This window comes from Maylandia zebra, linkage group LG15, assembly GCF_041146795.1.
Source record: "Maylandia zebra isolate NMK-2024a linkage group LG15, Mzebra_GT3a, whole genome shotgun sequence".
NCBI lineage: Eukaryota > Metazoa > Chordata > Actinopteri > Cichliformes > Cichlidae > Maylandia > Maylandia zebra.
The window spans coordinates 27,062,730-27,206,908 of record NC_135181.1 but is presented as its reverse complement, the minus strand read 5'-3'; the positions used below and the strand labels follow the sequence as shown (position 1 = coordinate 27,206,908).

Genomic DNA, 144,179 nt, shown 5'->3' with positions numbered 1-144,179 from the left:
CCCCCCCCAAAGAAAGTGCACATGTAAAACTGCGGTGTTAAGCGATGCGGTTGAAAAATTTGAGTGCGCCTAACTTTTGTGCCGGTACGCCTAAATTTTTAAAGTTAGGCGTACCGGTGCGCCCATGTCAAAAAGTTAGTCTAGAGCCCTGATATCCTAACCTTAATTACTGGGGGAGGATAATTAATAATGCTCATAGTGAGTAAAAAGTCAACAGTATAATACAGATACATAAAAAAAAAACCTCCTCCCAAAGCAGAATAAATTATTACAAAATATTGATAAAAAAACTATAAAAATGGAGGCAACTTTGCCTGTGGTAGAATGTATCAAATGTATGAAAAAATCTTTACTGCAGATACTAATTTTATGTTGTAAGATTTATGAGTGTCATGCTTTCATAGTGGTACTTGGGAGAGCTTGACATTTTCTCAGGTGGTACACACTGTAAAAAATTTGAGAAACACTGATAAGGTAGGTGTATGTGTGCTTTTGGAAAACATTTAAAGCTGCTGTACAGAATCTTTGAAACAAGTTAGCTTAAAACATTTTTAGAATATAAACAGAGCATCTGCTTCTCTTTACAGCTCCTCACTCCACCAGGGCTGTTTGGCACTTTCTGATAGTGTGCAAATGTGATCTACGTACTGCGGCAGTCATACAGACAACTGGACGGTCCAAAAGTTGGCCTACCTATTACTGGCTGAGGTTTCAGTAGAGTTGTGACTGAACCACACATCAGTGGGTTTTGGTCAGTGGGTTTTGGTCAGTGGTTGTTCATCAATGGTCATGAGAATCTGCATAATTAAGATTAAGGAACTGACCTCCCAGCCCATTGTTCCTTAGGTGAGCTGGTTTCAGTCATTATGCAAATCAAATCACTTTTATTGTCACATCACATGTGCAGGTACATTGGTACAGCACATGTGAGTGAAATTCTTGTGTGCGAGCTTCACAGGCAACAGAGTTGTGCAAAATACAATAATGTAAACAAGCAAAATACAAGAATGGCTAAATCTGAAACTAATAAATATATGTACAATATATGATAGTATATGCATTTCTGGATGTGTATACTAAATATTTTTCTACGTGTGTGTGTGTGTGTGTGTGTGTGTGTGTGTGTGTGTGTGTGTGTGTGTGTGTGTGTGTGTATACACATATTTTACAAATTAAATAGAGTAAACAATAAATAAAATATATAAGATAAAATATACAGAGTGAGACATGTGCAAAACAGTGGCATTACTGTACAGTATGGAGTGCAAAATGTTGAAGTTCTAGTTGTGAGGGTGAGGTGTCTATGATGTGTTCAGCAGTCTGATGGCCTGATGGAAGAAGCTGTCTCTCAGTCTGCTGGTACGGGACCGGATGCTGCAGAACCTCCTTCCTGATGGAAGTAGTCTGAACAGTTTATGGCTGGGGTGACTGGAGTCCTTGATGATCCTCCCCGCTTTCCTCAGGCACCGCTTCCTGTAGATGTCTTGGAGGGAGGGAAGCTCACCTCCAATTATCCGTTCAGAGCACCGCACTACTCGCTGGAGAGCTTTGCAGTTGTAGGCGGTGCTGTTGCCATACCAGGTGGTGATTCATCCAGTGAGGATGCTCTCAATGGCACAGTGATAGAAGGTCCTGAGGATGCGGGGGCTCATGCCGAATCTTTTCAGTCTCCTGAGAAAGAAGAGGCGCTGCTGCGCCTTCTTCACTGTTTTGTTTGTGTGTACTGACCACGTAAGATCCTCAGCCAGATGTACACCAAGGAACCGGAAGCTGCTCACTCTCTCCACAGCAGCGCCGTTGATGGTGATGGGGGTGTGTACTTCTCTGCACCTCCGGAAGTCCACTATCAACTCCTTTGTCTTTGCGACGTTGAGGGTGAGATGGTTGTCTTGACACCAGTGGGTCAGGGCGCTGACCTCCTCCCTGTAAGCCGTCTCATCACCGTTGGTGATAAGACCCACCACTGTAGTGTCGTCCGCAAACTTCACAATGATGTTGGAGTTGTTAGTGGCTGTGCAGTCGTAGGTGTAGAGTGAGTACAGGAGAGGGCTCAGTACACACCCCTGTGGAGCACCAGTGTTCAGTGTGACGGGGGATGAGGTGATGCTGCCCAGTCTGACCACTTGGCGTCTGTCAGACAGGAAGCTAAGGATCCAGCTGCAGAGGGAGCTGCTCAGTCCTAGATCCTGCACTTTTTGAGACTGATCCAACATTATTCTTGAGAGACAGATCATTTGATTTTACACTTTTACCTGAATGTGGCTCCTTTTTTGAATAAACTTCCTTATATCCATTATGAACCTGGCTGTCGCTCTGTACACACACACACACACACACAACAGGAGTTATAAGGCTAATGGGCATTCAGTCAGTTAGCTAGTTAGTATCCATTTCAAACAGGACAGTGGTAACAACAGTAGGTTACGGACAATTTTAAGTTTTAGATTTTAAATAGGCTATATACATTTCAGTGGGAGCAACAGGACAGTCAGATGTTGCTGATTTTACTACAGAGTAGGGCGGATTGTAGGGTAGCAAACATCGACGGAAAAGTTTTCAACACTGCAGGTTACCTGGTGTAATGTTTTTCAGCTAAAAAGAAACATGGTCTGACTCCTACCTAACTATATAAAGAGTAACTGAAGGTTAAATGCAGCTAACATGTCCAGGCACTTACACCTCCGCTCTGCTGCGTCTCAGCCACAATCGCTCTGGCAGCAAGGGCAGTGTTGCCAACTCCTCAGTAAGGAAAATCGCTATTGGTTGTCCTAAAAGTCGCTAGAAGTCGCTCAATGATGTCATCGCCTAATTTGCATAATTGGTCATGCTAATAATTGTAACCTACATTGTTGGAGAGAGAAATAACATCGTGGAAGAGACAACGTGAGTAAAAAACGTCCTAAATGCATTTAGAATTTATTTAGAACTACAAATTTAATTTATTTTAGCAATTATTGTTTTTTTTAATGTCACAATTCCAATTCGCACAGATGGCTCATCTGCTCACAGACCAGAGGAGGTGAGAAAATGCATTTTTAAGGAGCTCCATTCATCCTCGAGTTCACATGGTGAGAATGGTTATATGTTTATGTCCTCATAAAAGAAACCAAAGAGCTCATCATTTGACCTTCAGTACAGAGTTTAGCTCATTAGTCTCTGCTCTTTTGTGATGTCACTTCCAGCTGCTCTGACCTCTAAATAGCCTTTTCTTCCTCTCAGTCTGCTTTCTGATTCAAACACTCACCTGTCTACGCCTGAGCTCATTACATCAGCTGGTCTTGACCTTTGGCCACGCCCTCTGGTTTTTTTACACCTCTTTTCTGTGATTGTCCTTTCCTTGTAGAAATCATTTCTAAACCGTGGCTTTAAGAAGAGATGCGAAGTTTCTAAGAGGAGGAAGATCATATTTATTTAAACCATCACTACAACTGAAAAGCAGAACATGTGACTTTATACAGAGCAATAATTCATGAGCAGAGCCTAAGGTGGCGAGAGAACTGAGTTGTGACTCTCAGGTAGAAAGGTAACCTTTATCTAGTTGATCCAGAGAAAAACGGACTCTGTATGATCATTCAGCTGTTGATCTCCTCCTCCAGATGTTGATCCCTTCCTGCAGGTGTTGATCTCCTCCTGCAGGTGTTGATCTCCTTCTGCACGTGATCCATCATGGCTTGTCAGCGTCTTCGTGTCATCTTTTAGCTCCAGTTTGTTCTCCGCCTGACATAAAGTTCTGCGCAGACACTCACTCGGGTATGCAGCGCCTCCTCCCTATATCTGCCTCCTCCCCGTCCTCAGCATGGTCTCGCTGGACACAGTTTGCGGTGCTCTGTTGTTCTCTGGTCAGCTGATCCACAGCGGCATTCACGGCAGCTCGGACCAGCGTGTAAGCCATCTGAAGCAGCTGCTGCTCGCTGTGGTCAAAACCGAGGAGGTGGAGGATAAGCTGGATAAGGTGGGGATAAGGTGAGGAAGAGCTGCCCTCCCAGCACTCCTCCTCCTCTTCCTCCTCCCTCTCCTGGGGGCAGAGCTCAATTCGAATGAACGGACCGTTTGCCGGTGCCTGAAGGGAGGAGGAGAAGGTCTGGAATGAGCTCTGAAGCTTCTTATGGAGGAATGACCCAGCGTCCGCAGAGTCACTGAAAACCTTGAGTGGTCTCCCCACGGTGATGTCATCGACCTCACCAACTCTTTGGAAGGTCTCTGGTCGATGTTCCTTCACCTCCTCATACATTTCTCCTGCTGCTGGTTCTCCTGGATTCCCAGTTGCAGCTCGATCCTGTGCCGCCTCCACGCTAGTCTCCACTATGACAGTTTCCTGAACAGTGTCCGTCTGAGCCACTCCCACCGCCACCATGTCTTCCTGTGGGCGCCTATTTCTTCCTCTGATGAAGAACCTGTGCAGCTTTTTCTGGGCCTCCCCCTGCACCTCCTCCCTCTGCTGGTATGATGAATTCCTGGACTTCCTGAACTTTGGCCATGCCCTCTTGTTAGCTCTCTTGTCCTGTGACTGAGGCTCCACCTCTGAATTGTGCTGCTGCTCTGGTTGTTTCTCGACTTTCTTCTGTATACTTCTGATGCAAATGAGCTCCGAGGAGAACCTCCTCCACCACCTGCACCTCCTCCTGTTTCTGCAGTGCCCCCTGCAGGTTCCTGTGGGTGGGGGCCTCTCCCTCCAATCCACTGAATTTTTTGAGGTCAGCTCCTCTTTCAACTGTGGTGTCTGAATGTCTCACCGTGGTTTCATTTTCCACCACCTCCAGTGGCTCCTCCCCCTCACTCCTGCTCCGGGTTTTTCCTAGCAGCAGCATGTTCAGAGGACCCCTTAGCTTCCTTTTCAGGCTGACGCTCTCCGCTCGCCCCACGTTTTCTCCGCCCTTCATCGCCATTGAAGGAAAATGTTTCCTGAAAGCGTCTGTCAAACCCTGCACATAGATTCATCAGCAGCAGGTTATTAAAGTCACACACATACACACACACACACACACACACACAAACAGACACACTGAATCCTGAATTAGATTATACAGTCAGTATTTGGGGAAATTAAATTATTTTAAAGATCAATGACTGAGTAACAGCTGAGACGCTGTGCTGCTGGGGTTAACTGTCTATCACAGCTGAGTGGGGTGAAGGTGTGAGGAGCGAACATCAGCTGACCATCCACAGGTAGGTCCGGGCGCTCACCTGATTCTTCTTCCACCTCCTTGGGTGAACCAAGGAGGGTGAACAACCCAAAGCTGTTGCGTGAGGCGACAAAAACAAGTCTGACCCATGAAACTGAGGGGACAAGAAGGAGGCCTGTGAGGAGCTGTCCTGCTGCTCCTCTGGCTCACCTCCACCTCTGAGGAGTTCAGCCATCATCGCCTGCTTGAGGTGAGTCAGTGCAATTCAGGTACACCCTCACAGACACTTCCAGTTGGCCTCAGACTCCAAGTGTTTACATCATGACAGGAAGTTTCTCCAAGATGGCGCCACGTATGGATGCCCTGGTGCTTCAGTGCGTTACTTCTGTTTTGTTTTTGTGCATAACTTCTGTGTCTGGGCACTCCTCTGGATATTCTTACACCAGAGAAGAGCTTCTTAACTACAGGACTACAACACCTGTGGATTTACTTCCGATATTTGTCACATCTGCGGCAGATTTACTGGAGACTCTGATCAGGAAAGTGAGACGCTGAAGGAGAGGAAAGCGAACCGGCGCTCTCGTGCGTCTGAGGAGACGCGGACTGCGAACTGCTCTTCCTGGGATCTTCCTTTCCAACGTACGCTCACTCAGGAATAAGATGGACGAGCTGGCCCTGATGAGAAGCATGAACAGAGACTTAGCCTCCTCCTGTGTCTTATGTTTTACGGAGTCATGGCTCTGTGAGGACATCCCGGACTGCGCTCTCAAGCTGGAGGGTTTTCATCTGCTGCATGCGGACCGGCAGGCCTCTCTCTCTGGTAAGACCACAGGTGGAGGTGTCTGCTTCTACATTAATAGTGGCTGGTGCACAGATGTAACAGTGATTGCTCAGCACTGCTCTTCCTCTCTGGAATACCTTTTTATTCACTGCAAACCGTTTTTTCTCCGCGGGACTTTGCTTCATTCATCTTGGCCGCTGTTTACATCCCGCCAGATGTGGATGTGCAGGCAGCTCAGTGCGCACTCACGGAGCAGATACTGCACATGGAGCGGACATTCCCGGACTCTCTCATCTTTGCTCTTGGGGACTTTAACAAAGCCAATCTGAGCCATGAGCTTCTGAAATATAAGCAGTATATTAAATGCCCGACCAGAGAGGAGGGGACATTAGACCATTGTTACAGCACGATCAGCGGGGCCTATCGTGCGGTGCCCCGCGCTTCACTCGGACTTTCTGACCACGTCATGATCCACCTGATCCCCGTGTACAGACAGAGGCTGAAGCTCTCCAAACCTGTCGTGAGGACTAAAAAACTGTGGAGCAACGAGGCTGTGGAGGAGCTTCGCACGTGTTTGGAGTCTACAGACTGGGACACAATGAAGGCTGCTTCTAACAGCTTGGACGAGTTTACGGACACTTTCACCTCCTATATCCACTTCTGTGAGGACAGCATTGTGCCATCACACACCAGGGTGAGGTATAACAATGACAAACCCTGGTTTACTCCTAAACTCAAAAAGGTGTGGCTGGAAAAGAGAAAGGTGTTCAGAAGCGGAAACAGGGACTGCTACAAAGAGGCCAAGTACAGGTTCACTAAAGAAGTGGACGTTGCTAAACATCAGCACTCTGAGAAGATGCAGCAGCAGATCTCAGCCTCTGTGTGGAAAGGTTTTAGGAATATCACCAACTACAAGCCTAAAACCCCCCACTCCACTGATGACTTGCTCTTGGCCAACACCCTTAACGACGTTTACTGCCGTTTTGACGAGCCATCAGGCAGCCTTCACACCTCCAACGGCCCCAACAAAAGAGACACTTTGGACACTCGTTCCCCCACCTCTCCCCCCTCCACAGAGCCATCACCACCTTCAAACACTTCACCTACAACACCCCCCTCCTCACCCCACACAAAGGAGGATTTCACACCACCTCCTCCTACCACTACTCTTCATATTCATGAAGCAGATGTGAGGAAGCAGTTTAAGAGTCTGAATGCTCGAAAAGCTCCTGGCCCAGACGGTGTGTCTCCTGCCACCCTCAGACACTGTGCAAACGAGCTGGCCCCAGTGTTTTCTGGCATTTTCAACTCCTCACTGCAGGCATGTCATGTGCCTGCCTGCTTCAAGTCCTCTACCATAATCCCTGTCCCCAAGAAACCTAGGATCACTGGACTAAATGACTACAGACCTGTGGCTCTGACATCTGTGGTCATGAAGTCATTTGAGCGCCTGGTTCTCTCCTACCTCAAGACCCTCACGGCCCCCCTCCTGGACCCCCTGCAGTTTGCATACAGAGCCAACAGGTCTGTAGATGCCGCCATCAACATGGCTCTACACTTCATCCTGCAGCATCTGGACTCCCCAGGAACCTACGCCAGGATCCTGTTTGTGGACTTCAGCTCTGCCTTCAACACCATCCTTCCAGACCATCTCCGAGGCAAGCTTTCCCAGATGAATGTGCCTGATCCCATCTGCCGGTGGATCACTGACTTCCTGACGGACAGGAAGCAGCATGTGAGGCTGGGAAAGAATGTCTCGGACTCCCGGACCATCAGCACCGGCTCCCCTCAGGGCTGTGTTCTTTCTCCTCTGCTCTTCTCCCTGTACACCAACTGCTGCACCTCCACCCACCAGTCTGTCAAGCTAATCAAGTTTGCAGATGACACCACCGTTATTGGACTCATCTCAGACGGGGATGAGTCTGCCTACAGGAGGGAGGTTGAACGTCTGGTGTCCTGGTGCAGCCACAACAACCTGGTGCTGAATGCCCAGAAGACAGTGGAGATTATTGTGGACTTCAGGAAGCACACAGCCCCACTCCCCCCCATCATCCTGACTGACACCCCCATCACCTCTGTGGACTCGTTCCGCTTCCTGGGTACCACCATCACCCAGGACCTGAAGTGGGAGCCCACCATCACCTCCGTCATTAAGAAAGCCCAGCAGAGGATGTACTTCCTGAGGCAGCTGAAGAAATTCAACCTGCCAACACGGACGATGATGCAATTCTACACTGCAATCATCGAGTCCATCCTCACCTCCCCCATCACCGTGTGGTACGCTGGAGCCACTATCAGGGACAAACAGAGACTGCAGCGTGTTGTGCGCTCTGCTGAGAAGGTGATTGGCTGCAGACTCCCATCTCTGCAGGACCTGTACACCTCCAGGACACTGGGGCGTGCAGCTCGGATCTCAGCTGACTCTTCTCACCCTGGACACAATCTGTTTGACTTGCTCCCCTCAGGCAGGAGGCTCCGGTCCATTCGCACCAGAACCTCTCGCCATAAGAACAGTTTCTTCCCCTCTGCTGTTGGACACATGAACAATAACCGTATGACTGTTCCCACCACTAACACATGACCCTACGCTGTGTTCACTGCATCATTCCATGTTTGCACTGATCACCACCTGCATTCATGTATATATCTATCTACTTAGCACTTTTAATTCTTATTCTTATTTTTATTTTTATATCTATTTAAGCGTTTATGACAGTATGTTTGCACTAAGCACTGCAGCAATTTCCTAATGTTGTAAACCTGCTCAACATTTGGCAATAAAACCCTTTCTGATTCTGATTCTGAAGTTCCAGTCAGCTGATCACTCTTCAATAACCTGCTGCCTCCAAAATAAACTTCCTCTTCCTCTAATGGAAACCACCTGCTGGCTGATGACATCATCAGGCATGCAGTGATGATATCATCAGGCAGGTATGAACATGAAAGAACATGATGAATGAACAGATGAGTTCTCACCTGGGTGCTTCCTGCTGATCGGATCTGTTTCTCTCGGATTCATCAGGAAACACCGAGCACATCTCTCTGCTCGCTGCCACCAGCACTGTGCCTCCCCAACCACACTGATTGATGCTTTTTTCTTTTACACAAATTGCTTCTTTGATAAAGCGATGGTACGTGGGCGGGGGAGGGGGAAGGAAACAGAAGCTTTCGTGTCCTGTAATCAGGTTTGTGTCATCAGGAGGTCCAATCACCAAATAGCTCTGTATAACGATGCCTGCACGTGTTTGTCCATAGACACGGTGTCAGTAAAGTTTTCAATAAACACACAACTCTTAAACAGGTGAGTCATAGAAGCATCCTCCCTCCGTACCGGTGTCATGAATGAGGAAAGAGACCAATCAGTTTGTTTCAGGTTGTATGCATGACTCAGCCCTGCCTCTGCTGGACACCAGAGGAACTGCAGGTGTGGGGCTGCATCCTCTTCCCTAAAACCCCTTCTATAACATACGTGTTTCCTTCTACTTCTCCGAACATCTGCTGGACATTCAACACCGAAACACACGACTGTAGCAGCATGGCTGCTACACCTTACTGTAATCACATTACAGTTACTATTACTAGTGTGACACTGGTTCTTCAGGAATCTGAAAGAGTATTAAAATAAAGGTTTAACAAAACACAAAGACTTGATGAAACGTGACTGCAGAGTAACATCACTGTCACATCCAGTTTCACTTAATGGCAGCAGAGTTTGACTCTTTAAACGTTTCAGTCAGCTGATGGTTTTAGAGCAGCATTACCATCACAATGGAAATGACAGAAACCATGGAGACCTGAACAACATCACACTTAAAAACATCCAAGGTGAGTTTCATCAGCTTTTTGTGATTTCAAACAGTTAAAATGCTTCTGGAGCTGTTTTCAAACTGCTTTATTTTGACAGGATGTACTGCTACTGAAGTACTTCCTGTTACAAACACGAATGTTCATCTGTGTTTGATGATGATGGGAAGAAAAGCTCAGCATTTTACCTGCAATTAGCAGTCTGCACTAATCCTGAACAAGACACTTTAATGAGGAACCTGCAGAGAGCACAAAGCCACACATCATATGAAACAGGAAATAACAATGAAAAGATGAACTGAAAGGAGAAATACTGAGTTTAAACATGAGGAGATGCTCACTTTGTTTAAGGGATTGATTGATTGATCAGCGTTTCAGTTGTGATTGATATCTAAGGCTCAGGTGAGAAGTCACCATCTCCAAACAGCCGCAGAGCGAAGTCATCGAGTCCATCAGCTGTTCAGACCCGTTTCAGTCACACTGTGGCACCGCATCATTGATCCTTGATCAGTTACTGATCTGCCACAAGCTCTCTGTAAGAATACATCCATCTGTTGCCAAGCAACAGCACGCTGACCAATCAGATCACCTGACAGGTGAGTGCCAAGAGACTGTCAGGAACCTTCATTCAGTCCTTCACTGAGGCAAAGTATTCTGCAAAACAGACTGCATCTTGTGTCGCCCTGACAGTAAGGAGTGTGATCAAATCTGTGGCATCACCTTTGACCCCGTAACGATGCGGACTGATGAAAAATCTATTTTTATTTTTAAAATCTCGAGTCAAAGCAGTTAAACTGGAGTCTGAATTTTCCCACAATGCCTCTCTGCTCACCTGGCTGCTAAGCTCTCTGTTGACTCCTGCAGGTCAGATTCTGGCAGGGCACAAAGAATGCTCTTCTGCAGACCAATCAGCAATCAATCAGTACGCAGCAAACTCAATAATCACCTCTGTGATAAACAGCTGATGTCACCAACAGGTTACTCTGGTTAATCAATAATCAATCTCAGTATTGGTTGATCAGTATTAGGGCTGGACTGAAAATCTGGTATACCGGGCATTTTCCCACTGTGCTGATGCATGTTTGGGCTGCTGCTAACTGCTAACAGCTGAAGTGTGTTGCATGCTGCGGTGCAACCCAGCAACATCCACGCCGAGCCAATTAAAACATGTTCCAAAATCAATAATAAAAAAGAATGAAAAGCACACACGAGAGCTTTGATCTGATTAGTGAAAAAAAACATTTATTTACAAAACTTTATTGTTGTATCCATGAAAAACAGATGCCATTTACAAAAACATGTTGACACTGAACTTCCTGTTTGCTTTTTTACAGCAAAACACAGAAATAAGACGACGGCACGACAGTCACACACGATCAATAATCATCAACACCTTATCATCAATGAGCGCTGGTCACGTGACACCGAAAGGAACAGCAGAGACCACCAATTTCCCTCTGGCCGGTGGAAACTTTCAAAGTAAAAGGTTTACAATGGAATTGAGATCAACTCCTTTAAAATAAGAGGTTTAAAATGCAAGACTATTGCCCCCTTCACAATAAGAGGTTTAAAATGCAAGATTGGTGCTCCTTCAAAATAAGTTTAGAATAGAACATATTGATTTCTTCAAAATAAGAGGTTTAAAATACAAGATAGGACCACTGCAAAATGAAAAGATTCAAATGCAAAAGCGTACAATTCCTTCAAAAACTAAAAAATAAATAAATTAAATATAACATTTAAAATAATGTTTAAAATGAACAAACATCAAATCCTTCAAAATAAAAAGGTTTAAATGCAACAGAATGTCACTCCTTCAAAATAAATGTATTTCAAATGCACTAAACTATGACTCCTTCAAAATAAAATGTTTAGAACATATAGGAGCATAACCATTTCAAAATAAAATGTAAAAGTTAATAGGGCATTCCAACAAAATATTTCAAACACTGGCAGTAACTTTTTTAAAATAAAATTCAGATCGTGCTTTTTTGTTGGCTTTTGTTTTTTAGACTGTTAAAAGATTTTAGTTTTTCACAGTTTTATGATAAATATAAAAAAGATTGAATATTTTTAAAACTTTATTTAAAAATGTAAATAAAAAATGTGCCCCTGTGGGCGTAGGCTGGGAACCAGCGAGAGTCCTGACCCACAGATTGGGACACGTTTATTTTCCCACCTGTCCTTTCTGTCTTTTTTTGTGCTTGCCTTTGTTCGAGTCAGATGGAAGAAACTGTTGAATGGTCCTTTAAATGAAGTTAAACCATCAGCTGCTTTTTAATCCCAACTCCGTGTAAGAGCACCCTCAGTGTAATCCTCCCATCTGTGTGTGAGCGCCCGTTTAAGCTCACTTCTTCCTGATTGAACAGCTTCTGGAAGCCCGCTGAGGGGCAACACCTCAATCAGAGATTTTTCTACAGGGACTAATTTTTACCTCGGTAAAATGCAACATCTCACGCTGTAAGCTCTTTAGCAGAAACTAAAGAAAAGCAGAACAGAGGCAGGATGAAGTTAAGAGCTTTCGGATCTGCTCAATTTGGCAGAAAATGACTGACATTAGGTCGTGGCTTTGATCTGAACCGTTAGCTCTGCCTCTGTGTCTTTGGTGCTGCATACTGAGGTTAGTGGGTGTGAGCCGCTTCAGCGAAGAGGTCCAATAAAAACCTGGTTTAACCCTGGCTAATCTCAATGACAGGTCATCATTATTGAACCTGCAGAGGTCCGAGAACCCAGGTGGCTTCAGGTCATTTCTGCCAGTATGTTTCTGTAGCTGCTGCCTTCTTCTCCTTGTCCTGTTGACTGTTAGCTGGGTGTAAATTCACTGCACTGGCAGATATCCATTCAAACCTCTGAGGATGTCACTCCTTTTCAGGGTACTCGGGATCTTCTCAAAGCTCTGTGTAGCATTGGAAAACCTTCAGAAGCAAAATCTGAACGTTTCAAGCTCCTCCAAAGAGATCTGTTCGTCCTAACCAGGACACTGTCTTGTGTTTCCTGCATGTTCTGATCTGCATGTTTTTGTTGTATTCCATCTGATAACGTTTGTAACTCTGTGGTGATAAACTTTCTGCCGATGCTGAGGCACAGAGCGCACAGAGGTCGCCAACTTCCTGCAGAGTCAACCACTACAGACTTCATGTGGCCTTCAGATTAGAGACCTTTATGGAATGGGTTTCCATGGTGACCATTTGTATAATAAGCCTTACATCACAAAGGGCAACGAAGGCGTCACATGCAGTGGAGTAAAGCACAATGCCACTAAACTCTAGAGCAGTGAAGACATGTTCGCTGGAGTGACCAATCACGTTTCTCTATCTGGCACTCTAATGGATGAGTCTAGGTTCAGTGGTTACCGGGACAAATGTAAAGCTTGGTGGGGGGATTATGGTGTGAGTGTGCTTTTCAGGACTTGGACTCCGCCCCTTAGTTCTATTGAAGTAACTCTTATTAGTCATATGCAGAGGAGTGAATACGTTTAACAGTACAGTGTTATTTACTGAAGTCTGCACTGTAGTTTTGTTTCTTTGTGGACAACACTAAAAGGACAGAAACAAGAAGCCTCGTACTCTCTTTCTGACGATGAACACTGACAAAAGACTAACTCAAACTTTACATGTAAGGTGTACGGCGCTTAGTCGTTATTTGTCACTGAGAGGGTTTACTGCTGTACATTTTAGTCCTAAACCTGTGTGGCAAGATGGAGGGAAAGAAAACGTGAGTAAAAGAATAAAACTGGAAGGAGAACTGACACGATTTCCACTGAAAGATCCAAAAACCAGGGGAAGATTATCCTGAATGTGACATCTGCCAGATTTAAATCCAGTTTTTGGTTTGGACCTGTTCTCATAACTTGTAGATTACACCTTGTACATACGACACTCTGACACCAAATGACAGAAATCTGAGTAGTTCGCTTTTTGTAGTTTGCACATGTCAGTGCATCCACAGAAAGGCTCTGACATCACAGATCGCTCTGACATCACAGTGCTCACTATCTCCTCTTCCTCACAGTCCTCTCAGACTCGGATGGGCTTCACTGTTGGCTGCTTTCAGGTTTAGAGTCTCTGGCAGCTCAATTTCAGAGAAGGAAATACAAAGCAGTGACATGAATGACAGGAAGTGACATTAGTCAAAGTACTGATGTATCATTAATCTCTGATTAATCTGCTGATTAATCAACGAATCATGTAATCAGAGTCCAGAAACTTGTTCAACATGCACAAATCAGTAAATGTTTCAAACCGGAGAAACAGTTCCCAATCAATTAATTATTAATCATCAATCAGTCAGGTTTTGCTGACGTTTCTGAGCATCAAACAGTCCGACCTGCTGACCTCAGCACCTCATGATCACATCACTGGATTAAACACAGACACTCCCAAACAGGTACAGACCAAACACTCAGAACACCACCACCTGCGGAAATTACTATTCCGTCCAATCACATCCCTCATAACAGATGGCATCACTCAACCGGAACGCCGTCCACACTCTCCTGGGAGATCTCAGAGTCCAGGGAGTAGCAGGAGCTGCCATTGTCCTGAGTGTCCCTGTTGGGCTCCTCAGAGAGAGCTATGGGGGTGCCCACTGAAGCTCCACCCCCAGCCCCTCCCCCAGGCTCAGCAGCACTGTCGCAGAAGTGGGCGGAGGCCTGGAAGAGCTGGCTGCAGAGGCGATTGTAGCGGTGGTAGCGGGACGGCTTGCCTGTGTGGGTGTACATGTGCTCCTGCAGCTGGCTCTTGTGGGAGAAGCGTAGGCTGCAGACGGCGCAGGCAATCTTACGTTTGCGTGAGTGCAGGGAGGGAGCAGGGCTACTCCCCCCTCCTCCACTCCCACCACCTCCTCGGCTCCGCCTCAGCTCAGCAGCCAGCTGGTTGGCTAGCGCCTGGCTCTGTCTCAGAGCTTCCTCCAAACATCCTGCATCCAGCTGCTCCTGGGTTCCTGGAGGACCCTCCTCTAGGCCGGCTTCCAGCTCGCCACCCTGTGACAGCCCCTCCATGAGACGGGCGGGGTCGAGGGCGTGGCTGAATAGGTGCTCCCGCAGGCCCTCTGGGGAGGAGCAGCGCTCTCCACAGCGGGGACAGAGCAGCACTAGCGGCCGGTCTTTGAACAGGAGGCCCTGAATAGGACTGCTGTCCTGAATTGGAGACCCTGCACCTGGACCCTCCTCGCCGTCCTCCTCCTCCTCTAAGCGTTCCTGCTTGATATGGGTAGTTGAGATGTCAGAATCGTCTCCGGATGCCACAGAGCAACGTAGCGCTGAGGCCTGATGGTCCGATGATACCCCCTCCAGTCCGACAGCAAGGGACAGCTGGGAGTGAGACCGGGCCCCTCGGTCAGAGGACCGCCCATCCTCGGCCCCGCGGGACACCGTGGTGGTCTTGGGGACTCCGGGTCCCTCCTTGCTGGCCAGCTGGGAAGAGATCTGAATGCCATAGAGGTTGGACATGCGGACCACGTTGTTAGCAGTCTCAGCAGCACCCTCACCAGTTTTGCGGCACAGCTGGTAGGCGTGAAGGAACTTAATGCCCTCCTGCAGCCGGCTCTGGTCCACCGGCTGTTTGGGACACATACCGGTGTACATGATGTGCAACAGGTAGCTGAAGACGTCCGGCTGGATGTCCGTGGGCTGGATCTTTATACACTCGCTGGGGACACAGAGAGACATGAGGTCAGCACCTCGGAAAAAAACAGCATGTGAATCCTGATGTTTTGGATCGATGTTCTCCTGAAGGTTTGGACCAAAGTTTTGTTCCTCTATTCTGGCTTACAGGATCCAGATCCTGAAATTTGTTCTCTGGAATAAAGGAACAAACACCGGTACAAGCCTTCGGGCAGGCACGCCGTCCACACTCTCCTGTGTTTAAGACATTATTCTAGTCTTAAACACATTTAGGGCTGATCAATCATTATTGAATTTTTATTACCATTTGATTGCTTCTTAAAAATTATGAAAAAAAAAATTGGGATAAAACATTAAATTTCATTCATTGTTTTTTTGGTGTGTTACAAATCAAACACACCACTGTTCACCTAAAAGGTAAGGCCAAATAAAGGGTCCTCACATGTCCTCACAGTGCATCTGTTTGTAGCTGACAGCTAGCCACTTTTTGACCAGTCAAGCTCCAAGTTTGTAGTTAACGCTAACATTCGGTTTGGTTGTGGAGAGCAAATCCAATCCTGAGCTGTCTTTCTCATGGCTAATCTTAGCTAACACTAACATGCCTGCTGACAACTAGTAAAATCCTGTCTTTAATGGATAAGGTTGGCCAGTTTGTCCAAATTCCCAAGGCTGATCTATTTGCAGCTGCATGGTTTCAGACAAGCAAACCCTCTTTGGGTTCATGCCGCACTGCTAACTCACAGCTAGGTGGCTAACAGCAGGTCATCTGGTAACGTTTTCATGACAGGATCGACGCAGAGACTGTCACCGGCTGGTTAGTGAAGTCCTTTTCATCACTGCCGTCACGATGACAGCAAGCGGCAGATCTGACTGAAGAACGTACGTTTAGTACACCCCAGATAATCCTCCTCTCTGACCTGGAACCCAACACGGTTGAGGAAGCCAACAAATTTATCAGGACAAAGGATTCAAGGGTCAGAGGAGTCACCACCTGCTGGGCATTTAAAAGAATTCAGGTTCTCAGAAAACATGCCTATTTTTTATCCTACCTGCACTTGTGTGATGACCCAAAGCACAAGTGTATAACTAACTTCTACTCAGGTAAAGAGGTCACACGCCGCTGTCTCACCCCTCACCTGGACTGGTGGATGAAGATCATCTTGAAGTAGTTGGAGAAGGCAGCCAGCACAGCGCGGTGAGCTTTGAAGTAGACGTTTCCGATGGCGACGGTGCAGTCACACAGGAAACCAAATTCCCTCTGCACGTTGAGCTGCTGCAGCAGGAAGAGGCTGTGCGACGACACCTCCATGACACCGTCTGAAACACAAACCCGAGCCCATGAAGTTCACATTATGACCTCCATCATCACTGCTCACACACATACATTTAACATACAAACTTATTAATGTGCAACAGGATGGAGGATGTCTTGAAGAGGTTCAGAGAAGGTCAGAGGAACTTCACTGTGACCCTGAGCAGAGGATCCGCTGTGGTGATAGAAGATGAAATACAGTGGGGCAAAAAAGTATTTAGTCAGCCACCGATTGTGCAAGTTCCCCCACTTAAAATGATGACAGAGGTCAGTAATTTGCACCAGAGGTACACTTCAACTGTGAGAGACAGAATGTGAAAAAAAAATCCATGAATCCACATGGTAGGATTTGTAAAGAATATATTTGTAAATTAGGGTGGAAAATAAGTATTTGGTCACCTCAAACAAGGAAAATCTCTGGCTCTCACAGACCTGTAACGTCTTCTGTAAGAAGCTTTTCTGTCCCCCACTCGTTACCTGTATGAATGGCACCTGTTTGAACTCATCATCTGTATAAAAGACACCTGTCCACAGCCTCAAACAGTCAGACTCCAAACTCTGCCATGGCCAAGACCAAAGAGTTTTCGAAGGACACCAGGAAAAGTATTGTAGACCTGCACCAGACTGGGAAGAGTGAATCTACAATAGGCAAGCAGCTTGGTGTGAAAAAATCAACTGTGGGAGCAATCATCAGAAAATGGAAGACATACAAGACCACTGATAATCTCCCTCGATCTGGGGCTCCATGCAAGATCTCATCCCGTGGGGTCAAAATGATCATGAGAACGGTGAGCAAAGATCCCAGAACCACACGGGGGGACCTGGTGAATGACCTGCAGAGAGCTGGGACCAAAGTAACAAAGGTCACCATCAGTAACACACTACAACGGCAGGGAATCAAATCCCGCAGTGCCAGACGTGTTCCGCTGCTGAAGCCAGTGCATGTCCAGGCCCGTCTGAAGTTTGCCAGAGAGCACATGGATGATACAGCAGAGGATTGTCATGTGGTCAGATGAAACCAAAGTAGAACTTTTTGGTATAAACTCAACTCGTCGTGTTTGGAGGAAGAAGAATACTGAGTTGCATCCCAAGAACACCATACCTACTGTGAAGCATGGGGGTGGAAACATCATGCTATGGGGCTGTTTTTCTGCCAAGGGGACAGGACGACTGATCCGTGTCAAGGACAGAATGAATGGGGCCATGTATCGTGAGATTTTGAGCCAAAACCTCCTTCCATCAGTGAGAACTTTGAAGATGAAACGAGGCTGGGTCTTCCAACATGACAATGATCCAAAACACACCGCCCGGGCAACAAAGGAGTGGCTCCGTAAGAAGCATTTGAAAGTCCTGGAGTGGCCTAGCCAGTCTCCAGACCTCAACCCCATAGAAAATCTGTGGCGGGAGTTGAAAGTCCGTGTTGCTCGGCGACAGCCCCAAAACATCACTGCTCTCGAGAAGATCTGCATGGAGGAATGGGCCAAAATACCAGCTGTGTGTGCAAACCTGGTAAAGACCTATAGTAAACGTTTGACCTCTGTTATTGCCAACAAAGGTTATGTTACAAAGTATTGAGTTGTATTTTTGTTATTGACCAAATACTTATTTTCCACCCTAATTTACGAATAAATTCTTTACAAATCCTACCATGTGGATTCATGGATTTTTTTTTCACATTCTGTCTCTCACAGTTGAAGTGTACCTCTGGTGCAAATTACTGACCTCTGTCATCATTTTAGGTGGGGGAACTTGCACAATCGGTGGCTGACTAAATACTTTTTTGCCCCACTGTATATATATCTGTGGTCGGTCAAGTCCATTGCTGCTGTGTTACCGATACTCCTGTTGCTTTAGCTCAGTAAGTACTTAATATCGAAGTGCTGAATAACGCCACAAGGTAGAGCCTTCCTGATTCTCGTGCACTGTTATTGGTCGATGTTGTAGAACAGAGCAGGGGTGCAGGTTCATTCACTAAAAGAGCTGATGAAGCTCCTCTGTTTGAGGGGGAGCCTCTTCTACCGTTCACTGCTGGAGCGTCTGGGGGACATCAGAGGAACTTCAGCTCCTACAGGGGCGCACGCGTGCCACTGTCTGGGTCCCTTGCACTTTGAAAATAGATAGGGGGCAGGGTTTAATAAGAATATTTTCTTCTTCCTGCTCCTTTTCACACATGGTTGTAGTGCTTTTTGATAGAAAGTGTGGTTGGTTTGTTTGAATTGTTGTACCAAGTGTGAAATAAATAAATAAATGAAATGAGAAAAAAAATCAACTTTAAGTAACTGTGTTGTCTTTAGTTGTGCTGACGTGGGAGTTTCCAATTTCATTGTACTATTGTACAAGGTATGAGTGTGCAATGACAATAAAGAGTTATTTTATCTTCAGCATCTCTCGCATACACACACGCATACACAGAAACACAAAAACACACACACAAGCACACAGACACACAAACACAGAGCAGTATAGCACATTAAGACCTGAAGAACTCTTAAGGTGTTGTTTAACCCTGTGACGTCACATTAAGTCCGTCAGGCTCACTTGGACACGCCACCTCTGACCTCAGCGAAGGTCACACCTGACACACACGCACTCATGCACGGGGAAGGGGCGGGTGTTCACATCGAACTGACCCGACCACACCGGAAACCGGACACCCGCGCGACCCAGTCACACACTAGCTCTGCGCGTGCACGTGCCGTCGCGCCCGCCACCGCGCAGCATCCTCCATCCTTCATCTCATTCATCACACGCACGTCCTCATCACCTCCGCGCACACGGGCGCGTGTTCACGCTCCCAACGCCCGGCAATCCCGTGTATGCGCGGATCCTGCACGCGCGCCGTTAATGAGCGCCTTACCGCAGAAACGAGCAGATCGTCTTCAGAATCGGCCGATTTGTTGCTGCAGAGGATCTCGCGACGAGCCGCGTCACCTCTCGCGAGAACATGGGTCAAATGGGGCAGTCACGTGAGCCGTCAGAAACGTTTGATGGCTGATCAGTAATTTAATAAACGCAGAGCAGGAAAGATGGCGTTATCGTGCCATCGATAATTTTCTGAGTATATCAGGAAAAAAAGTGAAACTGATCAGAGGCTGTCAGCCAGCAGCATAAGACCCCGACACCGTGCAGGGAGCACGATCACGTGACACAACACACACCGACACCGTGCAGCAGACAGACTCACAAACACGCTTCAGGTCTGCAGCTCAGGGACTGAACCCCATCATAATCTGTGTAATCTGAGACTCAGAGTACTCTCGGAGTGGGCCACTGTACCTCGGTTGGTGACTGAAGTAACTCATAACCTGTGTAAATATGTTTTCTTAGGCTGGTGTCCACTGAGCTGATCAGCAGTATTGATTATTACTGACCACAGCGGGTATGCTGTGAGGTGTGGTCCACATTCTTGGCAGTGAGTGGGACACGTTCCCAGTGGGTGCTGGGCTCCGCCTAGGCCGCCCTTTGTCACCGGTGATGGGCAGATTATCTGGGCGTTGCCAGCATCTTGTCTCTGCATTTTGCAGATGATGTGGTTCTGTTGGCATCATCAGGTGCTGCCTCCAGATAGCAGGCTACTTTGAAACAGACGGACTGGTGCTGCAGTGATGAGATCGTTCAGGTGAGATGTTGCTGCTTCTTCAGGCGGAGTCTCCTGCTCAGCTCAGAGTTAGACCTCCTTGCTGCTCTCTGACTGAATGTGGGTGGCGGGAGGCCTCAAGTAATCCTACAGGCGAGAGAGAAAACAAATAGATTATTCCGGTTATTATTTTCAAATTAAAAGCAGACTTTGTTTCCTGTGGTCGTTTTCAATGAAGACATAATTCTGACACTCTTTATTTAACTGTGAAAGGCCCCGTCCAAGCCAGAAATGTATATTTATTATTTAATGCCCACCTGTGAACTACTGCTTGATGCAGTTAAACATGTCCCACTGGGTTAAAGTTCTTATATATTTTATTATAACTTCAGTTTTTCATTTTACTTTTTTTTTTATTTTTTACTGTGCGACACATGTTGCGTTTCCGTAGTGTCAGCTGAGCTGCGCGAAGCATCAAAGCGGAAACGTATTTTTGAAACGTTAAAACTTTATTTAACTTTATTTTGAAGGGCCCCACTCTGACCGGAAGTTCCTTATTTGGACTTCCTCGCTATGTGCGGCTTGACGGCGCGGCGGGCTGTGCGGAAGTGCTTTCATCCTGCTGGAGGAGAAGAAGAAGAAGAGGCTGCTCCTTCGTCTCCACAGTAAACCATCCGCGGAGGACATTTCGGAGCCTGGGAATCCCACAGCAGCAGCCCCTTCGCCGGCCTCCGGGACCCACGGTGAGTGGACGGACCCGTGTCCGGGCTCGGGGCCGTCTGGGCGGCAGGCGGTGAAGGAAATGCTCGCGGCCTGCTCTCGGTGCTGAGTGCGGGTGGCAGTGCGGGGGCGGCGGGGCTGTTTGCGGGAGAGAGCGCTCAGTAACCGCCCGGTTTTATTCGCATCACATCCGGTGGCTACTTTCAAAATATAAGTCGTAACGAATAGTTTTGAGCATTGAAGCAGCCGGAGGAGCTACGAGTTCACTGACGATCCTTCGGGGAGTGTCTGACTGTCACTGAGACGCGCTGTGATGCACGCGATACCCTGACGGTGGTCTCGTTCACCCCTTGTCACGCTTCGTGTTTTCATTTTGGAGGAGTGATCACAGGAACTTCCGGTGTGGACCACGCTAACAGGGGTTAGCTTGGAGCAGCTAATCTCAGCCGAGCTGTAATCTCCATTTTAGCTCGGCGGTGTGGCCAGCCTCTCCCTCCGGTCTCTCCACGGGCTCGCTCCCACCTCGGCGGCTCCTTCGCGGCCTGTCTGCCGGTGACTGACAGCCCGCACCGCGTGCCTGCGGGCCCGGCGGGCACTAACAGTAAGCAGGATGAGGGCTCTTATTTGAGTGGTTTTTACAGTGGAGTCTGGTGACAGAGGCCAAAATTATTTCATCCACTCTTCACAGTGATCACATTATTATCTTTATTGATTACTGATCAGTAGAGTAGGTTTCTGAACTGTGACCTTTAATCTCACAAAGCTCAAACACACCTGACAGCAGACACATCAGATATGAACCTAGACTGTCACGTGTCGGCTGATAAAATGAGCCCTGAGACCTTCCTGTGAGCAGCAACCAGCTGATCAGAGTGCAAACGACTTGTCCATGACTTGTTCTGGTAATAACACGATTAAGGCACTCATCTTAGTAAAAACTCGTGAAAAACTGCATATCACAATGACCTGAAAGGGGGAAAAAAACAATGTGTCACCATTTACAATCATAAACTCTGAGCTGGGCTGTGATTAGAAACTGATGATTTAATCAGCCTGAACGTTTTAAGGCATTCTTAAAATCCATATCTGCATATTTCTGGAAAAGTGTGATGATGATGATGATGATGATGATGATGACGTTTATGATGGGATATAAAAAGGTCGTTCTGCAATTTAATGTAACTGCAGCAGCTGCACGACGCCATCACATCAAACTGAGACTGGGGCTGGGGGCAAAGTCCTGCTTTCCCACTGTGTGACCTCATCACAAGTCACTCCACTGCTGGCTCTTACTGTCACATGGTGTGTAGCTAGCGGTGTCTGGGGAATCATGTGGAGGTGCGTTCTATGTCTCCACCTTTAGCAGGATCAGGTTTTATTGGAGGAGCTCAGTTTTGGCTTTAAATCAGCGGGACCGTCCTGAACTCACGTGAACTGATCTGATGTCACGTCATGTGATCAAAGAGCCAAACCATTTCAGAATAAAACGCCATCCTGAGCCTCATCTGAGAGGCGGAACTCACTTTGGAAATCAGTCACCTGACCGTCTGCAATGGAGTCATGCTTTTCGGTCATCAATTCATATTCTGCTGGAACATGTTGGCTCGTTGATCTCACATGATGACCTCACTTCCTGTAGTCATGTGTAGGGGTGGACTATATCATACCGTTCACGGTAATACCGGTGTAATGTTGGGCAACGATAAGAAAATGAAATATCCCGATAGAATATGGGCAAAACGCGCATGCGCAGTGCCTTTGTTTACATACGCACATGGCGTCGACGCAGAATGAGAAGAGCGAAAGTGGATTGTTGAATGAAACGGATGAACCAGAATTGGTTTGTAAAAATGCTGCAACTTCAGTGGTGTGGAACTGGTTTGGCTTTCGTCCGTCAGATATACAACAAAACACTATTTTTGGTAGCGCATGCTAACGGGCTGTCTTTATTATTGGAAAATACGGCACCCTTAAAATCAATCCTTTGATTTTTCTGAAAATCGACAGCGCCCCTTATAATCCCGTGTGCCTTATGTATGAATTCTGGTTGTGTTTACTGACCTGGAAACGATTTTATGTGGTACACGGCGCTCGAAAATCTGTCAAATGTTTCAGTACGACTTTGCTAAGCTACGAAGCCGCACCGCTTGATGGATTGTCGGAGCATTACGGCTATCGTAGGCAGGAGCCTCGCGGAGTGATACGTACTGTGCTTCAACATAATATTACCGTATTGTGTGTGTGTGTGTGTGTGTGTGTGTGTAACCTCTTTTTAAGTTTTGTGGATATTATACATGGTTATGCTGAGGATATGTCAGCCAATTTCCACTGGAAATGCCTTTTGTAGGGCTGCTCGATTATGGCAAAAATGATAATCACGATTATTTTCACTGAAATTGAGATCACGATTATTTGACGATATTTATTTAACCCTTTAAGACCTACTATAGAACCAAGTCCACCAGAGCTTATATTATTTTTTTACATGCTGTAGTGCCATTTGTGGGAGCATTTCAAGTTGCTATACATCAATACAACTGTTATAGCCCATATTTTAATAATATGTATGCATTAAGTCCATAGTAATTACATAAATTGCAAAAAAGTGCAATAAACTACAAAAAAATTGAAAATCGCTTTTGTTTTGTTTACATATATTTCTACTTGGAGAAATTTAAGAGGTTTATCCCTCAAAACTTTAAATACAATAAAGTTGCAAAAAATAGTTTCCCACCACAGGAAATTTATTTTGAGTGTCTTCATAGTTTTATTTTGGAGATACAGCAATTTTTATATACTGCAGGAAAAACAAAAAACAATCCTATGATGCAAATTTGCAAAGAAAACAGCAGGTGCATCATTTCACTGTGGGAAGTGTTACGAACAGCTGATAGGAACGGCAAAGCGTGTTTCTGGAATATTATGTTTTTGTTGCTGCAAGCGCTTTTTATGCAATTTTTGCAAAGCTATATGTGGAACGAAACCGTGACCGAGGACAAGCTGATGGCATCAGATGTAAGTACAACTCCTCCGGTTTCATATGCAAAACAAATTATTGCGCTAGCTTACACGGTTCAGGTTCTACAGGGATTTAAAAATAATTACGCAAAACGGAGCATGCAGCTCTGACCGGCTTTAAAGGGTTAACAATGACTTTAAAAAAATAATATAAAATAGTGTGCAACGCCACTGAAGTTTTTTTTTTTTTTTTAAACTCTCTTTTCAACCAACGGCAGTCACTCTCCAAATAACTTCTGCTTAGCTTTCCGAGCTTCCCTCGGGTCCTCTTAATCAGCGGTCTCCAACCTTTTTTGCGCCACGGACCGGTTTATGCCCGACAATATTTTCACGGACCGGCCTTTAAGGTGTCGCGGATAAATGCGGGAGGGGCTAATAATCGGCTCAGTCATTTTTAATGATCGTTGAAAGCCCAGATCGTAATCGTGATTAAAATTCGATTAATTGAGCAGCCCTAGCCTTTTGGTTAAACTGTCAGCAAGGAATTTGCATTTGCACTGTTAATTTTTTATATAACTTTAATGCACATAAAAACAGCTGCTTGTTTAAGTGAAAATACATTGATGTTTTTTTTTTTTGCACTAATAAAGTTGAGGAGTTGTAAAGTGTTTTGTCTAGTGTCAATTATATCGTCAGTTATATCGTTATCAGTTATATCGTTATATATCGTGATAAATATTTTTGGTCATATCGTCCTGCTCTAGTCATGTGTCAGTTTGCATGGCCACCACCGACATCCAGAGGACCGCTGAGTGTTCTTGCCTTGCTGTCGCAGTGAAGCATGATTCATGCATCTATTAGGCGCTCTGCAGCCTAATAGATGCAGAGCTCGGAGATGCAGGGCACTAGTTGGCGCTGGAAATTTTGTCTGCCAGTCAATTTGCTTGAATCAGGAATTGTGTGAGGCAGAACAAGTTGGAAACAGCTGCACTGATCACGGTCATCATGGGCTGCGTCAATGTGTAGTTGCATTTGTCAGGATTCGTCACGTTATGGCGTAGATTTAACGCAGAAACACGTGACTGGTGGTGGTCAGCTGGCACTAAATGTTTAAAAATCTGGAAGAGGCGAGTCTTCTGATTGCACCTGAGGCAGGTGAGCTCCTGCACAGCTGGTTTTATGTTGTTCTGCTGCTATGGCTTTCAGGACTCTCTCACTCACACACACACACACACGTACAGTGATGCTACTTCGCCACTGATCTCTTATCTGGCGCGATGCTCTGAGGCACTCTGGGATCAGCTGACACATTCTAGCTGGTCACAAGTGTACTCTGTGTGAGCTTTACCTGTGAGCACAGCCAGGTGAACCGCCAGTGGAACTGGGGAGGGAAGGCAGCTCAGTACACACAGACGGGACGACATCGCTGAAAATAAAAACGCGTCAAAGTTTTAAGCGAATCACTGTTCAGCTCAGGTGACGGGAGAAAACATCTTCCTCTGATTACACCCCATTTTGACACAAGAAGTGACATCTTTTGATGGGTTTCAGTGTCTCCAAGCAGCAGCGGGGCAGGGGGGGTCAGGCAGTGAAGGTACATGTCTAACAAAAAGCTCCAGTTCTGAAGAACAGGACCGGGTTCACTTCACAGTACAGAAAACCGCATGCGACCGGTTTTCTCCTGCAGCACAGGAACCTGTTTTTAGCTCCGCCCACATCTGGAACTGCTGCAGATGTTATTGGCGTATACCCGCCGATGAGGGCTCGGGTAACCAGTGAGCAGAGAGCATTCTCAGAGAGCGGTTTGGCCCAGATGTGCCCTGCATCTGCAGTTTCCTCTGAGTCCAACTTAAAGATCCAGATTTGTCGGGTGTGTCGGGCACATCTGGCTCACAGTTTACTGTAACCTGGTCCACAGGACATCTGCTGTGAACTCTCCAGGTGTTGGTGGGGTCAGGGTGGACCTTTTATTTAGGCAGTAACTTGGGGTGTGTACAGGTATACTTGTCCTGCAATAGGGCTGCCACGATTAGTCGACTAGTCACGATTACGTCGACTATCAAAATCGTCGACGACTGATTTAATAGTCAATGCGTCGTTTGAAGCTTTGTAAGATCACAAAAGACGCAGGAATAAGTAGCAGGATTTAAGAGTGTAATAACGGAATGAAACAGAAGATGGCAGCACTGCATGTACAAGGATGCCAGCTGCCCTTAAACCCCGAAGAAGAAGAAGCTCTGTCCCAGAATTCATAGCGCCCAGCTCAGTTTCCAACAATGGCGGCAGCTAGTTAGCTTTAATATTACTCTTATTATTCTTTCTGAGTCACAAAATAAACGTTTAACATATTTTCAGGCGAGAATGTAGCTGTGTAAACCTCAAATATCTGCTCAGTTTATCAAGACACCACATATTTTCAAAAGCGCTCTGACGTTTTCGGAGACGTCTGTTACCCACTAGCTCGATAGCTAACCGGGGGCAAGGCTAACTAGCCGTGAGAACACCGGACTCCCGGCCGTCACTTAGATAACTTTAAAATGTTATTGTTTGGCTTTTTTTAGTATTTTATTTGTTCCTGAGTAAATCGGTTTGGCTGAGATTAAAGTTATAGTTTTTACACAGCTGAATAAACATCAAACAGACAGCTGATTATCAGAAGTGTGAGATGCTCCAGAATTTACTCCGGTGTCCTGTTATATTTTAGATAGCAAGGAGTTTATTAAACTTCACCGAAACAATCTGCAAGTTTAATTAAAATTTAATAAACTACCATCTTGTCTTTATTTTTAGTTAGCACACACCTTAAACCAGGGCTCGCAAAATCACTAGCCCGACGTCCCGGAGCTAGCGATATCTCCGGTCGGGCGACCAAAATCTATCTCAGCCCTGCCCGTCGGGTTATCATATAGCCCAACGGGCGGGGCTGAGATAGATTTTGGTCGCCCGACCGGAGATATCGCTAGCTCCGGGACGTCGGGCTAGTGATTTTGCGAGCCCTGTTAAACACTTAAAGCTGTAAGCTAATGATAGTTATATAAGAGCAGATGCTGCTGGTGCAACCTACAGCTTGTAGGTTTTACGTCCAATGGGTGATGATCTGATTAGTCGACTAATCGCAAAAATAATCGGTGACTAGTCGACTATCAGAATAATCGTTTGTGGCAGCCCTATCCTGCAATACAAACACATCTGTCACATAACAGGGTAGGTGTGTGTGTGAGGGGGGGGTGTCACTTACTGTGAGAATAGCCAACGGGAGGTGAAGCATCCTCCCCCACAGTGAGTTTAGAAAGGTGAGAAGTAGACCTGCCATCGTGTGTGTGTGTGTGTGCGCGTGCATGTTAAATCTGAGCAGTGTGTTCTTGAGAAGGAAATACTGATTCATCACTGCAGTGCTGTAAGTGAAGCTGGGAGCTGATCTGAGCGTGCTCGGTGTGTGAACTTGTGGCTCTAATTAAAGTCAGAGTTGCTGATGAATCATATCAGGCCCGACTGTCCCGTGCCGGCTCACACGTTATGAAAGTTGACCGCAGACGACCTTGCTGCCTCATAAATTCTGACTCTGTCTTCCTCTGTTGTCCACAGGGCGATGGCAAGGCCGAGCCACAGCGATCACGTCCTCCAGCAACTCAACAACCAGCGCGAGTGGGGCTTCCTGTGCGACTGCCTCATCGCCATCGGCGACATCTACTTCCGGGCTCACAAGGCGGTGCTGGCGGCCTGCAGCTCCTACTTCAGGATGATGTTCATCCGGGACCAGCAGGGAGCAGGCCGCCTGGACCTGAGCAACATGCAGATCAGTGCCGAGTGCTTCGACCTCATCCTGCAGCTCATGTACCTCGGGCGCATCGTTGTGGGCAGTTACGAGTTTGAGGAGCTGAAAGCGTCCATGGCATATCTGCAGATGTACTACATCCCTGACTCGCTGGAGGACCTGAGGGACATCAGGAGCTCCAACATCACGCCATCCTCCTCTGCCTCCTCATCCAGCTCCTCCGTCGGGCCTGCTGGCGGGAAGATGATGTTTGGCGTGCGCATGTACGAACAGCAGCGGCCCGCCGCACCTGAAGGGGAGCGTCTGCCGAAGGCCGTCACTAGCAGCACGGGGCGTCCGGCTGTTCCTGCTGTTCCTGCTGTTCCTGCTGCAGTTGGCAGGCCAGCCACGACTGAAGAGGCAGCAACCGCTCCTCTGATTGTGGCGGCGCCAGTTTTAGACGGAGCAGGCGAGCAACCATGTGACCTGAGGAAGCGGTCAGGTGGTAGGAGTTCAACTCTGAAGGACCGCCCTAGGTTCGGTCGCACATACACTTGCGACGACTGTGGCTTCGTGTTCAGCTGCGAGAAGCTTCTAATCGAGCATATTCTCACATGTACCAACCGCAAAGCCTTCCACCCACCCCGAGGCAACACTGAGGGTGACAACGACTCAAGTAAAGCAGAGAGCTCCGCCTCAGAGAGCGTGGAGGAACACCGGGTCGTCTGTAAAGGTGAGGACGACTGGCCTGAGGCCAAGACTGCCCGGTCAGTCCTAGGCGGACCAGACGGCGAGCCTGGGTCCACCAGGAGCATCAAGACCGAACCAGAAGAGAGCATGTTCCCTGACATCGAGGTGGTCCGTGTTGGCGAGCATGCCGCCAGAGATTTTAGTGCACGCTTCGGTGATGCAGCGCTGAGGGAGAAAACGCAATCGGACCCCGAGCCCGGTGTCTCCGGTTTGGAAAACAGCAGCGAGCCTTTCGAAGGCAATGATTCCGGCATCCCCGTCAAACTCCAGAAGGTCAAAGACGAGAAGCAGGACGCTGACGGCACGCCCTGCGAGGTGTGTGGCGCTCTGTTATTGGAGGAGGACAAGTCCGCGCACTATCTGTCCAACCACATGGGGCATATATGTGCCTGCGGCAGGTGCGGCCAGGTGTTGATCAAAGGCCGGCAGCTGCAGGAGCATGCCGAGCGCTGCGGTGAATCCCATGGAGCTGAGTCGGACTCCCATGGCGAGGATGAGGCGTCCCTGCTGGAGGAGCCGCATGGGATGGAGGAGGGGCTGCTGGAGGCAGCCGACCTGGCGTGTCCGCACTGCGGCCTGCTGTTCCAGAACGAGAGCCTGGCGTTGGAGCACGCTCTATCCTGCCACGACCAGGAGCTGTTTCGGCCCACCATGCTGGAGGAAGGCGGCGAGCCCGATCACCGCCGCAAACACTTCTGCAGCATCTGTGGCAAAGGCTTCTACCAGCGCTGCCACCTGCGCGAGCACTACACTGTCCACACCAAGGAGAAGCAGTTCACCTGCCAGACCTGTGGCAAGCAGTTCCTGCGCGAGCGCCAACTCCGCCTCCACACTGACATGCATAAAGGAATGGCGCGCTACGTGTGCCCCGTGTGTGACCAGGGGACCTTCCTCAAACACGACCACGTGCGTCACATGATCTCCCACCTGTCAGCCGGGGAAACCATCTGCCAGGTGTGCTTCCAGATCTTCCCGGGTGGCGAACAGCTGGAGAAGCACATGGATGTCCACCTGTACATCTGTGGCGTGTGCGGTGAGAAGTTCCGCCTGCGCAAAGACATGCGGAGCCACTATAACTCCAAACACACCAAGAGACTATAACAGCGCTGCTGCCATGTCCACGAGTCTGTTACTAAGAAGCCATAAATGTGAGAACAAAGAATGCACTTGAACACCAAAAAGACTGAACTGCACTTTGAAGCCGTACGCAAACTAACCGGGTGTCACACTGCGAGCTGCGGGTCCAGCCGCGCCTTAGTGACTTCTGTCCGCTTGAGGCTTTGCGCAACAGGAAGCTGGTGGGTTGGTAGATACCTGAGGACAGGAAGCCTCGTGTTAGAGCTGATTCTGAATAAATAGCAAACAGCATGCTGCCTAGAAACCGACTGCTATTTGTCCATACATGGAGAGCGGGAGGTGGGCGGTGGCACACAGGCTCCACCCACTGCTTGCCTCTCTCCATGATGACGGTGTAGTCACCGTGCGTGACAGGAAGCTTCTGTCTGCCATATTGGAGCTGAACTTGGTGGCGAGAGAGGCAGACCTTTTCTGGAGGGAGGAGGAAAGCTGTTTAGAGCACAAACAGTTGTTTTATCCTTCAATTCAATTCAATTGAACTTTATTTTACGCAAACCTACGGCACACAGTCACAACAGCAGTCGCCTCGTGGGGCTCTGTGAGATTAACCCTTGACAAAATTAAAGGCCAAAATGAGCTGCACAATGAATTACACGCCAGGAAACAGATTACAAATAACTGAACCCATCGTAAAATCTGATTGGTCGCCCAGAGCTCACGTTTCCTGTTGTTCTTTTTTTTTTAATGTTTAAACACGAGCTGAAACTCAAAACTGCCCTTGCGTGATTTTCAGAGCAACGAGGCGCCATGTTGCCTTAAATTCCGACTCGCAGAGTGCACGGTTCAAATCGCGGCCTCAGACTGATGTGGTCATGTGGCCTTCTCTGAGCTTTAATCACATTTCAGGTCCAAAAGTAATCCACAGAAACCCACCAATCAGACGACCCCTATGAACTCACGCTTTAGCGACATTTCTGGCTGATTCAAAACCGTCAGGAGTTACTGAAACTGGCGCCGTCACAGGCCGGTGTGAGCTGCGGTGGTTCTGCAGCGCTCTGAGCTTCTGTTTTAAGACGTTACCTGAAACTGGCTGCAGGTCTAGACGCAGCTGCTCTGTTCTCTAAACAAACCATGAAGGTGACGTGCCGTCAGCTGGTGCCTGCACGACCAATCACGCTCTCAGCTGACGGCACTGATCGTTTTTATAGTTAAACATTATTTTTATTAAGTTATAATTGCATGTATGATATCTGACAGCTGTGATGGCCAATCAGCTGCTCGTATCAAAGAGCAGGAATCTCGCAGTCGCATAGAGGAGGCACCACCCTCCACCCGTTACAGCTCAGGTCTGAACGAGTCGACCGTAGCATTTCCGTCCAATGGACCAAGTGGAGGACTTGCGGACCTTCATGGATCCTAGAGTTCAGGTTCAGCACGTACACGCTAAACTGACGTCATCACAACCTAAAAACGTTATAGTAACCGATTAAAATGAGTCCGTCGAAGCGCCGCCCACACCCACGGTTAGCGCTTGTGCTGCTCGCAGTGTGATCTCCAGAGGAAATACAAACTAGTATATCTGCTGAAACGGTACCCCTGTGACCTGCGTGGAGAGAAATTCCTGTTTGCAAGGGTGCGCTGCCTCACGCTTGGATGTTTCCCAGAATACTAAAGCCTGTTACGGCTTCCTCGCTCTGTCACCGTCCCACGCACTCTGTGATTGGTGCCTTTACTGTAACACTCCGTCCTTCCTGTCAAACTCACGGCGATGTGTGAGGGGCGGGCCGGCACGGAAGGTCACAAACCCCCCCTCAGACTGAACCGGCCAATGAAAAATCCAACAACTAAACACTAGAACCAGTCACCTCGACTCTTACCCTCAGAACTCCTGTGATGCCTTACAAGTCTCTCGAAGTGTTCGCTCGCCAGCAGTACGGGATCGGACTGGATCCAGCTGCTCAGAACCAACCAGTCGTTACAGGCTCGAGTAAATCAGACTATCAGAACCAATCAGAATGAGCTCCATGAAATGATTCTGCGGCTGCTTGGACAATCAGCCCTGCCCCCCTCATCATCTTCTTCTCGTCTGGCTCACAGTGAGACTGTTTCCTGTGGACTAAGACCTGAAACCAAACAAACTCCAGCTGAACTCAAACTAATTCAACTTTCACCTAATCAGCACTAACAGAAGTCAGGGACATGCCCCTTTAATGCCTCACCAGTTTAGACCAGTTTAAGCCGGCTCAGGTCGGACCGGGTGGATCTGACCAAGGTGGCGGGTCCACCTGGTTACCCCAGGTGTAAACGAATGTCGTCTTAAGTAAAGCTAGCGATGTCAGCTGTTTGTTCTTCTTCTTGCGTTGTTTTTCTGTTTGTGACCACGACTCTTAATAAACAGAGTGAACCTGAGTGTGGGTGGAGCCTCTGTTTCCATCCCACAGAGGATGAAGGCTCAGTGTTATTTACCAGCACCTCTTCCTCAAGCTGCAGCTTTATCTTTTCTCTGCTTCACGAAGTTTTTAATGTCAGGGCTGAGGGAGGATCAGCTCATTGATCAGCTGATGTTTGGACTGATGCTCACATTTTTCACAGAGATCACCTGTAGCTGTGTTCTAGCTTCTGTGGTTTCCTGACAGGATACCACAGAAGAAGCAGCTGTTATTGATTATTGGTTTGTTAACGGTGATCGTTTCTGACTGAAGGCCAGCGGGAAACGGGTCCAGTGTTGGTGTTTAAATGCTCCACATAAATGTTTTTCAGTCACATGGGCTCTGAGATTCAGCTGACCTTTGACCTTCCTATCTGATTGGAATATAATCACAATTATTTTGAAGATTTTTATTGATGTTGATCATGCAACCTCAGTGCTTCCTGTTTCAAATTGAGTGTTTAGTGAGGCTTTTATTCTGAAATATTTCCAGGAAACTGCATCTCACTCAGAAATACTTGTTTTAATTTTTCTAAAGATTCTGAAGATGAGACATAAAAATAACATTTGATCAGAATGTCATCAACACAAGGCCGCAGATGTCCATCTCCACCGTCAGATCACCTTTGAATCTGAAAATGTTAAAACCAGACTTTTGTCTCTGTTTGGATTAAAATATCCACAAGAGGAGGGTCTGTAATGTTCCTCTGCAGCAGGGTGTCAAACTCCAGTCCTCAACATCAGCCTCACAGCTCCCTGTAGAGCACAGGTGTCAAACTTGAGGGCTGGTGTCCTGAAACTTTTTCATGTGTCCCTGCTGCAACACACCTGATTAAAATTAGGTTATTAGCAAGACTTGACTGCATGCTGAGGTGGCAATCCCCAACCTTACTCAAGTAAATTTAAATAAATGTAAGTTTTTGGGAAATTGTACTTCTAAAAGTACTTTTGTTGCACCATGTTCATTCACTTATGAGCTGCTGTAACATGAATCAAATGGCTGAGGCTATATCTACACTAGCCCGGATAAATTTGAAAACTGTGTTTTCTTTTGAAAACGCTCTGTGTCCACACTATCGTTTTCACGTTGTGCGTCCACATTGAAACGGCCGAAAATACCCTCCGCTATATTAGGCTACGTTCACACTGCAGGGCTTAATGCTCAATTCTGATTTTTTTGATCAAATCAGATTTTTTTTTTCTCTGCTTGTTCACACTACAAATACAATGTGACAGCAAACAAGCTCTAGTGTGAACCCTCAAAGCAGCCCGCATGCGCAAAAGAAGACATCACACACAACGCGCTTTGTTTAGACCCAGACCAAACAGTATTGTTTGACTGATGGCCCTTAATATAAAGACTTCGGACTTTATGTTTCCCAAATTTGCTTTAAGTTATAAAGTTATTTTGTTATTTACAAATGGCCTAATAATTATCCTTATTGCTGTTTTAGAGAGGAGCGGTGCTTCAAAGGATAGTTAGAAATGTCTGTCAGAATCTGCAGATAATACAGTACAAATAAAATGTTCCCATTTTCTGTACGTTTCACTAACATCTACACGGGATGACCAAGAAGCGTTCACGATGTCTTATCGGGTGCTTTTCAGGCGCTGATAATTGGCATCTGTCTTGTGTCAGTGACGTAAAAGACGGATTTAATGCGACATGACCATTCAAACAGCAGTCGCTTTCTAAAACATCAGATATGTATCGGATTCAGTACCACATACAAAAGTGACCCTGATCGGATTTAAAAATATCGGATTTGTGCTGTTCACACTGTCATAGCATGATCGGATATGGGTTGCATAGGGTCAAAAAAGTCAGATTTGATGCGCTTTCGCCTGCAGTGTGAACGTAGCCTAAGTTTAATTTAATTGGTCACATGACTGCATCACATGACTAAAATGTGTCATCGTTTTACCACAGTGTCACCACAGTGTGATTCGCTGTCCACACTGCGACATGAAAACGGCATTTTCAAATATATCCGGTTTGGAAAGTGTTTTCAAAACACAGCGTTTTCCTTGACCAAAAATGAAGTCTCAGTGTGGACGGAAGGCCAAAACGAAGAGAAAAAGATGTGTTTTCAAACGAAAACGTATAAGTGTGGACATGGCCTGAATTGCCTCCTCAGCATGCAGTCAAGTTCTATAGTCTTGCTAATGACCTACCAATTTTAATTCTGGTATGTTGCAGCAGGGACACATTTAAAAGTTTCAGGACACTGGCCCTCGAGTTTGGCACCTGTTCTCTACAGGAAGCTGTGAGGCTGATGCTGCTAGTCACACTTTGTGAAAAACTGGTTCAGCGTCTGTCCACACGGGGGAGCTGCAGAAGGACTGACAGACTGAAGATCTGCTTTGTGGGCTGGACCTCTTCAGACACCAGAATGAAAGCAGAACCTGCAATATGACTCACAACACCTCTCTGAGGTTTGACTGAGTCAAAAGAGTTTGTGATCCAACTGCATGTTGGAGGCCAAAGGTCAGCTGCTGGCTGTGAGAGGTAGGTCCTTGGGTCAGTCTGAATGTGACAAACACACTGTCAGTTGCTGAGGAGTCGAGTCCTTTTTAATAACGCTTTGGCACACGAGTCCCAGATCAGTTACAGATGCTAGCCCTCGAGCAGAGAGGGTTGGTGTTCTGTGCTGTGGCTCGAATGCAGGCTGAGATCACAAGAAGACCTGCGAGCTGCTGATGTTTCATGTGTATGACGATGTGAAGAGAAGGAAGCTGAATGCAGAGGTCAGTGTGACAGAGCGACAACAGGAATGTGACATCACTTAGATGTGTTTCTAATGTGGCAGCACAGTTTTCACTTTATTGTTTCTGACTTCAGGTGGTGCTCTCCGCCTCTGCCGCCAGGCCATGTTACACCACAGTTCAAGAGGGGGGCAATGAACGTGTCACAGGTGCGACTCACCTGACTTGACTACACCTGAGTGTGTGGTCAAGTGAGTCTGAGGAGGAGGACCTGTGTCCGTCACATGTCTGCTGGGACTCTGCAGACACACAAATCTTGATGTAGGTGTAAAAACCACTGATGTTTGGAAATGCTGAGCTGGATTTGATCCAAACCTTCTGCTGTATTTATTTTTGTTTCATTCTCTATTTTCTGTAACAGAATGAAATAAATCAGGTTAAATTGTTTTCATTTGTCAGTGATGACAGTCATGCACCTGAGGGCATCATCAAACTGTTTTCATCTGAACCAAATATTTGCATAGATGTAAGATTATCTACAGCTGCTTTCAGTACCACTGATGTTAATTTAGTGTCTTTCTCTCCAGCTGATCTGAGTTAGCTTGAGTAACTACCACCAGCTGCTTTGGCCTGTTCTTTTCTGTATCACATGGTGGCGCAGTAAGTCACTGTAACTTTCATTTAATTAGAGTTTATTTCCTGTAAACAAATATTAAATGATTTCTAACCAACTGCATCAATCTGTCTGTGATTAGCCGTCCACACTGAGCTCTGACAGCTGTACAAATAGCGTTGTTCCTGAAGTCACACCTTGGTATTTTGGTAAATCCAGATTTATTTATCTCAGTCCTGCAAACGGGAAGCCGGATTTTCAGGTCATTAACTGAGGCATGAAAATGTGCGGCCTCTCCTACTTCCTGTCAAACAGCAAGTTTGTCTCCACATAGGATTCCAGGAGCTCGGGAATCTGACGGCGTATCTCTGCTTTGAATCCTCGGCTTTGTGACGACAATCACAAACCTTCAGATTCTGTTTGCTGTCTTGACCCAAAAAAAGATGGCTGCCACACAGAGGTTTCTCTATTTTGATGGGGCGAATGATCAGATTTCACAAACAAACAGAAAATCATTTATGAAGCTGATCTTTAGACCCGTTGAGGAAAAACCTGCTGCAGACACATGATCTAAGACGGCTGAGGTGCACTGGCACAACACAACCTCAGTGATACATCACCTGCCAGTAGAGATGCTTAGGTCACTCAGCCTTGGCACAAAAGGCGGTGAAGACAACGTGTGCATGAAAGAGGTGAGCGGGATGGCATAGACCTTCCCAGCAAATGCCTATTCGATCCAAAATAAGACGGAAGAATGAGACTGTCTCACAGGCTGTTCACCTGCTACTGCATGATGTAAAGCTCAGGGCTTCACTGTGCAACTGGTTGTTGAGAGCTCAGCCTGATGTCCAATAACGACAGTCTGCTTACAGGAAGTGGCTGAATCTGCAGTCCGCTGCTCTGACCAGAGAGGAGATGACTGTGGACTCCAACACTGGTCTGCGCACAAACACACTCCATGTTTCTGTTGATCTGAATGATTATGGTATTTTCATAGGTTTTAGTTTAATGAAACAAATCAATCTTCTTCTACTCAAAAAACTGATCATGACAGAGACATGAAGATTCATCATGAGACTGATCAACAGGACATTTTAAATCAGAGTAAAGTTGTTTCTAAAACTTTAACGTTACTCATTTATTAATGTAAATAAAAACAAACACTTCTGTCTTCTAAATCTGTTCAACTCTAACGCTGCATGAATGAAGTTAGCAGCTGGAAAACATCTCTGTGTGAGAGTGATTCAAACAACACCAATAAAATACCACTGATGTGTTTTACGTGGATTTCAAACAGTACAGATGTTATTCTGATATGAAATGTCGATGTTTTATAGTTTGTAAATAAAGGCACCTCCATATTGGAGCCACTGCGTGGCAGTGATGCATCCTTGAACCTGTGTGACTTTGCCTGTGTGACAACAAAACTATCGACTACACTACTCACTAACTTCACAACACAAAACACTAACTTTAAACTCCAAACACGCTAAAAGTCACAATTCTTTCACATCTCAAAACTTTCTTTCTCTCTCTCGCTCTTTTGCTCTCTCTCTCTTTCGCTGCCATCACTCATAAAACTTCTCCGCCTTTCTAAACAATCAAATGCCATGATGCCGTATTATTATTTTTTTATGTGATTTACCGTTTTCCCCCCAGTAAATATAAACAACAATAGTATTCAGGAAAAAGCTTTACGTATATATTTTTTTCATAACTCTGGTTTTATAGCCTATCAACACAATTTAAAAACTAGTATATAGTTTGAAGTCCACACTTTTTATACAAAAATGGAAAATCGGGGTTGTTTTGGGTTGAAAGCATCTTGTTACTATGTCATCTTAAATTGGTCATGCGATTGGTTTACCTTGACTATTTTATTCTTCCTCAGCCAATCAGCAGCACAATCGTCTGTGTTGAAAAATAGTAATGAGTCCACACCGCATTTTCTTGTTAGTAACAGCGTTTTAATGATAGAAATGGTAATTATTCAGATTAGTTACTGTTATTCCCATCACTGATAATGACACAATTATTTCTACCACTAATCATTTCTACCACTCATAAATGGTAAATGGACTGATTCTTATATAGCGCTTTTCTACTCTCCTGGAGTACTCAAAGCGCTGTATGCAACGCTGTATACAAACTAGTGACGGTATTTAATAATCTATATCCACAAATGAAAATTGTAAATAAATGACATTAGATGAGCACAAATCTACGGAAGAGGATTAGGGCCACTGGAAAAAAAAAAGGATTCTGACTTTTTTCTCAGAATTCTGACTTTTTTCTCAGAATTCTGAGAAAAAAGTCAGAATTCTGAGATTAAAGTCAGAATCCTTTTTTTTTTCCAGTGGCCCTAATCCTCTTCCGTAGATTTGTGCTCATCTAATGTCATTTATTTACAATTTTCATTTGTGGATATAGATTATTAAATACCGTCACTAGTTTGTATACAGCGTTGCATACAGCACTTTGAGTACTCCAGGAGAGTAGAAAAGCGCTATATAAGAATCAGTCCATTTACCATTTATGAGTGGTAGAAATGATTAGTGGTTACTGTTATTCCCATCAGTGATGGGAATAACAGTAACTAATCTGAATAATTCCCATTTCTATCGTTAAAACGCTGTTACTAACAAGAAAATGCGGTGTGGACTCATTACTATTTTTCAACACAGACGATTGTGCTGCTGATTGGCTGAGGAAGAATAAAATAGTCAAGGTAAACCAATCGCATGACCAATTTAAGATGACATAGTAACAAGATGCTTTCAACCCAAAACAACCCCGATTCTCCATTTTTGTATAAAAAGTGTGGACTTCAAACTATATACTAGTTTTTAAATTGTGTTGATAGGCTATAAAACCAGAGTTATGAAAAAAATATATACGTAAAGCTTTTTCCTGAATACTATTGTTGTTTATATTTACTGGGGGGAAAACGGTAAATCACATAAAAAAATAATAATACGGCATCATGGCATTTGATTGTTTAGAAAGGCGGAGAAGTTTTATGAGTGATGGCAGCGAAAGAGAGAGAGAGCAAAAGAGCGAGAGAGAGAAAGAAAGTTTTGAGATGTGAAAGAATTGTGACTTTTAGCGTGTTTGGAGTTTAAAGTTAGTGTTTTGTGTTGTGAAGTTAGTGAGTAGTGTAGTCGATAGTTTTGTTGTCACACAGGCAAAGTCACACAGGTTCAAGGATGCATCACTGCCACGCAGTGGCTCCAATATGGAGGTGCCTTTATTTACAAACTATAAAACATCGACATTTCATATCAGAATAACATCTGTACTGTTTGAAATCCACGTAAAACACATCAGTGGTATTTTATTGGTGTTGTTTGAATCACTCTCACACAGAGATGTTTTCCAGCTGCTAACTTCATTCATGCAGCGTTAGAGTTGAACAGATTTAGAAGACAGAAGTGTTTGTTTTTATTTACATTAATAAATGAGTAACGTTAAAGTTTTAGAAACAACTTTACTCTGATTTAAAATGTCCTGTTGATCAGTCTCATGATGAATCTTCATGTCTCTGTCATGATCAGTTTTTTGAGTAGAAGAAGATTGATTTGTTTCATTAAACTAAAACCTATGAAAATACCATAATCATTCAGATCAACAGAAACATGGAGTGTGTTTGTGCGCAGACCAGTGTTGGAGTCCACAGTCATCTCCTCTCTGGTCAGAGCAGCGGACTGCAGATTCAGCCACTTCCTGTAAGCAGACTGTCGTTATTGGACATCAGGCTGAGCTCTCAACAACCAGTTGCACAGTGAAGCCCTGAGCTTTACATCATGCAGTAGCAGGTGAACAGCCTGTGAGACAGTCTCATTCTTCCGTCTTATTTTGGATCGAATAGGCATTTGCTGGGAAGGTCTATGCCATCCCGCTCACCTCTTTCATGCACACGTTGTCTTCACCGCCTTTTGTGCCAAGGCTGAGTGACCTAAGCATCTCTACTGGCAGGTGATGTATCACTGAGGTTGTGTTGTGCCAGTGCACCTCAGCCGTCTTAGATCATGTGTCTGCAGCAGGTTTTTCCTCAACGGGTCTAAAGATCAGCTTCATAAATGATTTTCTGTTTGTTTGTGAAATCTGATCATTCGCCCCATCAAAATAGAGAAACCTCTGTGTGGCAGCCATCTTTTTTTGGGTCAAGACAGCAAACAGAATCTGAAGGTTTGTGATTGTCGTCACAAAGCCGAGGATTCAAAGCAGAGATACGCCGTCAGATTCCCGAGCTCCTGGAATCCTATGTGGAGACAAACTTGCTGTTTGACAGGAAGTAGGAGAGGCCGCACATTTTCATGCCTCAGTTAATGACCTGAAAATCCGGCTTCCCGTTTGCAGGACTGAGATAAATAAATCTGGATTTACCAAAATACCAAGGTGTGACTTCAGGAACAACGCTATTTGTACAGCTGTCAGAGCTCAGTGTGGACGGCTAATCACAGACAGATTGATGCAGTTGGTTAGAAATCATTTAATATTTGTTTACAGGAAATAAACTCTAATTAAATGAAAGTTACAGTGACTTACTGCGCCACCATGTGATACAGAAAAGAACAGGCCAAAGCAGCTGGTGGTAGTTACTCAAGCTAACTCAGATCAGCTGGAGAGAAAGACACTAAATTAACATCAGTGGTACTGAAAGCAGCTGTAGATAATCTTACATCTATGCAAATATTTGGTTCAGATGAAAACAGTTTGATGATGCCCTCAGGTGCATGACTGTCATCACTGACAAATGAAAACAATTTAACCTGATTTATTTCATTCTGTTACAGAAAATAGAGAATGAAACAAAAATAAATACAGCAGAAGGTTTGGATCAAATCCAGCTCAGCATTTCCAAACATCAGTGGTTTTTACACCTACATCAAGATTTGTGTGTCTGCAGAGTCCCAGCAGACATGTGACGGACACAGGTCCTCCTCCTCAGACTCACTTGACCACACACTCAGGTGTAGTCAAGTCAGGTGAGTCGCACCTGTGACACGTTCATTGCCCCCCTCTTGAACTGTGGTGTAACATGGCCTGGCGGCAGAGGCGGAGAGCACCACCTGAAGTCAGAAACAATAAAGTGAAAACTGTGCTGCCACATTAGAAACACATCTAAGTGATGTCACATTCCTGTTGTCGCTCTGTCACACTGACCTCTGCATTCAGCTTCCTTCTCTTCACATCGTCATACACATGAAACATCAGCAGCTCGCAGGTCTTCTTGTGATCTCAGCCTGCATTCGAGCCACAGCACAGAACACCAACCCTCTCTGCTCGAGGGCTAGCATCTGTAACTGATCTGGGACTCGTGTGCCAAAGCGTTATTAAAAAGGACTCGACTCCTCAGCAACTGACAGTGTGTTTGTCACATTCAGACTGACCCAAGGACCTACCTCTCACAGCCAGCAGCTGACCTTTGGCCTCCAACATGCAGTTGGATCACAAACTCTTTTGACTCAGTCAAACCTCAGAGAGGTGTTGTGAGTCATATTGCAGGTTCTGCTTTCATTCTGGTGTCTGAAGAGGTCCAGCCCACAAAGCAGATCTTCAGTCTGTCAGTCCTTCTGAAAAAAGTCAGAATTCTGACTTTAATCTCAGAATTCTGAGAAAAAAGTCAGAATTCTGAGATTAAAGTCAGAATTCTTTTTCTTTTTTTTCCAGTGGCCCTAATCCTCTTCCGTACAAATCTGACTGAGAACTTAAACTTCACCTTAATTTTTCCGTCTGTCCTGCTCACATCTCCAATGTTTGCACACGTTGTCATTAGCATGTCTTCACTCCACATCGGCCACACCGCTTTGCTAGCTAAAACAACGGTGTCGGCACATAAGGATGCTGTCACAGCTTGTTGATTAGCTGCATAAATACAAATGTGAATCGCATCACTGGCAGGAGCAGCCAGTCACCGGTCACTACTGACTCACACAGCAAAAAAGCACAGAATGAATTGTTGTGTATTTATTTTGATTTCAATTCAGGTTGGATTTTTTTTTGTGTCCGCAGTGCAGATTTTCTGTGCGCAGACCATGCCAGCAGTGTGCGATTGCGCATGCGTGCAGCTTAGAGGGAATATTGGTCCAGATAAACAGAATCAACTTTTCCCCCTGGATGGTCAAGCACGCATCTAGATCTGAGAACAGCATCTGAGAATAAATTAATTTACATATTAAAGACTCAGCAGAATTTGGTTGTAAATATTTGGATTTACTAAACAGAAAATTAATGTCACTGTGAGCGGCTGATGGATTTCACAGACAGCAAAGCAACAGCAAAAAAAAAAGAGAAAAAAAAGTGAAAAATTACAGAAATGTTAATTTGTTCTGAATTACATTTGGAAGAAGGTGCCATCAAGCAGCACAGCATATTTACAGTACACACCTGGTTGTGGTCATGGATTGGTTTCCCCTTTCTGCCGAGGAAGACTTTCAGCTAAACAATGAGTTAATGCTGACACTGATGTCGGTTTCCCATGTGAATTTTGCCCCTCGTTGTGTAACTTTTGTTTCATCCAGTGACACAAATGCCTTTAAAACAACGAGAGTCCAGCGGATCATCTGAAGGATTAAGAAAAGGCAGTCAGAAACCTCATTAAGCTGATGTCCAACCTACCGATGAGGATGTGTCCCTCTGCAGCTTCATAAATCATTAAACTTCAGTCTGAGGATGAGGGGAGACATGTGACACTTGAGGAAAAGCTTTCCAAACTTCCTGTGGATGATTTCTGTGCTCGTATGAGTGAGGAAACAGCTGGAGGAAGAGATTAAAGCCTACAGCTCTCTGTGAATCTGATTACAGACTGATCACAGCACAGCTTTCTCAGAGCTTACTGTCAGGACATCAAATCCTCTGATGTAATGCTTTAACTCAGAGAAAAGCTGAATTAAGGGTTTAAGGGTCCCAAGGCTAGGCCCCTCACGCCCCCTTACAGATATAACCAGAGTAACTGGCTTACTGAGAGAGCCCCTGAGATACCTGCAGCTGCTGTAGAGATGGCGAGGATGGCGTCGCCTGAAGCTGAGAGAACAGTAAAATATTAACTTCTTTGATAATTGCTCAAAATGAGAACGTACGTGTAAGGGGAACCTTTTATTCCTTCCTTTCACGCACTTCCTATTCCATGGTGGGTGTTCCTGTTAAACGAGTTTCTAATACTCGGCTCAGTGTGTGCACAAACAGTTGATTACAGGTTTTTCGACTCTTGGATCAGGATGATTTAATGGAGAGCAGAACTCATTTCACCTATACCCAACGTCCACTCCCCTGCTGAGCAAGCAGAGGCACTGCCAATCAAAGGAAAACGGCCTTAAAAGAAGAGATTAAGTCCTTCATTCCTTCCTTCAGTCCATTTAATGGCAAAGAGCAGAGAAGTACAGCTAAACATATTTTTTCTGTTTTTTTTTTCTGTTCACACACTGGCAATAAAAAGTGTTTAATATATGAAACATTGCCTAATGCATGTTTAAAGTGGGACATCTTTACACATTAAAAACACAACAGATGTGCTCTGACAAATGAAAGATGCCACATCGTTTGATGGAAATGAAAACAATCCACCTACAGGTGAGTCCACTTTGCCCAAACATAACGTCCCAGAGGTATTCTAATGGATTTTGGTCAGGTGAGCATGAGGTCCACTCAGTGGCATCGCTCGAGTCATCCTCCAGAGCTTCCTGCATATTCTCAGTATCCCCAAACCAGTCATACTGAACGAGGACTCATGTCGCCCTCATGAAGTCTGTTTGGTAAGGCGTTCACACCAGCATAGCTCTTTTGGCGCTCATCCTCTTCCTCCGTGCACAGAGGAGCAGACACCAGTCCTGCTGATGAGTCAAGGCCTTCTGCAGCCCTGCGCAGCGCTCCTGGAGTCTCCTTCGTGCTCCTGAGACTGTGCTGGGAGGCACATAAACCTGCCATTAGCACGTAATCATGTGCCATCCTGGAGGAACTGGACTACCTGTGCAGCCTCTGTAAGGTTGTATGTATGGTCACATGTCACTGACCCCAGCATATGCAACACTAGTGAAAAACAGAACAGGGAAAATGTGAGACCCCTCCACCAATCAGAAGTTTTCCGATTTCTTTATTAAATCATAAGATTCTTAAATTCATCAAGTCTCTCTGTGCCTGGGTCCTCGTCACAAAACATGACATCACTGTTTTGTACATTTTAACACAATTGAATCCCCACATTCGTGAAAGAAAAGCAAAACACCTTTTTGAAAAGTCTGTAACAAAACCATCAAATCTGATAAAGGTTATTTAAATGCTGCAAAAGAAGAATGGATTGGAATAAAAAAAAATACATCTCTTAACCTTAATTACTGGGGGAGAATAATGAATGATGCTCATAGTGAGTAAAAAGTAAACAATATAATACAGATACATAAAAAAAAACCTCCTCCCAAAACAGAATAAATTATTACAAAATATTAATAAAAAACTATAAAAATGGAGGCAACTTTGCCTGTGGTAGAATGTATACAATGTATGAAAAAAAAAATCTTTACTGCAGATACTAATTTTGTGTTGTAAGATTTATGAGTTTGATGCCTTCATAGTGGTACTTGGGAGAGCTTGACATTTTCTCAGGTGGTACACACTGTAAAAAGTTTGAGAAACACTGATAAGGTAAGTGTATGTGTGCTTTTGGAAAACATTTAAAGCTGCAGTACAGAATCTTTGAAACAAGCTAGCTTAAAACATTTTTAGAATATAAACAGAGCGCTCTGCTTCTCTTTACAGTTCCTCACTCCACCAGGGCTGTTTGGCACTTTCTGATAGTGTGCAAATGTGGTGCACGTACTGCGGCAGTCATACAGACAACTGGACGGTCCAAAAGTTGGCCTACCTATTACTGGCTGAGGTTTTAGTAGAGTTGTGGCTGAACCACATAAGGATATATCATTAATTTTAATCTCCCCAATCAATTATAATGTTATGTTGGAGTGTTGTTAAAGAGGGTCAAAAACGTTTCAACCCAGTTTGTTTTGCAGATTCTGTATAGCAGCTTTAATATAGGGAGGACACAACTTCCAGACTGTATGAGTAAAATCAGTTTTTTTCTCTTTGTCAGTTTAACAGTTTCTGTTTTGCCTGTCACTGTTCCCTGTCTGTTTTCTTACCTGGTTCTTCCTGACCTTGTACTTTCTCCTCACATTTCCCTCTTTCCTCTCTCCCTCTTTAGACTGACAAACATACACAAATAGATTCAATTAGATGAAAAATTACATTAATGTGAAAAAAATTATATTAAGATCACTAACAAAAAGTCCTCTCTCAGTGTACTTTCAACCAAAAGGGAAATAACCAAACCACATGAACATCTAATAAAAGATATAAACATTGAAATACTGATCCAACATTATTCTTGAGAGACAGATCATTTGATTTTACACTTTTACCTGAATGTGGCTCCTTTTTTTTTTTGAATAAACTTCCTTATATCCATTATGAACCTGGCTGTCGCTCTGTACACACACACACACACACACACACACACACACACACACAACGGGAGTTATAAGGTTATTGGCAGTGTTGGGGAGTAACGGGATACATGTACCGCGTTACGTATTTAAAATACAAAATATGAGTAACTGTATTCCGTTACAGTTACCGTTTAAAAAGGTGGTATTTAGAATACAGTTACTTTGTTGAAATAAATGGATTGCACAGCGGTACTTTCCTGTTTCATATTGTCATGGGTCAGGACTGTTTTGGTTTTGTTTGACAGCTATGTTCTGTTGTTCCAGGCGGCAGCGTTACGGTTGCCATGGTTACAGGGTGACGCTCTCTCTCTGCGTGTTTCCTGACTGAGAGAGCGCCTTTTTGTTGTTGTTGTGCTAAGCTAATAGGCAGAATGCTACAAGCATAGCTCTAAAGAATGTAGCATCATGGGCAGTGTAGTCCGTGCTGCAGGGAGAATGGACTGCCATACCCGTTATGTGTCTGTGAGCGAGGGAGGGAGAAAAAGGGAAAGTACGAGTTGTCATCGAGCAAAAGCGGGAGCTGGAAGCATGTAAATATAATAATAACCACTGCAGCCAAGAAGAGTGCCTGAGGAGCCCAGTTGTAAGTAAGCTATTAAGACTCGACTGTACGCTGTGTTGCTGTTTTCCTCTGAAACAATAAGTTCCGTTGGAGCAGCCTTTCAACGCCTCTCTCTGTCTCTCGCAAGCAAAGTTGACCCAGACAACAAAGTAAAGCTAGTTTTCGGCTACGAGCCCGACACGGAACCTGACGTGCTCCTGACGTGTTAGTCAGAGGTCCCTTTACTACAGTTCGGAGCCGCGGACCTTCAGTAACAGTAATAAATCACAGCAATAGCACATTCACGTAGTTGTAAACAGCATGATAATATATTAAGTCAGTGGTTCCCAAACTTGTTTTTGCTGCGCCCCCCTTTGTTTTACAAGAAAAATGTTGCGCCCCACTCCCCCCCCCCCCCCCGCGCGTGCACGCGCACACATGCACGCACACATCCTCCAACCACACACACCCATATTTTGCTCCATTGCGGTTTATTTCACACCTCAAACATTTAGTAAACAATTAAGCAAGTACAAGTAATCTGCAATAAATTGCAGGTAGTAAGAAAATAAATAACTAACTCTTTTACGCTACGTCCGCACCTACACGGGTATTTTTGAAAACGCAGCTGTTTCGTCCACACGTAAACGACTTTTCGAATCACTGAAAACGGAGAGATTTTTTTAAAAACTCCTTTTTTGCGTTTCCGTGTGGATGAGGAATACAGAGTTCCTCATGCAGTGTCAAAGGTATGTGCCTTTTTTCACGTCACGCTGTGTGCCACGTTATTGTTTACATGAGAGGAATTGCAGATTGGCAGATAGAGACAAAATACTGTTAATCTGACTATCTGCAGGTTTTACATGCTTACATACACATGCAGTTACTGCCCCTCCATTTAGAAAGGCAGAGGCATCACAGTGTGATTATTTTACTTGTAGTTGTTTTGTTTTTTTTCCTGTGTAATAAATTTCAACATTGCTATCAATACATTTTTCCAAAAATGCCTCTGTGCAAAATAGGTTTAAAAACATAAACAACTGGGATACTGTTTGTCCGTGATTTGAACCGGGGGAACAAATCGTGGCAGGATCAGCCTGATATTATTTGTAGCCCGCTGTAACTGTACTGTATAAAGTATAGTATAGTATGTATATCTCCAAAATGTCAGGAGTAGTTAGTCATTACAAGAAGTGTTTGTGAACTAAAAATCACGAATGAAGTTGATTTGGAAACATATTCAGCTATGCTTCATCTCCTGCTTTGCGTTTCTGTAGGCGTCCGTGCTAGCAGTGTCCAAGCGTTTTGTCCCCCCCCCCTGTCATCCCGCGCCCCCACTGCCATGGCTCTGCGTCCCCTAGGCCCCACACTTTGGGAAGGTCTGCATTAAGTAATCCAAAGTATTCAGAATATGTTACTCTCATCGAGTAACGTAACGGAATACGTTACAGAATACATTTTGGGGCATGTATTCTGTAATGGAATACATTTTAAAAGTAACCTTCCCAACACTGGTTATTGGGCATTCACTCAGTTAGCTAGTTAGTATCCATTTCAAACAGGACAGTAGGTAACAACAGTAGGTTACAGACAATTTTAAGTTTTAGATTTTAAATAGGCTGTATACATTTCAATGGGAGCAACAGGACAGTCAGATGTCACTGATTTTACTAAAGAGTAGGGCGTAGGATTGTAGGGTAGCAAACATCAACAGAAAAGTTTTCAACACTGCAAGTTACCTGGTGTAATGTTTTTCAGCTAAAAAGAAACATGGTCTGACTCCTACCTAACTATATAAAGAGTAGCTGAAGGTTAAATGCATCTAACATGTCTTGTTTTAAGCCAGGCACTTACACCTCCGCTTGCTCTGGCAGCAAGAGTGCTAGAGCCAGAGTAGGGGAGAGCTGGAACAAACCATTTTGGGAGGGGGGTATCTATACTTTTGTTGTTAAAATGTTACGTCTCAACCAAGTACTGTATGCTTTTTATATTTTTAGTAGTGTGTCACACAAACAGTAATATTGTCATAAAAAAGTAAGAAATCTTTGGGGGTGCTTTGATACATTGCCCCTGGTTTCAGCTCTCATCCACGCACGTCTGCTTACCTGAATTTGTACTTCTAGAACAAATTTAAAGAATGTCCATCTTCATCATGTGGTCACATACACTCAGTAATGACTCAGGGGTTAGGATTAGGTCTCTTCACACACTGCTCGCTGGGTTTCTGACACCTTCCTTCTAACACATGTCTACACTAGTGGTGTGCCGATCGATATTGAAATATCGATTCTTCCGACACGAGTAATTTCTGTTCTATAATTGATTCTCGTATTAAAATATCTATATTTTAGTACTTTGGGGTAAATTTGTAGTTTATTATTAACAGGAACACAGTGGAAAGAAACTATATCATTCGGATCGTCTAAATTGGAAGGAACTACTTCCTCTTACGCCTTTCATAGTCATATAGGAAATACGGCTGTATAAATGTGTAGCAGCCCCTGGCGAGCACACTAACAACGATGGCTGAGCGTAAATAGAGTCATGTGTGTCGATACCACCCTGAATTTTACTTGGTATTGATCAGAAAGGAAATCAGTGGTATCGCACATCACTAATGCTCAGCCATTGTTGTGACATTAAAGGGGCTGCGACATTTATACAGCTGTATTTTGCACATGACTATGAAAGGCGGAAGAGGAAGTAGTTCCTTTGAATGTAGACAATCCGAATGTTATAGTTTCTTTCCACTGTTCCTGTTAATGATAAACTACAAATCTACCCTAAATTACTAATATATCGATATTTTAATGTGAGAATCGATTCTAGAACATAAATGACTGATATCGGAGGAATCGATATTTCAGGATCGATCCGCACATCACTACTGAGCGTAATTGTGTGAACGTATTTTACCGCCACAAACAGCTGAGACGTGGTTTGCGATACATGTGGCAAAAAAGTGAGGTGTTGTGGGCATACTTGCCAACCTTGAGACCTCAGAATTAGGGAGACATTCAAAGGGGCTGTTGGGGGGGGGGGGGGGGGGGGGTGATAAATACATTTTGCAGTGTTTATTTATCGGATAAAATACGTTAAATGTCACCGTTATTATTGGCCGGCCCGGAAACAGCGGGGGTGTCCAAATTCAGAGGCTGCTTCCACCTGAGGACCCGCCCTTTGTGGTCTAAAGAAAGCCGGGTAGTACGTCACGAGCTCCCTCGGTGGAGTGAAACTCGGCCGTCTGCTCCTTGCTATCTAAAATATAACCGGGCGCTGACTTAAATTCTCGACCGTCTCACACTTCAGTTTAATCAGTTTTCTGTTTGACGTTTATTCAGCTGTGTGAAAACCCCGGAGGAACCCTGCCGAGGGATTTATAAAGTTACATTTAATTTAATCTAATCTAATAATAACTAATAACTCAGCCAAACCGATTTACTCACGAACAAATAAAACACAGAAAAAACCAAACAATAACATTTTTAAGTTATCAAAGTGACTTATATCTCATGTTTAACCCGAGTAGCGAAAGACCGCGGGGGTTTGAAGACGATGTGTCAGTTGGCTCAGATATTTGAAGTTTACACAGCTACATTCTCACCTGAAAATATGTTAAAAGTCTTTTTGCAACCCAGAAAAAGAAATAAGAGTAATATTAAAACTAAGTAGCTGCCGCCATTGTTGGAAACTGGAATTGGCTGGGCTGCGCTATGAATTCTGCGATATAGCTTTTCAATTTTGTTGTCTGGGTGGAAAATCGGGAGAAATTCGGGAGAATTGTGGCTCCGGGAGATTGTCGGGAGGGGCACTGAAATTCGGGTCTCACAGAAAAATCGGGAGGGTTGGCAAGTAAGGTTGTGGCAACATCACTAACCTTGTCAAACATCTCAGTACAAATCATATCACAGAACATGACGAGCATATGTTGAGGCGAACTGAAAAGGAGGAGAGGGACAGGTGCTGCTAGGGCGAGACAGACGTCTCTCACGGAGTCCTTTAGTGCTGCAGGCAGGCAAGGTGTTCAAATAGCGCACAACTTCAGTTTTTTTTTTTATTTCTATATGATGAACCCTGCATTATTAAGTGATAAGAACAAGTAATCTGGTGTCCTGTAATCATTATGACGCTGTAATTTGAGATACAATAAATAAAATACATTTTTGTACAAAGTATCGGTATCGGATCAGTATTGTCGATACCACCCTGAATATTACTTGGTATCGGATCGGAAAGGAAATCAGTGGTATCACACATCACTAGTGTTTGCGCTGAGCAGAGGAGGGAGGGGTGCAAACACAGCCATGTGTTTGCTGAGCAGACGGGGGAGGGGCGGTAATTACACTCCCAGTAGCACAGGAACAGTGCAGGAGGGAGAGAGGAAGAAAGCCTCCGCTCTCTTATTGGATGCATGGTATAGCACGTTTATGCAGGGGCACCTTTGAAGTCTGTGAGAATAGTTTGCAGCCTGGTCTTACTGGTCACTAGAGCTGGGCGATAGAACGATAACGATATGTATCGCGATATAACTTTTTCTCGATAGAAAAATTAAACTATCGCGATAGACCTCACCGCTCTTGTCCTCTTAAAAAAAAAAAAAAAAGAACAGCCAATCCAAATTACGTAGCGCAGAGCCGAACCAATCACAGCCGCAGCGTCACGTCACGTGACTTGTTACGTACAGCACAAGTGCCAAGCCGCACGTGTGTTTGTTTGGGAAGCAGCCAGCCACCGTACTGCCCGGGTAATGGAGGAAATCAACCGAGCGTGACCGAAGAGAAAACAGATGATGGTTCCAACGCCGGAGAGATTGTCGAACGGATGAGCCATAGAAGTTCCGTAGTGTGAAGGTATTTCGGCTATTTTAAGTCTGACAAAAAACAGAGTAGCGTGCACTGTAAATTGTTCCGAAAGCAAGTCTGGAAATACAATAAACTGGTGCATGCGCTACGTCCACACGTACCCGGGTATTTTTGAGAACGCAGATTTTTATATGCGTTTGCACCTTTCGTCCACACGTAAACGGCGTTTTTGGTCACTGAAAACGAAGATTTTTGAAAACTCCGTTTTTGCATTTACGTGTGGACTAGAAAAATGGAGAAAACGCAGCGTCAAAGGTGTGCGCATTTTTTGACGTCACACTGTGCGCCACGTTATTGTTTCGGTGAAATGAATTTCTACAATACTGTTAATTCTACTCTCTGCAGTGTTTAAATGCTTACTTAAACACACAGTTACTGTCACTCCACACATACGACTCGGTTCTGCTTCTATGCCCCAGCTTTGTTTACTTTTTCCCACCGAGGCTTCTAGACTTCTGATCGGCCAACATTTCTGCACGGTTAGGAATCTAGCGCCACCTGCTGCTTTGGCATGTTCATAGCAGCGTTTTCCTTCATTTCTGCCTTTATGTGTGGACGGGATTATTTTTTAAAACGAAAACGGAAAATCTCAGTTTTCAAAAATACCCATGTACGTGTGGACGTAGCCTCAGTCTCTGACTGGAAGCGCTAATTCGTCATTCGGCTTTTGTCAGACTAAAGTAACTGTTAAAACTGTTTGAAAAGCTAAGCTATACAACAAGGAGAGATTGAGAATTTCCTTTTAGTTCTCAGTTTATTTGATATTGACAAAAGTTAGTCAGTTTTGTCTGTTCTTCTGTAAAACAAACTAAGATTTATTTTTAGAATTAATATTTTGTTTCTAAGTGGAATTGACAATTTAGTCTGTTTCGTTTGTTCTATTTTGAAACTTAAACGCTTTAGCGGCTGCCTTTTGTGTAGTTTGCAATATTTGCCTTTATTTATCTGAAAAAGTCTCATGTTCCTTAACTACATCTACCCTGTTGAACTTATTATGGGAAATAAATATTTAAATAAAAACAAGCTGCTGATTATTTCACATTTTACTTGTGAGCAACGGCACATTTAAATTTAACAAATATAGTTATTTGGCTTATATCGTGATATATATCGTTATCGCCTGAAATAAAAAAAACATATCACTTCTGCACAGACACCATGAAGCGCACACTCAATTTAGAGCAGGGGTGTCGAACTCCAGGCCTCGAGGGCCGGTGTCCTGCAGGTTTTAGATCTCACTCTGGGTCAACACACCTGAATGAAGTGATCAGTTCATTACCAGGCCTCTGGAGAACTTCAAGACATGTCGGGGAGGTCATTCAGTCATTTAAATCAGCTATGTTGGATCAAGGACACATCTAAAACCTGCAGGACACCGGCCCTCGAGGCCTGGAGTTCGACATGTTATCTGATAACATAGATGTGATTATGATAATTTTTGATAGTTACAGAAATGGGGAGGTGGGGGGGGGGGGGGGGGCATCTCTTGTCTATGGCTGTATAAATCTATTCATGTCATGTCATCATTTTTTTTTCTTTTGCTGGTTTGTGGAACCTACTCCACATGTAGCTGGCCCATGTGTCTGCTGTATCACATGATTGACATAAGTTGCTACAATGCTTTTGTCCTGTTCACTACTGTGGAGCCGGACTGGAACAGAGCAAAGCACTACAGGCAGCGTCTGTTCATAGAGCAGGTTGGCAGAGCCCTCACCACCCCGACCATGGTGAAGAGAAGCCACCTGCCACCGTTTGCAGCCAGCCTGGTCTTACAAGCCCAGGGCCAAGTGCAGGAGGAGGAGGAGCCTTCCAAAAAGTGGAAACAGTGCGCATCGTGCAAACAGTGCAAAAGGATCCTAACCAACTGCTGCAAATGTGATGCCCCAGTCTGCCAAATCCATCTGAAAACGCTTTATGGTTCATGTTATAAAATGTAAATTACATCTTTGTTCAGTTTGTTTTTGAGTTTGTTCAGCTCAGTTCATTTTGTTTTTGCAATAAATTTTCATTGTTCCAAAAATAATAATGCATCCAAATCAATGCTGTTATCAGTTATTGACCTATTCAAGGCTGTAATAACCTTATGGCAAATATGCTATTCTGCAACTAATTTTTGGAAAATATTGCAGATTATGGGTTTTCCCATAAAAAAACAGGGGTCTTTATGACAATAAGGGCATAAAAACATAAAAAATAATTAAAAATAATGATAAACTTTATACCTATGGTTAGGTCTGAAGTTGTTGAAAAGATTTGATGTGAAAAAAATGAAAAATTTATTTGTATATGATATTGCTATATCACCTGTTGCCTTGGGACCTTTTGGGGTCCTGAGGTTAAACTGTGTTTGTAAGTTTAAGGGTAACCTAGGTGTACCCTAGTTTAAGGGTTAGAAACAAACTTTTCATGAACAGAATCTACTGAAACTCTGAAGCTGAACGAACAGAAAGCCTAAAGTTCAACTTGAGACTGGAAGGGACTGACTTTTTAAAAAGCTGCTAGTCATGCCAGGAAATTATTGAACTGGTTCAAGATAATAAAATAAAATAAACGAGAACACACAGCCATCATAGTCAGGCACAATAAACAGGAACCAAATTACAGTTAGTGTGTTAAACAAGTGGTCGAATTCACAAGTCCGTTTCATTTGTAAAAACGTCTCTGAAAGGACACAAAACCCAAAGGATAAAACTGTCAGAGTGACCTGAAACATCTGAGTGGGCGGAGATCACGTCGGCACCCCTTCCCAGTAAATACAAAGCTGAAGACTGAGGTGAACAGAGAGAGCTAACCTGCATCAAACCTCGCTTATAAACACCAGCTTGGAATGGAGATTTTAGGGGCCGCATGACACCGACACCAGGCTCGTGTTTGAGAAGGTGACAACAAACAACGGCAATGGCTACAACGCCAACACAGGTCCGACACACCTGGTCAGCTCAGGGTAAAAGCAGAGATCGGATCATACAGGGAGTGTGCGGTTTGTTTCATTTGAAGTACCACATGCCCTATTAAGAAGTATTTTAAGGCATTTATCCCTTCTCTATGACTGCAGGCATCTTCTCTGCCCCCATCAAAGGACTGTACTACATCCACTTCACCGGGCTGACTGGAAACTCCAAGTCCATGCATGCAGCTCTGATGAAGAACGGCGAGAACATGTTTGCAGTCCAGGACACGGTGGGACCACACAGCAGCACCTCCAATGGCATGACACTGATCCTGGAACAGGATGACCGCCTCTGGATCACCCTCTTGAAAAACAGCAGCATCTTTGACCAAGGTCGGCTCAGCACCTTCACTGGCTTCCTCGTCTTCCCCATGAGCGGAGCCTGAGACACCTGCCCTGGAGAAGAGGACAGTGGCAATTGCTGAGGCTTGGTAGAGTCAAGAAAGAGAAAGTTTGACAGCATTAAAATCACCCAAAACATGTGCACTAAATAGTACTGTTATCTAGAATAAATGAGAAATAAGAACCAGCCTACCAAGATAGTCCTCCTCATTTTCAGAAGTTTCATAGAGAGTATAAACGTTAAGGACAGTATTGTTATTCTGTATATATTGTATACCAGTACACCAGTCTACATCCAGCCTAACTGGCTTTATCGCAGCCACCGCCCTGGTATTCTGCCTCTGACTATAGCTGTGCTGAGATCAGTGGTTGATTCCCCCACTCCCAAACATTTTGGATCAATCATGCATTGCTTGACCTTACAGAACCGCACTTGCGTCGTTCATAATAACGCCAGACTACTGAGTAACCTTGAAAAAGCTGAACCTGCTGCATATATTGACAACTTTCTGCCAGGTGACACTCTGTTGAGTTTCTCTTTAAGATACAGGGAAAGCGTTTAGTGGCAAACACACTAAGCCTCAGTTACTTTGACACAAAGGCATCTGCTGTGATGCTTCCACCTCTGATTATGTCTCACAAGTATCAGCTATGTTTGTATACATAGATATAAAATTATGGATATGTACTGATAAATGATGATAATAATAATATTTCTGAATGAATCGAATAAGTGAGGCCACCCCTCTGTAGTAAGAACTAAAAACTATTTAATAAAATTATTGGAAGCACATCATCTCACATCGAGTGTTTGAGGAGCACGTGTATGTTTTTCAATGTCTCTTTAAGTTTTTCCTTTCTAATAATTTTGTTAAATATTTTTTAATTCTTTCCAGCATCTGGCTTCAACGTGCAGTAGCTGGTCTCCTCAGCTCAGAGACTGAAGGGCTAAATTAGAGGAAAACAGTGCTGAAAGACAAACCCTTCATTAGTTACAAATGCTGTCTCTGTTTATTTCCTGTCAACAGGTTTTAAATTATTTCTAATCAATTACATTAATCAATCTGTGATTAGCCATCCATGCTGAGCTCTGACGGCTGTGGAAACTGAAGTCACACGGTGGTATTCTGATAAATGCAGATTTATTTATCTCAGTCCTGCAAACAGGAAGCAGTAAACAGGATTTTCAGGTCATTAACTGAGGCATGGAAGTGTGCGGCCTCTCCTACTTCCTGTCAAACAGCAAGTCTGTCTCCACATCAAATTCCAGGAGCTCGGGAATCTGACGGCGTATCTCTGCTTTGAATCCTCGGCTTTGTGACGACAATCACAAACCTTCAGATTCTGTTTGCTCTCTTGACCCAAACAAAGATGGCTGCCACACAGAGGTTTCTTGGTTTTGATGGGGCAAATGATCAGATTTCACAAACAAACAGACAATCATTTATGAAGCTGGTTTTTAGACCCATCAGGGATGATATATAAAAAATCCAAAACCAAAAAAGTTTCACTTTCATGAATGTAAAAAAAACAACAAAATACAACGATTTGTACAAATATACACATTTCATTCACAGTGTGTCTGTGTATGATAGTGTGTGTGTGTGTGAGTGTGTATGTGTGCATGTGTGATAGTGTGTGTGACAGTCCATGTGTGTGTGTGTGTATGTGTGTGTGACAGTGTGAGCTCATGTTTTTCATTTACTCACTTTAAATATTTGATGTTTTTTTTAATAGGTAAAAGTAAAATATGAGATTCTGTTTTTGTTTACATTTTAAAAGCATCCCAACTTTTCTGGAACTCATTTTAATTTTGTAGTTTTCATTATTCATAAACGATACAGGATTTTTTTTCCTTTTAATGTAAGAAAAGATTCTCGTGTTTGTTAAATACATCAGCTGCTGCTCTCAGTTCTGGAACCCCAGATGGATTATTCAGGGAAGGGAACAGGGAGGATAAGGGAACAACTAAAAACTCAGAGGGATTAAAGGTTTAACCTGGGTTTACAGCGTGGATTAAATGTTCTCAGCTCTCTGGTGACGAGTCTTCGTGTGGAGTAGAAACCTGAGCTCACCTGTGTGAGACGAGCTTGTCATTGAATTTTTAAATGTTTGATATTTGCTCAGCGTGCCTCACCGTTCTCATTTATAATAACACATTTATCCAACACAGCTTCAGCTTGAAGCCTCTGTAGTCTGAACTTTGACCCCACTCACAAGAACAGCAAAATAAGCAGCATGATCTCAATCAGCTTCTCAGGAGTACCTGTCTCAGGTGTGATCATGTGACAGAAAAGGAGCACCTGAGGTGTACAGAAACTCGTTTATTGTAGAAATGCTCCTTTAATGAGCAGCTCAGAGAAACACAAACTGAACAATAATCAATAAAATTAAGTCATAAATCATCGCGCTCGGATCAATAACTGGACCGATAGAAGACTTCTCTCAGCGTCCACAGGAGCTTTTATTGTGAAAGCCTTCACTGGTATCCAGTAAAGTCCTCGGACCCGGACGAGTCCGCCTCCGGCCAACTGGCGGAGGGCGCTGGCTCCCGGTGTCGGGCGGCGTGGTGGGTCGGCAGGTTGGACGGATCCTCCGCGGTGACGGCGGCCGGAGAGATGGAGCCCTGCCCGGGAGGTCCGGTGGGTCCGGGGGCGAGGACCGGAGACACCTCCGCGCTCAGAGCGGTGACGGGTGCGTGACCGTCAGCAAGTAAACGATCAGCTATCGATCTGTTATCAGTGGCGTCACCGTCCGTATCGACGTCACACTCGGAGGGCTTTCCCCGGCTGTGCTCGGCCCCGGGGCTCTGCCCGGGTCTCCAGATGAGGCTGTAGTACACCGCGAGCACCACGGCGGCCACGGACACGCTCAGCACGTACGCCGCCACTGTGGCCAGCCTAACCCACTTCCGGTTGGCGCTGGCCGCCAGCTGCGCCTTCTTCTCCCCAGTGTAGGTGACCGGTCTGCCGCGGGCCGCAGGCACGAACCTCCGGGTCCAGCTGCGGGGTTCCCGCATGGTGGCAGCCGGAGGAGCAGGAGGTGTGTGCTCGTGTGAGTGCGTGAGGTCAGGCAGAGCCTGCAGAGTGCACAGGTCCCTCCGTCATCCACAGCTGGACCCACAGCTGGATCCGCAGCTTTAAATCCACTCTGTCAAGCTGAACCGGGTCAGCACGAACCGGAAACTATGGTCACGCCTCCAAAATAAAAGCACGATCATTCAAAGCGAGTTTGAAAATAAAGTTTGAGTTTTGCTCCTGATTGTTTGCTGTGACCAAAAACTAAAATAAATTTTTAAAAAGGACAAGAAAAGAAAAAAGATTTTACTAAAGTAGAAAAAATAATAAATGGATAGCAACAGAAAATCAAATTCCTCCAATCAGATACACCCACAATGCACATGCTCAGGTTGAGCCTCTCAGCAGGTACCAGCTGCAGGAGCAAGCCGCTCAGAAGGACAGATTGAACCAATCAGAGCACGGCATCGTTTAGTCCTCATTTCCGCAAACTGTCAGGCACAGATGACCTCATGCTGCAAAATAAACACACAGGTTTCATTCTCACAGAGACTGGAACTAGGGGTGGGTTTTGATTATCGATTTATCGATTAAAATTCTAGCTTGGATAACGTGATATCGATTCATTGAAATCCTGAGTCGATTTTTAAGTATAAATTTATTTTGTCCTCAGGTTAAACGTCACAAAATTTCAACAACCACCAAACAGCTAAAACAGTAAATGAGAGCAGGTACACGGATTCTGTACAAAGATGTAAACACAAAGTGAGGACCACCGATGGATCAGAATCAGTGAAATGTCGCCTTTCTCATCCGACGGCACGGACACGGTCGGGGCTGAAAGCCGACAGCTCACTGATTTTGATGTTTCGGCGGGTCCGTGCTTTGTGTTTACGTCCTTTTTGCGCTAGATTCTGAAGCTGCAGGTTTTATCTCTCTCCAAACAATATTGACTGAACCAGCAGCAAAAGAACATCCAAACTATGCTTCACATTTCGCTTCACATAAACATCGTCATGAATTCTTTTTCTTTTTTGATTCCACCATGATAAAATCACACTTCACGCAGAGCTCTCTCTCTCTCTCCCTGTACTTCAAGAACAGTTTCACATCTAAAAATCTCTGTTTTCTGCATTATTCGCTTGCTTATTACTAGAGATGGCAGATACCACTTTTTTATGTCCGATACCGATACCGATATCATAAATTTGGATATCTGCCGATACCGATATTAATCCGATATAGTGTGTTTTAATCAACAAAACTGTTTTTTTAAATATCTTGCTGCATTTTGTATAAGTTCATACTCAAGTTTAAAACAACAACTACACTAAAGCTATTCTGTTATACCTATATGCAAAAAAATATATTTCATAGTTCAGCAATACTGATCAATCTAATAAACTCAAACCTACACCATCCTCCCTATTCTGGTATTTTAAAGAGTACTTAGCGTAAATATTAAGCAACCTAACTAATAGGGTTCCAACTCCCAGCAACAACAAAAATAAATAAATAAAAAATAGGGAACCACCCCTCACGCTCCACCTCATGATGCTTAATCAACGTAATCAACCTTAATTTGATGCAGTGTGAAAAAAAATGCACAGAAATCAATTATTTTTCAAAATATTAAAATATTAAATAGATTCAACATCTTTCTTCAACAAAATTGCAGACTGCACAGATGGTACCTTCCCAAAGGAAAAAGTATTATAGCTTACTAGGGTATATATATATATTAGACTTAATAGTTACTATATACAGTAATGGACTTCTATTCATTTTACATCAAATTAAAACTTTGGGTGTCAGATAATTATTTATTAAAAGCTAGACATTTTAAATGAGAATAAGAAAGAAAAGTATGTCTTTGTGCCCCCTTTTCCCTGTTAATGCCCTATCGGCCCCCCTTGCTAAACTTTGCTAGATCCGCCCCTGCACAGTTACCAGCGTCAGCTACGTAGAAAAAGATCCTGGAGTACAACGTAATATTAAATAAATTCTAACAACAGCTTATCAAGCTTAAACGTGCTGCTGTTCTTCAGCCGCTGGTTTCCTCTTTCTGGTACAAAGTGGGCCAAAAACAAACAAGAGAGACGGGCTCGCGACAGAAAAGCCGATCAGCTGATCATTAAGCAGTTTCATGATTGAAGTAGCAGCAAGAAGAGGCAGTCGCTCCATATATCGTTTGTTAAGCGGAATGCTTTACAAACATTCAGAGATGGACTTACACACTTGCTTTACTTCTCTCGGGGATAACTTTGTTGGAGATGAAATGCCGGGCTGCTAGTGAAGCTCCACATGCTATCCAGACCACCGACAGGTCCCGCATGCCACAGCCGCTCTATCACGTGATGCATACTGCGCCGACGTGCTAACATTCCGAGGTGAGTTGCAAGTTTTGTGAGGTGCTTTCCTGATATTTAATGGATCGGATTACATTTTTTTATTTTTCTCCGATATCCGATCCAGTAATTTAGGTCAGTATCGGACCGATACCGATAGGTAATATCAGATCGGTCCATCTCTACTTATTACACGCAAGTTGTTTACAGAGCTGTCGGCCGCTGTTTTTTCCCCTTTTACTTCGACAAGAAAGCCTCATTTCTGCTGTTCAGTAGGCTACTGAACAAATTGAAACTTTTTAAAATTATGCAAAATTGCAAAACGCTTTGCTGTGTCTAAAACCTCTGTAACTTTGCTCTGCTTCAGCAGCATCAGGTAATGTTCATATGCTGATTAATGGTTTTCTTTCATTTTTGATCTACTGCAGAATATTTTTAGGGTCATCTGCTAATCACAGGCAAAGGAAATCTCCTTCATGTTTTTCTGTGTTTTATCCTCAGTTCGGCATCACCGGCATCGGCAAAAAAAAAAAAAAAATGCTTGTACTCATGCTGCCCCGACGTCAGCCAGCGCATATTGGGAATGGCATAAGCACCGATCGGTTTTCTATCGCCCGTTTGCTGGGAGTAAGGGCGCCCTTCGCTTGCGAGGTGCGCCTGCTGCTTGTGACACAGGGAGGAGAGCAGGGCCGTGCAGAGAGGTTTAAAGGGGCGGGTGCTCAAAGTTAAAAAGGGGCACATTGAACCAGGCTGAATAACAACAACACACATTCATCAAGAATCTAATATAGGAAGGGCAGGGCTGTGTTGATCTGAGACTGTAGACATTAAAAAGTCCATAGGAGAGATGGTAGCTGCTTAAACAAGTGTCATGAGATAATAACAAAATGCAAAGATTGGTGACAGCGCTTGGAACCATAAGGTAACAAAAAACTGTGAGAAATAATTTAGGCTCTGCCTGTGAATCACTCTTTGCTTCTCTTCTTCCTTCCATCCCATCATTTCATATATCACTCTCCACTTGCTGTCTATCTGAGAACAAGGCACAACTTGCTATTGCAATAAACTATAATCTAATTATCCACACCTAACAACTCTTGCACTTAATCTATAATAAAATGATGACAGAAAAATGTTATAGCACTGCCTTTAGTAGCCTCACACAGCTCCTGCTGTTTCCTCCTCATGTCCTTACCAGGTATGTCTGGACAATGTTATATCATGAGTAAATCCATCTAAATAAAACACACACATGCACGCACACACAGTGACATTTTAGACCTTCTTCAGAATACTGTATATACTATGGGCATCATGGTGCTGATCCAGAATCCTTACATTATTATTTATTACTAGAGCTACAATAATAAAGCAATGAGGAGGGGGAAGTAATAAATATGAAATAATGTATTTATGATGATTCCATTTGTTTCACTATCCACTCTGTGCAGGGGCAAAGCTTATTACATTTTTAAACTGTAGAGATACAATAATTTTACTGCTGTAAATTCCAAATTTTTTCTTATTTAAAATATAAATCTAATGTAGCCTAGTGGTAAATTAATAATAATATTTTCCATTTCAGTTAACCAAATATCCATTTAAGGTTCAAAAAGGGTTCTTAAAATGTTGTTTCTTTGTTTCCATGTATGGTAAGACAAGAGTGTTATTGGGTAATTTAATGTTATTGCTTGTGCTATTTCTTTGGTTATCGGCATGTTGTGTGCATTTGAAGCTGATAATTTTATAGGTTTGTGTAGTTGCATATTGTGGTCACTGGGGGGGGGGGGGGGGGCAGTGCTTAAGGGTTAACTGCAGTTTTCCAAAAAAACTTAACAAGAAATGCATCTTGGGACTTCCTGTTTACTTTTCTTTTCGTTGTGGGGATGTGGAACGGGAATGTTGTGAAGGAGTTAAATTGTTGGTAAGGAATTGTTAAATATGCACATAACTCATTGAAACATATTGTTATAATTGTAGTGCAGTGACAAAACGTAAGTATTTTAACAAGATGATGTATTTCTTAAATGTATGATGCAAAGGACCTGTATGTGCAGCGTGGAGCGGCCATTTTCTCTATGCAAGGGATAAGCTGCGAGATCGTCTGTGTGCTCCAGTATTGCAAGTGAGCTGAGATTTCTGTGGAATGTAAGTGTTTATAAACATGTATGTAACACTTCCACATTTTTTTAAAGGAGCCTTGTGTGATTTAGTTCTTTGTATTTTGTTCTGCACAGACAGAGGCCACTGCCGTACTAGCACATGAGTCTCTTTATGGGGACCTGATATGTTTAATATGCTGCTGAGAATATAGCCCAGAAGAAGCGTATAGTATAGCTTTTATTTTGGAAAGAGACATTTCTCTGTAATAAACTCTCTTTTCCAAAGATGAGTGATTCCTCAATCAGATACAGGGCTTGCAAATATATATATATATATTAGGGGTGCAACGATACACAAAATTCACGGTTCGGTTCGGTTCGATACTTTGGTGTCACGGTTCGATATTTTTTCGATACAAAAAATGTTCATGCCTTTTTTAATTTGTAATTTATTAAGATTATAAATATATATTTTAACTCAAAAATACAGTTTTTAAATGAAATGTTGCTGAAACAACAAAATAATAAAAGAATAAAAGAGTTTGGAAACGAGTTTATTTCAGAGAAATGTCCTTTTCCAAAATAAAAGCTATGCTATACCCTTCTTCTGGGGTAAATTCTCGGGAGCATATTGAACATATCAGGTCCCCATAAAATGAACCACTCTCTGATGGACCTCACCTCACACTCATCTTCTGGAGTGCTAGCACTTAGCTGCATATACAACAAAAACAACTTAAATAAAAATGTATTGCACAGAAAGGCCTTCCTAAATATATTTTTAAACATTTGAAATGTTCTAAAAACAAGGTATCAACCACATACAGTTCTGCATTGTTTGGGAATCCCTGACGGTATTTTCTATTCTTGGCAGAATATAAAACAAACACACCCAATCCCTGGCATGAAAATTTTTTTTTAGAACCATGTTCTATAGTGTACAGAAAACACATGAAAACTTAAATCTGGTAAAGCTATACTTCACATATTTTCTGTTGTGCAGACTTGGCACCATGTAAAACAAACAAACAAAAAAAAAACCCACCATGTAAAGAATAAAAAATAAATACAAATAAAAGCTATTCTATACCCTTCTTCTGGGGTATATTCTCAGCAGCATATATAACAAATCAGGTACCCATAAAATGAATCACTCTTTAACGGACCTCCCCTAACACTCATCTTCTGGAGTGCTAGCACTTAGCTGCATATACAGCATAAACAACTTAAATAAACGGTCCTGTTAAATACAAACCAAAACATAGTTTACTCAATTTCCATGTTCTTCTTCAGAAAAATTAGGATGTCCACATGTTCTGCTGACAGTACAGATCTGCTTGCTGTGACAATGTCACCTGCTGTGGAAAACACCCTCTCACTTGGGACAGAGGTTCCAGGTACAACCAAGTAACACTGTGCCAACTTGGAAAGATGAGGGTACAAGCTGTGATGTTCCTTCCACCATCTCAGTGGGTTATCATCTGTGGGAATGCAGTCTGCTAACCTGTACAAGTTAATTTCCTCCTCTGCCACTTCGGCTGCAGACCTGGTCCTTGGCTCCTGTGACATGAACAGTTCTCCAAACAACTCCTTCATGGCTGACTTTTTCTCTGGTGGAGATGCTGATGGGGAATCTGAAGAGTTTGCTGCTTGAGTCTCTGCGGAGGTCGCAGTTTCTGTGGTGCCTGCGGCTTGGTCCTGAGGAAATATAAACAACCAAACTGTTAATTGTATTTGTTTAAATAATATTTATAAATCAAGCAGTAGCTAAATAAAATTTCAAAAATAAAAAAAAGAATGCCTACTTGTTCAATGCTCAAGACAAGTTCTGTGGTGAGTGCTCCGTAGACTCTCAGCTGAGTGACATTATCCAAGTGTCGCAGGGACTTGAATCGAGGATCTAAAGCTGTGCACTTGTGTAGGTAATTCTGAAGGGCAGGATCAGCGTATCTCTTCTCCAGGTCCTCCCTGATGTTTTTTTTTACATCTCTCACTGCTGGGCTATCATCACCAGACTGCGCCATAGAGTTCAGGATGTTCATTTTAAGTGGCAGGATCATGGATGCTGTTGGAGATGACGCTTCACACATCATGACTGTCACAGTTTTTAGGGTTTTCATGACTGTAACAAGATTTTCAGCCAGTGCATGTTCTTCCTGAGTTAGATTCTGAATGTTCTTCATACTCTTCTTCACAGTATTGTCGGCCATAGCAGCATACACTGCAGCTTGCTGTTCAAGGTATCTTTCCATCATATCATGAGAGGAGTTCCACCTAGTTGGAACATCTTGAATCAGTTTTTTTCCAATAAGCTGCAGCAGTTGCTGTTTTTTCATAAACACATTGCATCCTGTTGTGCTTCTGTGAAAGAAGGAGACAATTCTTCTCATCTTTGCTAGGAGATGGGAAACCTTCTGCACTGCCATTCCTTTCTGAGCAGCTATATTAATTGTATGTGCAAAACATCCGATTTGTGGCCCCAGCCCAGCAGCTGTGACAGCATTAACTATGTTCTTAGCATTGTCAGTAGTTACAGGTATTGTCACATTTGGTCACACTAACTTCCAGTCTTCCACAGCTTCAGAGAGACCTTTGGCTAAGTCGTCAGTGGCGTGACTTTCGACCAGGCGTGTCTGCAAAACACAGTTTTTCATCTGCCATTCCGGATCAATGTAATGTGCGGTGACAGTGAGGTAGCTCTGCGTAGCTCTTGACGTCCAGCCGTCTGAGGTCAGAGCAACAGCGGGTGCTGCTGACACTGCCGTCTCTAATTTAGCTTTTGTCTCCTTGTACAAAGCAGGAACTGCGATATCGGTGAAATGGGTTCGTAAAGGAATACTGTAACGGGGCTCAAGTACTCTCAGCATTTCCCGAAACCCGGTGTTTTCTACAACAGAAAAGGGTCGCATGTCGACAGCAATAAAAGTAGCAATTGCCCTGTCGATTTCTTTTGCCCTCTTAGAATCATGCGCTAACGGCTGTCTAAATGACTCCGACAAAGTTTGTAGCATGTGTGTTTGTTGTTGTTTTGGTCTGCCTTCACTCGTCTTTGCACTAGGGTGATGTCGGCGTAAATGTGCATTCATATTTGTTGTGTTCCCACCGATGTAATTAACCATGGCGTGGCACATCCGACATACTGTTGTAGTTTTGTCCACAACGCGCTTACCATCAGGGTGATACTTCACACGAAAGCCAAAAAAGTTCCAAACGCCAGATTTCAATGACGGTGGAGGAGGTTCGACTTCAGGAGGCACTGAGGCAGTTGCCATGTTGCAATAAGCTTAGCTTCTGTCTCGCTAGTTTGATTGAATGCATGTGGGTGGAGCTCAGTGGATCTGTGCTCGACAGTGCAGCCTAGGCGGAGTAGTCAAACGCAGATTCACTGAGCGCTCAACACAGACAGCATCGTCAGAAGGAAAGTTGATAAAATAAATTAAAAAATATATATTGTTCGATACATATGCGTACCGAACCGAAAGCACTGTATCGAACGGTTCAATACGATACGAATATCGTTGCACCCCTAATATATATATATATATATATATATATATATATATATATATATATATATATATATATAAAAATTGTTTTTCACACACATACAAACACACACACTTGTTTTCATATCCTGTGGGAAGATCTAGTTGACATAACCCTTTTCCTAAGCGCTTACCCTAACCATCTAAGGCTACGTCCACACTACTGCATTTTTGTTTGAAAACGCATCGTTTTCTCTCCTATTTGGCCTCCCGTCCACACTGAGACGGCGTTTTCCCCAAGGAAAAGAGCAAGTATGTAAGTAAACGGCAGAGGGAAATGACGCAGGTCGAGTTGTCTTGCGTTTCACGCTGCAATGTCAGCGTTTTCGGCCGTTTTAGTGTGGACGTGCAACTCTTTGAAAACAACTGAAAACGCAAGGGTGGACGCGGAGCGTTTTCAGATGAAAACGCCGTTTTCAAATCTATTCAGGCTAGTGTGGATGTAGCCTAAAATGAATGCCTAAACCTAACCATAACCTAACTGTAACCCTGACACTAAAACCATATTTTGAGCCTCAAACATGCCTTCAAACTTCTGGGGATGGGCATTTGGTCCCCATAAGATATCTAAACATGGTATACACGCATCCACACACACACAAGCTTTTAGATTGATTCACATTTCAAACATCATCAGTTAAAAGTTCAGTTTTATCGATGTCACGTGATTTGAAATCAGAAATCAGTTTTCAGGGATCAGCTGGGACTTTATTGATGTTCACATTAATAACATCAACACTTCAGCATTCAAAGAAATGCAGTAAAGCAAACAAACAAAGTTCAGCAGAGAAAGAATCAAAGCAAAGAGATCTCTCCCAAAGATTTGACTGAAAACTGCTGAAACAGGAAAATCTGAGTTTCTGAAAATCATTTCAAAACTGTGAATCAGAGAAGAGTACGAACCTGAAACAATCAATTAACCCAAGTATTGGTTTAAAATCCTCAGCTGCAGGTATACCAAATTTAAAACAACAATATGGAAGCAGAACTTGATTTATTTCAGTCTCTGTGATGCTAGATGTGTTTTACTGGAGTGAGCATAAACATACTAAACATCCTTAAACATCAAGTGAATGAAAAGCTTCAGAGAACTCATGATCAGCAGAATAATCAATACATCAAATACTAATTACTGATTAGGGAGGTGACGGTTTCAGCTTCAGCTTCAGGAACATCTGTGGGAGGAAACAGATTCAAACATGACATAAACATGAAAAAAATACAGAAATAAATCTGTGCTGTTAAGGCCACAGATGAGGATTTATACACACTCATGAGTAAAACAGCATTAATGTCATGTGTTTTAATGCTGTGTATATATATTTAATAGATCAGATGTTCTAAAATAATAAACACAATGTAAAAGACAGAAACAAAAACACAGCAGGAATGATTCATAACACATTAGTGTGAAGAACTTCTCATCAGCAGAAACTATTCAACTCAAACTGATGGAAAGTTTGAAAATTGCTAAAGTGTTGTGGTTTAACTTTACAATAGCTGTGGTAATGAATTTAAAACGGATTAGGTTCTTAGGTCTGTAGTGCTATTAAACATTATTTATGATCTTATTATCTTGTTCTTTCTGTTTGTAAATGTTCAATTAAAATGCATAAACATTATTTAGACATTATTTATTAGGGTTCCATTAAACCTGATAGACCATATTGTTTACAGAGCTCTGACTATGTCACTGACTCTTCTCACCTGCGATGTGCACTTCCTGTTCCTGTTCCTCACTCATCCAGGCCCTTTTTAGACGATCCATCCCTAGTCTTTGCCCTCAGCTTGTTCACCTGCGACTCGGCAATGTCGGCCCGCTCCTCTGCCTCCTCCAGCTCGTGCTGCAGCTTGCGTAGTTTTGCCATGTTGAGGTTGGCCGCCTCCTCTGCCTCCTCACCCGCTCTCTTGTAGGACTTGGTCTTCAGCTGCAGCTTGTCCACCAGGTCCTGGAGGCGGGCCATGTTCTTGCGGTCCTCCTCGGTCTGGTAGGTGAGCTCTTTGATGCGGCGCTCGTACTTGCGAACTCCCTTGATGGACTCGGCTCCCCTCTTCTGCTCTGCCTCCAGCTCATTCTCCAGCTCTTTGATGCGAACCTCCAGTTTCTGGAGCTGCTTCTTGCCGCCCTTCATGGCGATCTGCTCAGCCTCATCCAGACGGTGCTGCAGGTCTTTGATGGTCTGCTCCATGTTCTTCTTCATGCGCTCCAGATGGGCACTGGTGTCCTGCTCCTTCTTTAGCTCCTCAGCCATCATGGCTGCATCTGTGATCGCCTTCTTTGCCTTCTCCTCAGCATTGCGGTTCTCCTGTATGGCTTCCTCCATTTCACACTGCAGGTGTAGGAGGTCTGCTTCATGCTTCTTCTTCTGGTTGATCAGGCTGGTGTTTTGGGAGTGTAGGAGTTGCATTCGCTCCGTTGCCTCGGTCAGCTCCTGTTCGGCCAGTTTCCGACTTCTCTCGGTCTGCTCGAGTGCGGCTCTCACTTCCTCCAGTTCAGCCTGGATGAGGTTGTTTCGGCGTTCAAGCAGAGCAATGTTTTCTTTTAGGTCATCGTTGCCATGCTGGGTATCATCTAGTTGCAGCTGAGTGTCTTTCAGGAACGCCTGGAGGGTCTTCACCTGTTTCTGGGCTTCAGCTGCCTGCCTGTTAGCTTGGCTCAGCTGAATCTCCATCTCATTGAGGTCGCCCTCCATCTTCTTCTTGACTCTCATGGCTTCATTTCGGCTCCTGGTTTCGGACTCCAGAGAGGACTGGAGTGATTCCACCATACGCTGGTAGTTCCTCTTGGCCTGGTCCATTTCCTCGTCCTTCTCGACCAGCTTGCGCTCCATGTCAGCCTTCACTTGGTTAAACTCCAGTTGTGCTCTGAGGATCTTGCTCTCTTCGTGCTCCAGGGAACCTTCAGCTTCCTCCAGCGCCGACTGTAGCTCAACCTTTTCTTGTTCAAGTTGCTTCCTGATCTTCTCTAGTTCATGGGCACTGCGGCCACCTTCTCCCAGCTGGTCAGTGAGGTCTGAGATTTCTTCTTGGAGATTTTTATTCTCTCTCTTCATTGTCTCAAATTGATCCAGGCATTCTTCATAGGCATTCCTGAGTTTGAAGAGCTCAGTGCTCAGAGATCGAGCCTCCTTCTGAGATGCCTCTAACTCACACTGCGACTCCTCATATTTTTGCTTCCACTCTGCCAAGACTTTGTCAAAGGTTCTTTGTTTTTTGTCCAGTGCTGCGGATGCCGCATTAGATCTCTCAAGGTCCAGCATGAGGTCTTCAATCTCATTTTGGAGGCGGTGTTTGGTTTTCTCAAGGGAGGAACACTTTGCGTTCACAGCCTCAATGGCCTCCTCTGCCTCTTGCAGTCTCTGAACAAGCTTCTTTTTTGCTTCTTCCAGCTCCTCAGTTCTCTGGATGCCGTCCGTTTCATATTTGGTCCTCCATGTAGAGATTTCAGTGTTGGATTTAGACAGAGCTCTCTGCAGTTCAGCCTTGGCTTCCTGCTCTTCCTCAAATTGTTCTCGGAGCAGATCACAGTCATGACGAGCAGACTGAACAGCATGGGCGAGAGCGTTCTTTGCCTTTAGTTCTTCCTCCAGCTGTCTGCGCAGATCTTCCATCTGCTGGTTGTACGAGTTCTTCCCTCGAGTAAGCTGTGATATCAGACAATCCTTCTCCTCCAGCTGCCGGCCAAGCTCACCATTTTCAGTGAGGAGCTTGGCCCTCTGGGTTGTCAGGTCATTGATGGTCCTTTGAGCCTCCTCACATTTGCTCTTGTACTCATTCATGTTGTCTTCCATCGTTCGGCACATTTTCTCAAAGTTTGCCTTTGTCTTTACTACATTTTCCATGTTTGAGCACAAATCATCGAGCTCTAGCTTCAGCTCACTCTTTTCCTTCTCCAGTTTTTGCTTCACACGCTGAAGGTTATCAATCTGTTCTCCCAGTTCAGCGACGGTGTCAGCATGTTTCTTCCTCAGGGTGGCAGCGGTGGCCTCATGTTGGAGGGTTGATTCCTCCAGCTCTCTACGCAGCTTCTGAAACTCCGCTTCTCTCTTTTTATTCAGCTCCACCTGAGCTGATGTGGCTCCTCCAGCTTCCTCTAGACGTTCACTGATGTCCTCAAGCTCACGGGAAAGATCAGAACGCTGTTTCTCCACCTTGGCCCGGGCTGCTCGCTCAGCATCCAGCTCTTCCTCCACCTCCTCAATTCTTGCCTGGCTTTCTTTGAGCTTCTTCTGGAGCTGAACTGATGCAATCTGCTCATCTTCTAGTCTTGAAGTTATTTGGGTGACCTCAAAGTCTTTCTTCTTGAGTTTTTCCTCCAGCTGCTGCTTGTCATTCTCCAAGTCCATCAAGTTCTCCTGGATCAGTTTCAGGTCTCCCTCGAGCTTCCTCTTTGAGCGCTCCAGGTCCATCCTGACTTTCTTCTCTTGCTCCAGCGATCCCTCCAGATCATCCACTTGTTGCTCCAGCTTAGCTTTAGCTTTGGTCAAAGTGTTAGCTTTGTCTTCTTCACTCTGCAGGTCATCCAGAGTTTGCTGGTGAGCCTCCTGCAGCGCCCTCTTCTCTTTGGTTAGCTTTGTGATGTTCTCATCCTGTGACGCCATCTCCTCCATCAGGTTTTTCACCTTATTCTCTGTAGCATGTTTCTCTTTTTCCACCTTAGCTAACGTTAGCTCCAGGTCATCGATGTCCTTCTTCAGCTCTGAACATTCATCTTCAAGCTTGCGTTTCTTTGCTGTCAGATCAGCGTTCAGCTCCTCTTCATCCTCCAGTCTTTCTGTCATTTCTTTTAGCTTTGCCTCCAGTTGAATCTTACTCTTGATCAGCTGTTCACAGCGTTCCTCAGCATCTGTTAGGGTGTCCTGTTCAGACTGAATCTGCAGGGTCAGATCATTCTTCTCTTGGAGGAGAGTCACTATTTTCTCCTCCAGTTCTTTTCGTCTTGCCTCTGATTTCACCAGAGTTTCCTTTAGCTTGTTGAATTCATCCTTCATGTTGGCCATTTCCTTCTCAGACTCTGCACTCTTCAGCAGGGGTTTGATCTTGAAGAAGAGCTTCATCCAGGGCCAGTTTTTCACCCCAAGGAAAGACCGAAGGTTCCACTGAATGACCATTAGGGCATCTCTACGTTCCACAAGCTTAATAAACTCCTTCCTCATGAGGAGCCCTCGGGCATTGGCCTGGATCCTGGTGATGATTCGAGAGAGTTGCTCATCTCGCATCTCCTCCAGTGTACCCAGCAGGCCGGCTTTAAAGAAGACTTTTGTGTGACCAAACTTATACTGAGTGTGGTCAATGTCCAGCGATCCTAACAGCTTTTCAGTACTTTTCTTGCAGTCTATGAACTGACCCTCTGGGATGGCGGATGCATTCAAGATCCTGTACCTCTGTTTGAAGTCTCCATAGAGCACCCTGTTTGGGAAACCTTTCCTACAAATCCGGATGCCTTCCAGGACCCCATTACAGCGCAGCTGGTGCATCACGAGGCAGTTGTCCATGACTCCTGGAATTTTCCTCTCATTAGGAATCAGACAGCGGACAAAGTGTGGATGAGTGGTCTTCAGGTTTGTCATCAGCTTGTTCAGGTTTTCTCTGTGAAGTGCAGACACCGTCTGAAAGGAGGAGCCTTTCTTCTTGGCTCCTTTTCCACTTCCCTTGTCTCCTCCATCAGCTCCTGCATAGTTTGAAAACAGAAGACTGAGAAGCTTCAGAGAGGATTTCTGATATAGACCAACCACTGTCTCATTTAGGGGGTCTTTGTTTTTGACCAGCCAGCCAGCAATATTGTAGTCCACTGTCCCGGCATAGTGAACAAGGGCGAAATGGGCCTCTGCTTTCCCCTTTGCTGGCCGTGGCTTCTCAAACATCTTGTTCTTGCCCAGATGGTTGTCATAGAGCTTGGCCTTGAAGGTCTGGTCGCTAGCTTTGGGAAACATGCATTCTTCCTCCAGAATGGACAGGATCCCCAGAGGTTTCTCAATCAAGTCTATGCAGGCCTGGAGGTCCATGCCAAAGTCAATGAACTCCCATTCGATTCCTTCTTTTTTGTACTCTTCTTGCTCCAAGATGAACATGTGATGGTTGAAAAACTGTTGCAGTTTCTCGTTGGTAAAGTTGATGCACAGCTGCTCAAAGGTGTTGAAATCAAAGATCTCAAACCCGGCGATGTCCAGCACTCCTATGAAGTACTGACGATGCTGTTTGGTGTCCAGTGATTGGTTTATTCTCACCACCATCCAATTGAACATCTTCTCATACACTGACTTAGCCAGAGCACCAATGGCATAGTAAACCTGGTCCACACTCTGCCCTTTGGTGACATATTCATTTCCTACCTTAACTCGGGGGTGGCAAAGCCCTTTGATGAGATCAGCAGAGTTGAGCCCCATCAGGTAAGCTGATTTATCAGCAGCCTCAGTTCCATCAGGTTCAGCCTGCTCCTCACGCTGCTTCTGTTTGAACTTCATGTTGCCGTAGTGCATAATGGCACCAGTTAGTTTGTAGACACTCATTTTCTCCTCTGGAGTGAAGCCAAGAACATCAAAGGCACCATCGGTGGCTATCAGTTCCTCCGAGTCGTTGATGGAAGCAACTGTTACCTCTCCTTGGGAGATGTAGGAGTAGTCATATGGGTTGTTGGTGATCAACAGCATGTCCAACAACTCTGGCTTCTGATTGGACAGGATCTGGTAAAATATGTGGTAATTCCTTTCGGCCTTTAGCTGAAAGGTAACTCGTGACTTCTCCAGCAGATACGTCTCTATGTCAGCAGATGACAGCTTACCACTCGTGCCAAAGTGGATTCGGATAAATTTTCCAAAACGCGACGAGTTGTCGTTTCTCAACGTTTTGGCATTGCCAAAGGCCTCCAGTGCCGGGTTTGCCTGGATGATTTGATCCTCCAGAGTCCCCTTGCTGCTGTCTTTTTTGCTTGCACCACCAACTGCAGCGATGCTGGCAAAGTACTGAATGACTCTCTTGGTGTTCACAGTCTTTCCTGCTCCAGATTCTCCAGTGATTAGGACAGACTGGTTCTCCCGGTCTGTCAGCATGTACTGGTACGCATTATCAGAAATGGAAAAGATGTGAGGAGGGGCCTCGCTCCTCTTCTTCCCCCTGTAGGCAGCCACCACTTCAGCATCGTAAACAGGAAGCCACTTGTAGGGGTTGACAGTGACGCAGAAGAGCCCGGAGTAGGTATAGATCATCCAGGCTGCGTAACGCTCTTTGAGGTTAAACAGCACGGCGGGCTCGTGGAGGAATGTAAACATTGCCATGTCTTCGATTTTATCGAACTTGGGTGGGTTCTGGGGGTGAGTGTCAGATTCCTTCACTGTCACCGTTGTTTCATCTTCCTTCTGGACCGTTACCATCCCTCCGTCCTTGCTCAGGATTTTTCCTTTGACATATTCTTCTTTAGTGTCGACTACAAAACATTCAGTCTTGATGTCAAAGGGTCTGGTCTGAGCCTCCAGACGCTCCTTCTCAGACTTCCTCAGGTAAGGAGCAGCCTTCCCAAACTCGGCCATCAGAGAGTCGCCCATGCTTTACGGTGGAGAACGTTGGCAGTCAGAGGAGAGAACAAACTAAGTGAGAGAGTTTTCCTGCTGAAGCTGATGGAGAACTGCAGTCTCCTCACAGCAGGTGATATTTATAAAGACTCCCTGTGGACCAAATTAGGAGATGACAGCTGAACTAAATCTGTCTGATCAAGTGAATGCACCATGAGGGCAGATTCAGGACCTTTGGCTGTTAGAATCCATTTTAGGAAAAGTGAAGTTGTACCGCTTATCTGCTGCTGATAGTCCCGACATGTCTGCATTTAGACTGCATCCTCCCTGGAGCTCATCCTGCATATCCTCTACCCTTTAACATCCACCGTCACAATCACTTAACAAACATTTAATTATATCCTTAGCTATCCTTTAAACGTCTGTTAATATATTAACACAACATTGATATTACATTAATATATCATGTATAATAACATGATGATAGCAAATATGAAAACAGTAAGTTAGTGTGCATGTCTTGTTTTTGTGTGCTTCACTGCTAGTGCAGACTCTCTCCACATGTGTACAGATTTTCCTGTTTTAATGTTAATTAATTCGTTAAAAACTACAGAACACAAATTATGGATTAGTTCACTTGATGATAAATTTTCTCAGTTTAAATGAACAGAAAACTTAGATCATTGTCTTCGGCCCTAGTGACCATTACGACCTTGGCCCCTTAGAAAACTATCAAAAAATCTTTTGCGAGAAATTTAGGTGTGATTTTTGATAGTAAATGGTAAATGGCCTGTATTTGTATAGCGCTTTACTAGTCCCTAAGGACCCCAAAGCGCTTTACACAACCAGTCATCCACCCATTCACACACACATTCACACACTGTAATTTAACATTCATAACACACTAGTAATTTAACATTCGATAAACAGATAAATAATGTGATCAAGACTAGCTTCTTTCACCTCCACCTACTTGCAAAGGTGAAGACAATTTTCTGTTTCAGAGACATTGAGAAAGCAATCCATGCCTTTATTTCATCTCACCTCGACTTCTGCAACAGCCTCTACTCTGGCGTCACTTCGTCATCCATTGGCCGACTACAGCTGGTTCAAAATGCTGCGGCAAGGCTCCTGACTGTCACGCGCAAGCAAGAGCACATATCCCCTATATCTGCCTTGCTACACTGGCTGCCAGTTAGTTTTCGAATTAATTTTAAGATCTTGACACTTGTTTTTAAAACATTGCATGGATTAGCTCCTATATATCTTTCTGATCTTCTAAATTTGTATACTCTGGTGAGAGCTTAGAGGTCTGGGGACCAGATGCTTCTAGTTGTCCCTAGGTCTAGATTAAAATACAGAGCAGATCGGGCTTTTACTGTGACTGCTCCAAAACTGTGGAATAAACTGCCTTTACATATCAGGGCCTTTCCAACACTGGATCCTTTTAAAACTCGTCTAAAGACCCATTTTTACTCCTTGGCTTTTAAGTTGGTATGAGTCTGCCATTATTTTATTCTTATTATTTTCTTATCCTTGATTTTACTTTCCTTTTAAGTTTTACCCAATCATTCTATTGTACAGTAATTTGGTCAACAGTTGTTGTTTTTAAAAGTGCTATATAAATAAAATTGATGTGATTTGAGTTTATATTATTGCCGTTTTTTGTGATATGACTTATATAAAATCCACTCTAATGTGCCAACAGATTGAAGCAGGAATTTTTAACAGGACAACCATTCACTGTCACATTCACACCTGTGGGAAATTTGTATATTAACACGATGATAGCAAATATGAAAACAGTAAGTTAGTGTGCATGTCTTGTTTTTGTGTGCTTCACTGCTGGTGCAGACTCTCTCCACATGTGTGCAGATTTTCCTGTTTTAATGTAAATTAATTTAAAAAAAACCAAAACAAAACACAAAATTATGGATTAGTTCACTTGATGATATTACTGCCGTTTTTTGTGATGTGATTGATATAAAATCCACTCTAATGTGCCAACAGAATGAAGCAGGAATTTTTAACTGTTTCTCTCCATCCATTCATTCCATTTCGGGGGGGCTGGAGTCTATCCCAGCTGTCTTAGTGCAAGAGGTGGGGTACGCCCTGGACAGGTCGCCAGTCTGTTACAGCAGCAGTCCCCAACCTTTTTTGCGCCACAGACCGGTTTATGCCTGACAATATTTTCACGGACCAGCTTTTAAGGTGTCGCAGATAAATACAACAAAATAAAACTAGTACCGGTACAGAAAAAAAGACGATTTATTCATAACACACGTGAAAAGACCCAGGAAAACAGAGTTAACGATAAAAACGATAACAAAATAACGCTAAAAACTAATAAAAACCCTGAAAACTATACATTTCACACCTGAGCCTCAACTCTCGCGGCCCGGTACCATACGACTCACGGTCCGTGGCCCGGGGGTTGGAGACTGCTGTGTTACAGGACAACCATTCACACTCACATTCGCACCTATGGGAAATTTAGAAACTGCATGTGTTTGGACTATGGGAGGACCTGAGAGAACCTACGCAAACCCAGGGAGAACATGCAAACTCTTTTGAAATTAATCATCTTAATTTCATCACCTGTGGAGGAGATACATGAGAAACATAAAATTACAGAAATGCACAAAATTAATAACTTAATATTTAAAGTCATTTAAAGTCTCAGGATGTCTCATCTGTTCGGTCTGACCAGATAAAAAATATCAAAAACCTTCACAACTTAAATCTTCAGTGAACTGAGCTCATATAGGTCCACTTAGCCCACATTTCCCATTATGCTTTGCAGGGATTATGATGGGACTGTAATGTGTCCATTCAGAGCAGCTTAAAGATCTGAACATCACCTCAATGCTGTTAGTGTGACACACCGAATAATTACAAAAGCCTTCGTGTTTCCTGAACAGCAGCAATCAGAGCTGAGAGTGAAACTGAGAAACGCAACTTCAGTGTGACTGAACATGAACTGCATGAGCCAAAGTCCTTCAGCTGCTTTAACCTCTGGACTCGGGTCGCGTTAATCTGTGATATGCAGGCGAGCTGTGATGGGCTCGAGTGTCTGCGTCTCTTTATCTGTGGCAGTCGAGGCTCCTCTGCCTCCAAATAGAAACCCAAGTCTCTGGAATCAGTTTTTATCTGCAGCATGAGGACGAACGGCCGGCTGGCAGCAGCACGAGGACTCGCTCTGAACCTCAGTGATCTTGAAAATGAACAGATTAATAATCCTTCTGAAACTTCTGAACCAGAGGAAACCCAACAGGAATCATATCCGACTTGTTTTTCCCAAAGTGAGGTCCTGAAACTGAGTTTGTTTCAGAGCTACGGAGGGTTGTAAAGGACAACACTCACACTGCAGGAAGAGACAAGGGCTTTAAATGTTTTACAAAGGTTGTTTGAATGTATGTGTGTAGGTGAAACTGGAACACTGAGACTGAGCAGCGTTCATGATGTTTAAATCCACAGTTTCAGCTGAAAGAGGAAGAATAAAAATGAAAACAGTTTGTTGTGCTGAAAAACCCAGTGCTGAAAAATGAAGCCAGTTAAAACCACTTTGAGCCACTTAGCATATAAACTTTGGATGCTTTTAATCAAATCTGAACATTTCTAACTTTTATTTGTCTAAAAGTGATAAAACGTTAAACTCCAAAGACTCTGATTTTTAGTTTTAGGTACAGAACTTACCACATAGTCTGCAAAGAGGGAGGCCTTTTAATTATGATTCAGCATCTCTGAGAACATCATCAGTGCAGCAGATTTGCACGTGGATGTTCAAAACTGCATTTTACACCCAAGACTAAATCCGAGGAACAGAAACCAGAACCTGCATTTAGAGACCAGGATCTTCTTCTGCCTGTGAAGATATTAAACTGGCTTCATGAAATATAGTTAGTGTCAACAAAAGGAAACAACCAGAATTTAAAAAGAAACAGTTGAAGTGAAGAAAGCAGCGTGATACACACACACACACACACACACACACACACACACACACACACACACACTGAGCTCAGACACACACCTGTAAATCAATCAGCGCAGACTTTTGTCTTTGGAATAGGAGCTAATCACTGAGTAAGCGAGTGGCTCCCTTATTCTCTCATGAGGAGCACGTCAAAAGGTTTTTAACCCTGAGAGCAGGGCACCAGGCTTGAGCAACTGGGAAATATTTCAGGACTCTGTGGCCATTTGCCTGTTGTTTAAATAAAAATCTTGGACTTTATTTCTTTTTTAGTAATAAAAAAGCTGAATGAAACCACTCAAAGCAAAACAGAGTGATGAGCTGTTATCTTTTTAATTAAAGCAACAATCTTTGTAATTTCTCATTTTGATTCTTGTTATGATGTTTTAAAGTAACTGGATTAACACGCATGTCATGTCCCCGTTTTAAATTTAGAAATCCAGATTTTCCACCTGAAGAGGTAACATCAGTAACAGGTCAAATTTGGACTTTGTGAGGGAGCAACCGGACGTTTGGCTGCAATGGCATTTTCTCTGTGTCAGGATCCATTTTAGCTTCAATAAAAATATTTAAAGGACTCAACAAAGAGACAAACGGAAAAAGACAAAAAGGTTAAATAAAAAAATTTAATCTGCATCTTTTGTGCAAAGTCACATTGAAACTGTGCAAAGCTTCAAAATAAACCGATCGACGGGAGGAAGAGCTCATCATCATCATCCTCACGGGGTAAAACTTTTTCCCAATGAAGAGCTTTAAATCCAGAGCTGACCCTCTGCTGATCTCTGCTGAGCAGCATTGATCAATTTATTGGTTGTTTATTGGCTCTGATACAGAGAGAAACTTCTTGAAGCCAGAGGATCATCTCCGGCTCTGCTGAAACGAACGTGTCTGTTTTCACTTGTTTGTTTGAAGCTGTTCTGCACCCACAGCTCTGAGCTGATCATTATTATTGATCTGTGATTTAAAGGTTTGACGTCGGCTGTAAAATTACTGAAATGCTGTATAAACTAGGATCTTTGAAAACATGAAGGAGCCTGAAATGTTCTAAAGTTTAAATTCTCCATTTTAAAAAACACTCGCCCCAGAGTAGCACCAACAGCTGTTCAGCAAGTCTGGCCAATCAGAGATGAGCTGATGCGCAACCGAGCCACAATAAGAGTCTCCCAGCTGAGTCTCAGATGTCTTCGGAGGAATCAGGGTTGGGTTCGGGCGAGCCTCTTCAGATGGGTCTCGGGTGTTCAGCAGAGTGACATGCGTTTGCGGTACTGCTCCACCAGAGGAACGAGGCAGCGTGGTGAGCCGGCCTGCAGCATGAATGGGTGCTCCAGCAGGTCGGCGGCGCTGCTCCTCTGCAGCGTGTCACGGGTCAACATGCAGCCCAGGAAGTCCTTCAACACGGGAGACACCTGGAGACAAACACAGTGACATCATCAACGACTGTCAGGATGAATGATTACATCATCATCAAATGCTACAACTAATCTGGGCCCACGACCCACAACCAGCATATTAGCATTTTAGTAACTGATGTTCAGAAAAAATCTGATTTTGTGTTTTCAGATTTAACTTACATGAGAACAAAGATGTGACAGATAAAATTTAGAAGGACCCTTATATGTATGTCTGTTGGTCCTCAAAGCATGTTCAGGTCTCGGGTCCTCACTCCATATAAAAATAAAACTAAGTGTGTGTGTGTGTCTGACCCGCTGGACGTTCTTGACACTTGGCACTGCTTCGTCTCGCAGCTTCTTCATTGCAGTGATGGGCGTGTCACTGAAATACGGTGGCTCTCCATCAACCATCTCCACCACCATGATTCCCAGAGACCAGATGTCCACCTGAAAACAGGAAATGGCCAGACCTCAAAGGCATGCTTTTAATTTGTGCGTGTGAATGGGTGGATGACTGAATGTAGTGTAAAGCGCTTTGGGGTCCATAGGGACTAAGTAAAGCGCTATACAAATACAGGCCATTTTTTTTTTACCATTTTAATTTGAAATAAGGCCTAGAAACGTAACTATTTGATGTTTTTCTTAGTTTTCATGTGAAACTGTGATTGGTTACTGAGAACTGTGAATATCAGTTACTGTAAATATAAATGTGATATTTGTTTAACCTTGTTCAAACTGAGGTTTGGACTTTTGTTTAACTCTAAGACTTATCCTAAGACTTGTCCAGCTTTTTTCCACCGGTTTAATCGACTCATTAAATTATTTGGCAGGAACATCCTTCATGTGCTGTCTTTACCTCGGTGCCATATGGCATTTTGGCGATCACCTCAGGAGCCATCCAGTATGGGGTCCCGACCAGAGACTTTCTCTTTGGGACTTCTTTGCTGATCTGAGCGCAGAAACCAAAGTCGGACAGTTTGATCTGCAGCAGGATCCAAGAAGGAATTTCATAGATTTACTAACAGAAAACTTCTGAGAATCCTTTTCCAGCTGTTTGTGTGACCGATACTCAGCAGTATTTCAGTCATATCTGACTGAGGCTTGATTAGTCACTGTTATCAGGATCTGAATACTTTATTAATCCCAGAGGAAATGATGTGGTCACAGTTTCTCCAAGACAGCAAGGACATAACTAACAAGTTAAAGGTCATGAAATAATGCAAAATATTGTATTACCAAATAGCTCTAATATACACAAAATTAAATATAGACAGAGTTCAAGTTAAGGTGTCCCTCATACTGGCGGTTATTTTCTCTGCAGAGGGTGTGCAGGTATTGGACTGTGTGCGGTGCTTTAGATGGAGGAGTTGTACAGAGATATCCACAGGCAGGAATGATTTCCTGTGTCGTTCAGTGGTGCATTATGGGTAAACTCAAGTCTCTCACTGAGGATGCTACTGTGACTGGCCAGTGCATTATGGAGTGGCTGGGAGGTGCTTTCCAGGACTGTCCTTTAAGTGGACATGAAACACCACATGTATAATGTACACCACTGAGCCCTGCTCTCATACATTGCCAAATGTAACTTTATCTGTGAAGCTGAATTTAAGGTATACATGTTTAACTTTAGAATGTGTTTAGCGCCATCTTCTGTCAGTACAGAATATGATGTCACTAGGTTGGTTGCAGCTAATAGACTCACATTAGTTTATGTTAGCTAACTAGTGACAGAACTGATAACTCAGAGGAAAATAAGGACACTGAAACTAAAAATCAGTCAGCAGCAGTTTTGTGCTGACGTCAGCTGATTGCACAGCGCGGTACACCTGTCTAGAAGAGGAAACGAGACGAGTGTCGGATTCCAGATTGTCCGTCTGGTAACTTAAACAGGTTCTCCTCCACCCTGTCCTTATTAATAAAGTGTTCTGCAACCTCTGACAACCAACAAGTGGATTTCCTATTTCATTGCAGCTAGCCAAACAACAAAGAACCGCTGACTGCTGATAACACAGAGAGTGAAAGTGGACAGTATATCATTGTTTTTACCATAAACTCATTGTTGAAGCCAGGGGCTGCACAAAAATAACCCTTAGACTCTGAACATGTTCCAAAAAATTTTAACTTCCAGCTTGAATCCAGCTTCACAGTTACATCAGGGACAGTTGACATCAGGGCTTCATGATTTAGACTGGCTTTTATAATATAATGTTTCATGGCCATTTTAACTTGGATAACACATTTTATTGGCCTTGCAGATCAGTTTATTGAGTTTGTTGGCATTTGAGTTTTGACTAACTAATAACATAAATAATCTGGAAAAAAGATGCCTGATCCTCGTTATCAGCAGAAGTTGTTTTCCTTACTGTAAAGTAGTACTGGCAGTCATACAAACTCTAATGGAAACGATTAGAAACCTCTTATCAATCAGACGAAGACAGACATATATTGGTACATGTCTATCTTTGAGATTATAAATGGTCTTTAATTATTTTAGTATTTTTTAGTATTTATAATTTATAAAATTTATAATATTTTAGAAATAAAAACTCACAAACACTCAGCTTTGCCTAACTGTAATGTCAAACTTTAAAAAGATAGAGATGGTCGTCATTAGGCATTTTTGGGTTTAGGGTACTCATTATGTGATAAACACAAGTTTGTGTGAATTCTCTGTATCTGTTGATAATCCAGGTTTAATTTTTAAGAAGTTCTGTAAATGTCAAAGATGTGTCACAAAGAAGAAGAAGGGTGTTACCTTCCCGTCCAGGGTGAGCAGGATGGAGTCGCTCTTGATGTCTCGGTGGATCACACCCTGAGAGTGCAGGTAAGACAGCGCCCGCAGGACCCCCTCACAGACTGTCGCTATCTGCTCCTCGTTCAACCTGAACCACGCAGAAACATCATCGTAAATGGCCTGTATTTGTATAGCGCTTTACTTAGTCCCTAAGGACCCCAAAGCGCTTTACACTACATTCAGTCATCCACACACTGGTGATGGCAAGCTACATTGTTGCCACAGCTGCCCTGGGGTGCACTGACAGAGGCGAGGCTGCCGGACACTGGCGCCACCAGGCCCTCTGACCACCACCAGTAGGTGGGAACGGGTGAAGTGTCTTGCCCAAGGACACAACGACCAAGACTGTCGAAGCCGGGGCTCGAACCAGCAACCTTATGATTACAAGACGAACTGCCAACTCTTGAGCCACGATCGCCCCATGAACACAGAGAACATCTCCCAGACGACACACCTGAGAGACTTCCAGCTCACCTGGTCTCACTGACGATGTGGGTTAGAGCGCCACCTTGCAGGTACTCCATGATGACCCACAGCTCATCCTCCACTAGAGCGCTACGGTACATTTCCACCACATTCTGGTGCCGGTAGTCCCTCATGATCACCACCTGAGACATATGAAATGAAGATCAGTCAAACTGCAAACAGGTAGATCTTCACCCACCTCACCACACCTGTACCTCATTAAAGAGCAGCTCTCGCCGTTGCTGCTTCCTGAGGTCCATCATCTTCACAGCCACCTGTCTCCCGCTGTACTTTTCCCGGGCGATGCAAACCACGCCTGTGGACCCCTCTCCAATCTTCACAAAGTTCTCCAAAGTCATCCTCGGGTCGCCAGGGTCCACCACCATCTGTAGTGCCTCCTTGAACTGCTCATGGGTCACCTTTGGAGGACCGCCATCGGACCCCGCCTGCTGGTTGGAGGCGACTGCGTGACCTGGGGAGCCGGTTGGGGGAGAGTGGGGCTGGGAGGGGCTGTCCTCAGTTGTTAAGTTTGGAGATTTGATAGGAGCATTAAAGGCAGAGGATGGGCGAGGCAGCCTCTGAAATACAGCTCTACCTGTGATGATGGGACTGCTGGTGCTGTTAGGAGGAGGCAGGAGGCGGGAGGAGGGTGAGGCCAGCTGATGGAGAAAAAGAAGAGACACTGAGTTAAAGCTTCAGGTGTTTCCCCTTTTTATGCTACTCTGTGCTAGCGGTTTCTTCCTGTTCAGGTCAGGCTATGCTAGCTATTTACATTTCTATAGTCTGTATTTATCCTAAGCTAATATATCTGCATTTTGTATCGAGCCATTTCCTATACTTGTTCTAATCAGATGTGTTGATGTTAGCTTGTGTAGCTTCACATGGTTTGGTCTGTCCTCAGCAGACTCATTCTAATGAATTTGTTAAAATGGTGGAAGTGATCCAAACACTGAGTTTCACCTGGAGGTCGTAGGACGAATGCGGTCTTCTTGAATTTTCTCTGGATGAGAACAGCAGGTCAGGCAGGTGACCCACAGCTGGTCTTAGCCTCACCTGGTGCCTATTGGTCTCCACAGTGTAGGAAGCTGTCCTATTTCTTAGTTCCGCCCCCTCACTGCGGGCGTACAGTCCACTTGGTTCACCTGTCCTCTGAGGTTTGTCTAGTTTAAGGGGTGTGGTTTCAGACGAGGAATCCACCTGGCAGGTAGACTTGGCTCTCTGCAGGGCCCCATTCAGTTTGGGGCTGCTGCTGTCGCTGCGCACCTGTCGTATCCGGTCCTGCCAGTAGGTAGAGCTCCCACCACTTTTCACACTGCCGCCGCGGTGACCTAGCTCCTCGTACTGGTACGACTCGTCCTCGGCCAGTTCTCCCAGCCGGCCCATCGATCGGGCACGTTTCCGTGCCGACGGACTGCTCCGGCGCAGAGAGTTGGAACTGCTGACCGACATACGAGTCAACTCAGAGATCACATGACTGATGTAGTCTCCATGGCCGATGAAGCTGCCACGAACGATGGTCTGCAGAAGAAACCAAAACAAATCAAAGTAACTCCAACGGCTCAGAGCACCACCACACTGCTGCACTACCCTTATAGACTTCCTCACAGGACCACACGTCCTCTCTTAGCAGCAAATCATCTGCTTTCCCTGATCCACAAAGACTCAGTGAAGCTCCTCCTGACCTCCTCCATCGACCCTCTCAGAGCAAACATCACATGTGCAGAGCTCTTCCTCAGCATGAATGCACACTGCTGCTTGTTCACCTATCGATTTAACCTTGGACACCTCGTTCCTGTGTCTTCATGGTATCATCGGCTTCATCCCTCTGTACTGCACATCACCATGTTCTCAGACCCGGTAGATTTGTTCTTCATTTTCATCATCCTCTCACCACCCACCGCCCTCTCCTAGACCTCCCCATACCTGCACAGGTGCGTCATTTGCCTGCCTTTGATTCCTCCTTTCTAATCCTCTGCACTTCCTGAGGTCCTCACTAACTGTCCATCTGTCCTTCTCTCTCTCATTTTCTACATTGATCAGCTCAGAGTCCTTCTTCCATTTTCTCGTCGCAGTGTCTTCAATCGTTAGCACATTTCTGCTCTTACTCACTCTGTCTTCCTTACATACAGCTCACTATAAGCCCATTCTTTTTTCTCTTTGCTGTACATCTGCCTACTTCCTTCATCTCTCTGACTGTCCCCCTTTTACTTTGCTAATATCTTCTTTTGAATACTTCTGTACTTCCTTATTCCATCACCTAGTCTCCTCATCCTCTTTCCTCAGTCCAGATACACAAACACCTTCTTGGTACTCTCACATCATCCGAAACTCTCTTGGTAGTAGGACAGGGAACTCATCCCTGAACTCTGAGCACTATACTACAGCTACTAGTACTGCTGCTGCTGCTGCCACTACTACTACTGCGACTACTAGTACAAATATTAATGATAATAATAAAAATGATAATAATAATAATAATGATAATAATAATAATAATACCATGACCCTTAAATCTGTAAGATATCTGAGGTGATCTCCAGAAGAAAAACAAATAAAAATTATTGTTTGGATACATAAAAAAGAATGATTTCAACCAAAATCATCTGCTGAAGCATTTTTCAACTTTTCATATCATTATTATTATTATTATTATTACTAGTAGCAGTAGTAGTATTTTTGGTTTGAAAATATGAAATGCCATTTAAAATCAATGTTTAATAATCAACTAAATAAATAGATGAGAAAGTGATGTTGTGAGCCTGCCCTTTAAGCCAACGGTCTCCAACCTGTTTTGAGCCACGGACCAGTTTATGCCTGACAATATTTTCACGGACCGGCCTTTAAGGTGTCGCGGATAAATACAACAAAATAAAACTAGTACCGGTACCGAAAAAAAGAAGATTTATTCATAACACACGTGAAAAGACCCAGGAAAACTGAGTTAACGATAAAAACGATGACAAAATAACGCTGAAAACCGATAAAAACCCTGAAAACCATACATTTCAGACCTGAGCCTCAACTCTCGCGGCCCGGTACCACACGACTCACGGACCGGTACCAGTCCGAGGCCCGGGGGTTGGGGACCACTGCTTTAAGCGATCGTGGTTCAAGAGTTGGGAGTTCGCCTTGTAATCGGAAGGTTGCCGGTTCGAGCCCCAGCTTGGACAGTCTCAGTCGTTGTGTCCTTGGGCAAGACACTTCACCCGTTTCCTACTGTTGGTGGTCAGAGTGCCTGGTGGCGCCAGTGTTCGGCAGCCTGTGTCAGTGCGCCCCAGGGTGGCTGTGACTGCAATGTAGCTTGCCATCACCAGTGTGTGAATGTGTGCGTGAATGGGTGGATGACAGGTTGTGTAAAGCGCTTTGGGGTCCTTAGGGACTAGAAAAGCGCTATACAAATACAGGCCATTTACCATTTAAACCTTTTAAAATGGGTGAGTACACAGTTGCTCACCTGTTTATGTATTGATGTTTTCATGTATGCATCAGCATCATTTTAACAAGAAGTTTTACCTACCAGAGAACAAAAACAATGACTGACGATGTCATGTTTACATTAGCTTTACTGGTTTACCAGGTGAGCTTAGCGTGAACTGCGGGTGATACAGGTATATAATACATGAGTACTCGCTGATGAACTACAGCTACAATATTAAAGAAGAAAAAACTCCAAGTACTCCAGAGTTTTGAGTTGGTACTAATCAAATTGAACTAAAGATTAAACACCTTGTTTCAGACTGCTGCTGCAGACAGAAGGAATGAGGAAGTTTATTCTGGGATTTAGAGTTTGTGTTTGTGGTGCAGCTGAAAGATTCAGATTCCTTTGTTTTAAATGCCGTCGGCTGTCAGCCATATGGCATATAGTCTCCTGCTCATCCCACTGAGCTAAACCGGTGCCCGAGGAAGTATTGATACAGTAAAGACGTTTTTACATGGTGATCCATGACGAGGAAGCAGAGTCACTGTGAAGGACCCGACTCTAGGAAAGTTCCTGAAGGTACTTCAGATTTGTTCTGATCTATGCAGAAAGCTGTGATTGTCGTTAATGTCGCTGTTCATCAATAAATCAGCTTCTTCATCAGCTTTCTGATGTTCAATGAGACGCACCGCTTGGACCAGCGCACGCAAATACGCAATCAATACATTCGACTGATCCGTCATCATGCTGGCGTTGGTACCTGATCATCAGACACAGGTCCATTACATTTACAGCAGCCTTGAGAGATTATTGAAATGATCCATCCCACCTTTTTGGGTCCTAGTTCAACATTGGTGATCCTGGAGGGGTCCACCAGGGGGCGTGGCCTCTTCAGCGTGTCAATGACGCTCTGCCACTGCGGCGGCAGCCCCACGTAGCATCCCGAGGTGACATCAAACGACGTGTGGACGCGGTGCTGGAAGTCCTGTGGCGCCGAGATCTCCAGCCTGTGCTTCTTCTTCCTGCGTTGGAACATCAGCACGGAGGCGTAGAGGCAGAGGCACAAGCCGGGTAGTGAGAGCTGAGGGAAACAACAACAACAATACTGGCAATCAGACGGCGACATGATGGACGTCTTGCAAACATTCACACTCAGGGAGTCAGAGCACTGACAGCACCTCTTCCTGCTCAGGTGAGTTACCTGAGCAGAGTCACATGACCTCACCCTCCCTCTCAGAAACCGACCAAACAGCCCAGGTGACAATCTCACCTGGCTGCATGAGTAAAAGGGCGCTGACCTGAAACTGACTCTGAGTCACTCTGCAGCTTCGATTTGCTGAAACTTTATTCAGAACAACAAAAACTGACATTTTCTGATGTGCTCATGGCACTGGCCACCAGCTCGGAGCTGTGATTATCGGCTCAACCTGTGTTTTTAAATGAGGCTTTGTTGTTCAGAATGAATCCAGTGCTCCTGTAACCGTTACTAAACACAGCATGCTTTTATTTTGGTGGGCAACTGTTCCAGGCTTAAATGTTCAGCACATGCTAGTAAGAAAAACCTGAACTAAAGCTTTACATTTACCATCCATCTGAACTTCACATTCAAAACAATTGCTTTTAAGTCTGCTCCCATGACTCTGTATACATTCACCAGCCACGGCACTGGGTTCATACGATCGTTATTAGTGCATATGCATCGTCAACCATCATGGTATTTAGGCATGATCAACACAACCTGCTGGCATTCACACTGAGCATCAGAATGATGAAGAAAGGTGACCTAAGTCACTTTGAATATAGCGTAGTTCTTTCAGAATCCACCAACCTGCTGGGATTTTCCCACCAACCATCTCTGAGTTTACAGAGAAGGTCTGGAACAGAGAAAACAGGTCACATAACCACTCGTTACAATCAAGGACTGCAGAATAGCATCTCTGAACCTTGAAGCAGATGGGCTACAGCAGCAGAAGACCACACCAGGTGCCTGTTGAGCTTGTAAATCTGAACCATGAATAGTCAAAGCAGCTCTGAAGGAAAAAGGAGCTCCAACCAGTTAAGTAGAAAGCTGTCTGTCAGTCTGCCCCAGGGCAGCTGTGGCTACAACCGTAGCTTGCCTCCACCAGTGTGTGAATGCGAGAGTAAATGAATAGTGGCATTGTAAAGCGCTATATAAGTCCAATCCATTATTATTATTATTATTATTAAAGTGGTTGGTTGACTGTAATTTATAATCTAAAAGTGAAAAAAAAAAGCCAGAGTTATAGCCTGGGAGGTTAGGGTTGTGCTTTTGTTTTACACGAAACTATGCTGTCTGTGTCATCAGAACGTTGGTGTTGATGTGACTCAGCTTTCAGGTTAATCCAACATTAATCTGGATTCTTGTGTCACTGCAATCTGATCCGTGGATTAGTTCCTGCATGCCAAGGTTATGATCATTAACTACAACCAAAACATGTTTCCTGTGAACCAAAATAGATGTTTTGACATCAGTCGCTGGCCAGCTGCCAGCTCTATGCTCATTAGGCAGTCATGTGTGTTTTGCCACATCACCTGGTGAGGCAGCAGAAACCATACCTGCACATTCAGACAGATGCAGTTTAATGTCCTTCTGTGCCTGAGACATAATCATCTTATAGAAAAGTCTCTGTATGTTTGTCCACTGGAACATTTTACAATCAAGTTACTGAATAAAAAAAAGATTTTATGGTTTTTAGTATTTAGTACTGGTTTTCAATCCCAAGCTCAAATTTACTGAACATAAAGATTTTACGAGAATTAAAAGCAGTCACACAAGCATCCTCCTGTAGCCCAGCTCGGAAAAGAAGGAAAATAGAAATCCTGTTTGGCGACATCATTATCATATCTTAAGACGATGTGATCTAATGTGAGAGTTTCAGAGTTTAGGTTGAAATATAAATGAAGGACGACCCGTTTCAACAAAACAAAACAAAATATGAAATGGTATTCGGCACTGAACGCCTAGCCAAAAGGACAATTTGTCAATATCAGGAAGTACTGATGAAGTACTGGGGAAGTACTGATGAAGTACTGGTGAAACTCAGATTCCCACTTGGCTCTGGTTCAGGTGTTTTTATTCCAAAACCTGATCTGATCTTCTGAGATGTTCATCCAGATGAATGACCTCTACAACTTGATAACTAAAAAGACTAATGAACGAATTAACTTAATGGATAGAAATTCCGGTGCAGTAAATTAATGGAGGTGAAGGTGGAGACTTTGGTGACTTCAGGATGTCTGTTCTGCTACAGGCTAACACCTCGAGCTCATTATGGGACAGTTTACATTTCAGTGTGAAGATGCTGGAATGAAAATCAGCATCTCCAACTCAGTGGCCACGGAAAAGGTGGAGTGCCCTCTGCGGGATGGGTGATGGATGTATGGATTGATGGATAGATGGGTGGACGGATTGGCTGGTGGGTGGTGTAATGATAGTTGCTATTGTTGAAGCTACCCACAGGGGGCACTCTGGAATCAATAAGATATACAGAATAGAAGAAGAAGTGATCGTTGTAGAAAGAATAATAAACAGCTAGCTGAAGCTAGCACCAGGAGCAATTCTTGATGTTTTATTCATAGAGGAATAAGAACATTACATGGTACCAGGAGACGGGTTAAGAATAAGAAGCAACGCAACAAGATGGATGCAATAAAACCGCCAAGTCCGTTGAAACTGACTGGAAACGTGGATGCAAGTTGGAGGACTTTCAAACAGCAGTTCAAACTGTATATTGCAGCTGTCGGAGTGGATCAACGGGCAGATGAAAGGAAAATAGCCATGCTGCTCACCAGAGGCGGAGCCAGACATTTGAAACACCCGGGGCTTAGCCCAAAGAGTAGTATGCATGTGGGATTTTTTTTTTTTTTTGGGGGGGGGGGGGGGGTGTAGAAATGACTGAAAGATTAATAGGCTCTGTTCAAAAAAGAATGACTTCATATAGGGAAAAATATATATCACATGTGCAGGACACCTTAAACTAGTTTTTTAATTAAGCAGCAAGGCAGAACAAGGTCAGGGCTGCATCAAGACACGAGGACTAAACCCCAATTCAACCAGACCCAGAACTGATCCAGAATTAAAACAGGACTACAACAGTTCAAAATCAGGACTACTGAGGACTTAACCAAGACAGAACCAGAATCAGAACTAGATGATAGCACTAAAAATCATCATAGACCTGCACAACACTTATTTTTTAATTCTACCAAAGTCCACTATTTAGATTGAGAAAAGTTTATATAATTATTTAGCCTTGTTGTGCAAACAAGCCTGCAGAACTTAATAAATACAGAATTTGAAAAATAACAAACCTAAAAAGAAACACTAGGTACGAGATACATGAGGACCTGTGATACGGTGATACTTTTGGTAAACAACCATTTGACTAACATGTGTGTCTCACCCGCTCTTGTTCATCTGTTCTGTCCTCGTTCTCCTCTCTCTCCCTCTTTGTGCTGACAATCATCAAATATACAGCTGAAACCAGATATTTACTCTTCAGATAAAAACACTTTTTTAATTGTAACATCAAATCAGACTAAATGTTTATTTTTTTAGATTGATAAATATAAAAACATATTTGTTAACTTTAAGAGTAAAGAGAGAAACTATCTGTATTTCTTAATTGCAAATGGCACCAAATTGTATTCAAACTTGAGCCACACTTATGGAGCTCCACAGTTCTTTTCCTGGTGTTTTGGTTGATGTCTCTTGATTTTCCCATGTCAAAGAAACAGGCTCTGTGTTTTGCCTTATATGCATCCACAGCTGTGCCACCAATTTACTCACATGGACTCTACTAACCTATCAGAAGCTTCTTCAGCTCAGAATGGAATCGTCTGGAGTTTTCTTATTAATTAACAATAAATTTAGTGTACATGTACTCCTAAATTTGATGAAAGTGATAAAAATAGCTCTGTCTCTCTTTATTCTGAAATTTAACTAATTCAAAATATATTTCAATATTTATCTAAAACAAAAATTTACTCTAAATTGATGTTGTACAGTAAAAATGTTTTATGTTTTCTCCCTAAAGTGTATGTAAATATCTGGTTACAAATGTGAATATCCTGCTGTGTACTGAAATCCCTCTTGTTTTGCATAGAAATATACTGAACAACATACAAAGCATAATATATAAAATAACATTTACCTGAGTTTTTTCTTTGAAAGAACCCTCTAATGTCCATTCTTATGTTTCAGTACATAACTGAAACCGATTTAGTCGGGGAGGGTAAGAACTGAAAATATGAAATAAACACACGTAAGCTAAGACTCTAAAAAAAAATAGCATTTGTTCGGCTTTTCATTTTGCCATTTGTTGATTCACTTGAAGAGCAAGTAACGTAATATTGGTCAAGTGATCAGTTTCATATCAATCTTTCGTGATGCACCGTCATATTTACATTATTTGTACGGTACGAATGATTTGCTTTGGTACCTGGTCAAACTTAAGCTCTCCTTAGTATGGCTGGCTCCGTCTCTCCAACAGCGCACTCACGGGGAGCAGCTCCCCCCGCCCCCTCGCTCAGTCGCTTAGTGCCTGAGCTTGGATCATACCAATATCAGGGGGGGATTCACGCACAGTCGTAAATTCCCACAGTGTGCACTATGTGCTTCGAATATTGTGTGTACTTTTTGTTTTATACAGTTGTCAGCCAGGCATCTAACTATGAAAAAATTACACTCCAAAATACCCCGGGCTTCTGACAAAACAACCCGGGCTTAAGCCCCGTAAGCCACCCCCACGCTCCGCCCCTGCTGCTCACCATCGCCGGCACAGAAGCAATAGAGGTCTTCAACACTTTTGTGTTTGCTCAGCCCGAGGACAAAGATAACTTTGATGAAGTCATGAAGAAATTTGACGAGCACTGTCTGTCAAAGAAAAATGAAACATACGAGAGATACGTCTTTCGCTCACGCTTACAGCATCAGGGTGAGTCATTTGATACTTTTCTCAAAGACCTCAAGATCAAAGCTCAGTCCTGCAATTTTGGTGATCTCAGAGACTCTATGATACGAGATCAAATAGTGCTTGGAACTAATGAGAAGAAGCTCCGAGAGAAACTGTTGAGAGAAACAGAACTAATGCTGGAAAGTGCTATAAAGATAAGTCAAGCCAGTGAGCTAGCACGACAACATGTACTGACGTTTAGAGAGCCTGTTCAAGGAGCAGCGCAACAAGAAAATGAGGCAGTGAATGCAGTGTCAATTAAAAGAAAGCCATGGAGTAAATTCAAAAACAACGACAACAGAAACAAAACGTGTGACAATGAAATGTTCACTTGCAAGAGATGTGGAGAGAAACACAGACCAAAACAATGTCCCGCATATGGAAAAAAATGTGCAAAATGTAAAGGACAAAACCATTATGCAAAAATGTGTCTCTCCAAAAACAAGGGACAAAAAATACACACTGTGCAGGAAGACACAGTGATGATCTAAGTGAAACATTTTTCATTAAGATGGTGTCACATGAAGAAGATGTCAATGCACAGTCTTCAAGACATAACACTGGCCAAAGTGTTAGTTCAGTCACAGATGATAAATGGACTGCTCCACTGTTAGTCAATGGGACATTGGTAACATTTAAAATTGACACAGGGGCCAAAGCTAACTTGATCAACGAGAAGGATTTCAAGGCACTGACTGAGAAGCCTAGAAGATTTACAGAGAAAGTCACACCGCTGAGGGCCTACAATAACCAGCCAATACAAACAAAAGGAGGATGCAGACTTAAAGTGACAGCTAAAGGCAAACAGCATAACATTTTGTTCACCATCGTGCCTGATGGACACGAGTCACTTTTAGGAGATAAAACATCTGAGGACTTGGGACTAGTAAAGAGGATCTATCAGATTAATACTGACACCATGAAAGAAGCCAAACAAGGGAAAAGAGTGGAACACCAAGGGCATGAAGGAAGTTCAGACATTATCAGTAAATTTCCTTCAGTCTTCAAAGGACATGGAACATTGCCTTACACCTACAAAATCCAGCTCAAGGATGATGCCGTGCCTGTGGTGCATGCCCCAAGGAGAGCGCCTGCTCCATTACGGACAAGTTTGAAAAAAGAGCTTGAAAGAATGACTCAAATGGGTGTCATTGAACGAGTGGAAGAGCCCACAGACTGCGTGAACTCTATCACTTGTGTCAAGAAAAAGAATACAGGTGCCTTAAGAGTCTGCCTTGATCCTAAAGATCTAAATGAAAATATTAAAAGAGAGCATTATCAGATCCCTAAGAGAGAGGAAATAATGAGTGAAATGGCAGGAGCTAAGTTTTTTAGCAAACTGGATGCATCACATGGATTTTGGCAGCTGAGGCTAGACCCAGAAAGCAGCAGGTACACTACCTTTAACACCCACTGCACCATGGCAAAAGGTAGGCACGGACTTATTTCATCTGGATGGCAAGGACTATGTTTTGGTGATTGACTACTATTCTAATTATCCAGAAGTGGCACAGCTTTCCAGTACATCAGCACAGTCAGTCATCACACACATGAAGGGCTTTTTTGCCAGACATGGAATTCCACAGTGTGTCATCAGTGACAATGGTCCACAATATGACTGTAGAGAATTTAGTGACTTTGCAAAACAATATGGATTTCAACATATCACCTCTAGTCCCTTGTATCCCCAAGTGAATGGACAGGCAGAAAAAGGAGTCCAAATAGTAAAGAGATTGTTCAAAAAAGCAAGAGACAGTAAGACCGACCCTTACCTGGCTCTGCTAAGCTACAGAGCTTCATCCCTGGAGTGTGGGGCATCACCTGCTGAGCTACTCATGCATCGCAAGCTCCGCACCACACTTCCACACATTTCCAAGGAAAATGACAATGCACATGACAACAAGCTGACCGACAAAAGGATGAAACTCAAGCACAGACAGAAAAGGAACTATGACAAAACTGCAAGGCGTCTGGAACCGCTTCAGGAAAGAGATGTTGTGAGGATTGCAGGTCCAGATTTCTGGGACAAAAAAGCAACAGTTCTCAGCGAAGTAGGGCCCAGATCGTTTGCTGTTCAGACAGAGAATGGACAAGTGTTAAGAAGAAACCGGAGAAGTCTGTTAAAGACACAGGATGTTAAACATCAGGACACAGAGACTGGAACTGAACAACGAGGTGCTAACCCTGTTGAGCACCACAGTGAGCCTCCTTCACCTTCCCCAATGTCTGAGATACTGAGAAGGTCTACCAGACCTAAGAAACCTACAGAGAGGCTCATAGAACAAGTGTGAACTGTTGTGGTAAAGAATTGTTAAAAAATACTAATAATAATAAATCACAGGTAAATAACGGATAATAATTCATTTAGAATAGTAATTGTTCACACTTAATTGAGACCTGCTGAGTTATGTGTTATTGACTGTTCAAGTTGTCAAAGGTGAAGAGTTCTAATGTGCTTGAGGGCTGTATGGGATTCATTTGGTTCATTCTGGAAGATGTAAGGTATACATTTGGATTTATTTTGTTTGACTTGTGCTACAACTTTTGGTTATAAAAAAAAAAAAGAACACTACTGAATGTAGTTTGTTGCACAATTTATAACATGTTGAATGTTAGACAAGAATGTTCAGATGTTACAGAGTAACAGTTCTCTTTGTAATTGTGCTTATTATAACACTGTTTGGAAAGGGGATGTAATGATAGTTGCTATTGTTGAAGCTACCCACAGGGGGCGCTCTGGAATCAATAAGATATACAGAATAGAAGAAGAAGTGATCGTTGTAGAAAGAATAATAAACAGCTAGCTGAAGCTAGCACCAGGAGCAATTCTTGATGTTTTATTCATAGAGGAATAAGAACATTACAGGTGGATAGATGGGTGGGTGGTGAATGGATGGATGGGTAGGTGGCTGGGTGGATGGATAGATGGATTGGTCGGTGGGTGGATAGGTGGATGGGTGGAATGGGTGGATTGGTTGGTGGGTGGATGGATGGGTGGATGAATGGATGGATGATGATGGATGGGTGGATGGATTGGTGGGTGGTGAATGGATGGATTGGTGGGTGGGTGGATGGATGGATGGATGGATTGGTTGATGGGTGGATGATGATGGATGAATGGAGCATGAAAACTGTTAAAAACGAAAATAAAATTAAACAATCCGGTTGTTCAGTGATGACGCGACGAATCCTACTTCCGGGTCTAAAGTAGTCTGCGTTTAATATGGCTTTTGTGTTGTTAACATGATTAATGTTATGTATTTTCTTCTATTTGATCTCAAAAAGCTCCTACAACAGTCAGTGATCACTGTTGACCTCCCTCGGCTTTTATTACCACTAATCGTTTATTTAAGCTCAGTTTTTAAAACCTTAGGATGTAACTACAGCCCAGCCCATGCAGCAGTATATGAATGACTAACCTCGTATTGTGGATGGATTATCTCAGTTTTTCTCCTGGCTGAAGTTTGGTCCTTTTACAGCATCCTGCCATGCGATTACATTTGTTCCTGACCACCGAGAACACTCACGTTAACTTTTATCGAGTGGAAAAAAAGTTAGCTTGTTTATATTATGCTAACATAGCTGTGTCGCTAGCGGTCACGTAGCACACCATTATACACCAGCTAGCCCAACTTCAGTAACCCTACAAACGTCACTGCTGTTTAGTTTTCTGTCTTCATTTATGTTGGAAGTGATAGCAGAGCTGTACGTTTTAATTTGTTTCCAAAACCCCGCAGTCAGGACATGCTATATTGTATTTAGATAGAAGCTAGCGAGCTAACTCCCTGCTAACTTCTAACTCCGTTAAATGTCATAAATTCCGTTTTCATGGATGCCTGGATGTTAAACTCAATTGTTACACCTGGTAGAGCAGAACGCTGATCATTTTATTACAGATGAAAGACTTTAGACAGTTTTTCAACTCTCAGTAATGCCATAGTGATCGTTTGATATATGGACCTGCAGCGGAGTTTAGACCCAGACACGGCTAGTGACGTCAGACTGAACAACCGGATAAGAATTTAAATGAAATGAGCTGTGGGAAGTGAAATTCAACAGTGACCTTGGTTACAGCGGAGCATGGGCACGTATTAAACCTCTCACAGTGATGACGGCCAGCTGAAAGTCAGAGCAGCAGCAGTTTTATTAACTTTGTTTATTTTTGGTAGTTCTGTTTTCCTGGTTAGTGTGTGTTTATTGTAGATTTGGTTCTTAGACTGTTGTGGTTTTAAGTTTTTTAAATTTTACTTGTAATTCTATTTATGTGTCATGGATGTAAACGCCCAACTGGGGACAAGGATTCATACTCAGTGTTTAACCGTGTTAAATTGCATCATCATTATTAAACAACAGCAATAATAATACACTCTGCTGCTATAAAAATTATTTTATGTCACGTTTGTTTTCATTGATGCATTCTTTTGCATTTGTGTTAATAAAGTTTGAATTGAAGAATAAGCAGGGTGTGTGTGCAGCCTTCATCATACCTGGATGAACAACTGAAACGTGTCACCAGTTTCATCTTCATCACACATCACACCAGTGAGGACCGAGCACAGTGTCCCCAAATGGTCTGAAAGCAAAGCGCTACACACACACACACACACACACACACACACACACACACACACACACCTGTCTCACCTGTGTGTGAGTTGGTGTCTCTCCACCTCAGGTAAAACCGGGTCTGGTCTGCTGCTGATCAGATGACTCCACCTAAGCCTAAAGGGAACAAGAGAGATGATGAGGCACAGAGCCTGCTCCTCTTCTTCATCAAATATCATCATCATGGGGTGACCGTGGCTCAGGGGGTTGGGAAGCGTATCTGTAACCGGAAGGTCGCCGGTTCGATCCCCGGGCTCTCTGTCCTGGTTGTTGTGTCCTTGGGCAAGACACTTTACCCTGCTGCCTACTGGTGTTGGCCAGAGGGGCCGATGGCGTGATATGGCAGCCTCGCTTCTGTCAGTCTGCCCCAGGGCAGCTGTGGCTACAACCGTAGTTTGCCTCCACCAGTGTATGAATGTGAGAGTGAATGAATAGTGGCATTGTAAAGTGCTTTGGGTGCCTTGAAAAGCGCTATATAAATCCAATCCATTATCATTTATTCTCCTCCTCTGACTGACCGGATGAGATTGCTCCACATCCTCCTCCGCACCCTCTCAGCAAACAGGAGGAGGAGGAGCTGTTAATCAGCTTTCACCTTCCAGCTGTTTATGTTTCAGGCAAGGGGTGGAGCCAATGGTTGACCCAGTACATACACAGACAGGCCTTACCAACCTGTACAGGTGGCTTAGTAGAGTATTTAAAAGTATAATGGGAGGGAGATCCTTCAGTTTTCAGGCCCCTGTTCTGTGGAACCAGCTTCCAGTTTGGATACAGGAGACAGACACTATCTCTACTTTTAAGATTAGGCTTCAAACTTTCCTTTTTGCTAAAGCATATAGTTAGGGCTGGACCAGGTGACCCTGAATCCTCCCTTAGTTATCCTGCAATAGGTGTAGGCTGCGGGGGGATTTCCATGATGCACTGGATGTTTCTTCTTAACTCACTATGTGTTTTCTTTCTGGAAGCTTTCATCCTGCGCTTGATGAAAGGGTTCAAAACAATCGATGTAATCCCATTCATAAAATGTAAATACCTCTCCGTGAATATTAACATTTTGATTTCTGCACCACCCCGAACAGCTGCTGCTTTTCCATGCGCGCGTTTAAAAAATCCTGGTGTCTTATGGGTAAAATCAGCTTCAGCTTTCAGCGGCATCTCTTCTTCCTTCACGAGTTTACCTCCAGTGAGAGTCAGCTGACTGTTTCCTGCTAAACTTTGGCCTCTTAAACTGTCCAGGATGTTTGAGCAGTTACCGTTTTACTGTTTCTGGGAATCCCCGTGACCTTTGAACCCTGTGATATTCTCTGTGTGCACACCTCAACGTGATTTGGAGGAAAACTCTTTTTTGCAGATGTGTGAACGAAGCTTTTGTTGGTGCTGGTCTGATTCCAGGTGTTTTTAGCAGCTGTGTTTTCAGGGTGTGGCTGGCTCGCTGACATACCTGAGGAAACTGTCTCTACATGACCAGACAGTTCCGCCACGGCTCCTCGTCTGACTGGAACTGCACTCATCCCCATGCACAGGCAGGCTTACCAGAGACAGTGCCCCCCAGTGGCTGCAGGAACAATGACAGATCACAGCAAGAAGTCAGGTGACCCAGTTACACATAGCCATGTAGGCATGTTCGAGCACAACTTTAATGCTACCGACTTCTTTAAAAAGTATAATTTGTATATGTTAATGTTCACAACTCATTTATGAAATTAAAATAAATAAAAATAAAAACAAACTAAAGAAAAATTATTAAAATGTTAAATTAAAAGTTTTACACATTTAAGAAAACATTTCAAATAAACTAAAACAATGAAATAAAATTTCTTTAAAACTTAAAAACTATAATTAAAAAAAACAAACAAATCATAAAAAGCGAAATTAAACTACACCGAAAATACAATAAAAATAATGTTATGTATATAAAATTGAATATAAAGAAAATAAAAAATTAATAAAAACAAAAATATAAAATTAACAGAAAAACCTTAATGAAAATAAAATGTAGCATACAAATTTATAAAAACAGTAATACAAAATTAAATATAAAACAAAGGCAAAATAAAGAAGATTAAATCTAAAGAGCACCATAAAAATGATAAGCTCAAACAAAACGATATAAACCTTTACCATTTGGAATGAAGGAAAGTTAAACTGCACCGACTATTGTACTGTGCAGAAGTCGACATGCCCCTCATTTCTTCATATTTTGCTTTTTTGGCTTCCTTGACGTTTTAGTGCTCATGAGCAAGAATCCTGCAGCCTTCTGAGTCTTTCAAAGTTTTTCTTTGGACTTTGGCTGCTTTTTCACTCATCTTCAGTCCTTGTACCTGACCATTTTCACAGAGTCTGCAGCCATCTGTGACACGGTGGAGGCTCTGTCATAGTTTCAGCTGCAGTTCAGTCAGTGGTGTTGGAGATCTTTGATAAACTGATGATCCATCATGCAGGAAAATCTGGAAACATCTGACTGACAGCAGTTTCCTGTTTCAGCATGGGAGTGATCAGAGCCGGACCTCACCATAACTGAAGCAGTGTGAGATCATTCTGACCGAGAACAAAAGGCAGAAACTTTCAAAGAAGAAGCCTGAGGAACTCTTCCTGAAGATCCTCACCAAGCTGACACGGAGCTGCAGGATGAAACGGCTCACAGCATAGATTCACTTTCAGGGTCATTAAAAACGTGAAACTCAGTTTCCACCTTATGAGCTGTATTTTTGCACTTGTTTCAATACTTTATAACCATCACTGCTCCCAACAAACACGGTAAGCTGCAGTGTTTCCAGTTTCTGTAAAGAGTCTGTTGCTGGTTTTGAACACTTTTTGGACATCTTTAAAAAATATCCTACTCAGCTTTTTTTAATAACTGTCATTATTTTCTTGTATTTTATTTTAGATTCTTTACTTTTATGTGGTCAGCATTGTGGCCTCACAGCAGCTTCATCCCACAGTCCAAACACATGCTGTTAGTGGGGTTAGGTTAACTGGTGACTCTAGATTGCCCACAGGCTTGAGTGGTTGTGTGTCTCCAAGTGTAAAAGCCTGGATATGGCAAAGTCTGCAGTGAAAGCAGGAGGAAAACACTGAGACATCAGTCTACGACACATCTCCACTGATTCACACCCACTCACCTCTGAAGCTCCTCAGCAACAACAGAGAGCAACCAAACACTATAGCTGTTAGCATGGTTGCCTCACAATATGAAGGTCCAGGTTCAAACCCCTCTGGCTTCTTGGTTAACTGATGGTTCTTCATTGGCCGTGTGTGTTAATGTGTTTTTTTAAGTCAGAGTCGGAAGTGTACCATCAGGGACACACGCAGGTGTTCCCAGGTCAGTTACACTTCCACACCGAACCACCATTCATGAAGATCAGTTTACCCCACCAGACACACACACACACAGTCAGGTGTGAGGCCAAACTTTAAACAGAATTTTTTTCTTTGCTACAACCAAACTCCATTCAAATATTGTCTGATTTAACATGTGTGTTCTGAGTCTTTAAAGCTGCATAAGGACTGAATAAAGACAAACCAGCAGACTGAGCCTCTGCAGAACCCCGAGTAACGTGAAGGTTGTTCTTAGGTAAAAGTTTTAGAGTGGAACCCTTTCAACCTGAACTGTCTCTGCAGAGTTATTCTTTCTGCAGGTTTCTTTGCAAGGTTCTATACAGAACACTTTTATATGAACGCAGGATCACTCAGAACCACAGGGGTTATAGTACCATTAGGAACCTTTGCGAGGGTTCTCCTCCTGTTTCTGTCTCATAAGAGTTCTACTAAGAACCTAAACCTGGATCATTTACAGAAATGGAATATTTATACATAATCAGACTGGTGATACCAACATGTTATTCACAGTTAAGGTAAAGGTCCTCATGCAAGCTTAAGAACCGGGTTCTGTAAAGAACTGTAGAACTTTAAAGCCACAGTGCTGGTATTTGACAGACGCCGTTATCTAGAAAGAGACAATGCGGCCTGTAGATAATCAGTTAATTTAACTCAAAACACACACATGCTCACCTGGCTGCGAAGTCCAGGTGAGTCGGTTCCTGCTGTTGTTCTCCTCCTTGGACTGACTCTCTCTCTCTGCTGCTCCTCTTCTTTCTCCTCCTACCCTGTCTTCCTCCCTCCCCCACCTCGCTCGTCCTTGTCTCAGCTGGTTTCAGGTGGAGGGGGAGGAGTTTGAGTCTTTCATATTCGAAGAAGCTTTATTGACACGAAACACAGCAGCAAAGTGAAAACATATCAGTTGATGTGTGAATAAAAGCAGAGCGCACAGATGAACACTGAGGTCATCCGACCGTCTCTGACTGCACAGGTGATCATGTGACTTCTTTTGGAAGAGAACCATCAAAAGTGGCTTTGAGACAGCAACGAGTCCATGAAAGCAGCAGAGGAGACAAAGGGGAGGCAAGGTCTGTGTCAGCATGCAGGCTGCAGCACGCATCGCCGTGCCCTGAGGCGGGGGAGGACGTGACTCAAACCGCCACACTCTGTTCACTCTGAACTCTGCTTCTCACACTTACACCGCTAAAGGAACCAGTTTGGGGTCCAGTAAAGCCAGTTCACTGTGCTTTTAACAAGATTTAATTCACACTGTGTGCCAACTACACCAGGGTTCGCCTTCTTAGTTCAACTCAGTCACATGACACCAAAATCACCTAGTGTACCTGCTGATTTGTTTTACAATAGTCTAATATTTTATTCTTTGTTAAACTAAGGTGAAGGGTGAGGGTCAAAGGTTAAAAACACCTGAGATCAATATATTCACAGTAGCATAACTTTTATTTTCCAAGGTTCAAAGAAATTCAAACTTCTGCAATCATCACGTCACGAAACGGTAGAAGCTCTTTTCACCGCATGCTCTTCGAAAATCTTTCTCTGACATGAAAGTTTGTGGAAGAAGACTCAGATGTGGGCGTCTCGTCTCCACTGGTCCGGTATGCGATCGCAGTTAACCCGGATTAACCAGAGAATGTGCTCCAGAAGGACACAGCGCCCTCTGATGGTCAAGGTTGATTTTGATTTCCATCGTTTTTGATAATGGAGCACAAACATGAGGCAGACAGTGGAAAATGACATAAAAAGCCTCTTTATTAAGTTAGAAATAAAATAGCAGGTAGATGGGTGGGCGGGAGGAGGAGTTAAAGTTTCAGCAGTAAAGAGCGGACAGCTCCCCCTTCAGCTCCGACAGGAGCGGCTGCCAGCATTCAGCAACAAATGGAAAAGCCTCCTCCACATTCGGGTGTATATATCACTGTAGTAAGCAGACAGCTGTACTTAAACTTCAGCTCAGGATTAAGATGAATCAAGCTTTAATCAACCTGTGTGAGCACCTGGCCTCATCTCCTCTGAAACGCTCCACCATCCAGCCTTCAGCGTCCTTCGAAAGCTTCATCCTGCTCTTAGTCAGTAAGGGATGGACACTTTCAGCCATGCCCACCATATCCACCTCGAAGGTACAGACAGGTGAGATGGTAGCACACTCACAAGCCCAGCAACGGAGGTGGGTTCTTTGCTGAGAAGACAGTTGTGTGTACCAGCTGTGGGGGTGCAGTCGGCTCCAGGAGACCCAGACTGACGGAGTCTTGAGCTGCACTACCCTGATCTCCTGCTGGAGCTCCAGGTCCACCAAAGATGACCAGTTCACTGGGAACACCGAGTTGGACACATGCAGGCCTCTGCAGGAGCAGTTAGGCCTCAGGTGTGCAACCCCGCCCCCCTGCCCTACTTGTCTGGTTAAATACCTGTGACAGCAGGTAAGAATGTTTGGCTGTGGCGCTGCATGCACCACCCTGCAGGAGTGCAGCTGCAACACAAGCTGCAGCAGGCTGACGGCTTTGTGCTTGATCGACAGCTCACAGGAAGCACACTCTGCCAGCTCCTGTCACACATACACGTCCACGCACACGATGCTGCCAGGATGCTGAGAATTTAATTACATCAGAGGACTGAACAGGAAGTGACTCACAGTGAACGGGTGATCAGGCAGAGTGGTTTAGACAGTGGTGCAGCCGTCCAGAAACAGGAAGCAGCTGATCAGAGACTGGAGGCACTCGAGTCCCAGGGGGTGGAGCAACTGTCCACCTGAAGCAGGCAAAGCAAAAAATAAACAAAGTCAAGGTTAAGCTGGGTTTAGACTGGGTCCCATAATCTGAAGGCTCGTTTGTGTCCCCACAGAGGTCCCCGGCCCCAGATTCAGGTGTGTTTGTATGTGCAAGCTCACCTTGAGGTGAATTGCAGAATGGCAGATATAGACAAAATACTTTTAATCTGGCTATCTTCAGGTTTTACATGCTTACACATACACACGCAGTTACTGTCCTTCCATTTACAAAGGCAGCGGCCTCACGGTGTGATTATTTTACGTGTAGTTGTTTTTTTCATGTGTAATAATATTCAACATTGCTATCAATACATTTTTCAAAAAATGCCTTTCTGTGCAAAATGGGCTTAAAAATATAAACAACTGTAGGATACTGTTCGTCCGTGATTTGAAGAGCCCAGTGCGTGATACCGATGCAGGGAAAACCAATTCTGCAGGAGAGACCTACCTTGGCACTTGTGCAGGTTAAACCAAAGGGAAGATATGCTCAGTAGCGATTTATGATACGGGCAACACGGTTGCCCGGGGCAGCTTCTTGGTGGGGGGTGGCATCACGGGCATCGGGAAAAAAATGCTCGTACTCATGCTGACCCGATGTTATGCCAGCGCATTTTGGGAATGGCATAGGCACCGATCGGTTTTCTATCGCCCATTTACTGGGTTTAAGGCGCCCTCCATTTCTAAGGTGCGCCTGCTGCTTGCAGCACAGGGAGGAGAGGGCAAGGCGGCGGGGATTCTCTGGCTGGCTGGAGCAGCATCTAATAACCAACTCGCAAAATAAAGAATAAAAAAATGAAAACAAACCAACAAACACGAAAACACCAGACATTATGATCAATGTTCCCTCTAATTTTTCACATGTCTGAGCGAACATACAAACTCCCTGAGTGATCCCTTGGACGGTCCAAGGGCGTAGATTTGGTTTTGGCATTGGTGGGGACCGAACCCTGCCCTGTTTCTTTTTCTATTCCTTTTTGTCTTTGCTTCTTGATAACAAAAGGAGAAATATACTTGCCTACATATGCTATTCTACATGCTTTTAAACCATTTAAAATTACAATTCATAGTTTTACATGTGAATTATATAATGTTAAATTACTATTAAACAAATGACTGACTAAGTATTTTAGGCTTTAGTTTACTTCAGCCATAATCCAAATAAATCAGGTATCATACAAAAATAAAAAAATAGCTTCAAATACAGTCATGACAATAAAAGAATATGACTTTAAGTACTTAACAACATTACTTCAGTTGTACTACACCAACATCTCTTATATGCATTAGCACTAAGGGAACACTGAATGACCTGGTGGTTTTTGTCCATAAAACTACTCATCTAAGATTACCACAAAGTAAAAGATCTCTCAGCAAAATTACGCAACATTTTAGGCACACTACACTATTGCCCCTATCAAATCAGTGAGCTGGGATCTTTTTATTCTAAACATGAACTACTGTTACAGCAACAGACATGGACACAACAACTCAATGTCCACTATGTGAGGGAGCCACACACATGCCTTCTCATCTCGTTAACTGAGATAAACTGCTGGCATATTTGTTTTACATCTATACTGTCCAGTCTCTCCTGGTGGACCATAGCCATGTTTTTAGTCTTCTGAGAGCACTGAAGCTTCTTTCAGCCTCAGTACATGTATTTTATCCTCAGATTAAAATTATTATTGTGTGCTTGATGTGCCTCACCTTTGGTCCTGGCTCTTCCCCTCTGACTGCACAAGGACATATTGCTACCTGATAAAATAACACATTGATTCATGCCATATAAAAAGTGAGACATGTCAATTCAGATTCTTTGTCAAATATACACTAACGAAACAATTTACATCAGCAGCCTAACAACTGTCATGATAATAAATACTAGTTAACTCATTCACTGCCAATGGCTGGCAGTGAATGAGTTAAACCCATTGACTCATTCACTGCAATTGATGGCTATAGACGTCAATGGCAGTGAATGAGTTAATCAATAGCACCAAATCATCAGTCAATCACCTGTGACCTCGCCTCTTCACCTCTGTCTGAGCTACAACATGGCAGAGCTGCCTCTGTCACCTGATAAATAACAGTGAGACATTCCACATACATGCAGTCACACATGTGCTTCAAATACAGCAATGAACCAACAAGTCATCATCCAATTTCACCTGTGATCTTGTGTCACCATTACTCTCTGAGCTTTGTGTTGGTTCTTCTGTCACCTGATAAATAGGACATACATGGCAATAAGAATAAAATGTGGAGCTGCTTCAGTGTTTCTGTCACTTTGTGCAGATCTTGACTCATCAGTAATGTTTGTAGGGTGAGTGCATTTTTAAAACAATTTGTGCAAAATGCACTACAAGGTGGAATATTTGCAAAATCAGGACTATTCATGACTATGACATATGAATACGTCAGTACCATTAGTGTACAAAAGGCCAGCCAATTAGGATGTAATTATTGTGTCACCAACATTTTAACGTTAGACATATAATTTTAACAAGCTCCGTAAACTAATATCCTGGCTTGCTCGAGGCTGCCGTTTTCTCTGACAGTTTCAATCAAAATTAGAAATGCTACTGTGGGAGACTGAGATAACTAATAGTGCTGCCTGTTGTGCAGTTAGTTTCCAAAACACGTTATTCATGGTTACATACAATTTTAGACTGATGTGGGCCAAAGCCTAGCATAGCCTGTAACGTTATTGTGACGGACACATTTTATGAGTTAATTTGGCTTTAAGTGACTTGCAGGTTTCTTTTAAAAACACTTTTTTATATCCAGGTTCTTCCTCTTTGCTGCCATCCTCCTCTCCTCCTCGCAGCGCAGGCTTACCGCTGCAAAACTAAACAGAGCTCCCTGAAAGGCTCAGCCAAATCACATTGGCCATATTTGTCACATGAGGTAGGACTCCAGTAGAGAATGTAATTTAACTCTTTCTGCACCGCTGGGTGAATGAGACGCTGAGAGATTGTTTTTTTTTTTTTTTCTATCGGGTTGTTTTTCTTTACTCGAAGAGATCAAATTATTGGTGGGGACAATTTAATAATCGCTGGATATTGGTGGGGACACGTCCCTTCTGTCCATGCCAAATCTACGCCCTTGCTTGGACCACTGTTATGGAACGCCAGGACTGCCATAATGAATTAATTAAATACACCATTAAATAATTAATTAAATGTGTCAATAATTAATTAAAATTGGAATTAATTAATTAAATAAATAGTTATGACACATGTAATTAATTAATTATTGACACATTTAATTAATTATTGACACATTTAATTAATTATTGACACATTTAATTAATTATTTAATGATATATTTATTTATTTCATTTTGGCAGTCCTGGCGCCTGGCTCTCATCATGAAATAATTTTATCTGTCAGCCTCACCCATCAAACTCAGGGGGCGGGGTTAACGCTGATCGAGTCAAAACCATTGCTTTGGCCTGGTGGCCATTGTTTCTAGCACACAACAACCGGCATGTGGAAGCTAACAGAACTGAGCTTTGAAAGACCCTGCCGTGAGACTGGGCAGACATCTCCGAAATCATCGAAGCACTTTTGCAAAGAGGCTGTATCTTGACAAACCGACCAGACACATGAAGATTAAACCACTACATTCTCGGCTAAAAAAATATTAAAACGGTATTTGGTGACACACAAACAGGGTCTTTCAAAGCTCAGTTCTGTTAGCTTTCACATGCCGGTTGTTGTGTGCTAGAAACAATGGCCACCAGGCCAAAGCAATGGTTTTGACTCGATCAGCGTTAACCCCGCCCCCTGAGTTTGATGGGTGAGGCTGACAGATAAAATTATTTCATGATGAGAGCCAGGCGCCAGGACTGCCAAAATGAAATAAATAAATATATCATTAAATAATTAATTAAATGTGTCAATAATTAATTAAATGTGAAATACATAAATAATTAATTAAATGTGTCAATAATTAATTAATTACATGTGTCATAACTATTTATTTAATTAATTAATTCCAATTTTAATTAATTATTGACACATTTAATTAATTATTTAATGGTGTATTTAATTAATTCATTATGGCAGTCCTGGCGTTCCATACACTGTGAGCGACATCACACGTGTGCACTGTGGTCACACCAGCGTTTACATTTATGTCAGATTACTTTTAATTAACTGCTTTAGCCCATTTACAATGAAAATGTAAAAAAAAATCTAGGCATTGACCTGTGTAGTACTATTGGAAGTAAAAAATAACTTGAACTCCAATTTCGAAAACACAACTTTCTTTTCTGTCTTTCTTTCTTTCTTTCTTTCTTTTTTTTTTTTTTATAAAGCTTTGACTTATTATGAGTCTGTGGTCTGGGAGAGAGTCCTGTAACTCTCTGTCTGCAAAATATAGTACATAATGACCAATGCTGGGCAATTAATTATATAGTTACTTCTTCAAAAAAGTAACTGAGTTATGCAAACAACAACATTTTTTTAAATGCAGCCAAGACGTTTTTTAAACAAACATTTCAAACTATTTACAGAACAATCAGCTGTTCTGCATCAAATCTGATGCCACACAAATCATTTGTGCCACTCCAAAAAATAATTTCTGTCCACTATAAGATAAAGGAGAACAACAGCCTGATACCTGCAGGCCTGACAACAAGAGATGTATCACTCCTGTAACACCTGTAACATTCAGCAGTCGCCTCATTGTTCTGACACACACAACAAAACTATTGACTACACTAGATTAGATTAGATTAGATAGAACTTTATTAATCCCTCGGGTGGGTTCCTCTGGGAAATTCGATTTCCAAAAAAGCACAGCACCGACAGAAGTTACAGAGTTATACACACACACATATATATAAATACAGAGACAATATAAATAAAATATACGAAGGGGATAAATATAATAAATAGGAATAAAAATAAAAATAAAAATACACACTAACTACACAGGATTTGCACTAAATGTCTCAAATCTCTCACATCTCAAAACACCGCCATCACTCCTAAAACTTCCCCCCGTTTCTTAACAACTAGATGCCACTTTGCCATATCATTTTTTGATTGGTTGACATGGTACTTTTTTGGACGAATAGGAAAGGGAGAGGGGGGTAGGGTTTGTTTTTGCTCACAGGCAGAGAGTGTTTTCGAGCCTTTTTTCGTATAAAACGCCGTTTTTACCGTTTCTTCCCGCAGTAAATATAAACAACGATAGTATTCAGGAAGAAAACCAAACATTGCAGATATTTTTTTATCATAACTATGGTTTTAAAACTCAATTTAAAAACTAGTATAAAGTTCACAATTTTTCCGGCAATTGTTCCGTCTGTCCTGCTCACATCTCCAATGGTTGCGCACGTTGTCATTAACGTGGCTTCACTCCACATCAGCCACGCCGCTTTGCTAGCTAAAACACCGGTGTCAGCATATAAGAACGCTGTCATAGCCTGTCAACGACGTTGATTAGCTGCGTATTTGCGAATGTGAATCGCATTATTGGCTGGACTATGGGATAAGCCACTCCCATATGGGAGCAGCCAGTCACTTACTGACTAACACTGCAAAACATAATTGTCAAAGTATTAATTTTAATTTCAATTCAGGTTAGATTTTTTGTGCGCAGAGACCGTGCCAGCAGTGCGCAATTGCGCACGTGCTCAGCTTAGAGGGAACATTGATTATGATCAGTGCTTTAAGTGGCCCAAAAGAGGTGCCGGTACTCTATTTTTTTTCCGCCTCCCCTGAGGTAACAACAACTATATTGAATGGGTTTTATATACAACAGTCAACAGACAACCTTATACAAAATAATAAATCATTTTATTAGTTTGTGGATTTGCTTGAGCTAGAAAGAGCTACTGAACATAAATAAAATGTGCAAAAAGGTATTGAAATTTTTTTTTAACAAAATATACATAAAATAAATTATAAACTAATTTGTATTTTGCTCTCTCTTGAGTCCCTGCTGGTATCAGCAGCAGCACTTGTAAAGTGTACCTGCAGAGCTTGGTAGTTCTCCCATACTGCTTTCACTGTTCTCTCACTTGAAGCAACCCAACGCACTGATAAAACACGGCCTATCACAAGGAGACGTTGTCCAACATTGTGAGCACTCTCGGTTAACTCCCTTTGGTTTTTTGGTGATGCATGGTAGAGGGAGTAAAGCTGATCTAAGAATATTTTAAAGTGGTTGATTCCTCCTACCTCCTTCAAAACATCACAAACTGCCAGTTCCAGTCTGTGATTGGAACAATGCCAGACAAACAGGTAAGGGAATTTGGAACAAAGCTGCGCAGCAACTCCTGCTTTCCTCCCAAGCATTACTGAGGCTCCATCACAAGCAAATGCCAACAAATGTTCCTGTAGGTAGTGAGGGTCAAAGCCATTATTATGAAGACATCCTAACAGTGCTTCAGTGATGTCCTTTGCTGTGGTCCCCTGCAGCTCAATCAGTTCAAAAAATATTGTGTCTGGATTTTCACTGGAAATAGCTGACCGCAGGCACACGACAAGCACAGACTTTCCACTTATTGTAGTGGATTCATCAATGAGCACACACAATTTTCTTTCATTCATCACTATGTCATTGACTACCTTCTTTTTCATTTCAGCTGCAATGTGATCCAGTATATTTGCACATGAGTTATTAGAGTGCAAAACTCTGCCCATCTTGACACCATTTAAGACTTGCAACTGGACATCTATTGGCATGTCTGTAAAGGGACGCCCATGCTTGCCAATCTTATAAGCTGTTCTAAACACATTGCAAGTTGAAGCGTAGTCAGCCTTTCTCATATCTTCAATGTGTTTTTGCATTGTATTTTGTGTTGCCTTCTCTTTTATTTCAACTGCTTTCTTGTGATAAATTGAGTCTCTGTGCTCTTTTATTTTCTTTCGTAGTGAGTTTTGTTGTGCAGCCTTGTCCCTTCCAAAAGACGAGATTAAGCACCCACTCCACTCCTGCGACACTCTCTGCCCTTGCTGCATGTCCACGCGAGCACAAACTTGACTACACACACTACAACCCAACTTTTGATTTCTGCTGATCAGCCACTTGTAATTTGTGGAGAAATACCGGACTTGTGCTTGGGACCAACATTCTGGCCACTCATGCTCGCTAACGCGGCTGTTGTCATCGCATGGAGAGGTGGCGGTACTCTCAAGAGCTATATTTAGAAGTGGCGGTACTGAGTACTTAAAGCACTGTGCCAGAGCACATTTTGAACAACACCATGGGAATTTCGGATTTTACACAGATGGTTGGATGTTACACTCTGGAAATGGAAGGAAGGTGAGTGTTATTAATTGATCGACATGGTGCAGTTTTCCACCGATAGGAAAGAGGTGGCTTTTCTTCCCCCCCTTTCTTTAATGTTTTCGTACTGTCCTTAGAGAAAACACACACAATGTAACTTCAACTGCTCTGTTGGGAGCGGGGCTCGATGGTGAACCTTAGGCCGCTCTGGTGGGGGGTTTATAGGGGACAAAAAGGGATTGGGCCGGGGAGTAGATCCAAGTCCAGCATTGACCCACTCCATCATCTCCTCAGTGAAATTCAGGTGCAGGGAGGAGGGAGTAAAGGAGTGGGAGGAGGGTGATGACCTGTCAGGGGTTTGGGGGGCTGGGGAAGGTCGTGGTCTCTGGTCCTGGTCGTTGGTATTGTTGAGAGCGTTGGAGACAAATAAGGACCCCTCTTCTTGCCTCTGAAGGCTCTCCTTTTTGAGGCTCTTTCCAGGTGGGGGCAGATGAAGCTCCTCCTCAAGCTTTGTTTGTTCCTCCCTATGAGATAGCTCCTCATTTATCTTAGCCTTGGCACCAAGCACAGATGGATGACATATGGAGTAAAACAAGTTGAAACAGCTGCATGCCTGACTTGTTAAAATTAAATCCATTTTGTTTAAACAAATGCCTTCGTTCCCAAAAAAAAAAATTAAAATTGTTGATAAAATGCACTGAGTGGTCAGCACATGCTGATATAAGCAATTTATTTAGTGCAAACAACTTGCTGAATCTCTCCTCTCCTGACGGGCGGTACAGGTCCACTGATGAATACAGCTTCATTCAGAGAATTTACTGCATTTAATAATCCAGTAAAGTCCCGTTTCAGAACCTCTGACTGTTGTTTGGACACATCATTTGACCCTGTATGCAGAACAATGTTAGTCACAGTTGGATATTCATCTGCAATTTGCAGGTACTCAGAATGTGTGATATAACAGGTATAACAGAAACAATATGGGGCCCAGTACAAAACCTGGTGGCACACCATAGCTGAGAGAAGAGGACAAGGACCTATGACTAGAAACGGCCACAGAAAAGTATCGTTGATGTAGAATGCAAAGCAGACCCAGATACACAGAACCAGCATTTCAGCCTATGGAGCAAACTATGGTGGTTGACAGTATCAAAAGGTCAGCTCCAACATCAGCAGAACCAAACACTCTCCTGCATCACTGCTGCTGGAGAACAAAGAGCAATTTCAGTAAAATGAGTCGAGTACACTGTCATTATCCAAGACAGATCTAAGCTGCATAGCCACAACCTTTTCTAATATCTCAATAACTACTGATCATTTTGGTCTCTAATTGCTAAGAAAGGTCAAGTTTGGGTTTGTTTTAAAATGGGTGGATGACAGCTTTGTTAAAGTAAGCAGGGATTTGAGCAGAGAGCAGTGAGGTGTTGAGTATGCTAAGCACAGAGGGACAAATACACTGAACAAGGAGTAACAAAATTGCTAATGGTGTCTGTCAGGGACCAAGCAGTAAAGCATAAAGGACACAGGTGGTTTTAATTTTTTAAAAAAAAGGGGTTTTATTGACCCAAAAATATGAAAATATATTTAACAAAGCCAAAACTTAAACAGGCAGACCAATAAAAAGAGGTCAACTCAATAAACTAAACTCAAGATAATAATTAACAAAACCTCAAACAAACATATGACAAACTGACCTCCTGAAATGACACACAGGGGAACTTAAATACTGGTTTAGCTAAACCAAATGGCTGCCATATAACCAACTAATACAAAACAATTAAACAAACGTGAAACACCCCCCAGGCAATGAAGCATGTGGTGCAATCCAATTAGGCTGTCAGTGGTACTTCAGGTCTCCCAGCCCTTTGCTGCACCTTTTGCCAGACAGGAGAAGCCAACCCCCAGGCAACTCAAACAAAGAAAGATGTATTAATATAACATAAAACAGAACTTTGACCTTGCAAGGTTAATATGTGTGCACGCCATATAAACATTGGAAGGTGTGATGGAAAAATAAATACATTTAATAAAGAAACAATATTGAACAATAAGTAGAATATTTTAAAGTAGTGACTGTAAATTAAACTAAAGCGAATCAACGGGTAGTGAGGTGTGGAGCTTACCATGTGTGGCATGCCATCACAGTGTCAAACAACACCTTAGGATGTCTGCCATGTTGAAACTACAATGTGCAGAAGATGGACTACAAAATGCACATCTTACATTACTGCGGTAATGTAAAATGTGCATTTTGTTCCAACCCTGTTGTTTGATGGCGGCAGCCTGTGAAGATATCTTTCATTATAGAGAAACATTTAGGGTCACATTTACTGACGTCGGCAGAGCACAAAGAATTCTTTATGTTACTGAAGAGGCTCAGAGTCAGCTTGTGACTGAACATATTCACGCACGTGTCACAGTAAGCATAGTAACTGCAATGGCTCGTGATCTAACGGTAAATAATATTTGTGTTTTTCTGCACGTCGTAGTGTCAGCTGTTCACACAGAGTGCAGTTTGTAATGATGCAGCTCTCCTCTGGGTAAATCTGAGCTTCACCTGAGTCCTGATCCTCAGACTTTTGAACAGTGCTCAATGTGTTATTTCTTAAATCAAAAGCGTATCGATCAGGGGCGATTCTAGGATCAGAGCTTTGGGGGTGCTGAGCACCCAGAGAGCTGCCCAGCCAGGCAAGATAGACTTTACTCGTCACGATGAGACGTCTTCCCCGTGTCTGTCAGTCCCTGCATCCTTAAATGTCTCCAGTTGTCCCAAGTTCTCTATGACTGTCTCCTTGGTGCATTTAAACCCCTGTTCCTCCCTGTCCTCATCATCTGTTGTCTTCGTCTCTGTTATCAGTCATCATAATTTTACCATCTCTGTGCAAGTCTGCAAATTTCTTTATTAAATCATAAGATTCTTAAATTCATCAAGTCTCTCTGTGCCTGGGTCCTCGTCACAAAACATGACATCACTGTTTTGTACATTTTAACACAATTTAATCCCCACATTTGTGAAAGAAAAGCAAAACACTTTTTTGAAAAGTCTGTAACAAAACCATCAAATCTGATCAAGGTTATTTAAATGCTGCAAAAGAAGAATGGATTGGAATTAAAAAAAAAATACATATCACAACCTTAATTACTGGGGGAAAATGATGAATGATGCTCATAGTGAGTAAAAAGTAAACTGAGTGTATTTTTTCACTTTTAATGTGTATGTATAATATAATACAGATACATAAAAACACTCCCAAATCAGAATAAATTATTACAAATAAATTATTACAAAATATTAAAATAAAAATGGAGGCAGCTTTGCCTGTGGTAGAATGTATACAATGTATGAAAAAATCTTTACTGGAGATACTAATTTTGTGTTGTAAGATTTGAGTTTCATGCTTTCATAGTGGTACTTAGGACAGCTTGACGTTTTTCTCAGGTGGTACACGCTGTAAAAAGTTTGAGAAACACTGATAAGGTAAGTGTATGTGTGCTTTTGGAAAACATTTAAAGCTGCTGTACAGAATCTTTGAAACAAGTTAGCTTAAAACATTTTTAGACTATAAACAGAGCGCTCTGCTTCTCTTTACAGTTCCTCACTCCATCAGGGCTGTTTGGCACTTTCTGATAGTGTGCAAATGTGGTGCACGTACTGCGGCAGTCATACAGACAACTGGACGGTCCAAAAGTTGGCCTACCTATTACTGGCTGAGGTTTCAGTAGAGTTGTGGCTGAACCACATAAAAATATATCATTAATTTTAATCTCCCCAATCCATTATAATATTAGGTTGGAACTCCTACCTAACTATATAAAGAGTAACTGAAGCACCCCCAAAAATGGGCTAAAACCGCCCCTGGAATCGATCCTCCTTCAGCTTCCTCTCATTTATATGATGTGTCTCGCTGTTTTCAGAGAGAAACACTGAACCCGAGCTCACACTGGCTCATTTTGGTTAGCAGGCCTGCAGTGCTCTCCTTCACACTCCGTCCTCCAGTGGACAGTCTTTCCTCCTCCCTCATTAGGTTTTCCTCCATCATCACTGAGTTTTTAAAATGGACTAACGATGAGGTGGAGTTTTTGCTGTAACACAAAAGTCTGGTAGTGAGTCAGCCCCACAGCTATCTGGAGCATGTGCAAACTGATAATAATCTTTAATAGGGCTGTCAAAATTGAGCGCAAACAAAACAACCGCTGTATAATGCCCTCCGCTATCTTAGTTTCATTGGTCACATGACTGTATCACATGACTAAAATCTGTCATCATTTTCGAAAAGGCTCTGGTTTTGCTGTCCACACTGCCATGCAAAAATGGCGTTTTCAAATGTATCTGCTTTGGAGAGGGTTTTTCAAAACACTGCATTTTCCTTGAACAAAAACACCATCTGAGTGTGGACAGAACGCCAAAACGGAGAGAAAAAGATGCGTTTTCAAACAAAAATGTATCAGTGTGGACATGGCCTGAAGTAACCATGAATCCCAAGTACTGCAATCCAGCAAAGGACTTCTAAGATAGTCCAGTGTCTCCTCTGCTAAACAGAGCTATAAAGGAAGAAGCACTGAAGCTCCTTTCCTTAGTGTTTGGAACAGCTCTGATTATGCGTGAGGAACCTGCCTGAGAAACATTGACTTCTGAATGCACCCAGAGACGTGCCGACCCATACCAGAAACTCGATTGTCCTGGATGTATGCATTTTTCCTGTCCTTTTCACAATAAAAGCCCAAAACACATTGTATGACTGCACCTGTGCAGGACGAAAGGAAACAGGTAACAGGAGTATGATGAAACATTTTATGGCAGATCATCTGATTGAAATTTCATCTTTCTTAATATAAATATGCTTCTGTTTTTGTTTAGAAATTCTGATGAGACTAACAAACAATAACATTTTTCCTATCAAATAAATTTTGTTAAATGATTTCTTAAACTAATCTTAATTAGTGAATTCTGAGGAACATGATGTGAATTTGATGTAATATTTATTGTTTGAAGCTTTAATAAAAATCAAAACAGATGAGAGGGAGCACTCTTCAAAAGAAGGAATTGACTGTAACTGTAAGATGTAAGCAGTCCTCTTCCTCTGACATATGGATAGCAGGAAACAGGAACTTAATCCTTTCAAACTACGGTAAGCATCTTTTCACACACGTGCAGAACAAAAAGTGTTTCTGGTGCACACAGTAGGTGGCAGCAGAGAGCAGGGTGTATGTTTATTATCCAGCAGGCCTTGCAGCATATGACTGGAATTCGTCGTATATCTGGAAGGAAGCACCGGTGAGAGGTCCACATGAGGAGACAGGAAGCAGCTGCAGGGAGAGCCACAGTTACTCTGAGAACTCTAATGTACTCGAATACATCCAAAGGTTACTCCGGGGGTAGGCAACTCCAAGCCTCGAGCACCAGTGTCATGCAGGTTTAAGATGTGCCCTTGATCCAACACAGCTGATTTAAATGGATAAATTACTTCCTCAACATGTCTTGAAATTCTCCAGAGGCCTGGTAATTAACTAATCATTCAGGTTCATTCAGGATTCAGGTGTGTTGACCCAGCTTGATATCTAAAACCTGCAGGAAACTGGCATTTGAGGCCATGAGTTCCTGCACCCATGGGTTACTCCAAAATCAGAGGTAGCAACTCCAACAAATAGCTCCTCCTCCTCGCTCAGAGGTTTCAGTTTCTCTGGAAGACACAAACATTAATCAGCTGATCAACTCAAACCTGCAATCAGTGAACACCTCATGAGCATCGCATGGTCAGTGAACTCACCCTCCACTTCCAACTGCTCCTGATTGTAGTTTTCAGCTTGCAGCTCCTCGAAGCTCAGCTCCCCCCCCCCCCACACCTCATCGCTGCAGCAGCTCTTTGGAGTATGTCACCTTCTCCACCATCATTCACCTGCAGCTGGAGGACACAAACCAATCGATAATCAATAACAACTATGATGAATAACCTCTAATAACCTCTTTTTATTACTTAAGTTACTGTCTTGTGTTGTGATGTGTCATCTCGTGTCTTATGTAGGCTGTGTCCCAATTCAGGGTCTGCACGCTTGGAGTACGCATTTCAAGTGCGATTACGTCACCGCTACGCGACGACGGCTGTCCCAGTTCGAAGTGTACTTCAAATGCATACTCCAAATGCGCCGTCGATTTCCCCAAATATCAAGCATGGTCCGGTGCACGCTTCGTGGTCCCATATATCCCACAATTCATAGCATGGCGGTGGGTGTGGATAATTTTGCCGCAAAATACAACAGACGACAAAAGGGAGCGGCCGAAGAGTGAACTGTCAAAAGTAAGTACTGAATATTATGTCACTTATTTATGTGCGAATGTTTAATAACGAAGAACATTAAAACATTACTGTTGGCCACATGTCGGCAAAGTTATGTGACATTAGCGATGTTTGTACTTTCAGCGTTAACTTGGTTTTAAAGCCTCTACTTCAAAAAATATATATAGTTGACCTTAATCTTACAGAGAATGTGATGATTTTATGGATAATTAAAGTCAGTCATATATCCACAAACAAGCTGAAAGTCAGTGATGCTGCTCGGTTTGCGGTCCTGAATATCACGGCACAAGCAGGATCCACTGCACTGTTAATGTTAGCTATGTTATATTGCTGCCTCTGTTCGGTGGTGTCGAGCCAAACGGACTTTAACGTGTGTTTGAACGAGCTGATGGTTCACTCGTTAAGCTGATAGAAAGATGCTTTAATCACAGGAGTCACACATGTGTCCACTGTACCATCTGGGAACTCTTCTTGTTTAGCACTCGTAATAACACAATCACTAAATCCTCCTTCTCTTGTGCTGTTTTGTAGCAGTGTATACACCTGAGACTGTCAGCTGTCTGTCTGTCCTGCACTCTCTCTCTGTTTCTTTCTCTCTGATTGTGTAATAAAAGTATGAACATGTGTTTATAAGTTACACTTGTGTTTGAATCCTGCAGCTTATCACACATTTGATTTCCATGTGTGACAACTGCAAGTGTCCAGAGTGACGACAGACTGAGGGACCCACTGCTGCACATCATCTGTGAGGCTTTGCACCCTGATGATCCACCAGGACAAACTCAGCAGTGTGTGAGGAAGAGGAGGAGGAAGAGCCAGCAGCAGCTGACAGCTGGAGAGAATAGACAGACTGTTCCCTGTTTGTGAAGGACTGCTAGAAAAGTTTAACATAACTAATTGTCTGTCCTGAATCAGTCTTATTAGGTAATGTTCAAATAATTTTATCATTCCAGTGTTTTCAGTGTGGGAGAAAGTACTCAGGGCCTTCAAGTTACACACTATGAAAGGCAGCAACAAGTTTAATACTCAGAAACCTAAAGTATGTATCAGCAGCAGAATGGAGCTAAAGATAAATGTTTGTTTCAGTTCTATGAAGCTTTGAGTATTTTGGATTAGTAGTACTGCTGTGTTTGTTGCATCATATTACTGTAATTGTTTATATGCTTTATATATTCTGAGGTAAGTTGATCTATAGTGTTACATCATATTCTATAAGGATGTTATGTGTTTGTAGACTTTCTGCCCAGTTTGACCCATTTAGCAGAAGCCAGCCTGTTTAAGGCTCTGATATCTATTCTGTATGACTTAAAGCAGTTATGACATGGTCTGATTTTCTCACCCAATAAAGGAATATTTAATATATCAGTCTACTCTTCATTCTATCAGCAACAGTTTTCATAGCTCCTACATTTTGTTTTTACACATATATGTAAGCATTGAGCCAAATGTAATAATGCCAACAAATTAAACGAACAATATTTGTCTCTTATGTATAATATATCTGTACATACACTGTCAAAAATGCTTGTCTTTGAGTGAAGATTTTAGGTGACAGGAAATATAAATAACTGCAACTTGAATCTTTGACCCAGAGTTCAAGCTCACTGCTGTAATATATTCTGTAATATATATATATATATATATATATATATATATATATATATCATAATAATCTGACAATACATATAATATTGGCCATATTATATTTACATTACCACAGTGAGATGATTTTAGTCTCATGAACAACATTAGCTAATTGTTATTTAATCTTGAAATGACTGTTCACACAGAAATGAAGCCCAACAATCATGTTTTACAGTCCCGTGGTCTCAGCCTCAGATACTCAACTAATCACAGTGATGTCATGACAAAAATGAACTAACAAAAAAACATTTTTTCTCCTTCATTTCTGTCACACAATGCTGTATGTAACGTTTCTAGGCAACCTGAACAGCGCCATGAAGGCTAGACCGTCCCATTTCACAATCCTCTCACTTCTGCACTTCTCGTACTTATAGTACGCACCGTACGTAGTACGCGTAGTGCGCGTACTTCAAGCGTGCGGTCTCTTAATTGGGACACAGCCGTAGTGCTGACGCGGGACAGTCTTACAATTTCACTGTACTATTGGAAAACTAAACTGAAATAAAATCATTTACAGGTCAGAGCCAGAGCAATGAAGATGAGTCCTGCCAGGCTTCATAACTCCAAACAAAAACACTTTTCATTTTTTAAAACAGTAAAACTGTAACACAGCCACCAACCAATCAAATGTCATGCAGGTCAGAGGTCAAAGTGATAAAAACAATTAATAAAACTATAATTGAAGTGTCAGAAAGATGCATTTTATTTGAGATATTTAAAAGTGAAAATTTTATTATTTTTCTATTTTTAAATAAACATATTTAACATTTTAAACTGTAATCTCAATTAAATCATTAGCAGGCAAAAAACTGTTAAACAGGTTCCTGCTCTTGTCGGCTTTTATTATCACTTAAAGTCAACATCAGTATTTGTAAGTGAAAAAAGGTGAAACTCACCTGAACTCTGACCTGCCAAACCTGCTCATAGAAACGTCAAATTCTGCTCGTTCAAAGTGGATCAAAACATTAGCATCATCACATCTTCATCAGCGCTTTGTACTAAGAAACCTTTCTCCATGTCGGTTTCAGAGTGAGCTGAATTAAAGTAGGAATCCTGCTGCTTCATCCAAAACTATAAAAGCTATCTTAGATCACAGAGCTCAGTTGATCACGTTTAACTGAAATCTGATCTTTTCTGAATAGAGTTTGGCGAAGCAATCAAGTGAGATGGGGGGAAAAAAAACACACTCCACCAAAACTCCGTTCCTTTACCTGAAAATCATCCAAATCACAAATAATCAGTAAAAATCACATAAACCATCTGCCTTTTAACTTCCGGCTGCGCCTCTCATTGGCCCGCTTCAGGTGTTGCTGCAGTGCCCCTGCTGGTTAGAGTGTGAAATGCTGACTGATCGTACTGCACTGATTAATCAGTACTTGATTTAGAAACGATTTTACTGATTAGTGATAAATCCGCGCTCTGCTCCACAGTCCTCATAAAGTGCTTTACAAACGCAAACATCACAACTAATTAGGCTAACACCCAACCATAACCATGTAGCTAGCCAAACAGCGAACAGACACTTCCTGCCACAGAAGGTAAAGTGTACAGTATATCCTGGTTTAACGCCTCACTGCTGCAGCACTACAGTGATCCTCGTACTCTGATGTTTAGTTTCCTCTGAGCTATTGGTTCTGTCACTAGTTAGCTAACATAAACTAATATGAGTCTGTTAGCCAACCACATGCTCCGTACTAACAGAAGATGGCGATAAACATGTTTTTAACTGAGCTCTTGTTTCTTAAACCCAGCGTCACAGACAGAGTGACGTCTGTGTGAGAGTCTGTGACGCTGGGCTTAGTGGGATCACCTTTACTTATCTTTGAATGTGTGATGTTTTTCACGCTCTCCTGTCGGATCCATAAATTCACCTGTTGTTGTTGTTGACGTCAGCGGCGCGTCAGAATCACCTGTGTGGGGGCGGGGCGAGGTGTTTGTCTTCCTGTCAGAGAGCAGGTGAGACACACCTGAGGAGGTACATCGGAGCTGAGCGTCTTTTCCTCCTCGCGCGTAGACTGACCGCAGACGGACATGTCCACGCGCTCCTCTTCCTCCCCCCTCCTCCTCCTCGTTTTCGCGCTCTTGCGGTCCGGGGGGGCGGTGGACCCGCACTGTGAGGACGAGTTCCGGCGCGGGCACGAGGACTTCGTGCTGTACGCGGAGGACGCGGTGAAGCAGGGCGCGGTCATGTTGGCCACCGCGAGCTTCTACTCCGAGCTCGAGTGCAAGCGCGCGTGTTGCGGGCAAGTGCACTGCAACCTGGCGTTGCTGGAGCCGAGCGTCCCCGGAGAGGAGAACCGCACGTGCGTGCTGTTCAACTGCGTGCGTAGGAATCGGTTCGCGTGCAGGTTCGTGACCCAGAGCGGGTACAAGAGCTACGTCAGAGACGCCGTGTACCGGAAGTACCTGGCAGCCCCCCAGAAAGAAGGTGAGTACTTTCAGGCTTACTGACTCTCCGTGATGTCAGTTCTGCTCAGTGAGCAGGATCAGAAGGACTCTCGGAGGCTGAGAGAGGTCTGAGCATGTGCAGGGGGGTGAAGATGCAGGCAAGAGGAGGGATGGAGGCGGGTGATTGGCTGTGGGCCCAAGTGTGTCAGCAGGGAGGTCGGTGGGCAGACTCGGAGCCCGACAGGGTCGCCAGGTCAGAACACACACGCCTGTTCGTCGGAGCAGGACCGGGTGTTCTGAGAAACTATCCTACTCTGACAAAACGTCCTACCCGCATTATAATTTGAGGGTGACTTGCGACTAAACCTAACCCTACCCCTAACCATAATCCTAACCATAACCTTAAGAAGTATTCTGGATGGGTGAGAGAAAAAGGAGTTAATTCTGTGTTTGGTGTTGTGCGCATGCACTGTGTCTGCACAGAAACATTGTGTAGGATGTTTTTTCAGGTAGGATGGACTCCCAGAACACCGGCCCACATAGACTGCGAAGGCCGGGTCCTCCGAAGGACGTGGCCTAGGTTTTGGGACACAGCTTCTGTTTAATGTTTTTGAAGAGCAGCTGTCGCGTAGACGGCGTGTTCCTCTGCTGTGTGAGGAGCGGGTTAAAGATGATCTGCAGCTTCGTTCTCTCAGACCGCCGTGATCAGCTGATTAAGTGTTACAGGATGTCACATGTTCCCTCCACGCTGACAGATAACCACGGCACAGACGCCTGTTATCTGTGGCTGAAGCCACCGGCACAACGCTGTGACCAGCTCACCTCCATCGTAACTGTGGGACTAACCAGTCCAGTGCTCTGTCTGTCTTGGTCGTTGTGTCCTTGGACACCTACCGCCTACTGGTGTTGGCCGGGCCGGCCCCCACCTCACTTGATTGGCAGCCTCGCTTCTGTCAGTCTGCCCAGGGCAGCTGTGGCTACAACTGTAGCTTGCCTCCACCAGTGTGTGAATGTGAGAGTGAATGAATAGTGGAATTGTAAAGCACTTTGAGGGTCTCGAAAAGCGCTATATATGCAATCCATTATTATTATCATTTCAGGCTGCGCTTCCTCTCTATGCACGTGATCTCTGACCCTGTCTCAGAATCCATCTGACTTCAGCTCCCCCTCACTCTGTCTCCAGGTAAGAAGCATCCGCCCGTCGCCAACGCAGGCCGTGATGTCACCATTCAGCCTGGAGAGACTGTGATGCTCAACGGCACTGAGAGTGTGGCGCTGAGCGGCGCAAAAATTAAAGACTACCGCTGGAGTCTGGAGAGAGGAGACAGCAGTGTAAAGATAGAGGTACAGGTGCTGCAGCACGGGGGTGGGGGCTTCTGTGTTACAGGGAGACTTCACCTGGAGACAGACGGGTAGTTCACTGTATCCACTACTTTGAATATAAAATTCAGCAGAGCAGCTTCCAGCCCACCAAATCTCATTCACAATCTGTCCAGTTTTCACTCTGCCTTGGTTTTTGGAAGTTAAAATAAGGACTTGTGTCTGTGCAGGTGTGTCCAGGTGAATGTAATTGTTCTTCAGCGTCCCTCTGCAGCATTCAGCTGTGACTGAGTCCAGCTCATTTCACTTTTAAATGCTGTTATTTTTGAATGGGCTTCTGCAGGAGACCAATTATCCTGACCAGGTGCAGCTCTCCAACCTGCAGACAGGCTCGTATGTCTTCAAGCTGACGGTCAACGACTCCAACGGCAAATCAGATGATGCCAAGGTCACAGTCCTCGTTCTTAACCCACAACAGACCAGCTGTGAGTGCTCATGGGATATGTATTCCAACAATAAGTCTGTAGCATGTGCAGAGCCCTGTGCCAGAGTCAATAGAGAATTTGGTCAATTTTAGGTTTTGAGGACGTTTAGTTTGTTTCATCTCAGTCTGACTTTATTGGGTCTGAAGTCTTCACTTATCGTCACTTTATCGATCAGCTGATGGCTGAATCACTGTGTTATTGATCAGTTAAACGGTGTGGTAGAAGCAGAGTCAGCTAATTGGTGGAGGGAATGGTGTTTGTTTTCTCGCTCCTCTTAAACTGGTCAGACTGGATTACCTGACTCATGCACGCTCAGAGGACGCCCCCACACTCACAGCAGAAACTTGACGTAATTCTATTTGACATCTTCCTTTCAGCTGATTTCAGGGTCACGTGATTCACTGAGTCTGTATTGATCGCAGCTCTGACCAGAGTCGGGCTTTAAAACCGTAAAATGGGAGTTTGCAAAACAGTAAATGGTGCAAGTGTTGTCACAGTGGCACACCCTGTTTGTTTTCAGCACTGCAGTCAGCTGTATTTCTGTAGGTAAAAGTCTGACAGGAAGTGATGTAACTGACGCTGTCCTCGCCCTCAGCATACTGTCAGGCTCCGGTGAAGGTCGGGCCGTGCCGCGCAAAATTTACTCGCTGGCGTTACAACATCACAAAGGGCGTCTGTGAGATGTTTGTGTTCGGAGGCTGTATAGGAAACGAGAACAACTTCCTGTCTGAACAAGAGTGTCTGTCTGCCTGCAGAGGAGTCACAGGTACACACACGCACACATGTACACATGAACACAGACACACACCTTTATTGTAACACTGTTTCTGTATTTTTGTCCACAGTGTCATCGCAGAGGAGTGTTACTCTGCCCGCTGCAGGTCAGTCCCACAGCGCACCTCTTCATCTCTGCTCCACAGTACAACCAGGATGCTCAGTGTGTGTGCGTGTGTGTGTGTTTTAAGAGGTGTGCAGCTCGCCGTGCGGTCCTGATCAGCTAACCTGTGGCAACGGCTGCTGCCTGGACAGAAGTATGGAGTGTGACAACGTGAAGCAGTGCAGCGACGGATCAGACGAGAGCCAGTGCCACCAATGTAACACACACACACACACACACACACACACACACACACACACACACACACTGAGTGTAGCTGACCTTCCTCCTCCTCCTCAGTGAATCAGACCTTGAGCCTTCTTCTGGACATTGATGTGAACAAGAAGAAAGGTTTGTTTTAATTTTCTTTGTTAAAGAAATACTCAAAGCTAACAAGCTACATGCTAATTAACCCCTCCCCCCTCAGTTCAGTGCACGGAGCCTCCCCGCACCGGTCCGTGCCGGGCCAAATTCCCCGGCTGGTACTATGACCCCCTGGACCAGAAGTGTCACGAGTTCACCTACGGTGGCTGTGACGGGAACGAAAACAACTTTCCAGACGATCAGACATGCAGAGAGTACTGCAAAGAAGTCGGCGGTACACACACATTCGCACACACAAACACTTAATCTTCATAACAGAGCGCTGGCTTTCCAGCAGATTAAAGATCAACCCAACCTGAGCGTCACCCACACTGCAACGCTCTGACTTAAAGAAAGTGAGCGTCTCGCTAAGCACGGGAGCGGCTTCTATTGGCCGGCTGAAGGTGGCGTTGCCTTGGCTACCAGCTAACACAAACGTAAAAATTGGGATTTTTTTGTCTGTGGGAAATCAAACGTTAGGACCCTTCACTCATGAGATGAGCTCCACACACAGAAACTGCTCACATACACTGCAGTCACATGACTCTGTGACAATGTCATTCAGACGTCTTCTCGCTAACCTGACGCAGTTTGTGCTGAAGCACAGAAATGTAAGCACTCCGGCAGAACTTCATAAAACTCGCTGACTTCCAGATAAGGAAACGGGAAGAGAGAGCGGCTCACCCGCTTATGAGTTTTGGAACTCACTGCTGCTTTTTCTTCTTTCCCTGCAGAGAACGATGTGTTCGCCAGAGGTTTGTTTGAGCGCTTCGACAAGGAAGTAGACGACGACTCAAGTGAGAGATTTAACCTCAGCTTTCAACTGTTCTACAGTACAAACAGGACATGACCTCACTGTCCTCCTCCACAGGTTCCATCACGCTCGCCGTGATCCTGTCGGTGGCCATCTTGTCTCTGCTGGCCATCCTGGCCTACTGCTTCCTGAGGGCCCGCAAGAGGCGCACACACAGGCCCGTCAACACGGGCCCCACCCACGAAGCACTGTCCAAGGAGGAGACGTCTGTTTATAACAGCACCACCAAGCCCATGTGACGTCAGCCGTGCCGTTACCGTGACGATCGGCTGCCTTGTTTTGATTTAAGTGTCCTTTAAATGTATTTCTCAGCTGTTTTCATGATTGATTATTGGGGACGCTGGAGTTCTGTGGTGATGTCAGTTTCCTGTCCGCGGCGTCTTTACTACTCTTTGTGTTTCAGTATTTATGAATTCAGCGTCTGGGTCTCAGGTTTTATTAGTTTTCATGTAAATACCAAGTTGGTCTCAGGTTTTTAACTTCTGCTCTTATAAAGTTTTAATAAAAGTTTGAAAGTAGTAATAAAGTTTGGACATAACAAAAAGTGATCTTTATTTTGAAAACAAACTTCCTGCTTACTGTGAGGTGCTAAACAGGGGTTCGTTCTTCGTACCTCGCTAAGTAAGTTAGCTGGATTTGATTGTTGATGATTTCGCGTGATCTTGGATCGTTCGGTTCTCCGAAGCTCATCTGGGACTTGCTGTCATAGCAACTGATCCGTAAGCGTAAACCTGCTTGGGAGCAGGCTTACTTTATGTAAACTGGATTAGATCGCGGCCACTCAGGTATGTCCGCTTCATTTATACGAAAGCAACAGCGATATTTTTCCACTGTTTTTCCATAAATAAATATTATCAATGTAACTAAAGATAATGCAGTATTTGATTCTTTTATTGATTTCATACAGATACATACAGGTCATTTCCTAAAAGAAGCGAAATGTACTATTAATCATTCCATTCCATGTATTTGATTATTTCAGATGTAATTCATATTTTAGAGCAGTAATAGTAAATTACTTCGTGTAATTAAGATGAGAGACCACGGCTATAAAAGCGAAGGCGGATTTGGGAAGTCTGTCGCAGCCATGTCCTGTCCGTTTGTACGAGAGCAACCCATTGCGGAAGGTGCAAGATTGATAAGGAGAGTTTTCAGAATTCAGCGTATATTGCGGGATAGACAGGATCCTTTTTATTTATTTATTTATATATATATATATCTCCCAACTTACTGTGCATGCTTCAGTCACCCCTTGCATGGGAACAGGTAAAAGTGATGGAGTGTTATGTAAAACTACACACAAAAAAACCCACGATGTCAATAAATGTCAAAGTACAAAAAGCATTTTAATTAAGGCAACAACCAAATATTTTACATTGTACAAATAGAATTATGAGCTCATTTACCAGTTATGAAGGTGCTGCTGCTACTGCACCCCGGCTGCTGGTCTAAGGAAGAGCTGCCCCCAGGGATGCCCTCAACAATGGGTCTGGTGGCATTCAACCCTAGGGCCAGCTCCTCTGCCGGGGTGTGACGAGGGGGTGCAGGACCACCACCTGTCCTTTTTTGCTCTGCCCTTTTCTTGGTTGCTGTTATAAACAAACAAACAGATTATTTCAGGGTCTCTTTCCAAGAGACTAAAAGCAATATAAGTGATAAATATTACCATGCTGTAGAATATTGTTATATTTCACTTTTACTTGTTCACATGTTCTAGTGGGTCCTGTTGTGGCTCTAATGTGAAAGAGGATATAATATAATATAATATGATATAATATAATATGATATAATGTAATATAATATAATAAATTACTTACGAGTTTAATTTGTCAGCAACTTTCTGCCAGCCCTCTCTCCTTGCTTTTGCAGCCTTTGCAGTGTTCCCTTGCGTTTTAATTAAACTCTGAAACTCCTGAAATCCCTCAATCAAGAATTCTTGCTCTTGATTGAGCAAGAATCAACCGTTTGATTCGCCGACCAATCAAAGGGTTGCCGATCAATGCGATGATGCGTAGCCCCTGTTAAGCCACCCAGTGATCTCACATTACTTCATCCAGCTGTACTAATCGTCAACAACAGGTGTGTTCGGAGAACCGGAATAGCGAGCTCAAAGTTGCCACGATGATCTTGGATGTGTCATTTGATCTTGGATGTAGTAAGCGGTACGAAGAACGGACCCCTGGGCCCTATTTCAGAAAGCCGGTTTAGTGCAAACTCTGAGTAAGTATACCCTGAGTTAACGAAAACTCTGGGTTTTCGGTTTCACAAAGCGAGTTTAGATTAATTCTGAGTGAGTTACTATGACGACACACTCCGTGAAGCTAACCTGCCCCCTAGCAGGTTTACTTCAACTAACCCTGACCTTCTCCGCCTCTTTGTCGGAAACCTGACTGTAGGAAGTGTCAGACATGGCGTGCTCCTTCCTTGAAGAGCCAGTAGATGTTGAAGCCCAAATTCTCCGCAGAGCTCTCCGCCGGGAGAGAGTGATTAGAGCGCGTTTGGACATTTTATCATTTCCTGATGATTTTCTGTGTGAACGTTACAGTTTTTCAGCACAATCTATAATTTATTTGAATAACATCCTCAGGCCTAATATTGCTCATGTGACACATCGCGGACATCCTCTCAGTTCTGTACATATTATTTGTATTGCACTTCGGTTTTTTGCAAACGGGAGCTTTCTGTATAATATTGGTGACGCTGAGCACGTTTCCAAGGCTACCGTCTGTCGGGCAGTCAGGAATGTTACAGTTGCACTGAAACGTCTCCTGTACTCGTTTGTGGTGTTCCCCGGTCATAGACCCACAAGATTTATCAAAGAGGGATTCCACAAAATTGCAGGTATCAGGATGACCAAAACTTAATTCATGATGTGGTGATACTTGAACTACTACTTAAATTTTACATTTATTCTCACGGTTCCCAGGCGTGATTGGCTGTATAGATGGCACTCACATTCCAATCAGGAGCAATGTGAACAGGAAGTCTTTCCACAGCATTAATGTACAGGTACATGGTTCCCTGTAGCATTTCAAACTAACAAATTATGTCATTATAGTAATGGATGCTAATTTGTGTTCTCTGCACTGTGAAGATCATATGTGATGCTGCCAACATTATCACAAATGTGGAAGCCAACTGCTCAGCCTCTGTGAGTGGTGGTGGTGGAGGACCCCCACCTGTTTTTCGGGCCTCCGCTTTTTTTCTGTTGGCTATAACGGGTCACATTTGAGCATACAGGGTAAGCAAATATGTACTTGTAATGTGCTCAGATAATTTCAATTAGTGCTTACAGAGGGGAAATTAATGTAGCCTCTAACTGCAATTGATTTACATCGGACAAACAGACCAAGCACTATGGCTCATAATACAATTACACCTTACCTGGTTGGACTATATTTTTATATTTCATTTTTACTTGCTGCCAGGAACGTTTGGGTTGCACCTGCGCTCACATCACATCACAAAATAAAATGTATAAAATAAAAAATAAAATAAAATGTAATAAAATAACGTGTTAAATGGGTGGAAATCCCTAGATCAATGTTTAAATTAACACTCACGCATTGACTCTGTCGGCTTTGTTTTGCCATGCATGCTCCCTTTCTTTTGCAGCTGAGGCTGTGTTACTTTTTTTCCGCGGAATTTGCATGTTATCGGCATATGCTGCCATCAGAATTTCGGCCTCAAGCGCTGTAAAATACATTGACCGCGCCTTCTTTCCCTCCGTCTCCATGGTGACTCGCTTAATCTGTGCTCCACTAATCAGGACTTTATGTATCCTCGTGCGCGCGTTTAACTTGGGGTTAAAGCAACTCCGCGTTGACTGAACTAATTGTTATCAGCCTTTCTGAAACCGAATATTCCGAGTTGGACAGTTCGGGGTTACTCAACCCTGAGTATCATTTTTCACTCTGAGTTTTCTAAACCGGCTTCCTGAAATAGGGCCCAGGTCGCTTCACAGTGACTCTGTGGTGTGTTCACTGACTCCTCAGTCCCCGCCTGCTCTCCATCCACCTTGTCCAGGTCATGCTGGGTTCAAGTCTTTTACAGAAGCTACATAATCACAAACAATTTCTTTAAATCATTGTTTTTATTTCTGTTGTTGGCTCACACCACACTTCTTTCATTTCTTTATGTATTCATGAGTGGTCTGTACTTTCCTGAGGTGTTTTCTCTTAACCTTGCACTAACTTTGTTTAACCTCAAAGTCTGCATTTAGATGTGTTGTTATCTTTATTTCCCAGCAAACACTTGAATCTAGTGATGCGCGAATCATGAACGAATCGTTCAATACTCGAGAATCACTTTACTGACTCATGAATCATGATTCACAAGCCCAACTGACTCACTGACTCATCCCTGTTGCTGTTAGCAGCAATGTATCTAGCTTATAATTAAAATTGTGGAGAAAAACACAACATCCAGTATCGTAACAAAAAAATTTCTGCTCTGAACTGGAAGAAAAAACCCTGAGTAGAAGCTCACATCAAGAAAATAGCTCCTCGGTTCACAGTAGCATCACTCTGCTAATATGCTAACAGCACATTTGAGCTACTCACCCCTCCCTTCCTGTGCTGAATCGTAAGCGAATCACTCAGGACTCGCTCACCCCCTCCCTCCTGTGCTGAATCATAGAGCGAAAAAATCACTCACTGGTCGTGTACAAATTCATGGGCTGCATCCTCCTGAGGACCCAGCCTTCGCGGTCTACGTGGGCCGGGTCCTCAGAAGGTCAGGTAGGCTGGAAGTAAACGGCCGTGAAATTGGACGGTCTAGCCTTCTGATTAGCGTCACTGCTGTCTCGGTAGAGTTTAATAAACTCAGCCGTCTGCTCCTTGCTATCTAAAATATAACAGGACACTGGCGTAAATTCTCGACTGTCTCATACTTCTGTTTAATCAGTTTTCTGTTTGACGTTTAGTCAGCTGTGTAAAAACCAAGGAGGAACCCACCCGGGGGATTAATAAAGTTGTATTTTATCTAATCTAATCTAATAACTTTAATCTCAGCCAAACCGATTTACTCACGAACAAACAAAACACTGAAAAAAGCCCAACAATAACATTTTTAGGTTCTCTAAGTGACTTATATATTACGTTTAACCCGAGCAGCGAAAGTCCGCGGTGATCTGAAAATGATGTGCCGGGAGTTGTGCTGTTCTCGGCCGCATCAGTAACCCTCGAGCACCCGGCTAGCTATCGAGCAGGTGGGTAGCAGACGTCTCCGAAAACGTCGAAGCACTTTTGCAAATATGCGATATCTTGATAAATTGAGCAGATATTTGATGTTTACACAACTACTTTCTCGCCTGAAAATATGTCAAAAGTTTATTTTGTGACCCAGAATGATTAGTATGAGTAATTTTAAAACTTAGTAGCGGCCGCCATTGTTGGAAACTGAAGTTTGGCTGGGCCGCGCTATGAATTCTGGGATATGGTAGGCCACGAAGGACACACCCGACCCATCCTTCAAATTCGGGGAAAAGGAGGACACATTTGTCGGCTGCATTCAGAGGAGTCTACGAATTTGGACAGCCTTCGGCGCGTCGCTGTGATGTAATCGGTCTACAAATGCGGCCTCAGGAGGATGCAGCCCATGAATTTGGACACGACCACCCACTCACCCCCTCCCTCCTGGCTCACAGCTTCCTCTTCTTCTTGGTTGGCAACCAATGTTAAGGCGCATTACCGCCCCCTGGCTCACAGCTCAGTGGACATTTAGATGAGAAAATATATATTTAACACATTTAAGGAAAATACTAATAAAATAAAAAATAAAAATATATTAAAATAAAATAAAAATAAATAAATGTTTATTAAGCAATTTTGATAGGAAATTGCTTAATTTTAGAAATGTTTTTGCTCTTTTTTGCTCTATAAAATAGTTGTTTTCTTTTAGAATCATTCATCTTAGTAGTAGGATTTCCATGAAAAGAGAAACAAATTAAGTTTGAGTGAAAATGTGCATTTTTTTGCACTCTCTGGTCGACTGACTCAGTGACTCAAATGACTCAAAAAATCCGATTCACTTTGGTGAGTGACTCATTAAAACTTGATTCAGTAAAAAGAATCAAATTTACCATCACTACTTGAATCATTTATTTTGATGTCTTATGGTTGAAATGTATGGAGGACCACAAGAGCCACGTGCATCGAAATAAAGAATTCTGTGCTTAAATAATTAATTGTAGAATAAATTCTGCATTTGTAAATTCATTTTTGAATTCTAATTTAATAAACTGATTTTCAAAATGCTTTTTAAAAAACTAATTTCAAATAGGGCTGGGCTATATCATACCGTTCACGGTAATACCGGGTAATTTTGGGCAATGATAGGAAAATTAAATCTCGCAATAGAATATGGGTAAACCGCGCATGCGCAGTGCTTATGTTTACATACGCACATGGCGGCGACGCAGAATGAGAGCGAAAGCAGATCGTTAAATGAAACGGATGAACCAGAATTGGTTTGTAAAAATGCTGCAACTTCAGTGGTGTGGAACTGGTTTAGCTTTCGTCCGTCAGATACACAACAAAGCACTATTTTTGGTAGCGCATGCTAGCGGGCCGTCCTTATTACCGTGTTGTTTGGAAAATACGTCACACTTAAAATCAATCCTTTGATTTTTCTGAAAAATGTATGAATTCTGGTTGTGTTTACTGACCTCGAAACGATTTTATGTGGTACACGGCGCTGGAAAATCTGTCAAATGTTTTAGTACAACTTTGCTAAGCTACGAACCGGCACCGCTTGATGGATTGTCGGAGCATTACGGCTATCGTAGGCAGGAGCCTCGCGGAGTGATACGTACTGCGCTTCAACATAATATTATGGTATTGTGTTTGTATAACCTCTTTTTAAGTTTTGTGGATATTATACATGGTTATGCTGAGGATATGTCGGCCAATTTCCACTGGAAATGCCTTTTGGTTAAACTGTCAGCAAGGAATTTGCATTTGCACTGTTACATTTTTATATAACTTTAATGCACATAAGAAACAGCTGCTTGTTTAAGTGAAAATACATTGATAGGGTTTTTTGCACTAATAAAGTTGTGGACTTGTAAAGTATTTTGTCTAGTGTCAATTATATCGTCAGTTATATCGTTATCGCAAATTTTCAAATGTATATCGTGATAAATATTTTTGTTCATATCGCCCTGCTCTAATTTCAAAAAACATTTTCGAATTCCAATTTAATAAATTGATTTTCAAAATGCTTTTTAAAAAACTCACTTCAAAAACCATTTTTGAATTCCAATTTAATAAGTTGATTTTCAAAATGATTCCACTCTTCATTTCAAAATCCATTTCCCTTGCCTGTTCGCTCAGGGATTAACATTTGAATTAGCAACTCATTTCAAAAATTCTGTTGCAATGCAAATTAGCCACACCTTGGGATGTAAGGAGCTCTCTGATTGGTTGGACAGACACAGGCTGTCTGCCTGGATTTTTCTAGTTGCCCTGCCAAGAAGTGTGTGTGCCTTGTACAAAGGCCGTTCAGCCTCGGGATTTACACTCGGATCGACACGGATATGCGAAGAATGAAGGGACCCTACAGCAGAGGCGGAGCCAGACATTTGAAACACCTGGGGCTTATCCCAAAAGGGTAGTATGCATGTGGGTTTTTTTTGTTTGTTTTTTTTTTTTGGGGGGGGGGGGGGGGTAGAAATGACTGAAAGATTAATAGGCTCTGTTTTGAGTTTTGTTCAAAAAGGAATGACTTCATATAGGGAAAAATATATATCACATATGCAGGACACCTTAAACTAGTTTTTTAATTAAGCAGCAAGGCAGAACAAGGTCAGGGCTGCATCAAGACACGAGGACTAAACCCCAATTCAACCAGACCCAGAACTGATCCAGAATTAAAACAGGACTACAACAGTTCAAAATCAGGACTACTTGGGATTTAACCAAGACAGAACCACAATCAGAACTAGATGAAAGTAGCACTAAAAATCATCATATACCTGCACTACACTTGTTTTTTTAATTCTACCAAAGTACACTATTTAGATTGAGAAGGGTTTATATAATTATTTAGCCTTGTTGTGTAAACAAGCCTGCATAACTTAACAAATATAGAATTTGAAAAATAACAAACCTAAAAAGAAACACTAGGTACGAGATACATGAGTACCTATGATACGGTGATACTTTTGGTAAACAACCATTTGACTAACATGTCTGTCTCACCTGCTCTTGTTCCATCTCTGTTCTGTCCTCATTCTCCTCTCTCTCCCTCTCTGTTCCTCTCTCTCCCTCTTTGTGCTGACAATCATCAAATATACAGGGGAAACCAGATATTTACATACTCTTCAGATCAAAACAGAAACACTTTTTTAATTGTAACATCAAATCAGACTAAATGTTTATTTTTTTAGATTGATAAATATAAAAAACATATTTGTTAACTTTAAGAGTAAAGAGAGAAACTATCTGTATTTCTTAATTGCAAATGGCACCAAATTGTATTCAAAATTGAGCCACACTTATGGAGCTCCACAGTTCTTTTCCTGGTGTTTTGGTTGACATCTCTTGATGTTCCCATGTCAAAGAAACAGGCTCTGTGTTTTGCCTTATATGCATCCACAGGTGTGCCACCACTTTACTCACATGGACTCTACGAACCTATCAGAAGCTTCTTCAGCTCAGAATGGAATCCTCTGGAGTTTTCTTATTAATTAACAATAAACTTAGTGTATATGTACTCCTAAATTGGATGAAAGTGATAAAAATAGACAGATCTCTCTCTCTCTTTATTCTGACATTTAACTAATTCAAAATATATTTCAATATTTATCTAAAACAAAAGTTTACTCTAAATTAATGTTGTACAGTAAAAATGTTTTATGTTTTCTCCCTAAAGTGTATGTAAATATCTGGTTACAAATGTGAATATCCTGCTGTGTACTGAAATCCCTCTTGTTTTGCATAGAAATATACTGAACAACATACAAAGCATAATATATAAAATAACATTTACCTGAGGTTTTTCTTTGAAAGAACACTCTAATGTCCATTCTTATATTTCAGTACATAACTGAAACCGATTTAGTCGGGGAGGGTAAGAACTGAAAATATGAAATAAACACACGTAAGCTAACACTCTAAAAAAATAGCATTTATTTGGCTTTTCATTTCGCCATTTGTTGATTCACTTGAAGAGCAAGTAACATAATATTAGTCAAGTGATCAGTTTGATATCAATCTTTTGTGATGCACAGTCATATTTACATTATTTGTACTGTACGAATGATTTTCTTTGGTACCTGGTCAAACTTAAGCTCTCCTTAGTATGGCTGGCTCCGTTTCTCCAACAGCGCACTCACTGCTGGCAGCAGCTGCCCCGCCCTCTCGCTCAGTCGCTTAGTGCCTGAGCTCGGATCATACCAATATCAGGGGGGATTCACGCATAGTCGTAAATTCCCACAGTGTGCACTATGTGCTTCGAATATTGTGTGTACTTTTTGTTTTATACAGTTGTCAGCCAGGCATCTAACTATGAAAAAATTGCACTCCAAAAGACCCCGGGCTTCTGACAAAACAACCCGGGCTTAAGCCCAGTAAGCCACCCCCACGCTCCGCCCCTGCCCTACAGCGAAACGGAGAGCCCAACCTCTGACTGTGTGCTTGTTTACTCAGTCTGACCACCTGTTGAAGGTAACGTGCTAACACTAGCATCACTGCACATAGCCCTGTTATTTTAAGGTAATCTTAGCTGAAAATTTTACTTTGTAGTACGAGCTAGCTACGTGTTTTGTAAGCTGCTGTGCTCTTCACAAATAAAGGTTGAAGCAGCTCAGACTATTAGAACCTGCACTGAGGCCTGTTACGTTTATACAGTGTTAGAGGAATGGCTGCAACCTACAGCCTTTAAACTAGCAATTAAAATGCTGACAGTAAACTCGTCAGTCCAAATGTTACCACATTACTTTGTGATTCGAAGAGTTAAAACATCTGAGACAGGCTGATTAAAATTAACAGCTGTCAGTTTTCTCATTCCTTATATCAAGACTGGAGATCACACTACTGATTTCAGTTCATTCAATATGAACTCCCAGAGGAATCAATTACTCTGGCAAGCCATGAGGGCCATAATTCACCACTTTTCTAAACCGTTTTGTAAGAATGGCATAAAAAACACTTTAATTATTCAAAACACCATAAAAAACCCACCAGTGTTATGTTTACATACACTGCGAAGATGGTGAAGGGTTGCTTTACAAAGGGGACTGAATATGAACATATACTCAGTTACCAGTAGGGGGCTCTGTGACTAACAGTGTTGATCAAGTTACTTGAAAAAAGTAATCAGTAACTAATTACTGATTACTTCCCCAAAAAAGTAATCCCGTTACTTTACTGATTACTTATTTTCAAAAGTAATTAGTTACTTAGTTACTTTTTAAAAACACGATTTACAACCTGAAGAGGTGATAAAGCGATAGATCTTCCAGCCCAATTCTACTTTTTCTACATAATCCATCATACAAAATGTAATTAAATGGAAAAGTCTATTTTTTTAACTTGTTTTATCAGTTTTAATCTTTTAACTTTATGCATCAAGCAAAAATTTAATTATATGCAACATTCTCTGACTTGAATAAATTTGTTTAACATTTAAACCTATTTTCTGCACATTCCAGCACATAAAATAAAATATTTTTTGTGTTTACACTCACTCTTTCAAATAGATGCAAGTAAAACACAGCAGAAAATAAATAAAGTCAAAGACTCAGCGGTCCTGTTGCTCTATTTTCACCTGTAAAGCAGGACTGGAGGTAGGCGGAGGTTTACCCTGGTGCAGGTGTGCCGCGGTCAGTTGAAGAATCCGCGAGTTTCTCTGTGAATTTCCCATTACGTCGTTGTGCACTCGGTGCTTGCTTGGAAGTTTAGGGGTTTTTTTCGCTGTAAAAAGAAGTTTTCTTCCCACGCACGATGGACGCTAATGTTTTTGTCACTTTTTATGGAATCAAACTCAAAGTAAGGTCAGTACTTCCACGCTTTAAACGCTGCACGCTCATACTCTCTCCCACAATTGATATGTGATCCATTGTTGATCTGCACACAGCTGTTGTCACTAACGGCACACTCGCTTACGTCACTGTCGTGAGACATTCTCGCAAAAAATCACGGTTTTAGTAACGCAGTAACGCAGCGTTCCTACGGGAAAGTAACGGTAATCTAATTACCGTTTTTGCAATAGTAATCCCTTACTTTACTTGTTACTTGAAAAAAGTAATCAGATTACAGCCCATCTCTGGTGACTAATAGTGATAGAAGGATAGAAGAACAGAAGTGTATTGTGATATGTTTTGGATGGCTAACTACTGCTGAATACACGTTCCATTATAAAGCAAGCCGTCTCCGTTCTTCTGTCGAAACACCACAAATTGGCAACGAGGATGAGTGCATCAGTTCCGAGTCCACCATCTTTTCTTCCACATGTGGGTGAGCCGCCGATTCCATTTACTACATGGCGGAAAATATTCGACAATTACATGCTAGTAATCAATGCCATGGGAGACGCATGGCCGGATGCTAGGAAACGTGCTGTTTTGCTACACTGCTTGGGCCCGGAGGGACAGCGGTTATTCTACACGTTACCGGAGCAAGGTGATACATATGCTGACGCCATGAGCGCACTGGAGAAGCACTTTGTGCCGAAAGTAAATGTCGTGGCGTGCCGTCATACATTCAGACAGCGTATTCAACGAGCGGATGAGACTGTTTCTCAGTATGTGGTGGCTCTGAGAGCGTTAGCTGCATCTTAACTTTGGACAAATGGAAAGTGAAATGATAAGAGATCAGTTAATCTCCAACGCTCATCTCAGCGCTGTGAAAGACAAACTGTTACTGGAGGACGATCTCACACTGGATAAGGCTCTAACTATTGCAGGCCAGGTGGAAGCAGCAGTCAAAAACGCTACTCTACTTTCCACACCCGGCTCGTTTCCGACCACGCCTGTTCAGACAGTCAACGCGGCAAATTCCCACTCTCACCAGAAGAGAGGACCTCGCCCTGCTAAAGGCTGTACTCCAGACCAACGCAAACGGGGAGGTTCAAAGCAGCAGCAGCGGAAGTGCTTCAGGTGTGGTTCTCACAAGCACTTAGCTAATGATAAAAACTGCCCGGCTGCTTCTTCAAAATGCAACAACTGTGGGAAAAAGGGACATTTTGCCAAGGTATGTAAGTCGTCAGTCAGTGAAGTGAGAGAAGTAGTGGTTCCAGAACTGGCAGTACTGTGCGTGCAAGATGCTAAAATGATGGCAGCTATTCAAGATAAGCTTACCTGCACTGTCGACATTGAAACCGTACAAGGTGGTTCTAAGATGGTAGAGCTGATAGTAGACACTGGAGCTTCTGTGTCTATTCTGCCAGAAACTATCTACAGACAGTATTTTGCAGACTGTTCACTGGTGCGACCTAAAGTCAAACTAGTTACAGTGGGGCAAAAAAGTATTTAGTCAGCCACCGATTGTGCAAGTTCCCCCACTTAAAATGATGATAGAGGTCAGTAATTTGCATCAGAGGTACACTTCAACTGTGAGAGACAGAATGTGAAAAAAAAATCCAGGAATCCACATGGTAGGATTTGTAAAGAATTTATTCGTAAATCAGGGTGGAAAATAAGTATTTGGTCAATAACAAAAATACAACTCAATACTTTGTAACATAACCTTTGTTGGCAATAACAGAGGTCAAACGTTTACTATAGGTCTTTACCAGGTTTGCACACACAGTAGCTGGTATTTTGGCCCATTCCTCCATGCAGATCTTCTCGAGAGCAGTGATGTTTTGGGGCTGTCGCCGAGCAACACGGACTTTCAACTCCCGCCACAGATTTTCTATGGGGTTGAGGTCTGGAGACTGGCTAGGCCACTCCAGGACTTTCAAATGCTTCTTACGGAGCCACTCCTTTGTTGCCCGGGCGGTGTGTTTTGGATCATTGTCATGTTGGAAGACCCAGCCTCGTTTCATCTTCAAAGTTCTCACTGATGGAAGGAGGTTTTGGCTCACAATCTCACGATACATGGCCCCATTCATTCTGTCCTTAACACGGATCAGTCGTCCTGTCCCCTTGGCAGAAAAACAGCCCCATAGCATGATGTTTCCACCCCCATGCTTCACAGTAGGTATGGTGTTCTTGGGATGCAACTCAGTATTCTTCTTCCTCCAAACACGACGAGTTGAGTTTATACCAAAAAGTTCTACTTTGGTTTCATCTGACCACATGACATTCTCCCAATCCTCTGCTGTATCATCCATGTGCTCTCTGGCAAACTTCAGACGGGCCTGGACATGCACTGGCTTCAGCAGCGGAACACGTCTGGCACTGCGGGATTTGATTCCCTGCCGTTGTAGTGTGTTACTGATGGTGACCTTTGTTACTTTGGTCCCAGCTCTCTGCAGGTCATTCACCAGGTCCCCCCGTGTGGTTCTGGGATCTTTGCTCACCATTCTCATGATCATTTTGACCCCACGGGATGAGATCTTGTGTGGAGCCCCAGATCGAGGGAGATTATCAGTGGTCGTGTATGTCTTCCATTTTCTGATGATTGCTCCCACAGTTGATTTTTTCACACCAAGCTGCTTGCCTATTGTAGATTAACTCTTCCCAGTCTGGTGCAGGTCTACAATACTTTTCCTGGTGTCCTTCGAAAGCTCTTTGGTCTTGGCCATGGCGGACTTTGGAGTCTGACTGTTTGAGGCTGTGGACAGACAGGTGTCTTTTATACAGATGATGAGTTCAAACAGGTGCCATTCATACAGGTAACGAGTGGGGGACAGAAAAGCTTCTTACAGAAGACGTTACAGGTCTGTGAGAGCCAGAGATTTTCCTTGTTTGAGGTGACCAAATACTTATTTTCCACCCTAATTTACGAATAAATTCTTTACAAATCCTACCATGTGAATTCATGGATTTTTTTTTCACATTCTGTCTCTCACAGTTGAAGTGTACCTCTGGTGCAAATTACTGACCTCTGTCATCATTTTAAGTGGGGGAACTTGCACAATCGGTGGCTGACTAAATACTTTTTTGCCCCACTGTATAGCTTTGCAAAAACTGCATAAAAATCACTTGCAGCAACAAAAACATGATATTCCAGAAACACGCTTCGCCGATCCGATCAGCTGTTTGTAACACTTCCTACGTCCATCAGCGCGAACTATCACATGACCGCATGACCTGCCCGAAACCGGAAGTGACGTCATATTGCGGAAATGTAGTTTTTTTACGATCGGGGCCTTATGAGCCTATACTTGTGTTTTAAAAAGTTATGTTTGAGTTTATGACTTTCTGTGTCGTTTCTGGGATGCTTAGGACTCATATTGCACTGCTGGAAATAGTTTATTTTGATGCATATGCTGTTATTTTGCAAATTTGCACTATAATATTTATTTTCGTTTTTCCTGCAGTGTATAAAAATTGGTGTATTTCAAAAATAAAACTATGAAGACACTCAAAATAAATTTCCTGTGGTGGGAAACTAGTTTGTGCAACTTTTTTGTATTTACAGTTTTGAGGGATGAGCCTCTTAAATTTCTCTAACTAGAAATATATGTTAAAAAAACAAAAACGATTTTCAAATTTTTTTGTAGTTTATTGCACTTTTTTGCAATTTATGTAATTACTATGCACCTAATGCAGACATATTATTAAAATTTAGGCTGTAATGGTTGTATTGATGTATAGCAACTTGAAATGCTCCCAAAAATGGCTCCACAGCATGTAAAAATATAATATAAGCTCTGGCGGACTTGGTTCTATGGTAGGTCTTAAAGGGTTAATCAAGGGACTGGAACAGCTGCAACTAAGGTAACTCAGAAAACAAAAAATTAATCATACATAACAGTGTAAACTAAAATGTGTGCACTTATTTTAGAATGCAGTGTTATGTGGATATGTGAATTAAATCTAAACCAAAACCAGTTATTTATTGTCCTGTAAATTAATTCCTATATTTAAAGAAAGAAATGTGAATACAATGTTACTTATAAGCCTCTACACTAACATGGTGGGTATTACCACTGTGTGGCTGTAAGTGCAGCCATCACACACTCCCCCTCTTCAGATCTCTCCCTGGGACAGCGAGAGAGAGAGTCTGCAGTGCAGTTATCTTTGCCGGGGATGTGGTTGATGGTGAACCGGAATGGCTGGATTGCAAGGTACCATCGCGTGATCCTTCCATTTGTGTCCTTCATTCTCTCTATCCATTGAAGAGCCTTGTGGTCTGTTTCCAATATGAACTCCCGTCCGAGAAGATAATACCTAAAGGAGTCCAGGGCCCATTTGATGGCAAGTCCCTCCTTCTCGATGGTTGAGTATCGCACTTCCCTCGGAAACCGCTTGCGGCTGATGAAGGCCACTGGATGACGCTCTCCAGGCGGTCCCTGTAACAGAACAGCTCCCAATCCTCTCTCTGAGGCATCAGTCTGAAGAATGAAATTTCTCTCAAAATCAGGGCTGTGCAAGACTGGGCTCTTACTCAGAGATTGTCGTAGGTCCTGAAAAGCCATCTTAGCCTCCTCTGTCCAGGTGATCTTATTGGGACTTCGGGCACCAGTCAGATCCGTCAGAAGAGCTGCCCTGGCGGAGAAATGAGGGATAAACCGATGATAGAATCCTGCCATACCTAAAAATGATCTCAGCTGCTTTCTGGTCTCTGGCAAGGGACAGGATTCTATGGCGGTGACCTTATTGACTTGAGGTTTTATTACTCCATTTCCAATCACAAACCCAAGGTACTCAGTTTCAGCCTTGGCAATGGCACACTTAGCTGGATTAACAGTCAACCCTGCAGACTGAAGACGCCCCAATACCTTCTCCAGGTGTTTCAGGTGTTCTTCCCAGGTAGAACTGAAAATCACTATGTCATCAAGGTAGGCTGCAGCAAAATTTTCAATTCAATTCAATTCAATTTTATTTATATAGAGCCAAATCACAACAAAAGTCGCCTCAAGGCGCTTCATAGAAATCAGACATGTCAGACAGTATCTGGTCCATCAGTCTCTGGAATGTTGCCGGGGCACCATGCAGTCCAAAGGGCATGACTTTAAACTGGAACAAGCCCCACGGGGTCCGGAAAGCAGTCAGCTCTTTTGAGCGCTTAGCCAGTGGTACCTGCCAATAACCCTTGCAGAGGTCTATTGTTGTCAGGTATCTGGCCTTCCCAAGGTGCTCAACCATGTCATCAATGCGGGGAGTTGGATATGAATCAAATTGGGATATTGCATTCAGGTACCTGAAGTCTATGCAGAAACGGATACTGCCATCCTTCTTTGGCACCAGGACCACCGGGTGGCACCACTCGCTCTTCGAGGCTTCAATGATTCCTAGTGACAACATCAGGTCGATCTCCTCTTTCAACGGGATCAGTAGACGCTCAGGTATCCTGTAACTCATTCTCCTCACAGAAGCTCCATCTTTCAACACAATGTCACGTTCCACAATGTCCGTTCTACCAGGATTTTCACTGAACACATCTAATTTACACAGGTTTCTCACCTGAGCCCGTCTTTCCTCAGAAAGATGGTTGAGATCCAGGTCCTGAGGAGTGGGTTTTGGCAGATACTGATCATCCACTTCCTCCTCCTCTGAAACCTCCTGGATCAGAAAGACATCTGCTTTTGGTCTCTCCACCCATTCCTTAAGCAGGTCGTGGTGGTCGTGGTCGTTAGTGACCTTTCCCATTTTGATGTTTTAGGCCTTTTGCAAACCCTTTGTGTTCTTTTAAAATAATAAATTTTAACATATCTGACTGATATTGACCCTCTTGTCCCGTTTATTCTGGGCTCGTTCCTGTGAGAGCTTTGGGCCTGAAAGTTTGCACAAGTAGTATAGAGGCCCTTAGCGGTTACTCGGTGGCTTTCACTCGCTACACATAAATTAACAGAAAACTCTAAACTAGCTAACTAAGAGGCCTAGTTAGCTGGCTAGCAGAGACAAGACAGACTGACCTAACATAAATTACAACATAAATTAACAAAAAACTATCTAACTATCTAAGGAAGACTTTTTTTTGTTATCAGACAGCAGACAACAAAGTGCACGTGCAAATGTGCAAACAAGAGCAGCAAGTGACAGTATGACAAAAAAACACAACGTAACATAATAACAAGGTTTTGTGATGATGAGTTGAGGTAGTGGAGGAACAGTAAACATTCCTTAGTGTAGCAGCAAAAATTAGGAAGTGCAGAAGTTAGTGCAGAAAGTCCAGTAATAATATTGTGCAAAAGAGCATTTACAGGTTGGTGTGTACGATGGTTTGGTGGTGTAGGTCAGTGTGTTTGCGCTTGTGTTGATTAGTCAGTCCAGTCTCAATGTTTTGAGGTAGTTGAGTTAAGCTGAGTGATAATGTGTGTGTGTGTGTGTGTGTGTTTATCAGTCAGTCCCTTTTTGCTGAGGAGACAGATGGCTTGTGGAAAAAAGCTGTTGCACAGTCTGGATGTGTGTGCCCGAATGCTTCGGTACCTTTTTCCAGATGGCAGGAGTGTGAAGAGTGTGTGAGAGGGGTGTGTCCGATCAGCCACAATGCTGGTGGCTTTGCGAATGCATCGTGTGGTGTAGATGTCCTCAATAGAGGGGAGAGAGACCCCGATGATCTTCTCTGCTGTTCCCACTATCCGCTGTAGGGTCTTGCGGTCCGATATGGCACAGTTCCCAAACCAGACAGTGATGCAGCCGCTCAGGATGCTTTCGATAGTTCCTCTATAGAAGGTGGTCAGGATCGGTGGTGGAAGCTGGGCCTTTCTCAGTCTCCTCAGAAAGAAGAGACGCTGTTGGGCTTTCTTGTGCAGGGAGCTGGTGTTGAGGGACCAGCCGAGGTCCTTCTCCAGGTGGACGCCCAGGAATTTGGTGCTGTCGACGATCTCCACAGAGGAGCCGTTGATGTACAGCAGTGAGTGGTCGCCTCGTGTCCTCCTAAAGTCAACAACCATCTCTTTTGTCTTGTCAACATTCAGAGACAGGTTGCTGTCTTTACACCAGTCCGTTAGTCTCTGCACTTCCTCTCTGTACGCTGACTCGTCGTTCTTGCTAATGAGACCCACCACGGTCGTGTCATCAGCGAACTTAATGATGTGATTTGAACTGTGTGTTGCTACACAGTCATGAGTCAGCAGTGTGAACAGCAGAGGACTGAGCACACAGCCTTGTGGGGCCCCAGTGCTCAGTGTGGTGGTGCTGGAGGTGCAGTTCCCGATCCGTACTGACTGAGGCCTTCCGGTCAGAAAGTCCAGGATCCAGTTGCAGAGGGAGGTGTTCAGGCCCAACAGGCTCAGCTTTCCGATCAGTTGTTGGGGGATGATCGTGTTGAATGCTGAGCTGAAATCTATGTACAGCATTCGAACGTGTGAGTCCTTCTTGTCCAAGTGTGTCAGGACAAGATGGAGTGCAGTCGAGATGGCGTCGTCCGTTGAGCGGTTATGGCAGTATGCAAATTGCAGTGGGTCCAGTGAGGGGGGCAGCAGGGTCTTGATGTGTCTCATGACGAGCCGTTTGAACCACTTTATGATGGTGGGTGTAAGTGCAACAGGACAGTAGTCGTTGAGACAGGACACAGAAGACTTCTTGGGCACGGGGACGATGGTGGTGGCCTTGAGGCATGTGGGAACGACGGCACTGCTCAGAGAGATGTTGAAGATGTCGGTGAGAACATCTGCCAGCTGGTCAGCACATTCTCTGAGCACTCTGCCTGGGATGTTGTCTGGTCCAGCAGCTTGGATTGACTCTGCGTAGAGTTTTCCTCACCTCAGCTGTAGTGAGACACAGGACCTGGTCGTTCAGAGGAGGGGTGGTCTTCCTCGCCGCCACGTCGTTCTGCCTGTCGAACCGAGCATAGAAGTTGTTCAGCGCATCTGGGAGGGAGCCGTCACTGTCACAGGCAGGTGATGTCGTCCTGTAGTTAGTGATGGCTTGTAAGCCCTGCCACATGCGCCGTGTGTCGCCGCTGTCCCTGAAGTGGTTGTGGATTCTCTGGGCGTGTGCGCGCTTCGCCTCTCTGATGGCCCGAGAAAGTTCGGCCCTAGCTCTTCTAAGCGCCACCTTATCTCCCTCTTTGAAGGCAGAGTCTCGGGTCCTTAAAAGTGCACACACTTCCGCAGTAATCCACGGTTTCTGGTTGGGTCATGAGATGATGGTCTTGGAGACAGTGACGTCATCGGTGCACTTGTTGATGTAGCTGGACACTGATGATGTGTACTCCTCCAAGTCAGTGAAGTCGCCGTAAGTTGCAGCCTCCCTAAACATGTTCCAGTCAGTGCTCTCGAAACAGTCCTGAAGACCAGAGATGGCTCCTGCTGGCCAGGTTTTCACCTGCTTCAGAACCGGTTTTGATCGCCTGACGAGTGGTCTGTATGCTGGAATTAGCATAACAGAGATGTGGTCTGAGTAGCCGAGGTGGGGGTGGGGCTCTGCCCGATATGCGCCGGGGATGTTTGTGTAAACAAGATCCAGCGTGTTTTCCCCTCTCGTTGCAAAGTCCACATACTGATGGAATCTAGGAAGCACTGACTTGAGATTTGCATGGTTGAAATCTCCAGCAACAATAAACAGTCCATCCGGGTGTGTATTTTGCAGTTCACTGATCTTTGTATACAGTTCCCATAGCGCTTCCTTAGCATTAGCGCTAGGTGGAATGTACACTCCGATAATGAAAACAGTGGTGAATTCCCGTGGTAAATAAAAAGGTCTGCATCTAACAGTCACAAACTCCACCAGCGATGAGCAATAACTAGAAACTAGCACAGAGTTCTTGCACCATTTCTCGTTGATGTAAACACACAAGCCGCCACCGCGAGTCTTACCGCACAGAGCTGCATTTCTGTCGGCACGAAACGAGGCAAGCCCGTTTAGCTGAATAGCGGCGTCCGGTACTCTGTCGCTGAGCCATGTTTCCGTGAAAACAAAGACACAGCAGTCTCTAACCTCACGCTGTGTAGCCTGCTGGAGTCGGATGTAATCCAGTTTACTATCCAGGGAGCAGACGTTGGATAAGATGATGGACGGTAGAGCCGGCCGGCTAGGGTTTGTTTTTAGCCTAGCACAGACTCCCACCCGCTTGCCGCGCTTCCGCTTCCTCGCGCAACGCTTCCGATGTCCCCACCTCCGGCCGCCGACATCAGGCAACGCCGAGGCTTCGAGGCCTGGTTCGCGGAGCAAGCCGAGTTCACGCAGCGTTTCCCGCAGCCCATCCTGGATGTCGTCAACCGGGTTATTTAGGTTGAAAAGTGTCTGGCTGTTGTATGCACGGACACCGACACCAGTTGCGACGATATCCATACATAGTGCAAAATAAACACGCTACACACAAAAACGTAAACGATAAACAATGCAGCACCACTTTGGCTCCGGAGTGGCCGCTGCGTGCTACTGCCGCGCCGCCAGATAATCACTTGGAAGAAGCACCAGCACCTTCTCACCAGGACTGAAGGATCTTTGCCGAGCTGACTGGTCGTACCAGGCCTTCTGGTGCTGCTGTGCTTCCGCTTTGTGGGCTTGGGCCAGCTCCATCATCTTCTCCAACCGTTCCTGCATCTGGACAACATAAGAGACAACACTGACAGCCTGTGATCTTTCTTGGTCACCCTCCCAAGTCTCCCTTAGAAGAGACAAGGGGCCTCGTACCTCATGGCCATACAATAGTTCAAAAGGTGAAAAACCTGTAGAAGCCTGGGGTACTTCTCTATATGCAAAGAGGAGGTAGGGCAGCCACTGATCCCAGTCTGTACCAGTTTCATTGACAAATTTGCGTAACATTTGTTTCAGGGTCTGATTGAAGCGCTCTTTTAGGCCATCTGTCCGAGGGTGGTATGGTGTTGTCCTCAGGCTCTTAATCCCAAGGAGCTGGTACACCTGCTTCAACAAAGTGGACATGAAGTTAGTGCCACGGTCAGTAAGAATCTCACGAGGAAAACCAACCCTTGAGAAGAACTGTATGAGACAGAGGGCGACTGCTTTGGCTTTTATTGATCTCAAAGGAAAGACCTCTGGATACTTTGTAGCGTAATCTGTCACTACCAGCATGTAACGGTTGCCTGCCTTGCTTCTTTCTAGAGGACCAACAATGTCCATTCCTAGCCATTCAAATGGAGTGCTGATAATTGGTAGAGACTGGAGAGGAGCTCTGGAGGGGATTTTAAGAGAAGACTTCTGGCACTGAGGGCAGCTTTTACAGAACCGTGTAACATCCGAGCGCACTCCAGGCCAATGAAAATATTTTCTAATGCGGGCCATGGTTTTATGCTTTCCCAAGTGGCCAGCCCATGGAATGGAGTGTCCCAAGGAGAGCACCACCTTCTGGACTGCTCTAGGAACCACCAACTGCAATGCTGAACCCTGCTGATGATACAGAATGCCATCTTTCAGCAGAAACTCCCCCCTGCTGTTCAAATCTTGCTTAGTTCCTTGGTTCCTCTCTGCAGCTTTCTGGAACAGAGATGTTAGAGATGGATCGTCATGTTGCATTTCAATAATATTAACAGGGATTTTAAAACCCAAAGGTAACTCAGGCTCTGTGCTAGGAGCTGCTCGAACAGCAGTATGTAGAAACTTCTCTTGCCTTCTCTGTCCACGTGACTTACAAGACTTCCCGGGTGCAGTCTCTATGTCTGCATCATAGAAGGACAAGGCACGGAGTGGGTGTAGGGACTCCTCTTTCTTCTTAGCTTGAGCTCTTGTTACTGCAACATTGCATGTATGACTAGGATTCAGCAAGTCAAACAACACAGGCAGATCTCGACCCAGCACTACTGGAAATGGCAGATTCTCTGCAACACCAATATTTAGAATATACGTTTGTCCTTGTACCTTGATGTACAGATCTGCTGTTGGATATGACCTCTCATCTCCATGAATGCAGCGAACAGGGATTGTCTCCACATTAACTTTATTTGCGGGAACAAAGTCTCGGTGCACAAGAGTCTGAGTACTTCCTGAGTCAACAAGGGCCTTTAATGGTTTCCCATCAACCTCAACTAAGGTCATTTTGAAACCATTCTCAAACTCCACTTTAGGCTCCACACTTTGTCGGGGCACAAAACACATCTGAGTTATTTTTGTAGAATTCTTTGGGCAC

General features: G+C 43.6%; 5 protein-coding genes and 2 long non-coding RNA genes across 14 annotated transcripts; 2 read left to right on the top strand and 5 right to left on the bottom strand.

Annotated features, from left to right (window-relative positions):
* Positions 1-10,937: 10,937 nt before the first annotated feature.
* zbtb25 (zinc finger and BTB domain containing 25) lies at positions 10,938-20,006 on the bottom strand. Of its 5 annotated transcripts, none has more exons than XM_004572831.5 (3): positions 19,920-20,006; positions 16,468-16,648; positions 10,938-15,356 (listed from the first exon to the last, which is right to left on the bottom strand). In XM_004572831.5, the coding sequence occupies exons 2-3, from the start codon at positions 16,638-16,640 to the stop codon at positions 14,174-14,176; spliced, it is 1,356 nt and encodes a 451-aa protein (XP_004572888.1). In that variant the 5' UTR covers positions 16,641-16,648; positions 19,920-20,006; the 3' UTR covers positions 10,938-14,173. The 5 variants fall into 5 exon arrangements, with proteins under 5 accessions (XP_004572888.1, XP_004572890.1, XP_004572889.1 ...); XM_004572833.5 differs by lacking the exon at positions 19,920-20,006 and adding an exon at positions 19,408-19,859; XM_004572832.5 differs by lacking the exon at positions 19,920-20,006 and adding an exon at positions 19,501-19,859.
* Positions 20,007-20,804: 798 nt separating this feature from the next.
* Positions 20,805-31,888, top strand: zbtb1 (zinc finger and BTB domain containing 1). Of its 2 annotated transcripts, none has more exons than XM_024805164.2 (2): positions 20,805-20,963; positions 27,484-31,888. In XM_024805164.2, exon 2 carries the CDS (start codon positions 27,488-27,490, stop codon positions 29,501-29,503), a length of 2,016 nt encoding a protein of 671 aa, XP_024660932.2. In that variant the 5' UTR covers positions 20,805-20,963; positions 27,484-27,487; the 3' UTR covers positions 29,504-31,888. The 2 variants fall into 2 exon arrangements, with proteins under 2 accessions (XP_024660932.2, XP_004572887.3); XM_004572830.6 differs by lacking the exon at positions 20,805-20,963 and adding an exon at positions 21,290-21,541.
* Positions 31,889-39,698: 7,810 nt separating this feature from the next.
* Positions 39,699-44,944, bottom strand: LOC143412698 (uncharacterized). The gene is made up of 3 exons (XR_013093229.1): positions 44,640-44,944; positions 44,361-44,423; positions 39,699-41,792 (listed from the first exon to the last, which is right to left on the bottom strand). It is a non-coding gene; the product is annotated as an uncharacterized LOC143412698 (long non-coding RNA).
* A 20,175-nt stretch (positions 44,945-65,119) lies between these two features.
* On the bottom strand, positions 65,120-72,356 carry myh6 (myosin, heavy chain 6, cardiac muscle, alpha). The gene is made up of 2 exons (XM_074560019.2): positions 66,141-72,356; positions 65,120-65,608 (listed from the first exon to the last, which is right to left on the bottom strand). Exon 1 carries the CDS (start codon positions 71,972-71,974, stop codon positions 66,170-66,172), a length of 5,805 nt encoding a protein of 1,934 aa, XP_074416120.2. The 5' UTR covers positions 71,975-72,356; the 3' UTR covers positions 65,120-65,608; positions 66,141-66,169.
* Positions 72,357-76,526: 4,170 nt separating this feature from the next.
* pak6b (p21 protein (Cdc42/Rac)-activated kinase 6b) lies at positions 76,527-98,901 on the bottom strand. 3 transcript variants are annotated; one of them, XM_076874234.1, is made up of 11 exons: positions 98,566-98,901; positions 96,004-96,117; positions 94,602-94,679; positions 84,812-85,063; positions 81,525-82,082; positions 80,780-81,223; positions 80,574-80,707; positions 80,061-80,187; positions 78,162-78,287; positions 77,618-77,752; positions 76,527-77,320 (listed from the first exon to the last, which is right to left on the bottom strand). In XM_076874234.1, the coding sequence occupies exons 4-11, from the start codon at positions 85,016-85,018 to the stop codon at positions 77,153-77,155; spliced, it is 1,899 nt and encodes a 632-aa protein (XP_076730349.1). In that variant the 5' UTR covers positions 85,019-85,063; positions 94,602-94,679; positions 96,004-96,117; positions 98,566-98,901; the 3' UTR covers positions 76,527-77,152. The 3 variants fall into 3 exon arrangements, with proteins under 3 accessions (XP_076730349.1, XP_004572895.1, XP_076730350.1); XM_004572838.5 differs by having other exon boundaries at positions 98,574-98,901; XM_076874235.1 differs by lacking the exons at positions 94,602-94,679; positions 96,004-96,117; positions 98,566-98,901 and adding an exon at positions 85,811-87,832.
* Positions 98,902-112,867: 13,966 nt separating this feature from the next.
* LOC101465166 (uncharacterized) lies at positions 112,868-117,855 on the bottom strand. Its single transcript, XR_001168049.4, has 3 exons — positions 117,716-117,855; positions 113,673-113,807; positions 112,868-113,585 (listed from the first exon to the last, which is right to left on the bottom strand). It is a non-coding gene; the product is annotated as an uncharacterized LOC101465166 (long non-coding RNA).
* Positions 117,856-117,875: 20 nt separating this feature from the next.
* LOC101464875 (kunitz-type protease inhibitor 1) lies at positions 117,876-122,686 on the top strand. The gene is made up of 10 exons (XM_004572839.5): positions 117,876-118,272; positions 119,416-119,576; positions 119,896-120,037; positions 120,633-120,803; positions 120,883-120,918; positions 121,003-121,131; positions 121,215-121,265; positions 121,342-121,512; positions 122,012-122,074; positions 122,149-122,686. The coding sequence occupies exons 1-10, from the start codon at positions 117,876-117,878 to the stop codon at positions 122,328-122,330; spliced, it is 1,503 nt and encodes a 500-aa protein (XP_004572896.3). The 3' UTR covers positions 122,331-122,686.
* Positions 122,687-144,179: the final 21,493 nt, after the last annotated feature.

What these genes read in the sequence shown, in the direction of transcription:
- LOC101464875 (XM_004572839.5), top strand. Translation starts at nt 117,876, where the DNA reads ATGTCCACGCGCTCCTCTTCCTCCCCCCTCCTCCTCCTCGTTTTCGCG. An exon ending in TAACCCACAACAGACCAGCT is followed by an intron (nt 120,038 to 120,632) that starts GTGAGTGCTCAT and finishes CCTCGCCCTCAG; the next exon opens with CATACTGTCAGGCTCCGGTG. An exon ending in TGATGTGAACAAGAAGAAAG is followed by an intron (nt 121,266 to 121,341) that starts GTTTGTTTTAAT and finishes CTCCCCCCTCAG; the next exon opens with TTCAGTGCACGGAGCCTCCC.
- myh6 (XM_074560019.2), bottom strand. Translation starts at nt 71,974, where the DNA reads ATGGGCGACTCTCTGATGGCCGAGTTTGGGAAGGCTGCTCCTTACCTG.
- pak6b (XM_076874234.1), bottom strand. Translation starts at nt 85,018, where the DNA reads ATGTTCCAACGCAGGAAGAAGAAGCACAGGCTGGAGATCTCGGCGCCA. An exon ending in CACATCGTCAGTGAGACCAG is followed by an intron (nt 80,188 to 80,573) that starts GTGAGCTGGAAG and finishes TGCGTGGTTCAG; the next exon opens with GTTGAACGAGGAGCAGATAG. An exon ending in GTGTCAAGAACGTCCAGCGG is followed by an intron (nt 77,321 to 77,617) that starts GTCAGACACACA and finishes GTTTGTCTCCAG; the next exon opens with GTGTCTCCCGTGTTGAAGGA.
- zbtb25 (XM_004572831.5), bottom strand. Translation starts at nt 16,640, where the DNA reads ATGGAGGTGTCGTCGCACAGCCTCTTCCTGCTGCAGCAGCTCAACGTG. An exon ending in ATCTTCATCCACCAGTCCAG is followed by an intron (nt 15,357 to 16,467) that starts GTGAGGGGTGAG and finishes CTGTGTCCCCAG; the next exon opens with CGAGTGTATAAAGATCCAGC.
- zbtb1 (XM_024805164.2), top strand. Translation starts at nt 27,488, where the DNA reads ATGGCAAGGCCGAGCCACAGCGATCACGTCCTCCAGCAACTCAACAAC.